The 144,179-nt window shown below is 35.0% G+C and overlaps 1 protein-coding gene and 1 pseudogene across 2 annotated transcripts; both read right to left on the bottom strand.

Annotated features, from left to right (window-relative positions):
• Positions 1-12,904: 12,904 nt before the first annotated feature.
• On the bottom strand, positions 12,905-15,372 carry LOC149552033 ((S)-8-oxocitronellyl enol synthase CYC2-like). Of its 2 annotated transcripts, XM_089787510.1 has the most exons (3): positions 15,244-15,332; positions 15,040-15,119; positions 12,905-14,190 (listed from the first exon to the last, which is right to left on the bottom strand). In XM_089787510.1, the coding sequence occupies exons 2-3, from the start codon at positions 15,082-15,084 to the stop codon at positions 13,009-13,011; spliced, it is 1,227 nt and encodes a 408-aa protein (XP_089643636.1). In that variant the 5' UTR covers positions 15,085-15,119; positions 15,244-15,332; the 3' UTR covers positions 12,905-13,008. The 2 variants fall into 2 exon arrangements, with proteins under 2 accessions (XP_089643636.1, XP_089643635.1); XM_089787509.1 differs by having other exon boundaries at positions 15,040-15,372.
• A 36,841-nt stretch (positions 15,373-52,213) lies between these two features.
• LOC149552032 (3-oxo-Delta(4,5)-steroid 5-beta-reductase-like) lies at positions 52,214-123,555 on the bottom strand (annotated as a pseudogene).
• Positions 123,556-144,179: the final 20,624 nt, after the last annotated feature.

Genomic DNA, 144,179 nt, shown 5'->3' with positions numbered 1-144,179 from the left:
CACAACATGGTCGTATAGCAATTAGAATCACATCCATAACTCACATGAGCTCTGAGATATGCCCCGTCAAAGATCACTACCCTATGACATTTAGTGACCCTTAGGGACATTTCAATTTGACGTGCCCAAGAACGTTCGAGTGCTCAACAGGATGGGATTGGGGATAGGGTTTACCTAGCCACCCAAAGCTAATGGAATAGATAGTTTGATCCCATGATGAAAGGTGAGCAAGATTTGGTAGTTGGCAACTTTATACTGGCCAACACTACAAGTTTCAGCATCACCTGAGATGGCGTTGCAAAATAAAAATAGAGTAAGATCTTCAAAGAGAGAGAGAGAGGTTATTGTAAGTCTCCACAACATGGTCCTATAGGAACTAGAATCGCATCCATACCTCGCACAAACTCTGAGATATGCCCCATCAAAGATCGCTGCCCTATGGCATTTAGTGACCCTTAGGGATGTTTTAGTTTAGTGTACCTGAGAACATTCGATCACTCAATAGGATGGGATGAGTTTGGGGATAGGGTTTACCCAGCCACCCAGAGCTAACAGAATAGATGATTCGATCCCACGACAAAAGGTGAGCAAGATTTGGCAATTGGTAACTTTGTACTGGACAACACTACAAGTTTCAGCATCACCTGAGATGGCATCGCAAAATCAAAACGGGTTAAGAACTCCAAAAAGTGAGAGAGGTTAATTAGCTCTCTACAACATAGTCCTATAGAAACTAGAATCATATCCATACCTTCCACGAGCTCCGAGATATGCCCTGTCAAAGGTCATTGCCCTATGACATTTAGTGACCCTTAGGGATGAGTTCAGCGTGCCCGAGAACCTTTTCAGCACTCAATAGGATGAGACAAGGTTGGGGATATAGTTTACCTAGCCACCTAGAGCTAACATAATAGACAGTTCAATCCCATGATGAAAGGTGAGTGAGATTTGGCAGTTGGCAACTTTGTACAGGCCAACACTACAAGTTTTAACATCATGCAAGATGGTGTTACAAAATCAAAATGGAGTAAGATCTCCAAAAAATGAGAGAGGTTATTGTAGATCTCCACAACACAGTCTTATAGGAACTAGAATCACATCAATACCTCACACAAGCTCCGAGATATACCCCATCAAAGATCACTGCCCTATGGCATTTAGTGACCCTTAGGGACATTTTAGTTCGGCATGCTTGAGAATGTTCAAGCACTCAAGGGGATGGGACAAGATTGAGAATAGGGTTTACCCAACCACCTAGAGCTAATAGAATAGATAGTTTGATCCCATGACCCTTTTTCCACTAAGTTGCAAATTTGAGCAACTTTTACAACTTTCAACAATGCAACTTTGCACAAAAAGTGCATTTTTTTTGCATTTTTCACTTGATTCCACTTCTATGACTTGGAAAAAGTTTGAAAATATTAAAATAACTTATTTCCAAATGCTCATCCCTTCACCAATTCCCAAACCCCTGCAAAGTTGTCAGCATTTTTGCAATTTTGCTTTGACAACTTTTGCAATTTTTTGCAATTTTTGACATCTTAACTCTTAGATGCCTAAAACTTAACCTAATGACCCTAAGGCCCTTTATAACCTTCTAAGAAACATTAAAAAAAAAAAAATTCCTTGAAAAATCACCTACATTACTCATTTATGACCCCTTGGTTCAATTTGGTACTTTGCCTTATAATGGCACCTAGAGTCCAATTGACCTTACATCTTGGGTCTTATTACATGTTGGGTCTTATTGGATAGGTATTTGAATCACCTTTTATCTACATTTGGTTTTAGGTTTTTATCTATTCGTTTGTGCAAGTTATTGTTGTTTTACTAAGGGCTACCTGGTTAGCATTGTAACGTGACTAGTTTGCATTCATGGACCTCTAACTTGCAACCCAACGGTGGGATGAGGCTAACTTTTGGTGGGAAGAAAGTTAAGGGAGTATTTTCACATATCATAGAGTTTCAAGGGTAGAAAATGTGGTTTTCTATTTTTGCTTGCAGGCCCTAGGCTGAATATCACCATGTATTCACCCTATTTTAAAGAAGTAGTAGAGAACTCCCAAACTTGTCATTGTGACCCAGGGGAAGGGTGGAATTATTTTTTGGCATGGTGAGGAAGAGTCTCAAGTGGCCGTGTTGATTCTATGACCCCATCTCTTGGCACTTGCTTTGGAAAGCCAACCTAATTAGGCCTATTAGGACTGTGAACCTAGTTGGTGTTTGGGTATGCTAGAGTAGGATCAACCCATAAGACTTTGGGATCTTCAAGAGTCTAGAAAAGGGTATTCAGAAATGTATTTTTTTACCACTTTGTTTGGACAGTTTGGGAGATAACCATTGAAAACTAGAAATAGACCTACTAGGATTCCTAGGCCTAGATTTGGGAACTAGGCCTATTGGTGATGTTTGAACCTTGAAAGTGGATGAATCTTGGTGGGATAGGTTTGAGTATGACAAAACAAGTCTTTTTTTGAACCCTTGGAAGTATTTTCTCTAATTTTCCTTGTTTGGCCTAGTTGAGGGCTAGTGTCCCTAAAGCCTAATTGAGACCCAAGGTTGCTTTGAATTATAGGGAGAGGGTAAGACCTTGGAGAAGTGGAGTCCACTTGGAAAGATAGAGGTCAACATTGGGAAGAGGCTGGTAACATTTCTTGGCATCTTGCAGTGGGTTGGGTGCTGCTAGGCATTGTAGGAGGTGGTGGTAGATTGTGGTTGTAGACTTTGCATCAAATTTGATGCCATAGGTATAGTAGCAGGAGATCTACCTAAAGGATGCCATGGTTTTATGTAAAAAAGTCAAATTAATCATCATAAACATGCTGTAGGATCAACTAATAGGTTTTGGAAGTGATTTCTTGGTTAGATTTGAAGAGGCCCTAGTTTTTGGCCTTGTTTGGTGAGGGTTTCATAAAAAGCACTTATAGAGATTTGATGGGTTGAATCCAATTGAAAAATCCTCACTTTAGGATCATATTAAGATACTTTACCAAGTTGTATGGTTGGGGGAAAATTATTCCATATAGTTCCTTTGTACATGGAGGGGTTTTAATGCTTAAAAAGTGGCCCATAGTGTAACAGCAAAGACTTGGTCCAAAACAACCATACCTCATCTTTTGATATGTTATAGAGAAGAAAAATGAGTATCCTAATATTCAATTTACTTTCTTGATGTTATAGAAAAATGTGGAGAAAAATGCAAGAGGACAACATTTTATGCATTTTTTCTCTTTTACATCATCACTTTGAAAAAGTGGAAATATTACTAACCTAGTTTGAAAATCAAGTCTATTCTAGTTATCCTATTGAATTATTGTATCTTCTTTCATGAAAATTACAACTAGATATAAGATTTGCCAAGGAAAGTGACCTAAGGCTATATGGAAGAAGTATGACAATTTTCTCAAGGATTTACCAATTAAATTTCTAGACGCTATTCAAAAATGAAAAAAGAGGGAAGATCCAATTGTAAACTTTCTTTCAAATCAATAAAATATAGCTATTTCAGTTGACATTTTGCAAGTACAATATGGAAGAAGAAGGAGTGGATGATGACATTTCTGATCTGAAAGTTGATGTTAAGTGTTTGAAGGCTTTTAGCAGTGGTTTAAAGTTCTTATAGACATAATACAAAAAATCAATCATAAACATCCATATACTACTATCTGGTTGGTAATGATTTGGTATTTATGCACTCCTATGGAAATCAAAGGTCATGATTTAGTCTTGGACAAATTCATTTCTCTTCTCAAATCTCTTACTTGTAGCCAAGCTCATTGAAATGCCTCTCACTAGAATCTAGACCATCTGCATGCTCCTAAAGCAGAATATGGATCAAAAGGGACCCAAACTTTCTTTTTGATTGATTTTAGGTGATTTCACATAGTGCGTATGCACTATGTCAAAACACATCTCTCCCTATCCCACCATCCCCTATCCCCTACTCTCTCTCTCTCTCTCTCTCTCTCTCTCTCTCTCTCTCTCTCTCTCTCCCTACTCTCTCTCCCCTCTCCCATCCCCTACTCTCTCTCTCTCACTCTCCCTCTCCCATTGCCTACTCTCTCTCACTCTCTCTCTCCCATCCCCTACTCTCTTTGTCTCACACACTCCCATCCCCCCTCTCTCTCTCTTAGGCTACTCTCTCTCTCCCCTCTCCCATCCCCTACTCTCTCTCTCTCTCTCTCTCTCTCCCTACTCACTCTCCTCTCTCCCATCCTCTACTCTCTCTCTCGCTCTCCCTCTCCCACTGCTTACTCTCTCTCCCATCCCCTACTCTCTCACCCTCTCTCCTCTCTCATCCCCTACTCTCTCTCTCTCTCTCCCATCCCCCCTCTCTCTCGCCCTCTCCCACCACCTACTCTCTCTCTACCATCCCCTACTCTCTCTCTCCCATCCCCTACTCTCTCACTCTCCCTCTCCTACTCCCTCTCCCACCACCTACTCTCTCTCTCTCTCATCCCCTACTCTCTCTCACTCTCTCTCATTTCTCCCATCCCCTACTCTCTCTCTCACTTACTCTCTCCTCTCCCATCCCCTACTCTCTAGATCTCTCACACACACTCCCATCCCCCCTCTCTCTCTCCCTCTTCCACTGCCTACTCTCTCTCTCTCTCTCTCTCTCTCTCTCTCTCTCTCTCTCTCTCTCGCTCCTATCCCCTACTCTCACTCCCTCTCTCCCATCCCCCTACACTCTCTCACACTCTTTCCCATCCCCTATACTCTCTCTTACACACACTCCCATCCCCCCCTCTCTTCTCCCTCTCCCACCACCTACTCTCTCTCTCTCCCATCCCCTACTCTCTCTCTCTCTCGGGCTACTCTCTCTCTTCCCTCTCCCATCCCCTACTCTCTCTTTCACAGACACACACTCCCATCCCCCCTCTTTCTCTCCTCTCCCATCCCCTACTCTCTAGATCTCTCACACACACTCCCATCCCCCCCCTCTCTCTCCCTCTCCCACTCCCTCTCCCACTGCCTACTATCTCCCTCTCACTCTCACTCTCCCATCCCCTACTCTCACTCTCTCTCTCCCATCCCCTACTCTCTCTCTCTCTCTCTCTCTCTCTCTCTCTCTCTCTCTCTTACACACATTCTCATTCCCCCTTTCTCTCCCTCTCCCACTCCCTCTCCCACTGCCTACTCTCTCCCCCATCCCCTACTCTCTCTCTCTCCCCTCTTCTATCCCCTACTCTCTCTCTTTCACACACCCAAACACTCCCATTCCCCCTCTCTCTCTCCTCTCCCATCCCCCTCTTTAGATCTCTCACACACACTCCCATCCCCCTCTCTCTCTCTCTGTCTCTCCCTCTCTACTCTCTCTCTCCCATCCCCTACTCTCACTCTCTCTCCCATCCCCTACTCTCTCTCTTACACACACTCCCATCCCCCCTCTCTCTCCCTCTCCCTCTCTCACTCTCTCTCCCACCGCCTACTCTCTCTCTCTCCCATCCCCTACTCTCTCTCTTTCACACATACACACACCCATCCCCCCCTCTCTCTCCTCTCCCATTCCCTACTCTGTCTCTCACTCCCTCTCCCTCTCCCACTCCCTCTCCCATCACCTACTCTCTCTCTCTCTCTCTCTCACACACACACACACACACACACACACACACACACACACACACCCACACACACACACACACACACACACACACTCATACACACACTCAAACACACATTTCCATCCCCCCTCTCTCTTCCTCTCCCACTCCCTCTCCCACCGCCTACTCTCTCTCTCTCTCCCATCCCCTTCTCTCTCTCCCCCCTCTCCCATTCACTACTCTCTCTCTCTTTCACACACATGCACTCCCATCCTCCTCTCTCTCTCACTCTCCCTCTTCCACTCTATCTCCCACTGCCTACTCTCTCTCTCTCTCCCCCATCCCCTACTCTTAATATCTCTCTCCCATCCTGTACTCTCTCTCTCCCCCATTCCCTACTCTCAATCTCTCTCTCCCATCTTGTACTCTCTCTGCCACCCCTACTCTCTCTCACACTTCCTCTCTCTCCCATCCCCTACTCTCTCTCTCTCTCTTACACACATTCCCATTCCCCCCTCTCTCTCTCCCTCTCCCACTCCCTCTCCCACAACCTACTCTCTCTCTTCCATCCCCTACTCTCTATATCTCTCTCCCCTCTCCCATGCCATACTCTCTCTCTCTCTTTCACACACCCACACACTCCCACCCTCCCTCCCTCTCTCCTCTCCCATCCCCTACTCTCTAGATCTCTCACACACACTCCTATCCCCCCTCTCTCCCTCTCTCACTCCCTCTCCCACCGCTTACTATCTCTCTCTCTCACTCTCTCCCTCTCTACTCTCTCTCCCCCATCCCCTATTCTCTCTCTCCCCTCTCTCATCCCCTACTTTCTCTCTCTACTACCCCTACACTCTCTCACACTCTCACACTCTCTCCCATGCCCTACTCTCTCTCACACACACTCCCATCCTCCTCCTCCTCTCTCTGTCTCTGTCTCTATCTTTGTCTCCTCTCCCTCTCTCACTCCCTCTCCCATTGCCTACTCTCTCTCTACCATCCCCTACTCTCAATATCTGTCTCCCATCTCGTACTCTCTCTGCCACCCCTACTCACTCTCACACTTCCTCTCTCTCCCATCCCCTACTCTTAATCTCTCTCTCTCCCATCCCGTACTCTCTCTTTGTCACTGCTACTCTCTCTCACACTTCCTCTCTCTCCCATCCTGTACTCTCTCTGCCACCCCTACTCTCTCTCACTTCCTTTCTCTCCCATCCTCTACTCTCTCTCTCCCCCCTCTCCCATCCTCTACTCTCTCTCTCTCTCTCTCTCTCTCTCTCTCTCTCACACACACACACACACACACACACACCCCTCTCTCTCTCTCTCTCTCTCTCGATCTTGCCTTGCCTCTCTTTTTCCCTCTCTATGCACTATTTAGGTCTCAATAGTGTGTGCACACTATAGTGCACACATGCTATTGAGACCCAAATTTAAAAAGATTTAAATAACGTGTGGGTGCTATGGTGTGCACACACTATAGGGTGTATGTGCTATTCAAACCTTTGCATTCTACCAAACCTAAGGTTTGGTTTTTCCTTGGGGATCCAACCCAAAGGTTTGGAGTCTATAAACTAGTCTAAGACATGTTTTGCTACAAACATATAAAAAATGATTGATTTTTCTTGTGTGCTCTCCTTCAAGATTTCTCATGGTTGAGCATCAATAAGATTAGGTTACATAACATTGTAGGTCTCTATGTTAGCTATATAACCATATAATTTATTTTTTATTTGAACTATTTAGAGCCTTTCATCTATAATTTCTTTTGAATTTATGTCCATTTTTTGTCAAAAACTAACATGTACTAATTGGGTTGTAGATTTTGGCTTGTTCATCGAATTTTGCAACAACTTAGTTTTTTAGAAACTAGACTCCATTGTACACACTTTGAAAAAAAGAAGTTTTGATTTTAGATTACTTTTCAATCATTTCTAGGGGGAGCATACAGATATTTCATGTTTTTGGGATGTGTATAGTTAAAAAATTCGTAAAAAGTAAAATACACATTATAAAATTACTAGAAAAATCTGGGATAAACTACATAGTGTTAAGTAACTTTTGACTGGAGCGATTAAAGAACTTTTTTTAAAAAGTTAAAATTTTAGGGGGGCCACACTTTGTATTGTGTTATATTTTTTGGAATAAATAGTACCACTTTCTGTGGCCCCTTTTTTGAGAACCTAAAACTAAACCATTTTGAAAAAAAATTAGTAGTTTAGAAACTAGATTCAAATGACTACTACTTTTGTTTTTGTCATATCTTAAAATTTTGAGTGTAACTATCTTCAAATTCTTGTTGAAGCTCAAAAATTGTTGATTTCAGAAAAAAGGTGTCCACTTATACCCCCCTTTTGGCACCACAACTTGGTGCACTTACCCATATGCATACTTGAATTTAAAAATTACATAAGTTCTCTTATATTCTAGGTACAAGTATTTAACTTTTGAAAACCTTTATAAATAATATTCCTACATATAATATAAATTCAATTCAATTACAATTAACTAATATTAACTGCAAGTACATGCCACTATGTGACACTTATTCTAATTCAAAAGATTATAAAATTAAGGTTATATAAAATTTGTAAAAGAATATAGAAGAACTAGGTTAATAATTCTAACAAAACTATTAGTAAAGTTACATGTAATATTTAATATAAAAATATAACTAAAAATATGACTATATTTATTTCAATCAAATATAAACTTTCTATCTTTGTCTTAAATTTATATTAAAATTTTTATTTAATATACTATATGATAGTTATATAATATTGTATACTAATAACATTATCTAATTTAATTTAGGTTACTCTCCTAATATTATATAATTTTCACTATTAAGTATATTTGTATTTATTAAATTGAGCATATAGGGCAACAATTTAATTTTTCACAATGCATTAGATAGGAACTATGACAAATCACGATTTAGGGTTGGACCTTAAATGCAACTCTAAATATGCATGTATAATAGTTTATACTTCAAGCTATCATATAACTACTAGTAGAAAGGATTAGATTAACCCTCAAAATTTGATTCCAAATGTGCATTTTGGGTTCATTTTTTTGAATTGCACAATCATTGACAATTATGAGTATGAATCTAACATAGCAGAGGAATAGAAAATCTAAGAATAAATCCCAATCCTTGGGAATGAGCATATATAGAATCAAGGCTATATGTCAAATCTTGAAAAATAATCACACCACTTGTACTGTTATTGTATAATGGGTTTTATTAACTAATAAAAAATGAAATAAAAAGGTGCAATGTATTTATTATCATTATATTTTGCAACACCACACAAATTACTATAACAATGCACGTTGAAGTAAAAGTAAATTTAATAACTCATCAAAAGGATATATATGTAGATATGAATGGTTTCTCTTCATGCATGCTTCTTTGGAATGAGTGGTTCATCTTAGAAGCGTATAACATAAAAAGATTTTAGAAAGTAGTGCTATATAGATTTAAAAGAATAATGAGATTTGTGTGTGTGAGAGAGAGGGGGTTCATCTTAGAAGCCTATAACATAAAAAAAGATTTTAGAAAGTAGTGTTATACAGATTTAAAAGAATACTCTGTGTGTGTGTGTGTGTGTGTGTGTGTGAGAGAGAGAGAGAGAGAGAGAGAGAGAGAGAGAGAGAGAGAGAGAGAGAGAGAGAGAGAGAGAGAGTTTTCAACAGATGTGGCTATGCTCCAAACAAAATGCACCTTTGAATCATTGTGTTCTCGGGAAGATCTGAAGAAAAAGAATTGACTTTTGGTGCATTCTGTCTAGAGCATAGGCGATGTCGATTTCAACTATGTTCAACAAATATATGATCTAAGGGCAACAATATCATTAGGTATCATTTTGGTCAACAAGGGAAATGTTTTTTCATTTGAAAATGACATTCTCATGAAAGTAATGCTAGGTACCAAGGTGTCCCCAATGTTGCTCCCAAATAGGACCATAGGTTAAAGTAGACAATATCTTACAAGCACATGTAAGTATTATCTATTATTGATGTCACTATTGTTAGGAAATAGAATGACCATCATTAAGCATAAGCACAATATATAATAATTATGGTTACAAAAATATAACCACTCATATAATCAATAAGATGTAAGCATCATAATCATGAAATTTATCATCAATACAATAATGAAGGGGCAAATGCTACAAAATATGTCTTCCAAAGTGGGAGCTAACATCTAAATAATGTAATGTATATGCATATATTTAAAGCATGGAAACTTAAAATCTCAACCAATAAAGGCTTCTTTATCCATAGTTACCTATGTTGTAAACATATATAGTTTGTAGCTACTAAAATACTCATCACAAGATGTGGCATTTTCAGCAAATGCTTAAGATATATACACTACATAAATTACTTTCTTATCCATTGCTCATTTATTTTTAGGCTACGATCTATCTACACTTTTGTAATCACTTTCTTTGTAGTGCATGTGTTGCTATATAGCCTTCATTCACAATTAGTCATGGTTATCCTTGTAGATAAATGTATTTTGATTGACATGAAGGATGGTGTTCTTGTCCAAAGTTGTGTCTCTCAATTCAGAGGTATCACTGGATAATCAATATATTCTCCTAGACACCATCATTGAATATACAAAAATATTTACTAGTCACTTCTACAAATTTTCAAGTCAATTAATACAATGAGTTTATGTTATACCAGTCCATTATTTTTAAACATTAAAAGTTTTAAAAAGACATTGAAAATAAAAAATTATATATTTTAAGAAAATCACTTAATAGTACATTATTGTAATTTTGTAAACCTACCCCAACCTCGCCCCCTTCCACCCTCCTTCCCCTCATAGACAATGGCACTTAATTATCAATATTATACTAAAGCATTATAGGACTCCAAAAATAGTAATAATATATTTACATTTTAACGGTTGCTATGCAAATGTTTTATCAATATTGATATAAAAACAACATTATAGAACTCCAAAATACTATCAATATTTACGTGCAAACGATGTAAACGGTTGCTTTGCAACAACTACTTTTGTTAGTTCGCCAAGGCAGGAATACTTATGCATTCATGTCAATCCAAATATGACATTAACACTAACCAATCAAATCCAAGAATTTAAAAGATTATATGAGATTTCAAATGTTTATATCTTTTTCTAATTTTTCAATATTTTATAAATCATATTTTTCATCCATTCTATTGGTCCATACTATTTTTGGTGGGGGAGAAAATTAATTTTCTTCAATAAAAAATACAAATATTTTCTAACAGCTTCATCTTGCATTAATGAATGTATTAATTATAACTTTATTTTTTTCACATTTGTGACAAGTTATAAGATTTTATTTTTTCAAATCATTTTATCTTCCACCTCACACAACATGTCTAATCAATATTAATTATCACAATCTATTAAATATTTTTAATTTTTAATTTTAAATATATTTATTATTAATTTTACGTTGATGTTTATTTTTGATTATTTGATATAACTTGTTCGCATAAGTTCAAATTATGCATGTGTGTGTGTGTGTGTGTGTGTGTGTGTGTGTGTGTGTGTGTGTGTGTCTTTTTAACGTAATCTCAATATGTTATATCTTTGTATTTGAATTTCTAATTTTTTAAAAACTTTGCTTTTTAAATAAAAGTGGTTAAATTATTACTATTATTTTACTTTTATAAAAATAAATTAAACAATATTATTTTTTAATTATATTTTATAATAGTGTTTATTATATGTATAATTGATAAGTGTTACAATTTTTAAATTATAGTATTTTTTATTTAAACAATTTATCATTTAGTTTAAATACATTTAAAACTTAAATATATATTTTAATATCAAATTAATAATTATATTTTATATCAAAAAACATACTAAAGAAATAACCACAAAATATAAATATATCAATTCTAAAAGGTATTTAAATTATTATTAAGTTTTTATAAACTATGTATTAAAATTAAATAGTAATATTTTATTTCTTATTTATTACATCATATTTATTTATCAACATCAAATTTATATGTATTACATCTATTTATTATTTATAAATGTACATATTAAATTATATAGATATTATTTCATAATTAAAAATTACTTAATTCTATTAAAAATTTGGAAATACAAAACATTAAATAGTAAATCTTCTCTAATTGTGTAAAATTAAACAATTAGTTTTACTTATAAAATATTTTTTATATTTCAATACATTTCATTTTTTCTTATAGAAATGTGAGTTTTAATATAAAAATTAAATTCTTAGTTTTATTAATTAAAATATAATATATTTTAATTATTTATTATAACTATGATTTTATTTTGACTATTTGTTTTATTAAGAAAAATATTTATATTTAATTCTCTCTCTCACACACAACTTATGTTGGTATCACTCTATCTTACTATTTTCTATCTTCCTCTTCCTCCTCTATATTATCTATCCTTTTTTCCTCTGCATATATGTTTATGTTGTTATTGTTGTATACTATTATTTATCTCTATCTATATCTTTATCCTAGTTTTTGTCTAGTGCTAATGATTAAAGTTAGTGTGAGTTTCATTTGATAATCAAGATTAGAATAATACATAGTTGGGGGAGTTATTCCAACTACTTATGGTTGTCTAGTAGCATGCGTAGTATGCTTAAACATATAATGTGATACTCCAAATGCTTCATCACTTTTTCAAGTTCTATAATTCAAATATTGGTATGAATATCTTTCCTCATTGCATATAATTTAAGTTGTCAACTAAGAAGGTGCAAATTTGTCTAAAGCATATGTATTGATCATAGTATGATATTAAATACTTAGTGCCATATTGGGAACTTTGGCCTCTTATTCTTGGGCTTAAATGCCCAAAGATATAATAATATAGCACGAGAACTTAACAACAAAATATGAGCCATCTTATCAGATCACAAGTGCATTTTTAGGACGAGAATTTAACAACAAAATATGAGCAATCCTATCAAATCACAAGTGCATTTTTAGGCAAAAATTAATGCATTCATAATGTTAATTTAGATTCTCACTCATCTACACCTTTACAACCATTATGCGTTAGGAGGAACTATGACGCATTGCCTCTCTTGTTCTATTTATGCTTCCAATCAATGTCAAAAATAAAAAGCAAAAACTTTCAGATTTTGATCAAATATTTTTCCCAGTTGACACATAAGCATCGACCTTGCTAGATGTCACTTATTTAAATCCTTGGAATGCGTGAAACGATCTTCACATTTAAACTCGTCATATATAACCGGCTCTGATGCAGTCAAGGTCAATACACAGGTTTAGCTGATGAACTTTTATTTACAACCATACTGTATTGAGGACACCAGTATTCATTTATTTAAGATTAAACTACTTCACTTAAAGTTCATAACAAGTAGTATTTTCGAAGTCTAAAAGCATACAATATAACACTACAACTAGATTCAATACCAGCTAATTAGCTTATTCGAGACCTGCTACTCTTCCTACTGTCTGGAAAAATCTTAGATGACTTCATCTGATCAATCCATGATAGGAAAGATGATTCTGTATTACGAAACCCAAAGAAACCATGCTCCTTACTCTTGTTCATGCTAAGGGCGCTCTCAAATGGAGCATTTAGTACAAAATCTGCAAACCACCAATTTCCAACTTCCTCAATTTTGGTAGGGTATAATTTGTTTTCTTTCACAATTGCATCCCAGATAGGTCCCTTGTCTTTCGTTGCTTCAGCCAGACTAAATCCTTCACCTTCACATGGTAACATTTCCAGCTCAAATTTCTCTGCTAGGAGCTTCCACAGTCTTTTCCATTTGAACACATCTCCATTAGAACAATTGAAGGTCTGGTTCTTAGCATTAGGCTCCACAGCAGCCCATATTTCTTGCTCTGCAATCAATTCAGCATCAGATGCATCCATAAATTGTTCCCAGGTGATTTTATTGCCCGGGTATTTGAAAGGAAGCCCCTCATATTTGCAAACGGAAGCATAGACACAGAGAGTACCAATGATGTTCATTAAGCTACATGGAGAGAAGCCAAATATGAGTGTAGGGCGGTGAATGGACCAAGTTAGTCCCCTTTTCTTCTTTGCAGCATCAAACAGTATGTCTTCAAGCGTGTAGTAGAAATTAGGCCCGGGTAACCTAGGATGCCCTTCATGAAAGGGTGGCTCATGTGACCGAATGTTTCCACTGGTCAAACTATCAAATGAACCGAAATAGTGTTTTAAACCAGTCTGCAGACAGATATGTTCAAGATTTTGGGCATTAGGCAGTAGTGCATCTAAGACATTATTGAACATTCTTCCATTGGCTTCACAGTTCTGGTCCTCTGTCTCTCTACCAACCCAACAAACCCAAAAAAGATGAGTCACATCCTTCAAAGTAGAAATCCTTTCTAGGGTTTCTCCCCTGTTCAGCACATCACATTGAATGTATTCAACTGGATTATCTGGAGACCAATCAGGCTTAGGCCTCCTTGCAACACCGTAAACTTTCCAGGGTCCACCAGGGGTGTCAGACAAAGGCAAGATTTCAGCCAAGCTGTTGCCTACAATTCCTGTGACTCCAATGATCAGAGCTACTCTTTGCTTGTCAGATCTTATTTGTGAGCCTTCAATATTTTGCTGGATTCTCCCCTGCGTGTAGATAAAAGTCACATACAAAATTTTGCTAGATAATACAAGACAAGGAAGCCCAAATATTGCAACACTCGTTATTTACTATTCGAGCGATGATGGATTATTCAGTTCTATTGATGAGAAATGGACAATTGACTTTTAGTAGAGGAAGGATATATCTCATTTCCATATAACCAACATTTCCCCAAAGTTTACTCCAAGCTGGACATGCACATTAGTTTAATGTCCAAATTTTCATACAATACCTTTATATAATATAATCTGTTGGTAGCAAATTATACATGACCTGCAGTGTAGCGGCATGACCTGCAGTGTAGCGGTTGTTGCTTCTCTTTGTAACAAGAAGATCTTGCATTCTACTCCCAAAATGAGAGCTTAAATAAACTTTATATAAAAAATAAAAATACAGCACACAACTATGAGGAAGCAAAAAAATTAGCATAATGGGCTTCTATTGCTCATCTGGGATAAGTCTTCTTGGGCCCTCATTCATCCTCCATAGTCCCAGTTCATAGAGTTCAGCAGGGACCATTCGAACAGAATTCAGGCTTTTAAGAGCATCACAGTCATAGCATGTGAAGCTATAATAACAAATTCAGAATGGATTCTAAATAAGGATTTTATTGTGTTGCAACTTGGATAATGTCTTATAGATTTCATCTCAATAGTTAGGAGGCCATTTGTTTCCTACAAAGGACTAAGGAGTTGGGTTCCATTGCAGAGCAATATAACCAGTAGGGTTTATAACTACTTTGCTGTCTTTGATTATCTTATAGTTTAAACCTTAAATCTCTCTAACATAAAGTAAAATTATAACTGAAACATCTGGACAATTAAAACACTTACAGGTCTAGAACCAAGAGCGCCTGTCCACCATGAGTGCCAACTCATTGTGAGGGATCCAAAAAAATAACCCGAATGCTAAACTGCCTAGCACGTAAAGCTAAACATGAGATGGAGTTGCATAATGGGAAGAATAAATAGAGAATTGCAAGCAGAGGACTAGTCCAACAAATTTGCAAACAATGAATAAAGATAGTCGAAAAATACAAATCAATTCGATCTAATTCTGCAAGGATTTGCTGAGCTCTTATCTCTAATGAAACGTAAAACTAGAACAATCAAGAATGTCAAGCTCGTTAACAATGAGGTGACTTACTGTGAAGTTGGCTTATGCCTAGTTCCTTGAGCGGAATTAAAACATAGATTTATGAAAGAAACAAGATTCAATATGATATCTTCTTCAATGGGATACAAGTTAGTCAATGTTGAAAAAGTTCTAGAAGGTTAGAAATTGAGGAATGAGGATAGGTATTGTAACTTCAAATCCAAAAAAAATACTTTATCACAAGAAACAAGAAAGGGAATAAAAAAATACTTTATCATAAGAAACAAGAAAGGAAATAAAAAAAACACTTTATCACAAGAAAAAAGAAAAGGAATAAAGAAAAGTCCCACTGTCCAAAAAGAAGGAGGGTGCATATAAGTCATGACAAAGACTTCTGCAGAGGAGTGACATCGAGTTGTTTTGTCAACACGAAGTTGGGACCAGATATTATCTACTATCTTTGGATTACTTTACAAAGGCAATGCCACCTCAGTGCTTACCATGAGCAATCAGGTAAACCCATAAGGGACAGGTGGAAAATTAGAATTGACACTTACATGCTTGCTAGATTAAAGTTTTATACATTGATAAGTAATTAAGTGGGACAAATTTTTTATGACTATCATATTCATCACAAATTAACATTTGCAATTAATTTTTGTATCATACCATCTATAATTAAATTAATAACATATAATAAAATTAAATTTTCATAGGAAATTTGAATTTTCATTTATTCAATTTTATTATATGTTATTAATTTAATTATAGATGGTATGATAAAAAAAATTAATTACAAATGTTAATTTGTGATGAATATAATAGTGATAAAAAATTTGTCCCACTTAATTACTTATCAATGTATAAAACTTTAATCAAGTTTCTAAAACTAGCTTATATATATATATAAGCTAAGAGATATCTTTCTCGAGGCGCTTATTGCACTGAGTGAGATTATGAAAATAGGTGCCTCGAGAAGGATATCTCTCGACTTATTATATATATATATATATATATATATATATATATATATATATATATATATATATATATATATATATATATATATATATATATATATATATATATATATATAAAAGCTAGTAGCACTCACGATGGAAGAGTGAAAGACATTATTGTTAGTAATTTACAAGAATAAATAATAATAATTATATTTATTATATTTATGTTACATTATAGATTTTATACGTTCAATTCAAAAATATGCTTAATGAAATAGATTCCCTTTGTAAAATAAATAAATCACCACCTATATAATAATTAATACAATCAATTTTTATTCAACTAATTATAATTAAACTTTGGATTGAAATTAGAGTTTTCATTTGCATTAGTGTTAGCTTAAGTTTTATCCTTAAAGCTAGATTATTATTTGCAATAGAGAAAAGGTCATAGTGGCACTTCTTTAAGGAAATCAAGAGTTAGAGAGTTATAAAGGCTTCAACTATTATAATACATGGTTTGTGTATTATTCATTAAATTAAAGTCTTGAAAGCTCTCGCATGTTTCTTTATCTCTCATCCTTCACACTATGTCTCTCTCACCATCTATTCCTATTGATTACCATATAGCCATAGCCCATGTCTCTCAACCTATAGGAACTCAACTCTCTCTCTCTCTCTCTCTCTCTCTCCCTCCCTCCCCCCTCTCTCTCCCCCCATCTCTTTTGGACCCCAATTGTCATCTATCCCCTAATTACCACATCTCTCTCTCTCTCTCTCTCTCTCTCTCTCTCTCTCTCTCTCTCTCTCTCCCTCCCTCCTTCTCCCTCTCTTTCCCTCCCAAATTCCTCCCCCCATCACCATTTCCATCTATTCAATACCCTAATTATCCTCTTTCTCTCTACCTAATCTCTCTCCCCTTTGACATTGCCTCTTTCTACCTCATATCTTCCTACATTTCTCCCTTTGTCCTATTTCCACCCCTACTTACCATATATCCTCTCCTTTATTACCATTCATCTCTACATCATATCTCTACCTCCCTGCTCCTTAATATCTTTAAGTCTCTTCTCCCTTCTCTCACAATCTCTTTCCATATTTACCCTATATATATCTACCCCATATCTCTCACTCATGTATCATTATCTCTCACAATGTCTCTTGCACATGTCTCTCACCATATTTCCTCTTATCTCAATCTCATGTCCCCTCCTCATCTCTCTCTCTCTCTCTCTCTACACACACACACACACACACACACACACACACACACACACACACACACACCTTGTGTCTCTCATGCCCCAACCCCCCCACAACCTTTATCATGTCCCATACTACCTGCTCTCTTTGTGTCATGTATCTTTATCTCTCACTCTCTCTCATAATGTTTACTTCATGCCTCACCCTCATCCCCTTGTCACACACTCTCTCACATGTCTCCTTCTATAATTTACCTACCCTTCTTTCTCTACACACTCCAACCCCCTCCTCATAATATAGACCCTTCCCACTCCCCCCTGCCTCTCTCTCCCTCCATCCCTCCCTCCCTTCCTCCCCCCATCACCATTTTCATTTATTTGATTTCAATGATGGCCTTGCCAAATTGATGCCAAATATGACTCTGTCCTCTTCGATGCTGCTGTATGGCGAAGAGGAAACGTCTCTCATCTTTAATTTGACAACTTGCAATAATTCTGATCTATAGATGTATGTGTAAAAATATGCATTCCTCGATCTGATCTGTAATTTCCTATCCTAAAAATAATCCGTCCAAATTCCAATTTGCTATTATTAGCAGATATATCACTGAAATTCCAAACCACAGGGCAAGTTGGGGGAATGGCTAGCATGACAGCATAGAGAGTTTTTGATCTCAGAGCTCTCCTCAATATGCAATCAAACTAATAAACTTGGATGATAGAAAATGAAGGACCAAACTTCTTTTTATCCTGTGCAATCACTTCATTTTTCCTCTACCTAAAAATAGAGAAGATCTAAGATCTGAAAATGTTAAACAAAGAGAGACGATAAAGAATCAAGCTTTAGGTTTTCATCTTTCATATTTCATGAACAGTGTGTGAAGATCTAAAGAGAAATCCAAGCGGAGAAAGAGAATCTAAATATGTAAAAGGTGGGAGACTAAACAAAAAGTTGATAGCATAAAGATCTAAAGATTCGTATCAATTTCCCCAAAAATGAAAAGATTAAAAAAACTGAAATTCTTTATAAACAATATAAAAAACGCAAAGCAAAACATGAAACACAAATCAAAGAACAAAAACCAAGTTCCTTTTGTTTAGATCCAACATAATTGCAAGGTGAAAAGAAAGCAATTTGGTATAAGAACATGGTACCATCTATTCTTGTGACAAATTGTAAGGCAACCCTCTTGCATTTGTAGCAGTCCATATCCACCCTCATTACAGTACACCATGAGATTAAACTATTCGTCCTCAAAAAATCAAGAAGATTACAAGAGGCAAACAGAGCTTCTTACCATAGACATCTTCGATAGAAACTTCCTGCAAGACTGAGTACCAATAGAGAGGGTTGTTAGTATCCTTGTGATGAGGAAAGAGTGCAAATTTAAGACTTCCTTCCCACGTCTATCATCTTAATATCTTCCTTCCAATTAGTGTGTTAAGAAATGGATGGTAGATTGATATGAATTTTAGATCGACGAATCTTGAACGACTGATAACATAACGCCCAAATGAATAAAAAAGAAAAAGACTTTAATTAATGAATTATTTGCAGCACTTGGTGCATTTCAATATATGTTATGTCTGTTAGTATATGTTATGTCTGCAATGTTAGAACACAAAGTAAGTACACCATGAGATTAAACTATTCGTCCTCAAAAAATCAAGAAGATTACAAGAGGCAAACAGAGCTTCTTACCATAGACATCTTCGATAGAAACTTCCTACAAGACTGAGTACCAATAGAGAGGGTTGTTAGTATCCTTGTGATGAGGAAAGAGTGCAAATTTAAGACTTCCTTCCCACGTCTATCATCTTAATATCTTCCTTCCAATTAGTGTGTTAAGAAATGGATGGTAGATTGATATGAATTTTAGATCGACGGATCTTGAATGACTGATAACATAACGCCCAAATGAATAAAAAAGAAAAAGACTTTTATTAATGAATTATTTGCAGCACTTGGTGCATTTCAATATATGTTATGTCTGTTGATTTCCAACAATCTTGGCTTAATTATTAATATGTTATCGTCATACTGGCAATTGCTTGTCAAATTTTTTAAAAAGTGCTTATTGTTTACATTGAAATTTGTTCCCACTGTAGGAAGCCTCTCGACTTAATAAATAAATAATGAAAATAATGTATATAAATATAAAATTTTAATATTTATAAAATGTAAATGATCAAGAATAGTTTGATATATAAATTTTATTAATTTATTTGAGATCTTTTTTCATTTTAATATAATATTCTTAAATTTTTGTTACAATCATTATAGTTAATTTAAAATCTAAAATTCAAAATATAATATAAATATTCAAAATATTATTACATTTTAAAAAAAATTTAAAAAAAATTATATTTCTAAAATACATGATTTTTTAGTACTAATAATATAATTTATAAAATTATATTAATTATCTTTTAAACAATGTTGTCAAAATGCTTACTTTAAAAATCTATTTTAAAGTACATACTATTTAATTTTTATAATTAGTTTATAATCATACAAAAACAAAATAAACAAAATTTTGAAACTCACCACTTAGTATGTAGATCAAATGGTATTTTCTTAACACAACAAAAAATTCAAACCTTTATAAAATCATTCTACTTTTAAATTTGTACCCACTCTACTTCATTTAGATTAAATACTTAAATTAACCATAATTCCCCTAAAACCTGATCCTATTCTTAAACTAAACTAATTAATTTCCACAATCCTAAATTAACTATTTGAGTATGCTCCAACTAGATCGTCATTGAATATTTTAAAAATAAACGCATATGGAAATATATCTTAGATTTTAGCTATAATGCTTATTTAGAAATCAAGAAAAAAAACAATATATCATTTGTAAAAACATGATATATTGAAGTAAAAGACTGATGAAAAGTATAGGGTATGACTGACAGAAAGTATAGATAGGGCATGGGAACATGGGAGGGGGCGGGCATTCGGGCAATTAAACGAACTATATGGATAGCCATTGCCATGAGGTAAACCCATAAGGGACAGGTGGAAAATTAGAATTGACACTTACATGCTTGTTGGATTATTATAGAAATATAAAGGACATTGCTTCTTGCAAGGGAACTCTTAAGAAACAATATTATCCATCTGTAGATGAAAGCCTAATATCATTAAATTTAAGTGGAATTGAGAGAGGCGAGAGTTCATTGTTTTTTGAATACTTGTTGATCTTCATTCATGTTTTCTCATTCTTAAACCCATTGCTCTAACTGCAACTCCGCTCAAAAAACATGATATTCCAAAGCTCATTTAGGTTCCAGAGTTTAGAAAAGCAAATGAAAATCTACACAGGGAAAAGAATGATTCAAAAATCTCATGATACTCTGGAACATGAAACCACTATTCATCAATTTTGAGTATTTCATGGTGCAAATATCACTGTCAGATAAGGTAGATGAACTATTTAACATTATACATCAAAGAATCCCGATGAAGATTTTTTTAAATGTACGTGAGGATGTATTTTCATTGGGAATAGGCTAATCTCCATTCAAAATGCACTAAAGAAAAAATAAAGTCAAACTTTTTTTTTTTCCAGATTCGTAGTGATTTTTTTTCAATTTTTTTTTGTTTTTTTTGAGTATAAACTATGTAGATCAAATGCTCAAATTTCCAAAAATCCTATGACATTTTTGATTTTTTGAAAATTGGTCAACTGTATAGTTTGGATGGAGGATAGTTGTGTCCCATGCATTGGCTCCCAAACTGTGGTTGTTATTAAGTATATAGGATACTTATGGCTTCCTTCTTATGTAGCTTTTAGAGACATTTGCAGCGACTTTGATTCTAATCTCTGTAGTCATAGATATTGGTTTGCTCATATCTATTGTTAATATTTTTAGAATGTTCTAAATATAGCTATGCTGATTGTAATGAGTTAGGCGAGCACTTTGCTTCCTTGCACTTGAATATTCAAGCAATTGTGTATCTTTGTGTGACTTGTCATTTTAAATCTTGGTGATTGCTTTAGTCCGTATAGGGCCTATTTTAGCTTGCACACCAATCCTCCTTTCTCCAAAACCACAAACTTTTCAATGGTCTATATAGTAGATATCTTTTGAGTTCTCTACCGATGGATGGATCTCTAGGCCTTTAGTTGTACTAAGTTAGTAACCAAAAAACTTGAAATTATGTGAGTTTGACCACCTGAAAATGTTTATAGTGATAAATCAAAGTTTAATTATTGTTACTGTTATTATTCTTTAATTAGATATTTAAGATTAGTTACTCTCCATTTTCCTTATTTAGATATTTAAGACTCATTACTCGCCATTTTCCTATCTTGTGACCTTGTTCATCCTTTCTTTAGTGCTTATTTTTATTTTTTTATTATTATTAACTTTATTTTTACTATTATTTTTTAAATTATTAATCTCTTTATTATTGACATGGTTTTCATTTTGTTATTAGTCCTTGCCATTAGGTAGGAGACTTAAGCTTTCACCAAGCATTTTGGTATTAATCTATTTTTGGGATGATGTGCAATCTTCATAAAACAAAGGTTTTGAGCAATATTTTCACAGTACTATTTTATCATTGGTTACTTCAATTTTTTTGGGTAGTCTTTTCAATTTTAGCTATTGAAAATTGTCAATTATATGCATCATGCTCGAGTTATCCACAGTTTGTTGCATGTGTTGGTTACCATGAACTCGGCAAGAGGGAAAATGTTGCAACTATTTCATGATCGATGTGTTGTTATTAATGATTTCATGGTCAACCTCCATTTCTTCTTGTAGATTTCATAGCAATCTCCACTAATTTTTTTCATATCATGGTCTCCACATTACTGATTTTCAAATCCTAAATCATAAGTGTTAATCTTCTTTGATTTTCCTTTTAAGCTTGATGATTTGTATTATAGACTATTGCTTATTTTACTCATATGCTCTCCACTACATTTATTTTGTACAATTATAAGATGGAAAGAGCAATTATTCTAGTGGAATTGTTTGAGGCAGCCATGAGAGTAAGGTTTGTATGTTTAGTGTTGTTTTATGCTATTTTCTTGCACTTGTGTCCATTACTTTACTTCAGATCAATTCATCCTCTGTATTGTTCCATGTGTTTTTTTTTGGTTTAAGAAACATCCCTTCCATTCTTTGATGCTTTACTAGGTAATTTATCATTTTAATTTTTGAGGTCACCAATATTATTGTTCATTATAGCAATATTATTCTTGTTCAAAGCACAACCTACCTAATTGGTCTAGATGATATCCTTTGCATGCATCATAAATAAAGTTTTTAATTGATATTGATATGAAGTTTCATTGATCCCAACAAAATGGATCATTTCCTCTAACATGAAAAATCCAATGCATATTCTCAAGTCTTTGATAGTAATTATTCTGCAAAATATAAAATCCTTCAAAGACTAAGGTACAAGGGCAGTTGCTTAAACAGTTTTATAGATACCATGAGCTACAATTTTGTCAAATTGCCATGGTTCATCTTAAACTCATTTCAATCACTAAGCTTAGTTGGGATTAAAGAGTTCTTTAGATGTAACTATTTTGCAATGCCCAAGATCTATAATTCTCTAATGGACAAATGTTTTATTTTGTCAAAGTTTGAATCCCATTCTCTAATTACATAGGGAAGCCAAGAAAATTGTAAACTAGGGTCTTGTCAGCTTGAAAGCCACAGAAAGTAAAGGACTGTATTGTTTGGAATTTTATTATTATTAAAAGATTGATTATAGACATTTCTTAAATGGAAAAATTAGATGAAAGATGAGAATGAGTCAAACACCTGAGTAAAATGAAGAGGCTGCGGGGTCTATTCTACTAAACATATGGATTTTTCATTTTCACATGATGAAGATATTATATTGAATTATTAAAATTAATTAGTGGATAAATGTGAGATTGACATTTCCATATGAACTTGTTATGTTAGTTAATGGATGATGAAGATTTCTATAAAGAAGTCCTAGTAAGTTAATCAAGGAAAAGAGATATTGAGATGTAGAGAAGAATGACATGTGGAGATGAAAATACACAATTAATTTGAAAATAGACAATTAAATAATTTGATTATTGATTAGAACAAGGGGAAAGGAGATGAGAAGGAGGAAGAGGAGGAGGAGTCAGTAGCTGTAATGGAAAACTACTTAAAGATCTAGTGTGAATGGGTCATAGCCATGCAATTACAAAATGATAGTCATAGTACTTGTTTGGCAACATTTTTTTCATCCATGAAAATTACATTTCCACTATTAGTTTACAAATAGAAATGGTCACATTTTTCTGTCGAGTAAATTAAAAGCTTTGAAGTTGACTACACATTGTCAAATATTATCATTCATTTTTACATCTCCTAGCCAACCAATAAGTGTATTGATTTTGTGTGAAGATTTAGGTTGAAAATTATTTTATTCTTTTCTAATTTGGAATTAACATTAAGACTTGAGGATCGAATAATAAGAGTTTTCATTAAAAAAAAGTTAATTGCTTAATTTTTTAATAGAATCAAATTTAATTTATCTTATTCTAATTCAAAATATTCTAATATTAAGATTACATGAATTTTGTAAAAGATTATAGAAGAACTAATAATTCTAACAAAACTATTATGATAGTAAAGGTACATATTATGTTAGTAAGATTACATGTAATATTTAATATAAAAATTATAACTAAAAATATGACCATATTTGTTTTGAAATCAAATATTAGTTTTCTAACTTTATCTTAAATTTATATAAAAAATTAATTTAATATACTATATGACACTTATACAATTTTGTGTACTAATAACATTATCTAATTTAATTTAGGTTACTCTCATAATATTATATACTTTACTTTTGACTATTATGTATATTTGTATTTATTAAATTGAGCATATAAGGCAACGATTAATTTTTCACAATGCATTAGAGGGGAATTATGATGTTTTGTTAGCATATAACAACTAGTAGAAAGGATTAGGTTAACCCTCAAAATTTGATTCCAAATGTGTGTTTTGGATTCATTTATTTGAATTGCACAATCATCGACAATTACAAGTAGAATCTAATGTAGTGGAGGAATAGAACATCTAAGAATAAATACCAATCCCAGGGAATGTGTGTATATAGAATTAAGGCTATATGTCAAAGTATTTAAAAATAATCATACCACTTGTACTCTTACCGTATAATTTTAACCAATAAAAAATAAAATTAAAAAGTGCAATGTATTTATTATCATCACATTTTGCAACACCACACAAAATTCTATAACAATGCACGTTGAAGTAAAAGTAAATTTAATAACTCATCAAAAGCATATATATAGATATGAATGGTTTCTCTTGATGCATGCTTAGTTGGAATGAGTGTACAACATAAAATAGATTGAGTGGTTCATCTTAGAAGCCTATAACATAAAATAGATTTTAGAAAGTATTGTATATATTTAAAAGAATAATGAGATTTGTGAGAGAGAGGGTTAATCTTAGAAACCTATAGCACAAAAAAGATTTTAGAAAGTAGTGTTATAAAGATTTAAAAGAATAATGTGATATGTGAGAGTGAGAGTGTGTGTGTGAGAGAGTTTTCAACAGATGTTGCTATGCTTCAAACAAAATTCACCTTTGACCAAAATTGGAAAAATTGAAAGCACAACGGATTTCACTAAAATTTTCAGTATTTGTTCTTCATGATCTGTGTGTTTTGTAATTGAAAACAACAACAAAATCGAGAAAAAATCATTGTGTTTTCAGAGATTTGAAGAAAATAATTTAAATTTTGGTCCATTCTATTTGGAGCATAGCTAATGATACTTTCAACTATGTTCAATAAATATATGATCTAAGGGCAAGAATATCATTAGGTATCATTTGGTCAACAAGGGCAATGTGTTATCATTTGAAAATGACATTCTCATGAAAGTAATGCTACGTACCAAGGTGCCCCCAATGTTGCTCCCAAATAGGACCATAGATTAAAGTAGACAATATCTTACAAGCACACGTAAGTATTATCTATTATTGATGTTACAATTGTTACAAAATAGAATGATCATTATTATGCATAAGCATAAGATATAATAATTAAGCTTAAAAAAAAAGAGCACTCATATAATCAATAAGATGTAAGCATCATAATCATGGAATTTATCTTCAATACAATAATGAAGAGGCACATTCTATAAAATATGTCTTCCAAAGTGGTAGATAACATCTAAATAATGTAATGTATATGTATATATTTAAAGCATGAAAACTTAAAATCTCAATCAATAAAGGCTTGCCCATCCACTGGCTTACCTATGTCGTAAACATAAATAGTTTGTAGCTACTAAAGTACTCATCACAAGATGTGGTATTTTTCGAAGATGCTTAAGATATGTACACTATAGAAATTACTTTCTTCTCCATTTCTCATTTATATTTAGACTACGATCCATCTACACCGTTGGAATCACTTTCTTTGAAGTGCACGAGTTGCTACATAGCCTTCATTCACAATTAGTCATGGTCTTCCTTGTGGATAAATGCATTTTGATCGACATCAATGATGGTGTTCTTGTCCAATGTTGTGTCTCTCAATTCAAAGGTGTCATTGGACAATGAATATATTCTCCTAGACAAACATTTGAGGTGTTGTAAGGAGATTTGATGATTAACTAGTACATTCTCTTGATCATGAGCATATTGGGTTGTCACAAAGTTGGTTACTAAGATATATTTTTAGACATGAGCTATTTAGAACATTTGAAAGAAATTTTGTGATCAATCAAAATATTTTCTTGGACATAAACTCACCATCATTGAATATACAAAAATATTTAGTAGTCTCTTCTACAAATTTTCAAGTTAATTAATACAATAACTTTATGTTATACCATTCCATTATTTTTAAACATTAAGACTTTTAAGAAGATATTAAACATATATATTAAGAAAATCACTTAATATTAAATTTATTTAATTTTCTAAATCCACCCCTAACCTCCCCCAACCCCCCAATTATAGATTACTACAATTATTTATCAATATTATACTAAAACATTATAGGACTCCAAAATAGTAACAATATATTTACATTTTAATTTTGATGTGAATTTTTTTTTATCAATATTTATAATAAAAAAGAATATTAAATTATAGAAATTCAAAATACTAACAATACATTTACATTTAAACGACTGCTAGGTAAGTGCACCAAGTTGTGGTGCCAAAAGGGGGGTATAAGTGGCCACATTTTTTCTAAAATCAACAATTTCTAAACTTTGACAAGTATTTGAAGATAATTGTACTCAAAATTTTAAGATATGAAAAAATCAAAAGTAGTAGTCCTTTGAATCTAGTTTCTAAACTTTTTTTTTTTTTTTGCAAAATGGTTTAGTTTTAGGTCCTCAAAAAAGGGGGCCACAGAAAGTGGTACTGTTTATTCAAAGAAAATATAACAGAGTGCAAAGTGTGCCACCCCAAAAATTTTAACTCTTTTTAAAAAAATTCTTTAATTGCTCTAGTCAAAAGTTACCTAACACTGTGTAGTTTATCCCAAAAATTTTGGGTAATTATATAATGTTTATTTTTTAATTTATGAATTTTTTAATTCGACACATCACAAAAACGTGAATTATCTATGTGGTCCCCCTAGAAATGATTGAAAACTAATCTAAAATCAAAACTTTCTTTTCTCAAAGTGTGTAGAATGGAGTCTAGTTTCTAGAAAACTAATTTGTTGCAAAATTTGATGAATGAGCTAAAATCTACAACCCAATTAGTACACATTAGTTTTTGATAGAAAATGGAGATACATTCAAAATAAATTATAGTAGAAAGGCTTGAAATAGTTAAAATTAAAAATAAATTAAATGGTTATATAGCTAGCACATAGATCTACGATGTCATGTAACCTAATTTTATCGATGCTCAACCACTAGTAAACTTGAAAGAGAGCTCACAAGAAAAATCAATCATTTTTTGTGCTTCTTTCAAGGGAACTCCTAAGAAACAATCTTATCCATCTATAGATGACCACCTAATATCATTAAATTTAAGTGAAATTGAGAGAGGTGAGACTTCATTTTTTTCTAAATACTTGTTGATCTTCATTCATTTTTTTCAATCTTAAACCCATTTCTCTAACCACAACCTCCACTCTATAGACATGATATTCCAAAGCCCATTTAGGTTCCAAAGTTTACAAAATGAAACCAAAATCTACATTATGAAAAGAATGATTCAAAAATCTCATGATACTTTGGAACATGAAACTCCTATTCATCGGTTTTGAGTATTTCATGGTGCAAATACCACTGTCAAATAAGGTAGATGAACTATTTAACATAATACTTTAGAGAATCCTGATGAAGATTTTCTTACATGTATGTGAGGATATATTTCTATCAGGGATAGGCTTATCTCCATTCAAAACATGTACTAATGATAAAACAAAGTCAAACCTTTTTTTTTTCTAGATACAAAGTGATTTTTTTTCAATTTTTTTTTGTTGTTTTTTACTATAAACCATGCAGAGCATGAAGATCAAATACTCAAATTTTCAAAAAAATCTATAAAGTTTTCAATTTTTTTGAAAATTGGTCAACTATATAGTTTGGATGGAAGATAGCTGCATCCCATGCATTGGCTCCCAAACTGTAGTTGTTATTAAGTATATAGGATACTAATGGCTTCCTTCTTATGTAGATTTTAGAGACATTTGTAGCAACTTTGATTCTAATCTCTGTAGTCATAGATATTGGTTTGCTCATATCTATAGAAAATATTTCTAGAATGCTCTAAATATAGCTACACTGGTTGTAATGAGTCAGGCGAGCACTTTACTTCCTTGCACTTGAATATGCAAGCGATTGTGTATGTTTCTATGACTTGTCATTTTAAATCTTGGTGATTGCTTTAGTCCATATAGGGTCTTTTGTAGCTTGCATACCAATCCTCCCTTCTCCAAAACCTCAACCTTTTCAATGGTCTATATAGTAGATATCTTTTGAGTTCTCTACTAATTGATGGATCTCTAAGCCTTTAGTTGTAGTAAGTTACTAACTAGAAAACTTAAAATTATGTGAGTTTGACCACCTAGAAATGTTTATAGTGATAAATCAAAGTTTAATTATTGTTATTGTTATTATTCTTTATTTAGATATTTAAGACTTGTTACTCTCCATTATTCTTATTTAGATATTTAAGACTCATTACTCTCCATTTTCCTATCTTGTGACCTTGCTCATCCTTTCTTTAGTGCTTACTTTTATTTTGTTATTATTATTAACTTTATTTTTACTATTAATTTTTTTTTTTATTGACGTGGTTTTCATTTTGTTATTAGTCTTTGTCGTTAGGCATGAGACTTAAGCTTTCACCAAGCATTTTGGTATTAATCTATTTTTGGGATGATGTGCAATCTTCATAGAACAAAGGTTTTGAGCAATATTTTCATAGTACTATTTTATCATTGGTCACTTCAATTTTTTTGGGTAGTCTTTTCAATTTTAGTTGTAGAAAATTGTCAATTATATGCATCATGTTCGAGGTATCCACATGTTTGCTACATGTGTTGGTTACTAGGAACTCAACAAGAGGGTAGATGTTGCAACTATTTCATGATTGGTGTGTTGTTATTAACGATTTCATGGTCAGCCTCCATTACTTCTTGTAGATTTCATAGTAGTCTTCGCTAATTTTTTCATATCATGGTTTCCACATTACTTATTTTCAAATCCTAAACCATAAGTATTAATCTTCTCTGATTTTCCTTTTAAACTTGATGATTTGTATTATAAACTATCGTTTATTTTACTCAAGGTTCTCCACTACATTTATTTTGCACAACTATAAGATGGCAAGAGCAATTATTTTGGTTGAATTGTTTGAGGGAGCCGTGAGAGTAGGGTTTGTATGTTTAGAGTTATTTTATGCTATTTTCTTGCACTTGTGTCCATTACTTTACTTCAGATCAATTCATCCTCTATAATGTCCATAAAGTGTTACTTTAGAGTCGGGTAAGTGCACCAAGTTGTGGTGCCAAAAGGGGGTATAAGTAGCCACATTTTTTCCTAAAATCAACAATTTCTAAACTTTGACAAGAATTTGAAGATAGTTATACTCAAAATTTTAAGATATGACAAAATAAAAAAAGGGGGCCATAGAAAGTTGTACTGTTTATTCAGAAAAAATATAACATAGTGCAAAGTGTGCCCCCCCTAAAATTTTAACTTTTTAAAAAAAAATATTTAATCACTCTAGTCAAAAGTTACCTAACACTTTCTTTTTTCAAAGTGTGTAGAATGGAGTCTAGTTTCTAGAAAACTAAGTTTTTGCAAAATTTGATGAACAAGCTAAAATCTACAACCCAATTAGTACACGTTAGTTTTTTTTATAGAAAATGGACATACATTCAAAATAAATTATAGTTGAAAGGCTTGAAATAGTTCAAATTTTTTTTTTTTAATATGGTTATATAGCTAACACAGAGATCTATAATGTCATGTAACCTAATTTTATCAATGCTCAATCATAAGAAAACTTGAAGGAGAGCACACAAGAAAAATCAATCATTTTTTGTATGTTTGCAGCAAAACACATCTCAAACTAGTTTAGAGACTCCAAACCTTTGGGTTGCATCCCCAAGGAAAAACCAAGCCTTAAGCTTGGTAGAATCCAAACCTTTAAATAGTGCATATGCATGCACACTATTTAAAGAATTTGCTACATTCAGGCTTGCATAGCATGCACATGCTTTAGTGCACACACACTCTAAAAGCTTGAATTTCAATAGAGAGGGAAGGAGAGAGGGAAAGAATGTGGAGAATGAGAGAGAGTAGAGGATGGGGAGAAAGTAGGAGGTGGGATAAGGAGATAGGTAGAGAGAGAGAGTAGGGGATCAAAGAAGATGGGATAGGGAAAGACAGATGGAAAGAGAGAGAGAGTAGGGGATGGGAGAGGGAGAGTAGGTGATGGAAGAGGGAGAGAGTGAGAGATAGGGAGAGTAGGGGATGGGATGGGAGAGGGTGTGATAGGGGGAGAGAGAGAGTAGGGGATGGGTGTGTGTATGTGTGTGTGTGTGTGTGTGTGTGTGTGTGTGTGTGTGTGTGTGTGTGAGAGAGAGAGAGAGAGAGAGAGAGAGAGAGAGTAGGGGATGAGTGTGTGTGTGTGTGCGTGTGTGCGTGCGTGTGTGTGTGTGTGTTATAGAGAGAGTAGGGGATGGGAGTGTGTGTGTGTGTGTGTGTGTGTGTGTGTGAGAGAGAGAGAGAGAGAGAAAGAGAGAGAGAGAGAGAGAGAGAGAGGTGTGGGAGAGTGGGAGAGGGAGGGAAGGAGGGAGGGTGGGAGAGAGAGAGAGAGGGAGAGAGGGAGAGAGAGAGAGATGGCTTTGTGTGTGTGTGTGTGTGAGGGAGGCAGAGAGTAGGGGGTGGGAGAGTGGGAGAGAGGGAGAGAGAGAGGGGGGAGAGAGAGAGAGGGGGCAGAGAGAGAGAGAGAGAGAGAGAGAGAGAGAGAGAGAGGGAGAGTAGGGGGTGGGAGAGACAGAGTGTAGGGGATGGGAGTGTGTGTGTGTGTGAGAGTAGGGGGTGGGAGGGAGAGAGTAGGGGATGGGAGTGTGTGTGTGTGAGAGAGAGAGTAGGGGATCGAAGAGAGAGTAGGGGATGAGAGAGAGAGAGAGAGAGAGAGAGAGAGAGAGAGAGAGAGAGAGAGTAGGGGGTGTTAAAGTGGGAGAGAGGGAGAGAGAGGGGGTGAGAGAGAGTAGGAGATGGGAGTGTGTGTGAGAGAGAGGGAGAGATCAGGCAATGGGAGAGAGAGAGAGAGAGAGAGAGAGAGAGAGAGAGAGAGAAGGGGATGGAAGTGTGTGTGTGAGAGAGAGAGGGATAGACACTGAGAGAGAGAGAGAGAGAGAGAGAGAGAGAGAGAGAGAGAGAGAGAGAGATGGGAGTGAGAGAGAGAGAGTAGGGGATGGGAGGGAGAGAGAGAGTGAGAGAGAGAGAGTAGGGGATTGGAGAGAGAGAGAGAGAGAGAGGGAGAGAGAGGGAGAGAGAGAGAGTAGGGGGTGGGAGAGGGAGTGGGATAGGGAGAGGGAGAGAGTGAGAGAAAGAGAGGGGGGATGGGAGTGTGTGTGAGAGAGAGAGTAGGGGATGGGAGAGGGAGATCATGAGAGATAGGGAGAGCAAGGGATGAAATGGGAGAGGTTGTGATAGGGGGGGGAGAGAGAGAGAGTAGGGGATGGGAGTGTGTGTGTGTGAGAGAGAGAGAAGGGGATGGGAGAGAGAGTGTGAGTGAGAGAGAGAGAGTAGGGGGCGAGAGAGAGAGAGAGAGGGAGGGATGGGAGTGTGTGTGTGTGTCAGGAAGATAGAGTGATAGTAGGGGATGAGAGAGACAGAGTACAGGAAGAGGGAGGGAGAGAGAGAGAGAGAGAGAGAGAGAGAGAGTAGGTGGTGGGAGAGGGAGTAGGAGTGGAGAGGGAGAGAGGAGAGAGAGGGGGGATGGGAGTGTGTGTGTGTGTGTGTGAGAGAAAGGGGAGATGGGAGAGAGAGAGAGAGAGAGAGAGAGAGAGAGAGAGAGAGAGAGAGAGAGAAGGGAGAAGGGAGAGAGAGAGAGAGAGAGAGAGAGAGAGAGAGAGTAGGGGATGAGAGAGAGTAGGGAGTGGGAGAGGGGGAGAGAGAGAGAGAGAGTAGGGGATGGGAGAGGGCGTGATAGGGAGAGGGTGAGATAGGTAGAGATAGATTTTTCACATAGTGCATATGCACTATAGTGCTCATGTGCTTTAGAGGGTGTGCACGCTATAGTGCATACACACTATATGAAAACACCAAAAAACATTCATAAAGGTCCCTACTGATCCATATTCTATTTTTTGTCTATTGTGTGTTATGCTATTTTGACAGAAAACATGGGTTTCATGCTATTGGAAGTTAGCAAACACCATATTCAATTATTGGATACACTACTTGAAGGCTTTTTGAACATTCTTTAATTCTATTTGAAGCTAACAAACACCAAATTCAATAATTAGATACACTATTTGAAGGTGTTTTGAATATTATTTCTATAGAAAAGGTTAGTGAAGTCCTTTTTAAATATTCTTTGTTACGATATAGAGAAATTTTTTATTATAATTTGACAAGTTGTTTAATCTATAGAGAATTTATTGAAATTTGTATGTTTGAATGAATTGTTGTTTGGAAATGGTTAGAAATTTGACAATTTGTTTAATATATATTGTGTATTCATTGAAATAATTATAATTTGTATATGTATTTGAATGATTTGTAATTTACAAATTGTAAGTAATTCAGATGTTTGAATAATTTGACATATAGAAATCATCATCATGCCAAGGAAGAAAACAAAAACTCAAACAACAAAAGAGAGGGCGAGAGATTTGGTAATTAAAAGAGATAAAATGAAACTACTACATGAAAAAGAAAAATTGCATTGCAATAATGAGGAATTGTCTTTCCAAGAGGAACAAGAACCCTCGATACAAAGAAACAAAGAGGACAAATTGGAAAGACAAAGAGAATGAATGAGATTGTTACACTCAAGAAGACAATTGAATTGTGAAGCTACACCATCTTCCAATGTTGGAGATATGTCATCATCTCATGTTGAAGAGACACTAATTTGTACATCTAACAATGTACACACTCCATCATGTCATGTTGAAGGCAAAAATCAACATATCAAGTAGGTGATATTCCATCTTTTGCATCTTATTGTCAAGGCACATCATCTCCAGTTCAAGGTATGCAAAACAATCAACCTTATGTTGATTTTCAAAATGTTGAGGGAATGGAAGAGATTATAAAACCTTCTAGAATTTCTTTTATAAGACCAAAATATTTGATTGATATTGATATTAACATTTTGAAATCAATGCCTAACAAAATTAATAAGCATACTTGTCAAAGAAAAGTTAATCTTATGTGGAGATCATTCTTTGAAGAATTAAATATTACAAGTCAATGCTAATTATTTGTTGAATTGATGAGAAATTTGAAATTTAGGCCTATCATGAAGATTCTTGGGCTAGAACAATGGACGATTCAAATGAAAAAAGCATTGTAAAGAATCTAATGAGTGCATATGACAAAGTGGGTTCTAAATCATGCACCAAAGATAGTCAAATGAGTGCTTACATGAACAATAGTAAGTACCCAAATGAAGAAAGTTTGACTCATGAGAAAAATAAGAAAACCATTGAAAATCAGTAGAGGTACTCTAAGGAGAGCCATGCTAAGGCATGAGAGATTGGAAGATCCAATAAAAAATGAGTTATGGACATTTAGCAGTAGACTATAGCAAAGGATAAAGAAATTAGTGAAGCTTTGAAATCATTGATTGAAGATTTTTGGATAAATAACACACGTGTTTCCCCTAATCAAAGAGATGTTGTAAGAGGGAGGATTGGTAGCCAAAATCCTGAACCACATCCAAAACATTTTTTGGACTCAACTTAGACACAATTTTTTGCAAAATTTATTGGTATGTATCCTCAAGTTTGAATAATTCAAAGATTTTTGAGATGGGTAAACCTTTTTATGTGAAGATAAATTACACATGCACAACTTGTTGTTGTATGATACATATTGAATTTTCTAACCATTTTGATGTTTTTAGACATATATCTAAGTTTTTGCATTCTAAGTTTGTTTGCAAGATTGTGACATGAATGAGCCACCTAGATCTTTGAGGGAATTAATACCCAATATTTTATGTGAAATAGGGGATGGCCAAAAATTTTATAAGACATCATGTGCTTGGATGGTTCATGCTTATTTTGTGGTTCTTTACAACTTTTATCAACTTGTGAACATATGGATAGTACACATGTGATTGGAAATGAAATAGTAGATTATAAAAAATATAAGATAGTGACATATGCTCTAAAATTTGGAAAATAGGGTAAAAGAAATGATTTATTCATTGAAAAGATTCTATTATATGAGTTCATGAAAAAATTTGTGAAAATATTATTTACGAGTATGCAAGACATATACATAGAGCTCGATGGTTGGATTTGCAATTCAAGTTGTCCAAGGATACATTTCCACTGGATACCATTGTTTCGGTTGTAGATTTTACAGAGAACTACAAACTGCAACCATAAAATGAGGTGAAATAAAAGTATTATACTTCTTAAAATGATTCCATATTTGTTTAGATAACATTCATGTGCATTCACCTACAAGTATAGAGGATGATAGGAATATTTTGAGGGAGTACCATTTTTACATCTACAATGATCGATCACATTCTACAGAGTTTGTACATGGTTGTTTTCAACTATTTTTTGGATATTTGGCCAATAGGGGCATACCATATTGTCAACACATTATTTGGTTAGACAATTGCACATCTCAATTCAAGAATGCATGGATGTTCTATTGGTTGAGCATGATGCACAAGTTGTCTAGAATTCAATATATGTGAAATTTCATAGAGGCTGGTGATGGAAAGGGAGAGCATGATGGTGTAGGCACATCCATCAAAAGATCCTTAGCTCATGAAGAACTAAAGTAAAAATATGGAGCAATACTGATAGATGCAAAATCCATTATCTAGTGGTGTAATGCTACAATGGGTCTAGGTAAGGAAGGTGAGTCTACGGTTCGTAAATTTTTTTAGTTGATAGATAATACTATCATTGCACCATATGAGGATTGTTGCACACTAATAGGATCAAGTGAGTTGCACTCTTTTAGAAGCTCTAATGTAAGTTCATGGAGTATCCACACATAAAAAATGGCATGCTATTGTCTATCATGTGTAGAGAAAAATTGAGATGAGTGTGACTCGACTAAATGGGTGGAGAAATGAGATATACGAGTTTTGGACCCAACTAACACCTATCTTCCCTGATAAGCACTAGAAATGGTAGAGATGGATTCATCCATTGAATTTGACCACTTGTCTAATCTAGTGCAACTTGGTAATATATATATATATATATATATCTTTGTAATTTCAATATGTAACTTTATAACTTTTACCTAAGTATTTTCTGAATTAATGACCACATTTTGTACATTTATCACTGCAGGCCATGTTTTTGGTATTATTGCATTTTAAGACATGAAGAAGGGATAGATTATTATTTGTGTTGTTTTGTCCAAGCCAAACAAAAATTGGATCAATAGGTTATAGATGGTAAAGGTTTAGAGGACCATATTAATGTGGTGGTTGTAATTAACACATGACTTAGACAATATTCTATGAAGAACCCTAACTTGTGGTTATTAGAGGAAGATTCTTCATTATTCAAACCTTGTTGTCACATCAAATGTCCACTTCATAAAATATGGTGGAAAACCATATAATAAGGCTCTTTGGAAGGTTTTTGAGTTAGACCATGAGGCAATACTTGAGACATTAAAATGTAGAGCAGATCCAATTAGTTCATGAGAGAGAGAGAGAGAGAGAGAGAGAGAGAGAGAGAGAGAGAGAGAGAGAGAGAGAGAGAGAGAGAGTAGGGGCTGCATGGAAGAGACACTACTCTTGACAAGACGTCGAAAAGACACAACCCTCTAGTAGGTAATAAATAGTCATTCTAAGAATCTGAAGCAAGTGCATCCAATAAAGAAAAGGAAAATCATTGAAGGATATATATGCATATATGAACATTAATCAATATAAAATATAAAGGAATACCAATATTGAGTATTGTATACATCAAATATTTTTCCAAATCAAAGGCAATAATTCATTCATAATGGTCAAAAAATTAAGAACTAGATATATATGAACTAGATTATTCTTACATATGTATACAATATTATTGACCAAATCAAAATTAGCAAAATTATATTGCACATAATCTCCATTACAACAACATGGAAGCTTTGTGATTTTAATAGTTATATTCTTTAGTCCCAAAAATGAACATTACAGATATTGTTCACTAATCCTTTACAATAGAAAACATTTATAAAAAATGGCATGTACTTGTATGTGGAAATTATATATTACATAAATTCCACACTGAAGTAGCTAGCTAACCACTCAAAAAATAGTAACTAAATGCAAGTGGGATCATAAAGATACCTTAATAAACTAGTATCCCCTTTACTCAAGCAACATCTTGGTCATCTACTTGATTGGAACATGTTTGGGAACTGTCAATCTCCATTTAAACTCAAGTCTCCATTTAAAGGTGGCAATGAGCTTTTTATTGTTGTATTAAGATCATTAATATATTTCGATGAGAACTTTGAGGGATCATGCCTAGCTTGAGTATCATGGCTTCCTAATTCCTATAAATGCAAGGTCATTGATGAATAGGCATTTCTAATTGAAACATTTGTAGTGCTAGAATGATGTGCGTGACTAGATTCTTTGCCTACTAATGAGCCAATTTGAGGCTTCACTTCACATTGCTTTGTGGATAATTCTATAGCACTTGTTACTTCTCTATCTGAAAATTTTGTGTCTATGTACATGTGCACTCTTTCCCAATAGCTATAGGTTTTGTCTCTTCATCCTAAGTAATTAGCATACCTTGGATGGCACCAAGATAACCATTTTCTTCTAAAATGTCCTCTTCTCTCAGATTAATCTCTCTATTAAGTAGGTTTTCTATATCTTCCTCTATATATTTAATAGATGTAGCTACAATTCCTCTGTATATATTCCTCTGTATATTAAGCTTTCCTCCATAAGAATGAGAAGGCATGGGGAGTCGGGCCAATTTTTAGTCACTATATTGAAAAATTAGTTCTTGGTCATGTCACTGATGGGGAATCATTTCAATCTTATTTTCAAAATTAGTACCTCATTTGTCTTGAAAGAATAATATATTATTTTCAATGTCTTTGAAATATCTATGGCTGGTAGCTGATTTCTTATTCATTGCCTTTGAATATTCATGGGTAACTAAGGTATTTTGTTACCTAATAGGTTCTAGGAATCTTAGCTAGGGTCCTAGAATAGTCCTAGATGGACCCATTTGACCTAAATATGTAAAGAGCAAAAATTGCTCAAAATTTGCAAAGTTGCTTGAGCAACTTTTGCAATTTTTGCAAATAGTTCCAAATGGAATTTTGGGAAGTTGTAACTATCCATGCTTGGGTATATGAGCATGGGAAACATATTTTTGAAGGTTAGAAGGTTTCCAGTTAGATTTTTATTTTAAAGCAATTTTTACAACTTTTGCAATTTTGTACAAAAAGTGCAACTTTTGCAAAGTTCACTAGATTTCACTTCTAGGACTTGGTAAAGGTTCCAAACTATTAAAAAACAACTAAAAACACCTAATCCTAGGCTATCTTGATCAAAATCTCAAAAAGACCCAATTTTTCCTAATTAGCAACTTTTGCTCATATCTTGCACAAAGTGGCCTAACATACATATCTTGCTCATATCTCTCTCACTGTTCATTGTGGGATCAAATTGTTTCTTCTATTAGCTTTGGGTAGCTAGGTAAACCCTAGTACCAAGATCATCCCATCCATTAAGTGCTCAAATTTTCTCAGGCATGCCAAACCAAATTGATCCTAAGAGTCACTAAATGCCATAGGGCAACAATTTTTGATGGGGCATATCTTGGAGCTCCTGCAAGGTATGGATGTGATAGGTGATATAGGACCATGTTGTTGATACCTAAAATAGCCTCTCTCACTTTTTGGAGATCAAATTCCATTTTTATTTTGCGGTCCCATCTTAGATAATGCTAAAACTTGTAGTGTTGGTCAGTACAAAGTTGCCAACTGTCAAATCTCTCTCACCATTCATTGTGGGATTGAACTATCTATTTTATTAGCTCTACATGGCTGGGTAAATGCTAGTCCCAAGATCATCTCATCCTATTGAGCACTCAAACATTCTCAGGCACACCAAACTGAATTGACCCTAAGAGTCACTAAATGTCATAGGGAAGCGATCTTTGATGTGGCATAGCTTGGAGCTCGTGCAAGGTATGGATGCTATTCTAGGTACTACATGACTATTGAGACCTACAATAACCTCTCTCTCTCTCTCTCTCTCTCTCTCTCTCTCTCTCTCTCTCTCTCTCTCTCTCATTTGAGATTGGATTCCATTTTGATTTTGTGGTTCCATCTTGGGTGATGTTGAAACTTGTAGTGTTAACTAGTACAAAGTTGCCAACTATCAAATCTCTCTCATTGTTCATTGTGGGATCAAACTATCTATTCCTTGAGCTCTGGGTGGCTGGGTAAATCCTAGTCCCAAGCTTGTCCCATCCCATTGATTACTCAAAAATTCTTAGGCATGCCGAATCAAATCAGCCCTAAGAGTCATTAAATGCCATAGGGCGGAAATCTTTGACAGGGCATATCTCAGAGCTCATGTGAGGTATGGATGTGATTTTGAGTGGTACATGACTATGTTGCCAAGACCTACAATAACCTCTCTTTTTTTTTGGAGATTAGTTTTCATTTTGATTTTGTGGCCCCATCTTAGGTGATGTTGAAACTTGTAGTGTTGGCCATTACAAGGTTGCCAACTATTGAATCTCTCACACCATTTTTCATGGGATCAAAATGTATGTTCTATTACCTTAAGGTGGTTGGGTAAACCCTACTTCCAAGTTCATCCTATCATATTGAGTGCTTGAAAGTTCTTAGGCATGCTAAACCAAATTGACCCTAAGAGTCACTAGATGCCATAGAGAAATGATCTTTAACAAAGCATAACTTGTAGATCATGTGAGGTATGGATGTGATTCTAGGTGCTATAGGATCATGTTTCTAACACTGACAATAACCTCTCTCACTTTATGGAGATCGGATTTTGATTTGATTTTGCAGCTCCATCTCGGGTGATGGTGAAACTTGTAATGTTGGCCAGTACAAAGTTACCAGCTATCGAATCTCTCTCACCATTCATCATGGGATCAAACTATTTATACTATTAGCTCCATGTGCCTAGGTAAACCCTAGTCCCAAGCTTTTCCTATCTCATTGAGTGCTCAAATGTTCTTGGGCACACCGAACCAAATTCACCCTAAGAGTAACTAAATGCAATAGGGTAGTGATATTTGACGAGGCATATCTTGTAGCTTGTGCAAGATATGGATGTGATTCTAGGTGCTATAGGACTATGTTTCCAACATCTACAATAATATCTCTCACTTTTTGGAGATTAGATTCCATTTTGATTTTGTGGCCCCATCTTAGTTGATGTTGAAACTTGTAGTGTTGGCTAGTACAATTTTGCCAATTGTTGAATCTCTCTCACCATTCATCATGGGATCAAATTGTCTATTCTGTTAGCTCTACAGCACCAAGTAAACCCTAGTCCCAAACTTGTCCTATCCTATTGAGTGCTTGATTAACATTCTTAGACATGCTAAACCAAATTGACCCTAAGAGTCACTAAATGCCTTAGAGTGATGATCTTTGATAGGGCATATCTCAAAGCTCGTGCAAGTTATGCATGTAATTTTGGGTGCTATAGAAGTTTTTTTGACACCTACAATAACCTCTCTCTCTCTTTTTGGAGATCAAATTCTATTTTGATTTTGTGGCCCCATCTCAGGTGATGCTAAAACTTGTAGTGTTGGCCAATACAAAGTTGCCAACTGTTGAATCTCTCTTATTGTTTGTTGTGTGATACAACTATCTATTCTATTAGCTCTATGTAGTTGGGTAAACCCTAGTCCCAAGATCTTTCCATCTAGTTGAGCACTCAAACATTCTTGGGCACGCCAAAGCAAATTGATCCTAAGAGTCACTAAATGCCATAGGGTAGTGATCTTTGATGGGGTATATCTTGGAGCTCATACAAGGTATATATGTGATTTTGGGTGTTATAGGTCCATGTAACTAAGACCTATGATAACCTCTCTCACTTTTTGGAGATCAGATTTTGTTTTGATTTTGCAGCCCCATCTCAGGTGATGCTAAAACTTATAGTGTTGGCCAGTAAAAAGTTGCCAACTACTGAATCTCTCTCACTATTCATCGTGGGATTGAATTGTCTATTCTATTAGCTCTAGATGGCTAGGTAAACCCAAGCCCCAAGATTTTCCTATCTTGTTGAGTGCTCAAACATTTTTGGACACGTCGAAATGAATTGACCCTAAGAGTCACTAAATGCCATAGGGTAACAATCTTTGACGAGGCATATCTTAGAGCTTGTGTGAGGTATGGATGTGATTCTAGGTGCTACAAGACCATGCTACCAATACCTACAATAGATTCTCTCACATTCTGGAGATCAGATTCTATTTTGATTTTGTGGCCCCATCTCGAGTGACATTGAAACTTGTAGTGTTCACTAGTACAAAGTTGCCAACTATAAAATCTCTCTCACCATTTTTTGTGGGATAAAACTATCTATTTCATTAGCTCCATGTGTTTAGCTAAACTCTAGTCCCGAGATTTTCCCATCCCATTGACTGCTCAAATGTTCTCAGGCAAGCTGAACCAAATTGACCATAAGAGTCACTAAATACCATAGGGAAACAATATTTGACGAGGCATATCTCAGAGCTTGTGTGAGGTATGGATGTAATTCCAAGTGCTGCAAGATCATGTTTCAAACACCTACACTAACCTCTCTTTCTTTTTGGAGATTACACTCCATTTTGATTTAGTAGCCTCATCTTAGGTGACATTGAAATTTGCAGTGTAGGGCACCTAGGTGGCAACTGGATATGTCATCTCATCCAATGATGGAGACTTGTGATATAAGGTAAAGGGGTAATCATAAACCTCATTTTGAACATGATATTTTTTTATGGTAATAAGATAATCCTTATTTGTAAGGTCAAGGAACTTGAGGTCACCTGTAAACCCAAGTTGCCTTAGTCCTAAGGATTTTTTCTTTTATTTTTATTTTTATTAATAAGTTGACTCAATAAGTGTTTTGAGAGTCACTGCACATTATATAGGTCCTATATGTTACCAAAAACCACTTGGTTAAGTTCTAGGAAGAGTTAGTGCAACAATTACATTTTGCAATAGAAGTTGCTGGCAATTTTTTGGAAAACATTGAAATTAACCTTGTAACCAATCAAATCAACTAGTAATCAATTGGAATGGATGTCAAATGGTGAAAATACCCTCTATGAAGTTAGAGGAAGCATAAGGTTTTGGTGATTATTAAGTTCTTTTTATATGGCAAGGAATCAATACTAATGTTAAACATGTATATAGGATCATTGAGTTATTGTTAGATATCATTATTCATTGTTTAGAACAACAAACCCATGCTTTGTCAGAATGAAACACCACTTTAGCTATACTTCATCACTAAATGGAGTTAGTGGAAGATCTTAAGGATCTTCTTGGTTGTCTTAATAACCATTTCATGGGATTGAAACATAATCACTTCCCTTTGTGAAGAGTTGGCTGAAAATCAACAAATTACATGTCATTGCAAAGAAAATATAGTTATAGAATGTTGGAATATTGTTTTCACTCATAGGATGTTGAATAATCTCTTGGAAGGATGTAATAGATGATAGAATGAAGTTTTTGAGATAGTTATTAAGTGTTCGTTGAAGTGTCTAAGGTGCTAGTTTGAAGCAAGAAGTTGATTATGATCCATTTCTCAAATTTGCTCATTTTTCCCTTATTGCTTTCCAAGTCTTGAATAGGGAAAGTGATCGAGTAGTTTTGAGAAGATGGGTAGACGTTTGTTTAGTGTTGTAACCAAATCGAAAAGAGTCTTTGAAGACACTTAGAAAGGTGGGAAAAGTAGTTTTCCTTAAAAGTGTTCTTATTTGTAATCCACTAGCTTTTGCTATAAGCACTCTACTTCATTTCGGATGCAAATTACATTAAAATGAAATACATGAAATGTATTTAAAAAGTAAACAAGAAAAAAAAGATATATATTATGATAACCAATAGTGTCATACATGAAAAAATATATCATATATTAACCAATAATGTCATAAGTCTAATAATGTCATGCATCAAATATATGTCATAAATCAAATATAAAATGTCATATATACATCAAATGTATGTCGAATATGTCCACTAACATAAAATTCAAGATATATGTCCACTAATGCCTATGCATGTGTGTCTATCCCTATATGTTCTCCTTCCCATGAGGGGAAGGAAAAAATCCCTAGAGGTCTTTGGTCATTGCATGGAGGGAGATGATGGGGATGGTGGGGTCTTCCTCACATGCTCACTCATCCTCTTGTTTAGGCTCTTCTCTAACTAGAGATAATACAAAAAAAGTAGATATGAATCAATATTTATTATACATTGAAATCAAATATATGTACACACAAAAATAATTATTTTCTTGGAACAATTAAATAGTCACTCTGTATATCGACCTCAAAGGCTCACAGATGACTGGGCGTAACAGGGCCCTACAAAAATTCAATCAATATAATAACTTATAAATAAAATTTAAAATTTCAATACTAACTACTATAAATAAAAACTAAAACTAAGAAAATTATTTAATACCTCAGTCAATGGCTCTGAACTAGCCATTGTGGCAGCAACTCCATGACTGATGGACTGGTGAAGATGAGGAGGAGTCTTGGACGTCAACAACTCCATGTCATTTAATATAATTTACATGTAACATGAGACATGAAATAAATATAATCAAATCAATTAAATTAATATGAAACAAATGTACCTCTATGAAGCTCGTATCATGCCTAGGCTCAGAGTCCCTTGTGAATGTTGATGATCCAATAGGGAACTAATGCACATGGATAATTTTTTTGACAATCCTTCATATGATTACTTAATTAATATATGTATTAATTTAAATGATTAAATTGATACATACCTGTCGACTTGTCGACGGGACATAAAATGGGGTTAGGGAATCTATACTAGGGCCATCAACACTCTTACCCTAAATTTTGAATGATGTCAAGACATGCTAATTAATTAGTCATTCACTGTATAATTGTAATTTACCTATGTGTCAATGTCAAATGTGTTAGCATGAATGCTAATGTTGATGCTATGAGGGAGCATTGTAGAACAGTGTTTGTCATTGATGACAACATAGCAATAACATTGTATAAGACTATTAGAGTAGCTGACTAAGACTTATGTACTATAGACATCACATTGTGTATCTGCCTATGTGCAGTTACCCACATATACTACAACATGTATTTGACATATGGACAAGTGCACAAAACTTGAATCAACAATGTACGAAAGATATTGATAATTTACAGAGAACCGTAGGAAAATAGAGTAGTGGAAAAATAGTTTCTGTTGTATGACCAATATAGAGCATTGTATTTGAAAATAAGGGTTTCATAGTTAACTGGAGGTAGCACACTGATTATTGATGATGCCAGCAAGTGCATAGGTATAAAAGTCACACGTGTGAAAGATTGTGAATAACTGTAGGCTGACAACATTAATTAAATGTGTATTTCATTTAATGAACTTATAATAAAGTATGTAGCTGACTCAAGGAATTAATATTGATTATGGTATAAAAGAAATTTGCCTTCAAAGTTTAATTATCATGATTGTGATCAAGAAGCAGAGAGAACTTGCGAATTGTGAAGTAGAGGAGCAAAGCAATCTACTAATGTGTGTAAGTGACCTCGAAGGGGTTATTGTTGATGGATACATAGTTTTAGATCTGATTACATGATCTGAAGGTGAAGTAGTTTGATGTAATAGCTAGAGAAAGAAGCAAAAGATTGTCACACATCTATTATTTTGGAAGGAATAGTACCAAGATCAATTGGACAGTGGGTTCATTGGTCTGATCCTGAAGCTGTTTGGACAGTGGGTTCTGCTGCCTTCCACAACTCCTAATAGGGTTGGAATCTCCTAATAGAGATTCAAAGTCTCCTAACAAGGACTCTTTGTACTAAGTGTTGTAATAGACTCCTCATAGGGTCCATCCTCTAACAAGGAATATTCAGATTAATACATTATTTTGTGGGCATCATTCCCACTGGGGTTTTCCCTTTGATCAAGGGTTTCCCTAGTCAACATATCTAGTGTAATTTTGTATGCACATTTCTTTATGGTTTCTATTTTCTTTGGTTGAATGATTAAGAATTGTTTAAGAGGTTTAATTTTTAGATTACTATATAACTGATTCACCCCCCACCCCCCCTCTCAATTATACTGGTGGACTACTATTTCTAACAATTGGTATCAAAGCGTCAAGTCCTTGAAGGGAAGTTTAACAACTTTGGGAGATCCATGGTGAATCTGTTCAGGAAGGAAAGTCCTAGATTTGATGGCACAAACTATGACAATTGGAAAGACAAAATGAAGACTCATCTCTTGTGCATGGGTCCAAGATATTGTCTTGTAACCAAGACATCTAAGAACATTACAGAAGAAGACAATCTTGAAACCTACACCAAGAAATAGAGAGAAGTTTTTATGTGCAATAGAAGGGAAAGAGAAGAAATATTGTCAGCATTACCTGAAAGTGAGTACAATTAGGTAAAACAACTTAAAACATCTCATGAAATTTGGAAAACTTTATAGGCTAATTATGAAGCTGATACACATGCAAAGAGAGTTAGATTATAAAATTTTTATTGTGCATTCCAAGATGCTAAAATGATGGAAGATGAATCTATAAAAAGTTATGTTAGCAGAATATATGAGATTGTTGCAGGAATCAAATCTCTTGATGGAAAGAAATTTGATGATGAAGTAATATGGGAGATCTTGAAAAGTCTAACACCACCTTTCAAGATAGTAATAAAGATGATTTGAGTAATGTTACCTTACACCACTAACTTCACCAAAGAAACATTGCTTGGGAGATTGGAAGCTGAAGAATTTGATCTAAAACAATTTGGAGAATTAGAAAAGGTTGAGACAACATTCAGTGCATTAAACATCAAATTTGGTTTAGCAAGGAACACAAAAGCACAAGGAGACATTGCCAACAATAGCAAGTCCATTGAGGAAAAGATCCAAGATGGAGTCGCTCTTCTTGTGGAAAGAGAAAAAGATGGTAATAATTTCTTCAAATGTTGGACATGTAATGAATATGGTCATTATGCATCTAAGTGTCCTAAAAGAGAAAGAAATTTTAAGGGGAGGTTCAAGTCAAGAAGATCTAGAAATTTCTTATATGCTAATGAAGAAGAAGAAGAAGAAGAATCTGACCAAAAAATGAGTGAAGATGAATTAGGGTTCATAGCTATAAAGGAGGATGATATTAATAGAGAAATTAGAGAAGAAAGTGCATTGATCTCCCAAGTTGAAAAGAAAGATTGGATCAATGATAGTGTTTGTTCACATCACATGACTGCCGATATGAGCAACTTTGTCAAATTCAAAAACTATGATGGAGGAATTGTCAGAGTAGGGAACAATGTAGCCTATTACATTATGGGAATTGGATCTATCACTCTTGATGGTGAAACATACACTAATGATGTTTACTTTGTTGATGGACTAAAGCATAACCTAAACAAGGGCTATTAACCGCAGTTTGGTAATGCCATGTACATTATCAAAAACAAGGAAGGAAAACTACTTGGTACTAGAACAAAAACTAGAGGTAATGTATTTCAATTAAACTCCACTAAAATAACATGTTTAGTAGCAAAAATTGACAACAGTTTGTTATGGCACAAAATATTTTGTCACATTAACTTTGATAACATTGTGAAGGCTAGTAATACACTTGTTGTAAGAGATTTACCCAAGATCACTAAGCCCATTGACACTATTTGTAAGGAATGTATCTTGGCTAAGTAGAAGAGAGTCTCATTTTCTAGCAAGCAGTTTTGTACTACACAAAAGTTGAAATTGGTTCATATAGATCTGAGTGGTCCTACAAGAACAAGAGGATTTTATGGAGAAAGGTACTTTATGATTTTTTTTGATGATTTCACTAGAATGATGTGGGTAGCTTTTCTTAAAGAAAAATTAGAGGCATTTGAGAAATTCAAGATATTTAAGAACAAAGTTGAGAATGAATTTGGAGTTAAAATCAAGAGTTTAAGATTAGATAGAGGAGGAGAATTCACTTCTAGAGAATTCAATATTTATTATGAAGAGCATGGCATTAGAAGACAACTATCCTCACCCCATGCACCTGAGCTAAATGGGATTGCTGAAAGAAGAAACAAATCAATTACTGAAGTAGCAAGAGCTATGTTATTTGAGAATGATGTACCAAAGACATTTTGGAGAGAAGCAATCAATAAAACAATATACACACTAAACAAAGTGCAAATTAGGAAAGGTATGGACCAAACACCCTATGGATTATGGTTTGGTCACTCATCATTAGTCAAGTACTTTAGGATTTTTGGAAGCAAATGTTACATCAAAAGAGATAATGATATTGGTAAGTTTGATCCAAGGAGCGATGAAGGTATGTTTCTTGGCTATTCATTAAAAAGTAAAGCCTACAAATGTTGCAACTACAGAATAAAAAACTATAATAGAGTGTAAATGTTAAAATTGATGAAAAGTTTGGCACCAAGGAAAGGATAATGGATTATAACTCTGATGGAGATGATTACTCTAGAATGACTAATATAAGTAATGAGTTATTTCTCAAGACTAACAATGACTTGCAGAATAGTGTGCAAGTTGAAGATGTGAGAGAAGAACAAAGCACAGTACTAGAAATAAGAGTTGAAGCAACAACTCCTACCCCAAATAGGAACTTGATAAGAAATCATCCTATTGATCAGATAGTAGGAAGCAAGGAAAAAGGAGTAATGACAAGGAACAAAATTAATGAAGAACTATGTCTAATATCTCAAGTAGAACCAAGAAGTGTAGATGAAGCAATCAAAGATGATCATTGGATAAAGGCAATGAAGAAAGAACTCTATCAGATAATTAAAAATGACACATGGGAATTGGTTCCTAGACCTAAGGACAAAAAGGTGATTGGCACAAAATGGATATTTAGAAATAAAATGAATGAACAGGGAGAACTAATAAGGGAAAAACCAAGAATTGTATGCAAAGGTTACTCTCAGCAAGAAGGAATTGATTATGAAGAAACATATGTACTTGTAGCAAGAATGGAACTAGTCAGAATGTTTCTGGCTTATGCAGCAAATAAGAATTTTAAAGTATATTAGATGGATCTTAAGTCAACATTCTTGAATGGAGAACTTGAAGAAGAAGTTTACATTGAACAACCAGAGGGTTTTCCTTTAACATAAGAGAAGGATATTGTTTGTAGACTAAAGAAAGCATTGTATGGATTAAAGCAAGCATCAAGAACCTGGTATGCAAGGTTGGACAAATACTTAGCAAAGTTTGGATTTGCTAAAGGAGCAATAGATAGTAAATTGTACTTGAAGAAAATAGGAGATGATTTGCTAATAATCATTGTATTTGTTGATGACATCATTTTTTGTGGAAATGATGAAACTAGTAACAAATTCTTAGAAGACATGAAGAATGAGTTTGAGATGACCATGATAGGAGGAATGAAATTCTTCTTAGGATAGTAGATTATTTAGAACAAAGAAGGTATCTTTATCTCTCAGACCAAGTACTTAAAAGATTTGCTGAAAAGATTTGGTCTAAAAAATTGTAAACCTATTGGAACATATATGGTAACTGGTCATAAGTTATCAAGAAAAGATGAGATCCCTACTATTGAACAAAAGAAGTATAGATCTATGATTGGAGTACTGTAGTATCTGACTCATAGCAAACCATATATAGCTAATGCAGTTGGAATGGTGGCAAGATTTCAAGCTGATCCTAAAGAATATCACTATGCAGCAATAAAGAGGATATTTAAATATTTAAAAGGAACATTAGATTATGGCATTTGGTATGATAGAAGAAATAAATTTATTCTTTGTACTTATACAGATGCTGATTGGGCTGGAGATAGGGATAACAAAAAAAGCAGTAGTGGAGGAGCATTTTTCCTTAGAGGAGGACTAGTTTCTTGGCTTAGCAAGAAGCAAGAGTGTACCTCATAGAGTACTATAGAAGTATAATATGTTATAACAGAAAACAATTTTAATCAAGTCATATGGATGAAGTATATGATGAAGGATATTGGAATTACATTCATAGAACCCATTATCATTTACTGTGATAACACAAGTACTATTAATATGTCTAAGAATCTTGTTTTGCACTCCAAAACTAAGCACATAGCAATAAAGTATCATGTACTAAAAGAGAAAGTCACCAAAAAAAATTAGATTGGAGCACATTAACACTAAGGAACATATTATAGACATTTTCACAAAGGCCTTACCAAAGGATACCTTTGAGTACTTGAGAGGTATGATTAGGGTTATGCCCCTACCTAGCTTAGAGTAGAAGATGCAGAAGTGCATTAGTCTAGGGTACATAGAACCATTATTAAACTAGACTAAATGTTGATGCTTCCTCTATGGGGGAGTATCTGTGATGAACAAAATCATCAAGGACTCTTGGTAAATGATAATTGGTGTATAATAGTATCTTTAGACACTTGTTTTGTTTATATAATTATATGAAAAAGTTGTAAAGAAATAGACTAGCTTGTGGTCATGCTAATAGATTGTTATATATTCAATTTTTTGTACTACCTTTGATATTGATGTCAATGGGGGAGAGAGATACATGAAAAACATTAGAAAGAGTTTGCACTATGGGGGAGAATTGGTGCAATAAAAGATTTGCATGAAGATTTGCATGATGAAGAAAAATTGTTGGTATTCTTGGAACTAGATGGTTTTCATCTATGTTTCCATCAAGGCCAAGGGGGGAGATTGTTAGCTTGAATGCTGATACTGATGCTATGGGGGAGCATTGTAGAGCATTGTTTATCATTGATGACAAAATAGCAATAAGCTCATATAAGACTGTCAAAGAAACTAACTAAGACTTATGTATTACAAACATCACATTGCGTACCTACCTATGCATAGTTACTAGCATATACTACAACATGTATTTGACATATGGGAAAGTGCATAGAACCTGAATAGATGGTGCATAGAAGATAGTGATAATTTATAGAGAACCATAGGAAAATAGAGCATTGGAAAAATAGTTTCTATTATATGACCAATATAGAGCATTGTATTTGGAAATAAGGGTTGTGTAGTTAACTGGAGGTAGCACTAACTACTGATGATATCAACAAGTGCATAGGTACGAAAGTAACATGTGTGATAGTTTGTGTATAACTATGGGCCAAAAATACTAATTAAACGTGTATTTCATTTAATTAACTTATAATAAAGTATGGACACGAATCAAGGAATTAATATTGAGTGTGGTATAAAGGAAAGTTGTTTTCCAAGTTTTAATTATCATGATTGTGATCAAGAAGTAGAGAGAACTTGTGAATTGCAAAGTAGAGGAGCAGAGCAATCTGCTAATGTGTGTAAGTGACCTCAAGGATTATTGTTGATGGATACATAGTTCCAGATCTGATTGCATGATGTGAAGGTGAAGTAGTCTAACATACTAGATAGATGAAGAAGTAAAAGACTATCACACATCTATTATTATGGAAGGAATAGTACCAAGATCAATTGGATAGTGGGTTCATTGGTCTGATCCTGAAGTTGTTTGGATAGTGGGTTTAGCTGCCTTCCACAACTCCTAATAGGGTTGGAATCTCCTAGCAAAGATTAAAAGTCTCCTAACAAGGACTCTTTGTACTAAGTGTTGTAATAGACACTTGATAGGGTCCATCCTCTAACAAGGAATATTTAGATTAGTACATTATTTTGTGGGCATTTTTGCCATCAAGGTTTTCCCTCTGATCAAGGGTTTCCCTAGTCAACATATCTGGTGTAATTGTGTATGCACATTTCTTTATGGTTGCTAGTTGCTTTTCTTGAATCATTAAGAATTGTTTAAGAGGTTTAATTTTGAGATTACTATATAACTGATTCACCTCTCCTCTTAGTTATACCAGTGGACTACTATTTCTAACAAAATGTGTCACTCAGGAACTCATCAGTGACTAGCCCATCATCCATACTATCTCCAACATGACTGCCAAATGTGCATAAGGATCCACATGATGTGTACATGTGATCATGATGCAAAGAAGGATCCTCCTCAACTAATGGACTAGTGCAATGAATGAGGGTCTACATCAAAGTATTTATAGTCCCTAGAGTATTGGTCTCTACATGTTCCTTCACAACTAAAGGAATAATCACATGCTCACCCTATGGCTTGTCAATAGATGCCCTAACTACATTAGGGTCATGACATGCCCCCAACCTCTCAAATGATGACCTCTTACCTCTACCCTGAGATTCTAACATATCGAAATAATTGGGGATCTCCCCAAGGAAAAATTCTCAATACAATTTCTTTAAGAAATACATTGGAACCTCATGATTATTGTAGGGAGGGGCATCAAAGACCATCCACCATCTATCCCAAAAGTTATTTTTAATATCACCATGTATGCACCAATGGATGGGGAACATTTTAGTTATTTTTTTAATAGTGTCTTGTTCTCCAAGCTTTTTAAATAATTCACAAATGCTACCTTTTGTTATGTTCTTTTTTCTTACATCTTTATAGGATAATTTGTGTGCATAATATCTTCTTTTTTCTTCCCTCTTAACATGCCAAATATCCAACTAACCACTAACAAAAGCTACATGGCTCATAATGGACTCAAGGGAGGATGCCAATTGTGCTCTCCTAGGATTGGTTTTTCCACAAGCTTTCAACCTACCAATGATTGCTTCTAATTCATTTTTCCTTATTTCTATTTCATTCATAATATTGTCTTGGGTGCTAGGAGGAGGTCTTTCAATCAATGGAAGTTTTGAAATTTCTTGCTCTTCTTGTGGAGGGTTTTCATTTTGATTTTTTTGATCAAGCTAGGGATTTGGCAGTTGATTAGTCACATTTCTAGATAAGAAACCAATTGTATTCTAACTTAATAAATTTTTTTAAAGAAAAACTGAAAAAATGTACAAAACAATGTAAAAACTTACAAATCAATGCAAAAACAAGAGCAAAAAACATACTATGTGATCGTGATCTTGATCTCCAAAAACAAGGAGGTATTTTAAGGAGGTACGTGAGAAAATTCTTTAAGTTTTACAAACTACATGCGCGCTATTGAGTAGAAAGAAGGCAACAACAAAAAGAAAGGAAATGGGTTGTGGGTTTGTAGCTCATATATTAAAATTTTTAATTTTAAAAATTGCACACATGCTTTAGCTTGGGCTTCACAAGCATTAGGCTTGTGGAGCCCAAGCCAAAGCACATGTGCACTTTTTGAATTTCAATAATTTTTTTTTTGTGTCATGTTTTTGGCACCACAACTTAGTGCATCAACCCTCCTACTACTTAATTTTGTTATGTTTATGCTTCTAATCATTGTAAAAAATAAAATCAGTCAATAGGCCCTTGGTCTTCTCATGAAGTTGAATGGCTCACAAAGAGCCCACTAGTGATCAAGTCTTCCCAAGTGCAAGGCTTCGACATCGTAAGGGATGAGGTTGAGAACATGCCCGAACCCTCCATTTCAAAAACATTTAGATTTTGATCAAATATTTTTTGCAGTTGAGACATAACCATCAACCTTGTTAGATGCCACTTATTCAAATCCTTAGAATGAGTGAAAGGATTTCACATTTAAACTCATCATATATAACTAGCTCTAATGCAGTCAAGCTAAATATATAGGTTTAGCTGATGAACTTTTATTTACAACCATACTATATTGAGGACACCAGTACTCATTTAAGATTAAATTACTTCACTTAAAGTTCATAACAATTAGTATTTTCAAAGTCTAAAAGCATACAATATAATACAACATTACAACTAAACTGAAGACTAGCTAATTAGCTTACTTGATATCTGCAACTCTTCGTACTATCTGGAAATAGGTTTTAAGCACACATATCAAATATATGGAAAAATCTTAGATGATTTCATCTTATCAATCCATGATAGGAAAGATGATTATGTATTATGAAACCCAAAGAAACCATGCTCCTTACTCTTGTTCATGCTAAGGTGCTCTCAAATGGAGCATTTAGTAAAATGTTTGCAAACCACCAATTTCTAACTTCCTCAACTTTGGTAGGGTATAATTTTTTTTCTTTCAAAATTGCCTCCCAAATAGGTCCCTTGTCTTTCATTGCTTCAACTAGAGTAAATCATTCACCTTCATATGTTAACAATTCTAGCTCAAATTTCTTTGCTAGTAGTTTCCATAGTATTTTTCATTTGAACACATCTCCATTAGAACAAGTAAAGGCTTAGTTCTTAGAATTAGGCTCCATAATAGCCCATATTTCTTGCTTTATAATCAATTCAGCATTAGCTATATTTGTAAATTATTCCCAAGTAATTCTATTTCCTAGGTATTTGAAAGGAAGCCCCTCATACTTGCAAATGGAAGCTTAGACACAAAGAGTACCAATGATGTTTATTAAGCTCCATGGAGAGAAGCCAAATATGCTTGTAGGGTAGTGAATGGACCAAGTTAGTCCATTTTTCTTCTTTTTAGTGTCAAACAATATGTCTTTGAGTGTGTAGTAGAAATTATTCCCAGGTAGCCTAGGAAACTCTTCATGAAAGGGAGGTTGGTGGGGCTAAATATTTCAATTTTAGGTCACATTATCAAATGGACCTAGGTAATTTTTCCCACTAGACTATAAATAGATGTGCTCAAGATTTTTAGCATTAGGTAGTAGAGCGTCTAAGAGATTATTGAACATCCTTCCATTGGCTTTATAATTTTCTTCCTTCATCTCTCCATTGACCCAACAAACCCAAAAGAGATGAATTACATTCTTCAAATTTGAAATCCTTTCTAGGGTTTCTCCCCTATTTATTACATCACATTGAATGTATTCAACTAAATTTTCTAGAGATCAATTAGGCTTAGGCCTCCTTGCAACACCATAAAATTTCTAGGGTCCACCAGGAGTGTCTAACAAAGGCAATATTAAATTTTTATTAGGGTCCACCAGGAGTGTCTGACAAAGGCAGGACACGACTTTAGTAGGAGGAAGGAAATATTAATTTTTTTATCTCATTTTCTTACCACCAACATGTTAGAAACAATAGTCCACCAAGATAACTTTGCGGTGGGGTGGGGGGTGGGGGGGGGGGGTGGGGGGGGTGGGGGTGTGAATTAGTTATCCAACAATTAAAACATTTATCTTCTTTAAATAGACTTAACCATTCAACCAAAGTAAAAAAAAAACCATAATAAGATGCAGATAGATAATTACACTAGATATGTTAACTAAGAAACCTTGATCAGAGGGAAAACCCTAGTGGGAATAATGAGCACAAGATGATGTACTAATATAAATATTCCTTCTTAAAGGATGGACCGTGTTAAGAGTCCATTACAACATTTAATACATATGAGTCCCTATTATGAGACTTTGAATCCATGTTAGGAGATTCCAACCCTACTAGGAGTTGTGCCAACCCTATCAAGAGTTGTAGTACAATGTATCCAAGAAAAGCCCACTGCCTAAACATGCACTTTCAACTACAAGAAGAGGTCACTACTCAAACATGAAATTTACTATTATGTTCCCTCTTCCTTTGTTCTATCAATTGAACCAAACACTGTCAGACCTTGTAGACCAAGTCATGAAACTTAGATCCAAATATCAAACCTCAGATCACATAATAAAACCTTGACAATGAAATTTCCTTCACTTTCGCTTTTCTCTTCTCAACTTCGCATTCTGCTCTCTCTACTACTTACAATCACTTCTAATTGATACACATGATAAAGGAAAATGTCCTTCCTTTATATCAAGTCCATAAAGCAATTCCCTGAGCTAGCTATTAGACCTTCTCAGTTAATCATTATAGGACCACATTAAGAACATGTTACACTTAGTGATAACATTAATCTTCTTCCTTGTAACTTAAATATCTTTTTGTACATGTAATGTTATGACGAGAAAACTTAGCCATGTCATCACCAACATGTCTTCTTCATATCCTCAACCTCAATTCTGAGAATAACAATTTTTCTAAGAGATATAACAAGTTTATCAAAGCATGCCTCTATAAACTCTATCTAAGAAAAGACATCACCAAAAATTACATATCTTATTCCAAACTTATCATTTCTTCATCCAACATTAACTGCATATACTAGATACTCAAAAGTATCTCCCATAATCTCGGATAGTGAGGATACTCAACTAGTTGTCTATACCAACTTGATCTTTCTATTGTTCTTCTATCAAATACCATAGTAAATTGTTGTGTTGACATCAATGACAAACTTAGTCATGAATGTAATAAACCATTATAGTAACATATCTACAATACTCCCCCATAGGAATATCATCAACATTCATGCTTCCAACAATCTCCCTCTTTGAGATTGATGGCAATATAGATGAAAAACATCTAGTTCCAAGAATACCAACTATAAAAGGTTGTTAATATTTATTTTCAAATCCTCTTCATCAATCATTCTCCCCCATTGATATACCTTAATGTGCTTTCCATCAAACTATCATTCTATGTTGTACTTCTTTCAAACATGTTGTACTTGTTCTTGCTTGTCTTTGCTTCTCCCCATGATGTTCTTCCTCATGATCTTTTTGCTTCTCTCATATGATGTTTTTCATTGTGTACTTCTCCCCCATTGACATCAATGACAAACTCAATCATGGATATAACAAGCCATTATAGTAACATATCTACAATACTCCCCCATAGGAATACCATCAGTATTCATACTTCCAACAATCTCCCCCTTTTGCATTGATGGTAACATAGATGAAAAACATCTAGTTCCAAGAATACCAACTACAAAAGTCTATTAATCTTTCTTTTCAAATTCTCTTCATCAATCATTCTCCCCCATTGATATACCTCAATGTGCTTTCCATCAAACTGTCATTCCATGTTGTACTTCTTTCAAACATGTTGTACTTGTTCTTGTTTGTCTTTGACACTAGTACATTTGAGACCATTTTTTGACCATTATTGGTTGAAATTTTGACCCAATTTTTGACCAAACTTTGACCAAATTCGACCAACTCATTGGTCAAAATTTTTTCGGTCGAAATTTTGACCAACCTTCTGGTTGGTCAAAATTTCAACCAATACGTTGGTCAAAAAACCTCCATAGCCATGGTGCAAGTTCTGTTAGGAATTGGTCGAAATTTTGACCAATAAAGGTAGAAAATTTCGACCAATAAAGGTAGAAATTTTGACCAATGAAGAAAAAAATTTTGACCAATAAAGGTGAAAATTTTGACTAATAAAGGTAGAAATTTTGACCAATGAAGGTCAAAAATTTTGACTAATGAAGGTAGAAATTTTGACCAATGAAGGTAGAAATTTCGACCAATGAAGGTAAAAAATTTTGACCAATGAAGGTAGAAATTTCGACCAATGAAGGTCAAAAATTTTGACCAATGAAGGTAGAAATTTCGACCAATGAAGGTAGAAATTTCTACCAATAGGTAGGTGTAAATTTTTTTTCAGGCATTCTATAAAACAGTCACATGCCTTGCGTATGATATGACATTTTGCATGCATCCTACACTCTCTCATCCAGCTGATGATGGATTACAGAGAGTGATCTGAAACCATGATGCTAAAAAAAACACACAATCAAATCCAAAATGAACTTGCATTACAAATGGATTGTGGAAATCTGATATTGTTAATTTTGCATGCATGTCTACCAGGACAAATATATGTTTAAGTTGTGATAGTCCTAGTAGACATGCATGCAATTTTACCAATATCAAATTTCCACAATCCATTTGTAGTGCAAGTTCATTTTGGATTTGATTGTGTGTTTTTTAGCATCATGGTTTCAGATCACTCTACGTAATCCATCATTAGCCAGATGAGAGAGAGTGCAGGATGCATGCAAAATGTCATATCATACGCAAGGCATGTGAACTATTTTATAGAATGCCTGAAAAACACTGACAGTAACTAATATGAAAAATATATAATTAATTATATGATTGAGACAAATCATGTATCAGTGAGTTGGTCAAAATTTTGACTAGAAAATTTTTGACCAATGGGTTGGTCAAATTTGGTCGAAAATTGGGTCAAAAATTTGATCAATGAAGGTCAAAAAATGAACCCAAATGCACTAGTGCAAGTATGCTCGCTAAGTTGACTCTTTGAGTTTGGTCATCAAGTCACCCCACCAAAGTGCCTCATCAAGGTCAGTCTTTAGGTCTGCTCATTGAGCTTTCTCACCAAGTCAGCTCGCCATGTCACGTCTCTAAGTGTCCTCGCTAAGTCGGCTTGCCAACTTGCCCCACCAAGTTGCCACTTTAAGCCCATTCACCATGTTAGATCGCCAGGCCAACTCCCCAAGTCAACTCGCCAAGCTAACAATTGAAGTATGCTCACCAAGTTGACTCTCTAAGTTTTCTCACCAAGTCTGCCCCTTAGGCCAACTTTGTAGGTCAGCTCACCAAGTCACCCCCACCCAGTCACCTCAACAAGTTGACTCATTAAGTTAGCTCACGAAGTCGACTCACCCAGTGGTTTTACCACCTTGCCCCAGCAAGTGGGCTCACTTAGTGTGCTTACGAAGTTTCCCAATAGAGTTGCTTCTCTAAGCTCGCTCACCATGTAAACTCACTTGGTCGGCACGCCAAGTTGACACTTTAAGTTTTCTCATCAAGTCACCCAACCAAAGCGCCTCATCAAGGTCAGTCTTTAAGTACACTTAGTAGGTCAGCTCACCAAGTCGCTTCACAAAGTCACCTCACCAAGTGGCCTTGATAAGTCAGCTCACCAACTTGCACCACCAAGTCGCCACTTTAAGTTGACTCGGCATATCAGCTTGCCAGGCCGACTCCCATAGTCAGCTCGCCAGGCTGACAATTCAAGTACGCTCACCAAGTCAACTCTTTAAGTTCGTTCACCAAGTCTGCCCCTAGGTCAACTCTCCAGGTTAGCCCACCAAGTCACCCCCACCGAGTCACCTCAACGAGTTGACTCTTTAAGTTAGCTCACCAAGTCTACTATTCAAGTACGCATGCCAAGTCAGCTCGCCAAGCCCACCAAGTCATGTCACCAAGTCGATTGTTCGAGTACACTCAAAAAGTTGACTCTTTAAGGTTGGCTCGCCAAGTCGGCCCACCAATTCATGTCACCAAGTTGCCTCACCAAGTTGGCTCGCCCACATGTCCCACCAAGTCCCCAAGTCTTCTTGCCAAGCTGACAATTCAAGTGCACTCACCAAGTTGACTCTTTAAGTTTTCTCACCAAGCCCATCCCCTAGGTCAACTCTCCAAGTCAGCTCACCAAGTCACTCCCACCCAATTACCTCAATGAGTTGACTCTTTCAGTTAGCTCACCAAGTTTACTGTTCAAGTACGCATGCCAGGTCGGCTCGCCAAGCTAGCCCACCAAGTCATGTCACCAAGTCGATTATTCGAGTACGCTCACAAAGTTGACTCTTTAAGTTTTCTCATCAAGTCACCCCACCAAAGCACCTCATCAAGGTTAGTCTTTAAGTCCGCTCACCAAGTCATCTCGCCAAGTCACTGCACCAAGTTGACTCACCTCTCGCCTCACCAAGTGGACTCACTAAGTCGGCTCACCAACTTGCCCCACCAAGTCGACTATTCAAGTATGCTCACCAAGTTGACTCTTTGAGTTCGATCATCAAGTCACCCCACCAAAGTGCCTCATCAAGGTCATTCTTTAGGTCCGCTCATCGAGCTTGCTCACCAAGTCAGCTCGCTATGTTGCATCTCTAAGTGGCCTCGCTAAGTCGGCTCGCCAACTTGCCCCGCCAAGTTGCCACTTTAAGCCCACTCACCATGTTAGATCGCCAGGCCGGCTCCCCGAGTCATTTACAACATGACTAGGAATACCTTCAATTGGCCCAGATGCAATACCATTTACACACATTCCATAATCTGTCCCCCACTCTAAAGCCATAGATCTTGTAAGACTATCAACAGCTACATGTAAACAAAACTAAACTTTGCTAGATAACTTGTTTAAATTATTATGTAAGTAAAATGACTCTCATGTTTATGCTAAAACATTTAAATTTATTAAATAGTTAATTCAAATCTTAATCCAAGAAGAATATAATGATTAAAAATGAACCTTTGCAGCAGAGACATGAATTTGATACCAGAAAGCTAAGGTACTGTATTGTAGCACTTAAGTTTAAAATAACACCAGCCTCTGAAGGAGGCTTTCCAATTCCATCTTCCCTCAAATACTTCAATGCTGCTTGACTCATTGTAAATGTGCCAACAACATCAATATCTAGTACTGTAACCACATGTAATTTATCTAACTTCATGCTACAGTTAGGGAGAAAAGCTAAAACATCTGAAAAGAGTTGACAAAAACTTAGCACTTCCTCCATTGACATATGTCATAATGAACTAAAAAGTATGAGTCATCTACACCCTTCAAAAACAAGTCCTTAAGAAATTATGCTTCAACAGAGAGATCAATTCAAACATCCAAGTGACTTGGCACTATTCCGCAGAACATCAATGTCAAAGCAACTTCAATAAATCACTCAACCTCATTAGGAAACCAGTTTGAATTTCTTTCCCCATCATTTGCCATAACATAACTAATCAACAACATTTGTGCTTAGACAATGGAAAATATTCAAGTTGTAGTCTCCCTATGTGTGCTCCCACGAAGCACTCAGTCATTTCTCATCCACAGGTTTCAATACCCTCATTAGATCATCCACATTCGAGATAATAATTGTGAAAGACTATAATGCACAATAATTAATAAATATTGTACAGATTATGTCAAAACTTAATGAATTTCTTGTGCTACTCTTTGTTTGAAGGAATTACATCGAGGGAGTGCTCACAAAGATGAAGCACCATGACTTGCTCAAAGGCTCAACAATTCCAGTACTACTCCAGCTCAAGAAGGCTTAACTATGGAGTTTCCTCCATGGTTTAAACCACTCTACTTGGAATCCCATTTGAAAAACCTACAACAAGTGTTGTGCCTTATGAACCATTCATTAGAAAGCCCCTTGAGCTCATTAATAGATAAGCCTAAGATATTTTCCACAGCAAGTCAAATTGTGATATTGCTATCATGATTCAACTGTACATTTTTTGAGTCAAACCCATTGACTCATGAATATAATATATGACCCAAGAAAGAGGGTGAAATTGTAAATGTAATGGATTATACATCCTTTCCTCCTACTACTAGATGACTAAAGGTGCTTGTGTGCTAATTGTACCCCCTTTTCTTGTAGTTATTTGCAATTCGTACCATCTGATCAGTATAGAAATTTTTCTACAATTAGCTGATGTAACAGATACAATATAGTATGATAAAACTAACAGGAGGGACAAAAGCTTCAATTCTTGTATGAAAATTACCAGTTTAGTTTTTGAGTAGAGAGAGAAGTAACAACAAACAAATGATATATGCATTCAAGGTAAGTGGAAATGCAACTTAATATAAATGAAGCAAATGTTTCTAATCAGTAATGACACTTACAAACTGAGCATAAGTATACAAGAAAAAAGGATGCATTATGATAGAGTATAAAAGACTAGGCACGCCTATCCAATTTAGAGTTGTAGAATGTTCTACATTTTGAAAACAAATGCTGAAATCAGCAAAGATGTAGATTCATTACAGAAAACAGAAAAAGATGTAACAAATTGGAATCTTTCTATAGATGTTTTCATGTCAAGATTATCTACAGCTGAAAGTAACAACAAAAGATATCCAGAAGCCATCACTTGTATGCATATAGATAATGGAAATATTTTACATTTTGTTATAGGGGGAAGTTTAAGACAAGAAATAACCCCTTAGCTGTGATTCTGGGCATTCTAAGCTACAACATGAAGAAATTAGGAAAAAATTGAAATATACTTAAGCTTTCATACTAAGTTCTAGTAGCTTAACATACAAACAGAGCTCCAAGATAACAAGAAGGAAGAAAGAAGATTCCATTTTAAAAGCCACATCCAAAAAATGTGAATGAAGGAGTATGAACCAGTAATAAGCAGCTACAACATAATGAAAATCAGGCAGATGAGAAACATGCAAAACACTATGTGTTCCAGCTTTCTCAACATTTCCAAAAAATATGAATGGAGTAGGCAGAAAATGAATAAATGTGCCATGGGAGCCATCTATAAATGCCAAAAACAATAGTGTACATCCAGATTTGACTAAGAAATGCAGAAAATAGGAATTAATCAGTGATACTGGCCTCAATATCCCAAAAAATGCTTAGAAATTGTAACAATATTTCACCTTATAGCAGGAAGCAAGTGATAGTCACAACTGGAATGAAAGGTTTAAAAGGGAGGAAAAAGATACCCATCAGATGTGCAGCCATGGTAGTAAGACTCCAAGAAAAATCACACACATCTCCAATGGTGGCAATAAAACCCAATCTCCACAAAAAGATAGTCAAGATTAGTCACGACAAGTAAAAATCTTTACATTTTCTGTTATCCCACTCATCCTTGGCGGCTTAGATAAAAAAGAAACAACAAAAGAACAAGTGATGACTGCTCCTAGTAAGACTCCAAGTGCAGAATCACGTCAAACTTCAATTTGCAGACCCAGAAGTAACTCTCATAGTAAGAAGCAGAAAGTAAAATAAAATTAACTTAACTCTGTGGCGATAGAGAGATGCCCCTTATGACCTGTTTCAAGTCCCTGAAGCCTCATCTATGCAAATAGATTAGGAATATCAGATGGATATAGATGCATAATGATTTATGTAAATTGATAAATATTTAAACAATTATGATATTGCTATTAACTATATAGTTTTTGAGTTAAACTCATTGACCATGTTGCAGGAGTTGGGGTTCACAAGAATCCATCTTACACAAGAATAAATGGAACACTTAATAATCATTGCATCTAAGTGATGCTCGTAGAAGCATTGGGCCTTCCTAAGTGAATCCTGATAGCAATATCCCAATTTGACTTACTTGGAAAATATCTCCTACTAATCAATTTATTATTTATTGAAAATAATTTTAGAAAAGAGTAATTTCGGAAAGCTCATATGTAACAATCCATCGCTCCTCCACGAGAGGGTGACTGTAGATAGCTCAAGGCAAGGACCTATAGGTAATTGTACCTTATGTGATAGAAATCTGGAGAGAAAACATATTAGTATCTGCTTAATGTCTATTATATGTACTGTAGTTCTGTATTGATTGATTCATAGGTTACTCTTCCACATTATTTACAAGAGTCATTATTGGACATCTGTTCTACTATTTTGCTTTGAAGTCTCGAGAAAAGAAAAAATTGTGGAGACTTCTTTTCAAGGCCTCTTTCATGGGGCATCATGTTTTCTAGAGTCGGCTCAGGAATAATTCTGAACCAAGATTTGATTTTTTCTCTGGTTAAATGCACAGTCAGGGTATTAGAAGAAGTACTTATACAGTTGCAGCATGGTTGTGAGGTTTTCCTAGAATGGTAGCATTATGTTTACAAAATCATGCAAAAAAAAAACATTTCATTAAATTTAAGGGACATATTTTATTGCCCAAATATCTTTACTGGTGGTATGTAGTCGCAACATGACTATGAATCATGGAATCACTAATAAATGCATATGTTCTTATGGGTACTATAGATTCTAATTTCTTAGACTACGACCTCTAATCTCTTTTAGCCATTGCTACATGTCAGAGACTTTCTGATGAAGATCAATATTCAAAGTTTATAGGCCCCACGATCTCTTAGTAACTCATGTAGCCATGGAATTGCCTTTCCCTGTATAGTTTGTTAACAGATAAGGATCTGCAAGACTACGCAGATTCAGTTCAATCTCAGCTTTTTTCTTAAAAGCAAGAATAACATTTCAAAATGCTACTCGAGCTCAATACATTAAATTTTTGGGGAGCTGTGACCTGAGCCTGTGCTTGGATCCTTAAAGAGTTCAAAACAGTCAAAGAAACCATTTCCAGTGAATATAAATATTCAAGTTTGTAAGCACAAGGGTCTTTTGATAACCCATGCATACACTTTATCCTTCACTGCATGCTGCTGATAGAGTCAAAAACCAACAAATGCAACCATTCTCATACTATTCCCACCAATTTTTTGCTGGAAGACTATCATTTCAACCAAAGTTTCTTGTCAAGCTCACCACATCACAAACTCATCCTCCACAAGGAAATGTGAGCATGACATTGGTACTACAGAATGTTTGTTAAAAAATCTAATTCTAGAAGTCTTAATAGAGTCTTAATATGGACTCTATTATCTTTTGTTATCATTTGCTACATCTCTACCAATCGTGACTCAACTATGTAATTCATATATCAATTCTCTTTTTTCATCATTGGCAACAAAAATGGTTGGAAACACACATTCTTATGAGTCCTAAAGATAAGTTATGAAAGATGAAGCTAAACCCACAATCACATAGACACAACCTTGCAACTACAATGACTCTAAAAGCTAAAAGCATGTTTGTAGTGGGCATGTAGCACTCTCTGTGATTGTTCCAGTTATGATTATTAGATGTGTAGTGCACCCATTTTCACTCTCCTCCATTGATTGGGAGGACTTTCGCATAGTTTCTTTTGAGTCCTTCCCTATAATGCTTATGGAACTAACCTGATCTAATTGTCTACCAATTGTCTTTGGACAATGTGTATGAAAAATGTTGAGATTTTAGAATGTTTTATCATCATATGTGAAGGGCTTATTTCATTTTGGAGACTCCAGTTATCTTTCACATGTTCCTCTTCTCGCCACACATTATTTATATAATGAAGCAAGTGTGGTCTTGAGTAGAAGATTATTTTGTGCACTACCTTAGAACATGTAGGTTTCTTCTTGCTTGGTCTTATTATTCTAGGCTTCCATCTATGGCTTGTTCTAGCCGGTAAAGGTATGGAGCTTAACTAGAAGGGCAAAGAACCCTCTTGAAGCCATTAGTGGTGGGGCATCTAGTTGGCGCTACCCCTCCCCTTACGAATGACTTGGGATACTCATTCTCCTACCTGACTTTGATAACTCAAGCTCCCACAATTACACCTAATTTGGAGGCAACCTGTGATGCCACCATTACACCTACAGTCATGTCCTATAGCCTGGAATCATGCTCGTGATTGTAATCATAATAGCAAAGTTCTTACTTTCAACATTAGAAAACTTGGACATATGTCCCCTTAACAATTTTATGCATTTTGACTTTGAAAAAATGATCAGTATTCTTGAGAATTAAACTAATATTCACACATCGGTTATGAAATTCCCAATGCACAAAAACAATTTAAACACCATTACATCTCCACAAAAACTATATCTTCATGCACTCAATCTAACGATTTTATCTCACATTTCTACATAAGATACATACAATAAAGTAGAGCATTTCTTTTCTAAAAATAGGACAATGTTTAAAAAGATCTATCAATCTCACATTTCAAATGAGTTTTTACAAACAACTGATGAAACCATTGTCATCGGAAATTAATTGGCAGATGTAAATTGATAATCAAGCAAAATAAATCCTTCTTATATTGAAAACACCAAACAATGACCTGAAGCTTAGTGGTGACAGGGTGCTCATCCATATCAGCATAGTTCTTATTGATGGCTTCCATTATCAACTTATTACACTTAGGTTCCATCCATTTTGTCACAAAGGAGGCCAATTTAAGCTGTGGATTGCTATCAAGCATAAGCTCACACTGTAGCTTGTGAATACCACAAAGATGCATCTTCTAAGGAGAAATGAAATTCTGAGTCATGCTTGGTATAATTTATGGAAGAAGCCATGAGCATGACCACAGTGCAATTGTGGATGTTATTTTCAAGCTTAAGAGGAACGAAAACTGATTCATTGAATGCTAGGAAATTTGTTGCACTGTTTCCTCAGATACAAATGAAGACTATGGCAATGGTTGTATGCATAATTTGCTTTAACAATTCAGTTAATTGCTTCACTAAGTATGTCCCTTTGAAAATGGTGTATACCCACTCTTGTAAATAGTTCACACAGCAGAACTATTTTTTAAGGGATGAAGAATTTGTTTGAAACCATGAAAAAGGATATTTAGAAGTGACCAAATACTGAAACCTGTGAAGAGAAGGCTCAAATGCTAAAAAAGGCAGAACATAGTTGGTGATCTATTATAGTGTATGTGTAAAAGGATTGATTTGAAAAAGGCTAATGTAACAAATTACAATGAAGAATGCTTGTCAATACAAGATTCCATGGAAATCGATAAGTGATTATTATTGGTGATAATAACAAGCTTGAAGTATGCAAGTACAAACAAACCTTATTTCTTCTTGCACATAGGTAAAAAGCTACTGCAGTGAACACTCGATGACCAAAATCAGCACTTGATCTCCGGGACTCTGGTAGAGCAGCTATAAATCTTTCTTTGTATCTGTATAAGGTTAATATTAGAATTGCATATTTGATCATGATTTTAGGCTGACAAGACTTGGAGATCATATGGTAACCTCACACTTATCAGAGAGCTCAAAGTCAAAGTATAAAAGCATAGGATTTCATTTGGTATGCCCTTAGGCCTTACTCTGATGAAATCATTATACCCACCCTAATAATTTCCCCAAGCACAGAGCATACTATAAGCCTTTGAGCCATAAATTTCAAAAGATTGGAAATCCAAGAAAACAAACCATTTGGGTCCTGAAATCTGAACTAAGGAAACCCGGTTTCTCAAGTTCCATAGAGCACTATATAAATATTTGACCAGTAAGTTGCAAAAGGTCCGAATTTTAAGTAAACAGACCATTTGAGAGCTGAAAACTGAGTCAAGGAAAATGGAACTTACAAAGACAAGACTCTTTGGGCAGATCCAATCAATCTAAGACATCCAAACTGGATTCCAAGTTCTCAGATGTGTAGCTTTGGCCTTGCATTCAATTTAAGACATCCAAACTGGAGTCAAGTAGGTTAATTATCTAAATTGAATCTAAAGACAAGACTCTTTGGGCAGACCCAATCAATCTAAGATGTTTGAATGAATCAAATGATTTTCATATGACTTGAAAGTGTAGACGTGATATTTGATTACAATGAATACTTTTATGATCTTTAACAAATTGACTCTATTTATGCAAGTGATCATTCAGTGATCAAACTTGTTGAAGATGAAAGAAACCTTATCAAAAACAATAGTAATGAGTGTAACAGTGCTTGTAGTGGCTATAATGGTGAAATGGGCCAGCATTCTCATTGCCAAAGTGCCCACAACTATTTTTGTCACTGCTGTCACAATCGTTCTTGTGCTATTCTACTCCATTTTCAAAAAATGACATTAATTAGCATTTCATAAATCTTTCAACTGCCCAAATAGATTTGGGAAAGCTAGTATGTTTTATATGCTGTAATTATAAAAAGTGTTACTGGTAAAAGTAAGAAATGGCTCTGATGATGCTTTGATCAAGCCAATGCTTTCTTTATTGTATATAGTTTTCAATTGACTCCTCATATTTTATATACAAGATTGTTGAAATGAAATCTTTCTTGAGCAATAACTCTTATTTTACAAGTACCTCTGTTGGGCAATCTAAATGTCTATTTTAGGTTTCTTAGAATTTTAGTATGGTTTAAAACATATATTTGATTATAATATTTATAATAATTAATCACTAATTTATTTATTTATTTTTTTTGTTGGAAGGTTTTATATTAAATTTACATAATTCTTTTAGTTATTTGATAAATGATCACGAGTTTTAGGTTGAAATTCTTTTTCTAAGAGTCAAAGATTAAAAAGTATCTATTTACCAAAAATCTTGAAGAGCATGATTTCTTATCTCTTATGATATTGAGGTCGATTTAGATAATTAACCTACCTGACTCCAAGTGCATTTTGTATTGCATTCAAGGATCTGGTATATGCCTTCTCAGACATGCCACTTAGCCTAATGGCCTTCTGTCTATCAAAGGGAACTTGTAATCTGTACAAACAATGCATTCAATCATTGCAAATTAAATGTCATTGTTGCAATTTTTATAATAAAATCATAAAGAATGAGAACTGGAAATCCATGAAGGGTAAGCAATGGGAATCATCTAATGTTCAAGGAACAATTTCTCCTCTTGTTAAATTATTTCTTCCTGGACAACATAGATCCAGTCCTGAGGAATGCACTGTAATGGCAAGGATAGATGACATTAATAAGATTTGACCCAGTGTTATATTATCTCACTGCTGGCATGTGGCATGATCTTTGTTGTAAGGATTATGCTATAAATTTGAGAAATGACCCGATCCTTTTCAATGTAAAATTAGATGAACCCATCTGAATAAGGTTCAAGAAAAAATACTTTGTAGCAGCGAGTTCAAAGAAGAGAACCGATTTGCAAACCTCGCCCCGTGGATGAAAAGGGGTTAAAAAAGGGCGCAATGATGAATGTTCCCAATAAAATGCATTCCAAATGATAAAAAATGCACTAAATTTGATGCATTACTTAGATAAACATACCACAACAAAAGTGGAAGAATTAAAATGCACATTACATCTCAGCTTCTCGGCTTTCCTGATAACCTTGTTGTCTTTTGCAAGGCCCAGTTTTCTACCCAGCCCATCCATATCCATGTTTATCTGTAGTGTATGGCTAGGAAAAAAATGTTACCCTCCTTCGGCCACTCCAATCGAAGGACTTCTCACCCTCTGCAGTTCACGAGCCCATCCTCCAAATGGACCAACTACAGTTCCACTCACAACTTGCAGAAATCAAAAGCCACTATTCACTAAGAGGTGACAAAAATAATGGGCAAATCTGATGTCCCAAACACAATACCAGAACACAAGTTAAATAGGTTTTGAAGATTATTAACATGCATGACAGAACATGTAATGATAGAGAAAGAGGATGAAATGCTAAATCATTTGTCATCAAGATACATGCATGGATAACCCACAATTATTATATCAAATTTCCTAAACATTTCAACTTCAGACTCAAATAAACTAGCACACTACAACTTGTGCAAAAGATTTAGGTGACCATTACAGTGTTGTAATCTTATGGCCATGTCTATGGAAGCCATTCAAGAGGTTGTTACAACATACAAATAATAATTTGTTGCTATCAATGCACAAATGTACAAAGAAAATATGATATATGGAGATATAGTTGTTGTGAATCAGTATATTCATGGATAATTATTGGACCATGCTTGCATGCTAGCAACTTCGAACTGGGCATTAGGACCGGGGGTTCAGCAGTTGGCAGGATCTGAGCTAATGTTAACAGGTGGGTAACCGGTTGCCATAGAATTTTAGGCCAATCAAAGGGAGCAGGCTCTATGTTGGCAATCCCATTGTATGAAACATATTCTCAGAGTAAAGCATAATCATGTTGTACCATGGTAAAAATTAAGGTCAGTGATTTAGTTATTAGTGTAATCTACTTCAAAAAAAACAATTCATCTCTTTCAGAAAAAAATTGTAAGGAAAACCTAAATAAGATATGTTTCTTCACCTAAAAAGTAAAGACCTTTAAAATTGGCATAACATGTAGGTTTCTCTATAAAAAGCAGCGTAATATGGGGATGCATCCCCCCCAAAACTGGGCCATCTCAGAGATGGGGACGTCCTCGGGACAGGGGGACATCATCTCGACCTTTCAGGTAGCACCACTTAGAGTGCCACCTCTACTAGAGATGGAGAGACATCTCCGAGACGGAAAAATGTCTCCTTTATTGTGGGTGCGGGGGGACGCAACAAAGCCTCCTTTATTGCAGGGGGATGCAATGGAGTCTCCTTTGTTGTGGGTGCAGGGAGACTTGTAGTTTTTGTTTGCATTATAATATTATCTACTTATTTTGATATCATGATTCATGGCACATTATACTTATTGCAATCAAAACACATGCTTTCTAGGCATGACATGATGCCAATAGCACAAAAAATAAAATGCTAACCATCAATTTCTGGGTGTAAAAATCAACAATAGGACAAGTCTAAATCACAAATTCCAGAAAATACTTTGACGGACATTTTAAGGACTAAACTAAAGGCTTGCTAGTCATGGCTTGATGCTCATAGCACTCCCTAAAAAAAAATAAGGAGGTCATCAACTTGTGGGCCTTAAGGCCACAAAAAAAAGCCTACAGCACAAAAAAATGGCTATAAATTGTCAATTCCCGAGCCCAAAATGAGAACAGATAATGTAATGATTTCTGGTGGCTTGATTGGATGCTCATACTATGCAGTACACATGACGTAATATTCAAGCTCTCTACTTCAGAGATATTTTATAGAAAAAAAAATTTAATTGTTTTATGAAAAGAAAAATAAACATCTAGCTTAAGTTCAAAAAATAAAAAAATTCAGTCATTTTATTAAAGGAAAAACAAACATTTAGGTGACATTCAAAATTAACATATGTGTCATTAAGTTTCAAGAGAATCAAAAGATGTGCCTTTACTCATTCGGAAACCCATACTGCAAGTGTTTTCCTTCAGAGCACTTTCAAAATCCAATTTGAGCCTTCAAGACATATTTTGCAAAGGCTCAATTGGTAGCTCTCGATGTGTATTCTTGCAGCTCAATTAGCACTAATAGTAATGATCCCAGTTTCAGTTGGCATGGATAATCTCACAATTTGAATGTCTATTCTATATTTGGATGGGGTTGAGGATTTTTATTATTGAATGCTTGCCAAGAAGTTACAACACTTTAGTAACTTAGTATTTCTTACCCTTCTCTGGAGTTTCAACGTACACAGGACAACTGTGAAATACCATTTGAGCCCCACCAAGGTTTTGCAAATATTTTCTAGCATGCTTTCATGGATATCTGGGCCCTATCCATGTTTTGCATACATGTTTATTAGGCCACTGAGTGGAACAGAAAATGGTATGGAAACCTAAGGTTGGGAAGGATAATGCCCATAAAGAAGATTCAGAAAAGGATCCTCAGGGAGAAGCTACTAAGGTTGTTGAAGAAAATAAAGTTAATGTTGAAGGGGAGATGGTAGATTAGAATGAGGTTAATTTTGAAGTTCAGGGGGAATCTAGTCCCCTATCCTCCCTAGATGGGGATATTGGAAAGGAAGAAACTATTTTTGGTCATGAAGTAAAGGAATCACAATTAGAGAATATTCACTAGGAAAAAGATCATTCTACTGAAGTCTTGTCCCCTAACTCAGGTTTTTACAAGAGTCAGGGGGATTTTATTGAGGAAGAGAAAATCAAAGAGAATAATTGTGAATCTTATTCTAGGAATATGGCTAGCAGAGTGGAAGACTCGCTAGAAGGGGGTAGCCATTAGTAGCTAGAACTCTACTTTGAGGCTCAAAAATATGGAATTTTGGGTTCTGATTCATCCTTAGATAATTTTGTGAAGTCAACCTATCGAGAAGAGTGTACTAGAGATGAGGTATCATAGGCCATCAAAGATCTCAAGAAAGGGAGCACAACTATAGTAGAAGAAAAAATGCATAAAATTGGAAATAACTAGAAGACAGACAAGGAAGGGGGCTCTTCCTCTTCCACTTTATTTGGGGATTCAACTAGAAGAAATAAAACTAATTTGGGATCTCCTATTTTGAAAGAGAATGTTGGTTCTCCATGTGAAGTTGGAAGGAAAAGCCAAAAAATTAAAAGAGAACAAGAGAGTTTGTAGAATATAGCTGATGAAAGTAGGCGACTATTCTAGAATTTAAACCAAACAAAAATGAAAACCATAAAGTTGATGTGGTTAGAAATCATGTTCATGACCATAAGCCAATTATTATAGTACTTTAGGAAATCTAAGACAGACAAGGAAAATATGGAGAAGATGAGGCCTTTTAAAAATTGTTTAGTGGTAGCTAGTAGCTTTGAAGGGGATTCAGGAGATACATTCGTTCTCTGGAATCAATCCTTGTTAAATGGACAAATTATTGATTCCAGTAAGCATTTGATGGTCATCAAGCTTCACCACTCCAAATTAGACTTCAGTAGGATTTTGGTCAATATTTATGTGCCAAACAATAGGAATGCTGAGTTGTGGGAGAAATTATCTTATTTAAAGAATATGGTGGATGTTAGTAGTTGCCTATTGTTGGGAGACTTTAATGTGCTTCTTTATGATCATAAAAAAAGGAGGGTAATCTAAGTCATTTGGAATAGAACAAGAAGATTTGGCAAAAGAACATCACTGCACTGCAACCCCTACTGTGCAAGCATATGTTATAGTTTAATTCACTTTAAGTCAACAATAATCTACATAGGAACATTTTCCATGCTTGAAATGTGGAAATGGTTTGTGCACATACCAATAATTTCTTTCTCAACAACTTTTGAAATATACCTGGTTACAGTGTGGCAATCACCACATACTTGAAGGTTTTTGATAATTCTAAGCATTGTTCCATCATCCATGTAACAACCCATCGCCAACTCTTCTATATGACGGGAAAGGAGAAATTTCTTCTCCCACTTCACATCCATTCATTACAAATTCTCACCAAGGAGTGTCACCATAAATTCTCCCAGCTATATGTTCACATTTGATTTATAAGATCCAAGCAAACTCATCCACACAATTGAATAGGGCTTCACTTGCATTTCATGAAGTTTAATATACCTAATATACCTGTAGTTCGGTGTAGGTAGGGAAGGCAACTCATAAGTAGCTATAGGTAGAAAGAATGCCTCTAGCGACCATGGTGGAGGAATGCGGAGGAATCATTTTCTACAGCCGTTCTCTGCACTCCATTTCTTGTTTCGTGTCTGGTCCCGCTATCAAAAATTAAAACTTAAACTCATAACCATTCTCCCGCTCCTTTGCATGCTCGTGTAAATGATTTTTTTGTTTTAAGTGAAAGCTCGTGTTGGTCAAAATTTCGACCAACACGGGTTATATTTTTAAAAAAGAGAAAAATTTCCTTCTACAATTCAACAAAACTAAACATGGTCAAAAATTTTGGTCGAAAATTAGAGTCAAATGTAGTAGTGTGATTCTCCTCATGATGTTCTTCCTCATGATCTTATTGCTTCTCCCATATGATGTTTTTCATGTGTTATAATTCTCCCCCATTAACATCAGTATCAAAGGTTTTAACAACCATCAAACTTTGCAACAACTAATTCTTACTAGCTCAAGTGTCCAAAGACACTATTCAAAACAATATCCAATAAGAGTCCTAGATGACTCTATCTATCATAGATACTCCCTCATATAGGAAGCATTGGCATTCAATCCAAACAACAATAGTGCTTTGTTACACTGGAGTGATGCTCTCTTGCATCATCTACTCTAATATAGGAAGGGGTATAACCCCTACCATACCTCACAAATACTCAAAAGTCTCTTTGGGAAGAGGCTTAGTGAATATATCTACAATCTTCTCTTTAGTTCTCACATACTCTAATGTAATTTCCTTTTCTATAACTTTCTCTCTCAACATTCGATGCTTAATAGAAATCTTCTTGGTCTTTGAATGCAACACTAGATTCTTAGACATATTTATTGTGCTTGTGTTGTCACAATGTATGACAACAAGTTCACTGATTTCTATCCTTATATCCTTTAGTATCTACTTCATCCAAACAACTTGATTTCAATTGTTTGTTGTTGCAACATATTATGCTTTCATTGTACTTTGTGATGTGATATCAAGCTTCTTACTTAGCCAAGAAACCAATCTTCCTCCAAGAAAGAAGGCTCCACCATTGGTACTCTTTCTGTCATCCATATTGCCTACCTAATCAACATCAGTATAAGAACTTAGAGAAATTTCATTAGATCTTTCATACCACAATCCAAATTATGATGTTCCCTTTAGATATCAAAATATCCTTTTGACTATTGCATAATGTGCTTCTCTGGGATTAGCTTGGAATCTTGCAATAATTCCAACTGCATTTGCTATATTTGACCTTGTGTTAGTCAAATATTGCAAACCTCCAATTATAGATTTGTACTTCTTCTGCTCAACAGTAGGTGTTTCATCCTTTGTAGAAAATGTGTGTCCAATTACCATAGGTGTTCTAGTGGGTTTGCATGTTTCCGAACCAAACCTTTTTAGTAAATCCTTCAAAAACTTACTATGAGAAATAAAAGATTTCTTCTTAGTTTTATACAATTTGTAATCCTAGAAAATATTTCATTTCTCCTATCATACTCATCTCAAATTCCTTCTTCATCTCTTTAAAAAATTTGTCACTTTCATCATCATTTCCGCCATATATGATATCATCAACAAATATTACCAAAATCATCAAACCATTATCAATTTCTTTCCAATAGAGATTACTATTTTCCATACCTTTGCTATATCCAAGCTTTGTTAAATGCTTGTCCAACCTTGCATACCAAGTTCTAGGTGCTTGCTTCAAGCTATACAATGCTTTCTTTAGTTTGCATACTATGTCCTTATCATCTGTCAAAGAAAAAACTTCAAGATGCTCTATGTACACTTCTTCTTCAAGCTCTCCATTGAGAAATATTGAATTGACATCCATTTGATACACTTTGAATTTCTTTTGTGCTGCATAGGCTAAGAAATCATACTACTTCTATTCTAGCCACAAGAACATAGGTCTCATCATGGTCTTGTTGGAAATATTCAAGACTATGCTAGGTTACTGAGAGGGGAGGGGTGAATCAGTAACCTCAAAAACTTTTATCAAATTCAGATCTAACTGTAATAATCCAATTAGCATTTAATCTATTAAATTAGATCTAACTATATGCATGAGAAACTGAAAACATAAAACATTCATGACAGTTGAACACAATGATTTGGTGACCCAAATACCTTCCAAATAGAAAGTAAAATTGGGGTGGGGATGATACCTACAAAACTTCAATACTGTAGCATAAATTTTGCTGGTTAAGGCTTACAATGATCACTTCTAATGATCTACCCTATTAGGAGCAATTAGGACTACTAGGTCCACCTTGTTAGAGGTTTTACAAACATACAATAAATTATGCACTTGGTAAAAATATTTGACAAAAGACTATTAAGTCTACCTTGTTAGAGGATTTGGCCTGGTTCACCTGTTTGGATGAAATAGTAGATCTTTGACTTACAAATAATTTATTGATAGAGATTCTTTGAAGTACTGATCACCTTTATGTGATAGATATGACTCTACTGCTCCTTTTGTAGATATGGCCTTACAATATACTTTGTTGTTGATTCACATTTGCATCCTTCTTATCATTTCATGCTTCTTTTTTCTTTTTACACAATTTTATTTTTCATTTCATCATCATGCTTGGATATGATACAATACATTATATATATATATATATATATATATATATATATATATATATATATATATATATATATATATATATATATATATATATCAATCCAATTTACAAAATTACAAACTAGGCCAATATACAAGTTAACACCAATATTACAAAGCTGGCTCAAATGAAGACACTTAGATTTTGAAGACTGACTTTATGAAGTTCTGATACACAACGTCCACTGTCACTACTCAACATCATCATGCATTCGGTAGAAGTGGAAGCTTGGTCCATACTAATCATCTCAGAGTAGTCTCAAACTCAGTCTGCACTAGTGACTTAGTAGATACTGTGTAACTTGGTAGAAATTGAATTACTCTTTTACCATGACTGCACTTGGTAAACACTAATAATCACATAGTTCAGTTAACACTAACTTTGCTTCATATGAACTATTGGCTTGGTAGAAATTGTGAAGCTTGGTAACCACTGAACTACTTGGGTTGAACTACTAGACTTCACACTACCTGAATTCACTTGGTAACCACTAGCATGCTTGGTACAAACTATAAAGCTTGGTGGCTACTGAATTACATGGCAAAAACTATAGACCATTCAATGAGCTTGGTAGCTATACAGAATCTAAATAAGTGTTGTCACTAATAAAAAACTTGACTTAATGTCAACAAGTCTATTCATTCTTGCATATGAGAATTGAGGGTGCGTAGAGTGTAGATATTGTAGGTGAAAGGTGCAAAAAGGAGCTAGTTGGTAAAATAAAGAAATGGAGGAGTAGGGAAAAAGTTTGGGAGCAGCTGGATCAGGGTGGGATTACCAGATACATTGTGAAATTGCATGGTTTTGATTAGGAGGTGACCAATAGTATGGTTGATTCATGGAAGGATGACAGAGTTAAGGTGAACAGGGTTTCTTTCATGATCACTAAGGAGGTGATATTGACTGTTTCTGAAATCTTGATCGAGGGTTTTAAAAATTTCAAGGACAAGAAGCTCTCAGCTAACATTGTGTGAGATTTTGTGAAGGATATAGAGGAACTGAAAGCCCTCAAGAAGATTGACAAGTACTATGTTCCTGATACCATGAAAAAACTATGGAGGCATGTTTTGAGAGCTATAATCAAGTACATTACTTTGGACCCTAGGTTTGATCGAGCTCATACCCACCACTTTGTTCTTTTGAATCATTTTTGGCATAGCTATAAAATTTCTTTTCCTTTTTACTTGTTAACTTCCATGAGCAAGGCAATGGTTAGCTTCAAAAAAAAGTCCACTGATAACCCCACTCTGCATGAGGGGCTCCTGCTATTCATTTATGAGCACTTTAAGGCTCAGACTATATGCAATGCCCCCCCTTAGACTAAGAATGTGACATATGAAAGCTCCAGCTTCTCTTCAAACTCGGATGATATTTAGAGCTTTAGCTCCGAGGAAGGCGAGATTTCTTTCGCTAATAAAATTGTCACCCTTCAAGTCAAGAATTTGCCTTCTTCCATTACCCCACATAGGAAAAGCCCTAGGGCTCATGGGTAGAAGCAACCTATGAAGGATGTGAAGGTTGACAATGATGATGATGAGGATGTGGAGATGAAAGAGGAGGAAAAGGAGATGCAAGAGGAAAATAAGGAAGCCCAGGGAGGGAAGAAATACAAGAGGGAGGGTCCGGAGGATGAGAGATTGCAGCAAGAATAGGATATGTCTTCACTGCCTCTTTCTCCTATCCATACTCATGCCCAACTGGAGGAGAAAATTTGGATTCTGAGATTGAGGGTGGGGAGGTTTAGGTTAAAGACAGGAGGAAAGCTTGGAAAAAAATTAATGTTAGGACCTCAAAAATGGGCATTTTTAGAGAGGCCATGAACTCATAGGTCCTTGTGGAAAACCAAGAAGAGGCGCGGCTTGAAGAACTCATCAACTCGATGATTGTGGCTATTTTGGATAATGCAAGGGAATCTAGGTTGAACCTCTTGAACAATGCCCACAATAGTATGATTGATAACTTCAGATCAATCAAGTGGCTTTTCCATGAGCTGGAGGAGGTCAAAGAGTAGGTGGGTCATATGGAGGATAATAGGAATGGAGTGGATTTTGATAATAGAGATGGCAATGGTGAGAGGCTAAATCTAGCAGATAGAAGGATTAACAACCTCGAAACCTACAATCATAATCTCTTGAACCAGACGATTGCGCTACTAAGCTCCATTAACAAAAACATTATTTCTTTAATTGGCTGGATCAAAGATAGAGTTATGAAGGAAGAAGAGGAAGTAAAAGATAGGGAAAAAGCTAGACCAGTGGTCGACACTGGAAAGGACAACAACATCAACAATGGTCAGGACTAGGAGGATCAAAGGGTGCACTAGCAAGAGGTTGAGGAGAACCAGATGGCCTATGAGGCTGCTTAGGCCATGCAAGACATGGAGAGAAAGAATGAGGACTAATCCATTGCCTGTTCTTTTGTCTCAATCTATTTTTTTGGCTTTTTATTAGGGCTTTTGCCTCTGTCATTTCTGAGTTGTTTCTGTTCCTAGTCTTTTCTTTGATCTTTGTTTTTAGGCTGGACCTTGGGCTTATTATCAGCCTTTAAACTTGAACTCTTTTGGTTGGGCTTTTCATGCTTATTATCAGCCTTGTTATTGTTTTAACTCTTGGGTTTTAGGGTCCCTATAAAACCTATTTATCTAATAAAAAACAAGTCTATTCATTCTTACTACAAGTAACCTTTACATACCAATCTTGCCTTGTTCCTTATAACTTCACTTTTCTCATTCATCTTTTTCTTGAATACCCATTTAGTTCCTATCACATTCTCATTTGCTGGTCTAGGGACCAATTCCCATGTCTCATTCTTTACTATCTAATCCAATTCCTCTTTCATAGCTTGTTTCCAATTGTCATCTTTACATGCTTCATCTGCATTCTTAGGTTCAACTTGAGATATCAAACATAGTTCTTCATTGACTCTACTTCTTGTCATCACACCTTTATCTTTGCTTCCAATGACCAGTTCAAATGGGTGATTCTTTATCATATTCTTTCCTGAAGTAGGAGTTGCTATCTCAACTGTTGGCTCTGCTGAAGGTTTTGAGCTTTGTTCATACCTTGGGTCTCCTTCATTTTGTAAATCATTGTTAGTCTCAAGAAATACTTCATCATTCCTTGGTTTAGTAACAACATCATCATCTAAATTGTAATCAACTATTCTCTCTTGTATCCTAAATTTCTCATCAATTCTCACATTTTCCCTTTCTATAATAGTTGCCAAAGTTGTCTCTTTTGATACTTGCTCTTCATTAACCAATCTAGGCTCATTATCACAGTCTTTCAAGGATATTTCCATACTTGCTTTAAATTCTTCAACTTGATCAAAGTAAACTCTTTCTAGTCTTCCTTATTCTTTTAGGACATCTAGACAAAAAATGACCAAACTCTTTACATGTCCAACAAGTAAAGATTTTCATGCCTTCTAGTTCTCTCTTTGTAATACCTTCCTTTATCTTTATGTCTTCTTTAGATCTGGATCTATCTCTACTTGTACTTATGTTCTTGTTGGGCATTCATTTTGCATGAGGTCAATGGCAATAATCCATACTGTAATTCCTCTCTTGAAAGCAAATCTTTTTATGGATCTGCTCCAAAGTTTAGTATTTTTCTTGCGACGTACCAAAATTTGCTTAGTAGAAGATAAATGTGAGTGTTCACAAGGAGGCCTTTGCTAGTTCTAAAACTTTTTTATCTCGAAATCGAAGTGAATCTATCTACTGTCTACAAATATCACACCAAAAGAACAATATTTTTTGTATTTTCTATTTTTCAATGAATGCAACTCTAACAATGCAGCTATTATGAGGTCCTATTCTAACAAGGGGTTAGCAAAGAAAATAATGAAACTGAAAGAAAAATAATATAAAATTAAGTGGCTTGAAATTGAAATTCCTAAATGGACATAAGCTATAGAACACAACACACTATGTGTTAAACCTTTGAAGAAATCGGTAGGAAACTAGTGAAAATAGGAGCAATGCTTCCTAGAATCCACTGATACAATCATCAGTGAGAATCTTTAACAAATAGAATGATGTTTCACTCCTCATCAAATCATAAGGCCACGAAAAGTGTGCTCATGCAAGACAAAAAGCTATGTAGATACAAATCAGATGATCTCTTCTCAAGCTCGTTACGTCAGCGGAATTCATTTATCTATAGCAAACACCAGAACTAAAAGATTGCACAACTAGAAAAAACACAATAAACCTTTGGCTCAATCACAATCACATGAATAAAATCCACAAAACAATTACACATTCAGGCAAGAATAACTAAACTCTGAATGCTAGCACCAAAAGCATAATTTTATTGCATAATAATGGAGGCCTTGATTACATATTACAATAGGGTATTTATAAGAAATTGTATCATCAATTTGTGTTGAGAGTCAAAGATATCTTCATGCAATAAGATGCTTTTAAATTAATAAAAAAAATTAATTATATACAAACTACCTATCTAACTGGTGCTTAGTAGGACTCCATCCATTTTATATTCATTAATTGGATGCATGAGTCTTTACATGTTAAAAAATAAAGAAATTATGAGATGAATTTCATCATGAATTTCATTGAGCTGATGAATTTCATCATGTAATGTTTCCATTACTTTATTGCTATCTACTATCTTTTCTATCCAGTCATCAATTATATCTAATTCATCTCTTGTATATACATCAATCAAAACTCGGTACCTTTGCCCCTTTATGGCTTGTAAAGTCTGTAAATCTTTGCTCCAGGTTCATATTTCATCAATAATGCTAAAGTCCTATTTCAAAATTGCCACCATTTTATTCACATTTTCTTGAGTACTGTATAGCATCTTTAGGTTTGCTATGATAATCATGAATCCTTTCTCTTCAAAACTTTCCCACTATTGCTGATAGGCTCTCAAAAATGGATCCATATGGACTAATCCTACTTCTCTAAGAACAGTATTCAAGGTCTCATCAGGGTGCTCAGGATCAAGAGGACCAATGACTTCAGCCAAATATCCCTTTAGGATCTCAACCTGCCTTCGAAGTGCTTGGATTTCCATCTTATGCTCCCCCATGTTCTTCATGATTTCTTTAATTCCCATGGTCACCATTAATCAGGATGCATCCCATGTGGGTTTTCCCAACATGACATTTTTCAATTCATAATCCTTGGGACCAAGGCTTTCTACATTTGTATCTCCAGGAGGAACAACTACCTATGCAAACAACTCCAGGCTATTTCATGTACCTATAACAAATGCCAATGGTATTGCCTCATGTGTCGAGGACTTAGGTTTATTCAAAATTTCCAAAATCTCATAAATGTCTTCCTCTAAAGCTTGAAATCTGGGTCTAGAGCTTTTTATTACTTCCTTTTGTAGCTACCTTGGAGTGTGTTCAGTTAGAGGTCTTCTTATTGAGAATGAAGGAGTATGTTCTGCAACTTCCTTCCCCTTATGACTCCTCCTTGGAGTTGTTTCCATCTAGGAGGGCTCTCCTATTTTCTCGGTCTTAGTGGACCTTGTAGCTTGCACCTCAGTGTCTTGGGAAGGTGATTGGGAATATTTGACTATTTGTCCCTCCTTAGACACTTCATTGGTTGCCCATTTTTCTAATTTCTCCTCTGTAGACGGTTCCTTCTAAACTTGTTCTTCTGATCCTAGAAGTGAAGGAGTAACCAAACCTTTATCTACCACCGTAACTTGTGGTAGAGATGGGGGAGTAGGATCGAGACCTTGTGTGCCTGGTGGTATCTACATCTAGCCTTCTTGTTGGGATTTCCATGTAGGAGTACACCTAATCTTGCCCTCAATCAATGTTGTTCCCACATGCATGAAGTCAAAACCAAACATTTTAAATACATCATCCCCTTCTTCACTTTTCTCATCTACCCACTATTGCACTTCATCTTTCAAAGAAGAGACTTGTAAGGGTCTTGCCTGAGTGGATGGTGATATGCTTGAGGTACTCCTTCTCCTTTCTTTATCCATGGATCTAGCTAGTTGGGTTCTTCTTTGTATGGGAACTTCTTCCTCTTCTTCTTCTTCTTCTAGGATGGTTTTAGGAACAGAAGGAAAAGGCACCATTCTCTTAGTCACCATTTTCCTTTTCTTCATTTGGATCTTAATGCTCTTTTTTTTTGTGGAGGTGAAAGGGGATATTTCCTATTCTTGAGTAGGAGGCATAGAAACTTGTTGACTCTCTTCCTCTTCAAATTGGGAAGGCATAGAAGAAGGTAGTGGAGGATTATCCTAGACTTGAGTAGCTCTGATATCTTTAGATCCTTGCACATCTTCTTGTTGTTGCTGGGAAGGTGCTTGCACTTCACCCTATTCTACTTGAATTCTTTGTGGGGAAGTTCTCTTCCTTTTATTATTTCCTTTCCTCTTTGGAGGATGATAGTATCCAACTGGGTGATCAAGTTGGTATATTGTCTCTAGCCTGATGGGAGATTGGAGTGCAAAGGTAGGAACTATAACTTTCCTTCCTCTAACTTTCTTAGGGTGGGCTTGAGCATAGAAGATTACAGTGTTAGGTATGGGATCAAGTCGAAAAGGTTTCTTGATCCATTCCTTCATCATTCTAACCACATGTCTTGCTCGATGATCAATATCATCACCCTCCTCCCTGTCAACTTTCGCATTCATAATGGTTCTTTCTTCGATTTTGTCTAAGTTGAATAAGGGGTCCAATAGCTCCTTAGAATCATGTTTCCTTATTTCCTCTAGAATATTGAGATTGAGGGTCTTCTCTACTAGATACAAAGTCATCCTACAATAATCCCTTATGCGGATATTATAGTCATTTGTCACGTTCATCCAATGATCTTCAATAGCATCTTCATGATGAAATTCCTTACTGGCCATACTCTGCACTTTCCTCACATTATCAAAATGAATCCTAGGGGAATTATAATCCTCAAGGGGATAGTTCTCCCATTCCCCCTGAAAAGTTAGAATATCTTGCTTCCGCTTTACCTGGTATGGTCCAATGATGAGAGGCCATGTCCAACAAGGTCTTCTTTTTCTTTTCACCCTCTCATATACTGATTCAATCTATCGAGAAATTCCTAGTAGCACTAACTTGTCACTCGAATATTTGGGGAGCTTCTTGGGGTTGATAGTGGCACCACCTACTTGTAGCTATGTGATACTTGTGCTTTTGCTTCATCAGATAGCCTCTTGGCATAATCACCTTCTATGAATTGGATGACCGTAAAAATGAATGCATCATTCACGATTCTATATTATTTTCTCTGTGCTAAGAGCTTCTTCTTCACCAATTGAGGATAAAAAATGTATGGCCAGGCATTGGGATCTTGCATACTGCCTCTTCTAAACAAGCTAGGGTAGTCTATCGCCCTTGCTACAAGCAAGTATACTATGTAGGACATCATATAAAACTTATTTTTGTCCTTCACCATCTTCAATTGCTCACACAAGTTTTCACTTAGTGTGGTGGCCCAGTCCAATGGTATCTTTGATGTTTTGATGGTCTCAATGAAGTTGATCATGAAATTACTGAGGTGGCTCACTATAGATAAACACATGACTCTGCTCAAAAGGATGATGGAGTAACCAATATCCTCCTTAATATATCCTCGAGTCATATCCACTTTTCCTTTTATCCTTCCTTGAGGAGGTCTCTCAATAAGGTAGGATGACTATATAATATCTGTCACCTGCTTCATATTTTCCCTATGCCATCTCTCTGCTGATTCATAGGAGAGCCTAATGAATTGATCTACTCTTGGGAGATAGAAGACCCTCTCAATGTTTTCAGGTCGAAGATGAAGCACCACTTCTCCTGTCACACTTTTCACCACTCTCTCTTTAGAAAAAAAATATTGTGCCAATGTCATTACTAGTTTTGCTGATTGCACTGATATGGGATGTGATGTTGCATTCACCAACCTGGAATGTATCAAGGACAAAACTAGATCTGATCTCTCAGTTGGTTTATTATAGGTTTTCAAGAATTCCCCTAAGTCAGTGTGTCCCAGGTTAGTATCTCATATCTCAACATAATCATCGTGAAATCTTGATTTGGATGATATGCCTTGGAACTTGAAGACTACAAGCTTAGGTGCTACTCCAGATTTGGATGCCATTTGATTACCTACACACAATGAGAAAAATATTTATTAGTCAAAAGAAAAGACGTAAAAACTATTAAACTAAAAAAAAAAACATAAGGGAAAAAAAAGCCCCCTTAGGATTTTTTTAAATATATATATATTTTTATTTTTAAATTTTTTTATTTTAATTTTTCTTTTAAAAATGTTGCAAGCCCATTTATTCTTGCCATCGTAGGTGCATTTATTTTAAGTGCAGTAGTGCATTTTAATGGCACCATGATAGGTTTTGATTTAAGCGCCATAGCACATTTTAAAAGTGCTGCAGATATTGGTGTGCAGTGCTAACGTCGTGAGTGGTATAGGCCACGCATGAGGGTTTATGCGTTGTGCAAAGCATGAAGAGTGTGCGCAATGGTGGTGAGCATGCATGGTGGCAATGAGCACATGTGATGGCAGTGAGCACCACACTAGAAGGTGTGCATGGAGCATTGTTGTATGGCATGCCAGAAGGGTTTTGAATGCATGCACGTAGAAGGCAAGCGGTGTGGGTATGCGTTGCACTGCACGCAAAAGGCAGGTGGGCATGGGTGAGCATTGCACTGCATGCAAGACACAAGCAGGTGTGAGCACACATTGCACCACACATAGTGAGTTGTGGCGAGCGTGGGTGCACATTGCACCGTACGTAGTGAGTTATTGCAAGCGTGGTGTTTACCTTGCGTAGAGAAGACTTTGGCAGATTAAAACTCTAGCATGAAATGAAAGGAGGGGGGTTTTATAACCCCCATGCTAAGCTGGGTGTGCGATGCACCTCAATGCATGTGCCAGTGCACGGGGTGCATCCTACCTGTGCACACATGCACCTATGCATTGGGAAATTTAATTTACTATTATTATTATTTTTTTAAAAAAAAATCTTCTCACAAATTTTAGACTCCTAACATTTCTAACTATAATCAACTTTCTTCTCCTGAATCTTGAACTGTGAGTCCAAGAGTCAAGAAAAGATAGGGGGTCCCCATTCCTATTGAGGAATGGGGCATGTGTTGTGGACACCACAACAATTCCCTTGTATACAATAGAAGGATTTTGGATCTAAAAACTCAATACTTTGTTATTTACACAAATATGATAATTCGCCAAGAATTTCCATCATTTGGGTATCAAAATTTCCTCTACCAGACTTAGGACTATCTTTCCTAAACATACTCTCCATGGATCTCCCAAAGTTGTTAAACTTTACCTTCAAGGAATTGATTCTTTGATACCAATTTTTAGAAACAATAGTCCATCAAGATAATTGAGAGGGGGGGGGGGGGGGGGGGGGGGGGTGAATTAGTTATCCAACAATTAAAACATTTATCTTCTGTAAACAAACATAACCATTCAAAAAAAGTAAATAGCAACCATAATAAGATGCACATAGACAATTACACTAGATATGTTAACTAGGGAAAACCCTAGTGGGAATGATGCCCACGAGATGATGTACTAGTATAAATATTCCTTGTTAGAGGATGGACCTTGTTAGGAGTCTATTACAACATTAGTACATATGAGACCCTATTTATAGCAGACTTTGAATCCCTGTTAGGAGATTCCAATCTTGTTAGGAGTTGTGCCAACCCTGTCAAGAGTTGTGGTACAATGTATGGAAGAAGATCACATTGCCCAAACATGAAATTTCAACTACAAGAAGAGCTCACTACTCAAACATGCAATTTACTATTATGTTCCTTCTTCCTTTGTTTTGTCAACTAAACCAAACACAATCAAACCTTCTAGACTAGGTCACAAACCTCAGATCCAAATATCAAACCTCAAATAATGCAATAAAACCTTGATAATGAAGTTTTCTTCACTTTCACTCTACTCTACTTAACTTCACATTATACTATATCTACTACTTATAATCACTTCTAATCAATACACATGATAAAGGAAAATGTCCTTCATTTATACCAAATCCATAAAAAAATTCCCTGAGTTGGTTGTTAAACCTTCTCAATTAATCATTATAGGACCACATAAAGAACATGTTACACTTAGTGATAATATTAATCTTCTACCTTGCAACTTAAATAACTTTCCATACATGTAATATTACGATGACTGAACTTAGCCACATCATCACCAACATGTCTTCTTTGTTGGGATTAACCTCAGATAGAAATAATAGTTACATGGAAATATAACCAATATTAGAAAATAATAGATCGTATATAAATGAACACAAGACACCAAGATTTAATGTGGCTCACCCAATCCCTATGTCCACCAACAACAAGTCCAATATTATCATTATCCAGTGATTACAACCTGATTACAATCCGTAATCCCTTACATCTTAGTACCCCTGTAAGAACCAATTTTCACATCACACATTATGAAAATCCCTAACCCTAAGCCTTTTTATATAAGTTTTTTTTCCACTTACAAAATTAAGGCTAGAATAATAGAAAATAGTAGCTAACACCTTTTACAATATAAGATCATTTTTGGTTTTGAGGGCACTACCCCCAAAAACCCCTCGCGAGGGTGTTTCTCCTTGATCCCACCCTATATTGTGATAAGGAGAGCACCTAGGGCACTACCTTAGGACCCTACAAGGGCACTGCCCCTTGATCACATCTTGGGGGTGCTACCTCCAAACCCCTATAGAAAAAATATGGGGAGAAAAAATGCACTGAATAAACTTATAAGTTTGATTAGGCTCCACATCACAAAATTCTTCATATCCTCAACCTCGATTCTTAGAATCACAATTCTACTAAAAGATATAACAATTTTACCAGAACATGCCTCTGTAAACTCTATCTTAGAATAGACATTACCAAAACTTACATAACCTCTTCCAGACCTATCATTTCTTCACTCGACTTTAACTTCATATACTAGATACTCAGAAGTATCTACCACAGCCTCGAATAGTGAGAATACTCAACTAGCCATCCATACCAACTTGATCTTTTCGTTATTCTTCTATCAGATACCACAAAAAATTGCTATGTTGACATCAATGATAAACTCAGTCATGAACATAACATACCATCATAGTAACATATCTACAATATTTCCCCATAGGAATATCATCAGCATTCATGTTTCCAACACAACAATCATCCTATAGTTTAGTACAAGCTAGACATGCAAATTAAGTTGGTGTTCATTTGTTTTGAATTCAAAGTTCAAAACACTATGTAATATACTCTATTGGTGATAGATTATGATGTAGAACACAACTGTGAATGCCACCAACTCTTTTCTATAGTCAAACCCAAATCCACTGAATATAACAAAGCATGCTCACCAAAAAGACTATAAAGCTTGAAACAAATGCAATTCCAAGTTAGGAAGGGAGATCACTTATGTTGAGTGAGCAAAGATGAGAATAATAGGCTTCTCTCATTCATCTGGGATAAATTTTTTTGTGACTTCATTGTAATGTCCTCTTGCTAGACCAATCTATATTTTGTCTTAAATTTAGAAAATGAGACAAAACAAAGCATAACATATAATATAGTTAATGATGCATTTTAGAATGAGATTAAAAAAACCTATAGTCAAGTTAGGCAACATTACAAATGCAGTTCATGAAATAAATCTATTATTAAAATATAGAAATTATATATTAATCAATAGCATGTCTGACTAGCATGTAAATGTCATTCATATAAGATATGGCCTAAAGAGGAGGGGTTGTTAATAAATCCAAGATTTTCAATGATGTTAGAATAGAGAAAGATTGCATGGACAAAGAATGGTTGTCTTAAGGCACCCTACCATGCCTCCTTATTGCATATCTTATATGAAAAAGAACATACAAATCAGATTTACCACTTATTGATGAATATATGATTTCCTTGTTCTAAATAATTAGAATTATTTCATGGACTGCATCTATAATAGTATCTAAGTTGAAATTGTAGGTTTCTAAATTAGGCCCAACTCATCTTATTTTCAAAAAATATATCACTAACTACATTATTACTTTGTTTAATCTACTTTTGTAAATTTTAAAACAAAATATAGAGTGGCCCAAGAAGAAGACTACATTAATTCATCTTCCATGATCCACCAATCACCAAGATCTCCATAAAAATCCTATGTGCAAATCCTATGTGCTATGCCATCATAGAAAGGATTCCCTTTCAATCAACTTTGTTCTTTTAGTTCAGTAGGGATCATTGCGACTGTACGAGAGCATAGCTCCTATGTTTATTTTTTCTAGCAACCATTGCAAAGTTTTTTGAGTGAACTGATGGCCCCATTCAATTGCTAATATTGTTGCTGGTTTTTAAACAATAATTTTAATATTATTTTTTTATAAAAATTAGAGAGAAAATAAATTTAAGAAAGGAAGCGAATTAAATTTATGAAGATACATGAAGTTTTTTTCAATACGCATAAGCCACACCCCCCATCCCTACTTTCCTTCGTAGATTTTTTTTATTCACTAAATAGTAGCCAATCTATAAAAGTAAGAAAAGATTTAATATTATCCTTTTCTACAATTCCAATGTTTTATGGGAACACTTCAACTACTTAAATTTAAACAGAAAATAGAATCAAGCAATCACATAGAAACATTGTAAAAGAGTATTGCGATCAACATATGAAACTATCATACAAATTCATGAATGGATTCAAAACAAGTAAAAATTATTTTACACTAAAAAATTGATAAATACTTGAAAATAGCTTTTCAATACCATAACATTTAAAAATATTTTCAATGTAGTGATTTTTTAAAATTGAATGTAATTTTGGATTTTCCTATTTTCATCCATCTATTAAAGCATGCATATTTACTTTTTTTAAGTGCAATTTATATGTGCTATGTCTACCAATATAAACACATGGCACCTAAAAAGATTGAAAGACATATTACATTTGTGAATGGTAGAATCTTGTGTAATATAAAAGAATTTTAATTATACTTTTTACTTTTACCAAATAATATATGACAATATGACACAATGAATTTTGTTTTTTTTAAATTCTATAGTCTCTATTAAATTATATATTCACTTCTTTTAAACATATTTATTGGACTTCTCTTCAAGGTATGGATGAATAATTCTAGGCTTCCAACATTTGGAAATAACTATGAATGGAAAGCAAGGAAGAAAGGACTTAAAAAGAATGGTACAATTCATACGTTATCTTCTCCCCAAAGAAGTTAGTTTGATTTTTTTCATGGATGTAGGAATTGAATTTAAGACTTCTTATTTACTATTGGGATTCTCTACTACTAAGTTATCAATATCTTTTGTTAATAGATCTTTAGTTCTGGTATGGCTGATGAAATACTATTGAAAATGGAGTCATAATTGAAATGAAGATGAATCGATACAAAAGCAAACTAGCAACTTATTATTAGAGCACCTCAGTAGTAAATGGGAGATCATAGACTTCTAATTGATTCATATAAAAAATAATTTCTCATTATGTATAAAGTGGTGTAAGGATTATGCTATTCTCTATGCCTTTGCTTGTGCTAGTCATATTTGAATTGAAGATGGACCAATCATAAAGAGGGTTGATAGTTTAGTAGCAAAACATCCCAATAGAAAATAGAAGGTCTTAAGTTAAACTCCTAATTGGTCTATACAAACTTTAACATTGTGGAAAGGATAGGAAGCTTCTAGTTAGATTCAAGCATAGAACCTCCCATTTGTTGTTGGAATGTTTCCCACTAAATTACCAGCCCCATTATGACTGATTTAATCTTCCCTAATCATTAGCATTTCACTAAATTACCAGCCCCATTATGGCTGATCTATCTTCCCTAATCATTAACACAAAACTGAAAGATTATAGATTCTCCAAAATCAAACCAATATTTTCCCCTTCCCACAAATAGTTAAAGTTGACTCTTTATGGAAATTGGGTGCACAGCTCAACCTTGCTCTTTATGCTTCTAAATATGATTATCTTTAGAACTATTTATTCTCTTTTATTGATGCTAATCAAAACAATGACCTATTATTTTGCATTAGGTTATGATTTTCTACTTGTTAGGATTGTCAAAGCCCAAAGCCTCACCAAACTTCAAATTGAGGGCAATAACAACTAGATTGCCCAACCAAGGACTTAACTAAGAGTATACATAAAAATATGGAGCTATCTAGAGCCTATTAAAGCTAGAATCCATCTTTCTTGCTAATTAAAATTTCAATTAACATTTATTTTCTAGAAAGGGCATAAATTAAGAAGTTGGGTTCCAATGCATAGGCAGTGTGGCATGTGGGGTTAAAGCTACTTTGTTACATTTGATTATCTCAAACCTCTCTATCTATCCCACATAAATCAAATTAAATAAAACATATGGAAAATTAAAATACTTGTAACTATAGAACCAAGAGTGCCTAGCCACTAAGAGTACCAACTCATTTTTTTGGATCAAAAAAATAACCCGAATGCTAACTTGCCATTTTACAAATATCCCTAGACAAGAGATGGGTAGAACTAATGCATTTTCCTCTGCTATTCTATCTATGAATGGGGGAATTGCAAGAAAAAGAACTAAGAACAAAATTGAAAAATAATAAATAAGTATGAAATTTAAAAAAAATACATCAGCAAGATTTAATGACTACATAGGACTTCTTATCTTGTACCTAAAAATGAAATGAATGGAGCTTAGATGATTAGGATTTTTTTAGGCTTGTTAACAATATGTTGATTTGAGCTTAGTGTCTACTTAATTTAACAAAATTCAAAATTTATTTTGTGAAAGATTATTGAATTTGATTATTTTAAAACTCTTTTAATGGTGTTGAAGTCAGTAGATGTGGGAAAATTTATAGAATGAAATAAATTGAGGTAAATATCATTTAGAATTTTTGAAAGAAAAGAATCTGCAAGAAATTCCTTGAAGGTGTTTTCTGGAAGGAATATGAGTGGTCCAAAAGCAATGATGAAGTATTGTGGATTTTTTGGAGGAGAGGAGAGGTCATTATAATTTTCCACATTACATAAGAGTATCTGAATTAAAATGTTAAAGACTAATACTTTTATTAAAAGGAGGTACAATTTAACTAGGTGATAGCTAGATATATGTATTTTTTTAATTAAGGGTTAAAATAGGTTTTTTTAGAGGGAGCTCAAAATTCAAACAATTATTACAAAATATTAAAAATAGTTCACCACTTAAAATAATATGCACCCCCATATAACCAACAAGCCACCATGAAACCAATACAAAACTAAGATTGAGACCTGTGACAAAACAAAACTACAGACCTATCTATTGGACTCAGAAAGCCAAAAAGAATAGTAAGCTAGACAAACAACTAATCACACTTTAGGTTGGCTCAAGAGTAATTTCCTTTTGCATTTCCTTGATCTTTTCGATGACTACTTTGACATCCTCTTTTTCTAGCTTGTCATTCTTGTCCTTCAACTTCCTTGTTGTTGAGCTAGTTCTTTTTTAACTAGGAGATTCTTCCACACCCTTAGGGTCATCCAAGTCCAACACCATGATCTTGTCTGCATTCAAATCAACAATACCTATAATTTTATTCATGAAATTTTATATATGTTAAATATTATATTAAAAACTATAAAATAAAATAAAATGTAAACTTCCCTCTACTGACTGTACACTATACGGGATCCATGACAAAGTAGTGTACAAGTTCAAAGAGGAGACCACATGGATATGTGGGTACAGTGGTAGTGAAAGTGGGAGTATGGGAAGGGAAAAAGTGTGTATGGAGTGATCGATGGTATGAATGGAATAAGGGAGGTGAGATACATACACGTTTGAAGGGAGTAGAGGGAGTGTGGTGATGGAAAGTACAGAGGGAGAAGTCATACCAAGGAGAAAGTAGTGTGAAGCCTTACAACTAGAAGGTTGCAAAATTTGGGGGAAATACCAATGTGAAATTCAAGAATGCGAAAACTAATATAGACAATTGAATTCCAAATATTTTCCAAATACAAAATGTATGCCAAATATAGATATGTAACAAATTATCACTGAAGCACAATATTATATTCCTGAACAAAGGTGACACCTACATGCTACACTTAAATACCCCTTCGAAGAAAACTCCTAAGGGTTTACGAAAGAATGTTGACACAACAAACACCTAGGATAATTAAATGAAATTGGGCCCCTTTATTAATTATATCAATTGATTAAATAATTCCTTGTGATATTATTTTAATTTAGGAACATTTAATTAATTAACCTAATTAAGATATTTTATTAAAAATTTGGGACATAACAAATCCTTGTCACCCAAAGATTGCTTTCCCTTAAGCAATCCATCATCAAATAGTTTGCTTATTGTAGCTCTAGAATCCCAAACCAAACACAAATAGTTGTATCTACTAAAGTATTCATGTCACATCATGCTCACATACATATACTTGGATGTAGGTGAGAAAAGTAAAAATCCATCAAGCTTTTGTTGTGCCACTCTGAAATAGACATGGCCAAGCCCAAAGTCATTAGGATCCCATTGGTACATTCTAATTATTATATCCAAATCTTTCATACCTTCATGCTCATAGCTTAGGTGAAACTTTTTTTTTTTTATGAGGATGTCCCTCACATAAAGAGGTAGCAATCATGTATGCCTCAAGCCTATCCAAGGGGTAAACTCCATATTCAACCAATTGTAAAGATTGCTCCTGGAAAAAATCCTTAACCAAGTCCGCATCACCATGAAGATGAACAACTACTAGTAGAGCTTGCTTATATGGAGAGTCATTGGTAGAACTTATATTTACATTAGGTTGATCATCATGTTTTGGTTTAATGCTATTTGTGCAAGTGTCTTCTTCTAGATTCTTTTCCTTCATCTTGGACTTGGGTAAGAAATGGATTATTTCTTTGTAGTAGATGATGCCATCAATTACCTTGTATCAATTGTCCTGAATATCATCATCTATTAGTTTCCATGCAAAAGTGTTCTTAGAGTATTCAACCAATAGATGTGCCTTTGAATTGGCTAGAAACTAAGATAGAGACCATATGTTGTGATCCAAGTCAAGACTCTCAATTCCCCCAACAAGCTAGTAGAATCACCAGCTCTGATACCACTGTAATGTTCCTATCACTAACCATACATCATACAAGATCCATGAGGGAGTAGTGTACGGGGTCAAAGAGGGAATTGTATGAATATGTGGTTACAATGGTAGGGAAAGATGGAGCATGGGAAGGGAAATGGTCTATACGAAGTGATTGATGGTACAGATGGAAGAAGGGAGGTGAGATGCATACAAGAAGTTTGAAGGGAGTAAAGGGAGTGTGGTGATAGTGAGTATGAGGGGAGAAGTTGTTTTGAGGGGAAAGTAGTGTGAAGCCATACAAGTGGAAGGTTGGATAGTTTGGGGGAAATGTCAATGTAAAATTTAAGAATGCAAAACTAAAATAGATGATTAAGTTCAAAATGTTTGCCAAATACAAAATGTATGCTAAATATAGAGATGTTACAAATTATCACTACTATGCAATAGTATATCCCTAAAAAAAGATGATGCCTAGATTTTTCAGATCCAAGCAAGGTAGTACAAAGGTTAAAATAAGGTGAGGGTTGAATCCCACCAAAATCGAGAGAGCCAAGTAGGGAAGATCTCTCACTTCCATAATGGTGAACACTAGAAAACTCCAACTATAATTCATTGAACAAAGAAAATAATCCAAATTGCATACTAACAACTACCTACATGTCACACCTAAATACCCCTTCAAAGATAAATCCTAAGTTTTACAAGAGAATGCCTACACAATAAACATTTAGGATAATTAAATAAAATTGGGCCTCTTTATTAATTAAATCAATTAATTAAATAAGTCCTTGTGATATTATTATTTAATTTTAGGACCATTTAATTAATTAACCTAATTAAGATATTTTATTAAAATTTGAGGAAATTACCAAACAGTCATAATAACTCAATATGTCATAATAAACATAAATAAAAAGTGAATGTTCACATTATTGTCAAGTTTATTTATTAGTACCTCACACTTTGTCAAATGGTTAGTAGCTACTAAGCTTATCTTGCAGGTTATAGTTTCAATGAAGTGATTTAGTATATATGATAAGTTTCATAGTGTTCACCAAGTCACCAGTGTTCACCGAGTTTAGACTACTTAGAAGTGACTAGTATGAACCGATCTTCTACATCTGCCAAGAGCATGATGATGTCAAGTGTTGACAATGGTTGTTGAGTATTAGAACCCCATTGATTTTGTCTTCAAAACTAGAGCACTAGTAGTTGGGCCAACTTTGTGTATTTTGGTGAAACTTTTATTGTAGTCAAATTTGATGAATAATGATTTGGATTGGTATATATGTAATGTATTGTATCACATCCAAATGAAAGATATAATAGAAGAACATATGATGCGAATATAATAAGAGTAGAAGTGCAAAGCGAGAAGCCTACAAGTAGTATAAGGAGTAGCAAAGATTTATCTATCACAATAAGGTGATCATTACTCTCCAAAGGAATCTCAACCAGCAAATCAAAGTTTTCGATCTTCTACATCTACCAAGAGCATGATGATGTCGAGTGTTCACAATGGTTGTTGAGTATTAGAACTCCACTAATTTCATCTTCAAAACTAGAGCACCTGTAGTTGGGCCAAAATTGTGTATTTTGGTGAAACTTTTATTGTAGTCGACTTTGATCAATAATGATTTGGATTGGTATATATGTAATGTATTGTATCACATCCAAATGAAAGATATAATAGAAGAACATATGATGCAAATATAATAAGAGTAGAAGTGCAAAGCAAGAAGCCTACAAGTAGTATAAGGAGCAACAAAGATTTATCTATCACAACAACTTGATCATTACACTCCAAAGGAATCTCACCCAGAAAATCAGAGTTGTTGATCAAAGATCAGTCATTGGTTCATCCTAACAAGTGGAATAGTTAAATCCTTTCACAAGGTAGAGTTAACAGTCTTTTGCAAATCTATTTTTTGAGTGCATACTTCATTGTATGTTTTGTAAATCCTTTAGCAAGGTGGACCTAGTAGTCCTTATTGCTCCTAAAAGGGAAGATCATCATAAGTGATCAATTATAAGCCTTAACTGGCCAACTTTATACTATAGTACTAAAGCTTGTGGGTATCATCCCCATCCCAGTTTTACTTTCTATTTGGAAGGTTTTTGGGTCACCATATCTTGTGTCAAAGTGTTATGAATGTGCTGATACTTTAAGTTTTTCATGAATGCAATTGGATCAGAATATATATGAAGGATTAATTGGTGAAATAAGAATAAGTTTTATTGGTTCCTAATTCACCCTTCCCCTCTTAGTAACCTAGCCTATCTTATATTTCCAACAATTGGTATCAGAGCTTTGTGGTTCTCAAACAAGAAGTTTAATAGCTTGAGCAAATATCATAGGCAATGGAGGTATTTAGACTAGATAAGGCTATTGATAATGAAAATTTGGATTTAGAATTGGCTATTGGGAAACTTAAGAAAGAAAAGGAGCCACTCTCTCAATCCTTGAAAAGAAGAAAATATCTTGCAGTACAAATGAATGAAAAACTCTACACTGAAGAAAGAATTGAAGATATCTATTTAGAAAGAAATTCAGATGAAACTAATGAGGTAGTCAAAGAACTAATAGAAAAGAACTATTTAGCCGAAAAGAGAAAAAGAAATTCAATTAGTATGATTGTGAGAAGTCATGGAAGAAAAAGACAAGGCCAAAGAAGAGATAGAAGGAAAGAACAATAAAATTTAGCATCTATCCCTTCAATAGGAAAACTTCGTTGATTAGCTTACTAATGCAAAATCATGAATCTAAGATCAGAGAATGAAAGATTGAAAAATGGTCTAAATAATGAAAAGCAAATCAATGAGAGGATAATTAAATAACAAGAAAACATGAATCAGTTGAATGAGAAAAGTCAATAAAGACAAAAAGGCAAAGCAAGAATAGGATACATAGAAGAAGGTGAATCATCCAAGCTAGGAGCTCAAAAGAATCAAAGGCCTACTTGCAATCACTATGATAAGTTATGCCATAAATCAAACAAATGTTGGAGTAATGGTAAAGAAAAATTCAATGGAAAGTGTTACAATTGCAATAAGCATGGTCATAGAGCTAATCAATGCAAAGAGAAACCTAAATTTGAAGGAAAATGTCACAAAGCAAGAAGCATGGGCACAAATCTTCTGAATGTAAAACCAAGATATTAAACCTAGTAGAATAAATTATGAAAGCTATATTTGGTTGGGACTACAACACATGGTGTAGATGCCACTACTATGGAGAATTTGGGCATATTGGAGAAAACTTTGTGAAACATCACATGAGGACAAGAGACACCACTAGAAGATGTTTTATTTGTACAAAACTTAGAAATCTTGCCAAGAACTGTATGAAAACTTAAAGAATTGAATATGAAAAGAAATCCAAGGCTGAGAACATCAGAAAGAAGATGAGGTAGCAATGGATTCTGAAATATTCTGAGAATGCAAGTTTGATCCATAAAGCACATGTCACTCAAGAATTGGGTGACTTGAGAATTTCTACTTGATCTCCCACAGGATGACTAGAACTAAGACTCTGAAGTAGACATCTTACATTAATTCCAACTAGCTAGGAGGAAAGATCCATATCAGCATTCAAGATGTAAAGGGATCACTGAGTGTCTAAGGAAAATATAGACCTTATCGAGCTAGGTTAGGTTGTAAGACCCTACCGAGCAAGGTCAAGATACATGAAAACATTGTGTGGATACCAAGTTATGAATGACTCTACAAAAAACTAAGATTGAACTAAGTGGAAGAACATATATCACTAAATAAGTGATCATAGCAAGCATTTATGGTGATTGGAAAGTGAAAATTTGTTAAAAGGAAAGGAACCAAATTCACTTATTATCTTGAATTTTTGATGAGCTATTTGTTGAGATCGATTTCTATGCTTCCAAGAAATTTGTGTGTTTTTGTTGAAGATTTTCATGTTTTCATAAACCCTACTAAGCATGGCATCCTCCAATAGCAAAAACAAGAAAGGATCTTAGATGTGAGTTCGAGGAGTCGACTAATAGCCACCAAACTTCAAATTGAGTTCGGCAATTGTAGAAGCACTTGATCGAACTGAAGCTTAGTCAAAGATTCCACAAAAGATATTGGAATCATAGAGATGGATGAGACTCTAGAAAATTTATGTGTGAATGGTGTGTTGAGACTCGAGCATCAACACTTGGAGACCAAGGGTTCAACACACGTTTCGTATATGCCCTAAGACTTTCAAATAAAATGGATAATGTTTATCCTTAGCCATGTACACAATGGGAAACTATGATTAGAGTAGACTATTCAAATAATAACTAAAATAATTCATCAAATCATAGGGCTCCTGATGTTAAACAAGGAAAATACTACCAAAACCATAAGTTGAGTAGAACTGGAAAGAAAAATGCTTGATGAGTTAGATGAAAGTGGTATGAAGATTACTAGTGTGACTGACATGGAGTTGAAATTTGGAGTTCATGTGATAACACATAAGATCTATATCTCCAATCATCTCAATAGCATGTCATGTAAGGTAGTTGATCTAGCTCTCAAGGTGGTGAAGAGAAACATGTCTTTCAACTTTGTCAAGCTAATGTTGATTCAATTTAACAAGAACATGGAGAGCATCAGGACTTCAAAGAATAACACATGTAAGTTTGGTTCACTCTTGACTTATTTATTCTTCTTTATGCAAAATTTTTTCCTTTCAAAAGGTTTAGTTATATGGAGAAAAGATGTACCAGTACTATATTAGATTAATGAATATATAGCAAAGATGGGTGAGAACTTTGTTAGTATCATGGATAATTATTTTGATTTGTTCAAGGAAAAGATGAATAACAGATTTAGAATCCCTAAGAAACTTGTAGAAGATTATAAGGATGATGTTTTTTTTAATGGTAGACTATGAAAAAGTATACATTCAAACGATCAAACCTAGAGTGGTGTAGGTTAAGCCTCTAAGCAATTAGGTTAACATTTATGACACTAGTTATATCATTGAGGCACTATTGAATGAACCTATGGATCCCAAGGCCACATATTTTGGTACTTTTGATGAAGCCAAAGCTAGAATAGAACTTGAAATTAAGATTCCTTAAGTAGTTAGCAAAGGAAATAAGAGGATATCAAGACTGAGGCAAGAAAGTTCTACTCTCCTTTTGATATAAGGAAAACGAGATGATGTGGAAGAAGATGATGTAGAAAATGATATAGAAGAAACACAATTTGAATAAGAAGAACCAATTAGGAAGAAGGGTAAGGTTATTATCACTAGACTTGCCAAGTCATCTACTGTAGTATTCACAAAAAGGGCATCTAGATCTAAAAATAAATTTAAATTAGGTGAAGAAGATGCAGAGGATATTATTTTGAAAACATATCCACCTGCATTTCAAGAAAAACTAAAAGAGATTGATGTAGGAGCTAGCATGGAAAACTTCAAATCTCTTAGATATGAGACCAAGAATGTAGATGAGAAGAAGCAAGTTGAAGACATGATAATGTCCAAATTATGTAAATGGAAATACTCACTTGATCAACTTACAAAATAAATTCCCAATGAGCTTATGGAAAGAATCAAGCCTAGATGGGAAAATGCTAAGAAAACTACAAGAGATATATTTGATCAGAATCTAAGACAACTCATGCTGAGTCTTAGTGATAAAGAAGTGAGAGAATACATGAAGAAAAATAAAGAAAAACTCACTTTAAAATTCAACACTTGCATGATATTGGTTAATGACATTGAACATGTGGTGAAGATAGCTACAACTACATGGAAGAATATCTATGATCTTTATCAAAATAATGATTTTTGTGTTCATGTTGGTGATATAGATTATGAAGATGACAAGGAAGAAAAGGAAAATAATGATGAAGAAGATATACAAATAGTTAATGTAAATATGGATGATGACGAGCAAGAACAAGAAGCTACCAAGGAGAATTTCATTGAGATTTAGAGTATTGAGGAAATTGACCTGGAGAAGATTGCAACAATAGTTATGGCCTCATTTCCTCACTCTCCAAGAAAAGCCTTAAAGCCATCAATCTTAGAGAAATCTTATGTTGAGTTAGTTGTGGCAACCACTGCAACTCCATGCACCCAACCAATATTTGCACCTATTCAGCGAAGTACTATATTGACTGAAGTGATTAGCACTTCATCTACCAAGTAGCTAGTGCTTTTCTTCATCATCAAATTTGGCTTTACAATAACTAGGTATTTCTACTATTAGTGCAGTATCTACTTTTGTTGCTATCCCTTTTATATCTACTATTGTTAGAATTTCTAGTATGCAAATAATAAGTACAAAAATAGTTGAGAGCAAGCCTCAACCAAGTACTAAAGTTTTAAGCAAGGATAAACATAAAGAAGAAGACATTGATCTTGATGATGATACAATTATCCTAAATTGGGATATCTCTACTCTGAATCCTAATCAAATAAATATCATAGGTGAACTATTGCAAAAGAAAGCTAAGCAATAGAAGCTTAGAGAAGAGAAAAGTAGAGAAAATCAAGTGTTGAAAGATGTGAAGAACATACTTGTAGATGCGATAAGTACAAAGGTTGATAGTAAACAAATTTTTTTGGTTCAGTTAGTGGAAATTGTTCATAAATTCAATGAAGATATAAATGCACAAGAAAAGTTGCTACAAATAGAATAGAGGAAATTTAATAACAAAGTCTTGGAGCAAGTTGCACAAAAAATTACAATATATCAAGTAGACTTGTCTACTATTCTCAGCTCATTGGAAACCTCTACAAATAATGTTACATCATTATTCAACAAGCTATGTTATACATCTATCTTCACTTACGAAATCAAAGATAAACTATCTAATATAGATGAAGACTTGAAGGCAAGTGTACACTAGTTGTCACTTGACCCGAGCTATAGTTTTGCTCACTACTCAAAGATCATATTTATGACTAATATGCAAGCATAATTATTAAGGGAAGAAGCTAGGATTAGGGCCACACTTGAAGACATTCAAGGCATGATTCTTTCGAACATGGATGCATTGTAGAAACACATTGCACATGCCAAAACTCTCATCCATGATAATCAGTTCTCTATAGTTGATCACATGATGAAGTTATCATCAGAAGTACAAATTTCATTACATACAAGCAAGGTGTTATAGGAAAATTGGGACAAGAAAATGGAATTGATTTTAAAGATACATTTTGACTTCTTGTCACATTTTGGTATTAGCATGTATCGTACACCTTTGGAATTTATGTCAAAAAGGGAGAGAAGATGAGAAGCTAAGATAAGATTAAAAGGAAGAGAAGATGTGCTATAAAGACATAATATATATAGTAAGTAAAATGTATATATGTATGCAGGAGCAACATAATATTATACATATACGCATACAAATAATAAAAAAACATCTCTTACAAAAGCTATTTTGAAAAATCTAAAAAACAAAGTATGTTATTGAGTTGAAGACAGGGATGGAGACTAAAGATTGTTTTGAACTTGAAATTTTTGAGAATTCAAATTTTGATTGATAAGTGTTTTTTGTTACTAATGCCAAAGGGGGAGATTTTTGACATTATGGTCAAGTTTGTTTATTAGTGACTCACACTTAGTTAAATGTTTAGTAGCTACTGAGATTATCTTGCAGGTTACAGTGTCAACCAAGTTATTTAGTTTATACCAAACTCATAGTATTAGTGTTGACTGAGCTATATAGTCTCAACCAAGTGATTCAATTTATATGTTGAGTTTCATAGTGTTCACTGTGTCGCTAGTGTTGACCAAGTTCAAACTACTTGGAAGTGATTAAAGTGAACCAAGCTTCTACGTCTATCAAGAGCATGATGATGTAGAGTGTTAACAATGGTTGTTGAGTATCAAAACCTCACCAAGTTTGTCTTCAAAACCTAAGTACTAGCATTTGGGCTAACTTCGTGTATTTTTGTGAAACTTGTATTGTAGCTAACTTTGATGAATAATGATTTGGATTGGTATATATGTAATGTATTGTATCACATCCAAATGAAAGATATAATAGAAGAACATATTATGTGGATATAATAAGAGAAGAAGTGTGAAGCAAGAAGGCTACAAGCAGTATAAGGAGCAGGAAAGATTTATCTATCACATCAAGGTTATCATTATGTATATGCAAAAACCTAACCTATCAGGAGCACACGTAAACAAGAAAACATTAGTAGCATGTACATTCAACATAAAAATAAGATTGAAAAACTTCTAACTCTACTTGACTTTTAAAAGACTATGCAACCAACATATTAGAGTCCTCACACAACCTCAAAGCATCTCAACAAGGGTGCCCATAAGAGGCATTTTTGGTGTGCTTAGGTGTGTGGGATGTAGATGTGCTCTCTCCAAATACAACTATTGAATCTCTTGATGATGAAAATGCAATATGAAATGAATCTATACTAAGAATGTGTGTGAAATACCTTCAAGCAATGGCTATGAGTAAGCCACCCTCAAAGGATTCCATACATATGGAGGTGAATGAAATACAATGAAGAAATAAACCTACAACATCATACTACCACAAAAATAATGCAAAAGCTAGAAATCTAAGTAATACAAACAACTACAAAAGGTTAGTTCTAAGCACACAATCTCTAAAAAGATATAGAACTATACTAGGATGATGACAATGCATATGGAGGAGATGGAGAAATGCTTGAGATAAGGGCTCTATTTATAGGTTTGAGAGAGGCCTTGGAAAGGTGGCATCTATGTGGCATCCACATAGGTGCCACAAGAGAGACACATGGGCTAAAGGACAAGCCATGCAAAAGTTAAAAAAGAGCCTTTATGGTTGAGAGGCTCAAGGTATGCTCACACATGTGTGAGCAACCTTGGGGGAAGGAGTGGGGGGACAAAGGTGTAAGAGGTATAAATGAAGTGGAAGGTTTATTGGATCAAGAGCCTCTCACACGTGTGAGAAAACACTTAGGAGCTAAAAGGTGATTAGAAATGTGTTTAAGGTAAATAAGTGGGTAGGCTTAGAAGGACGAGAGTGATGGGTGTAGACTAGGTTTTAGGATAGGATTAGGATTAAGTTAAATAAGATTTGAATTAATCATAGGATTAAAGAATTTAATAAAGTGGAGGGGATTGAATAAATTGAATTTATTTAAAAGGGGATTTATGGAGCACTATGTATTAAATAAATCTAATACATTAGAGAGGTTGTATTCAAATTAAAATTAAATACATTAGGAAAATGAACTTATTTAATTAAATAAATTTAATTAAATAAGTAGAAGAATATGAAAAAATATAATTAATTAATAAATAATTAATTATAATGCCATAGGAAATATTAAATTAATTAATATAGTGTTTGGAAAAAATTTAAGTGTCTACATTTTGCCCCTCTTTGATGTGATGTTAGGATGACATTATATCAAAGAAAAGAAAATATAGGTTTCCCTAGAAAGGATAGTAGTCTTAGGAGTTGTGTTGAAGTGATGATAGGGGAGGAGGCCCCCCCTAGTGAAAATAGCGCAAAAAATAAATTTTGGACAATTTTCGTGAAAAGGTCTTTATAAGAAAAGAAAGGGTAGGAAAAAGGCATAGACTTGGGGATAAATAGGGGTTGACACGACCTAGGAAAGGGTACAAGCTTGAAAAGGGGCCTTGGAGGGCCTATCTCTAAGGGGCTCAAGGAAGAGTCATTTGCACACCTAGAGAGCCGAGAATCAAAGTGAAAGATTGATCTGATTGAAAAATTACAGCTTGGAGAGCGTGTTCGGGAGCACTAGAGACAAGCTAAGATGGGCCCACCAGTGAATCAACTATTCTACTTTATCAAATTTTAATTATGCCTTTAAATTTAGTATTTATTACATATTTAATGGGTGGGAAATGTGGTTGGGACAGAGACAACAATCTCTACTATGTCATATGCGCAGACGATAAACCAAGGATCCAAGGCTTTATGAAGATGATAGGATGTATCTTGTCATCTACATGGATGGAAAAAAGGGGAAAATGGGGGCTAGAGTCAAGGTAGAGATGATGATCTCTATGTCATCATCTATGGAGATGACAATTGGGCAGCCACTGATAGGATTCTAGCATATGCGGAGTCGCCAAAGATGTCGAATTGGTGTCTCCATGATTTGTCATCTTTGCTAATCCACGTCTATGTGGATTGATGTCTCTACTAACTAGCATCTTGATTGACTAGAATCTCGTTCATTTGGGATGAATCTATAAAATGAAGGGACAGGGATGATCGGGGGTGAATAGAGTAGGATGCCCCTTGCTAGGGTATGCAAAAAGAGCATAAGATAGAGGATATACTACCCATTTACATGCCTATGCTAGAGATGGAGATGGTAATATTTTGGTCGTGGGAGCACTATCCAGTGACTATGGTGCTAAGGGATACATTGATGGAGTTAGAGTGGGGGAATTTGAGATTGTGTGGGTTAGAGCATGCCCATGAGTGGCCAGATTTGAGAGCTCATTCAATGTAGCTATCAGCATTGATAGAGTGGTGGTATACATTGACTTTTAGTTTCTATCTACCTATTGGAGAGGCAATAGTTATGTTACTCAATTTGTGGTGGATTTTGTGAGTGCCGATCCACAAGATGTACATAGAGTATGTGTTAGAGGGTGTTGATCCCTATCTACAAGAGTGCTTTGGGTGCTAAGGATAGAGAATACCCATACAAAGATCATCACTGACATGATAGGAGGCACTGGAGTAGAGATTGCCACAACTTGCCCTTTACCTTGCCTCACTCATATAGAGGATGGTACTAGACCATGGTGGAATTGGGATCTCAATTGGATGGACATGGGTGCTAAGTACATTACTATAGGATGATGGTGAGGTCTTCTACTAGGGTTAAACCATCTTGACTGAGCTATACCATGACTTAAATATGTGTGCCTATAGGACACAATGGACTATAGGTCTAGGGTTGACATTACTAATGGTATGGTCATGGGAGTACATAGGTGTGACATGCCCCATCACTAGATGAGAGACCTGATAGCCTGGTGAGTGATATGCATGTTGATACAGGCCTCCAATCTAGTACACCTCCACCGAGTCTGTTGAATTTTGGAGGAGATGCCTAGATGAAATTATTATGTTGGAATGGACTCTGTATGATGGCATGGAGTGATGTGGGAGTGTTTTACTAGTTGGGGGAGAGGATGATAGTGAGGATCAATTGTACCTTTAATACACATAGATAGACTATTGGTTGATCATGTAGACCATGCATGTTGTGATGAGATATATGCCCTCTAGGGTGCAGTGATAGTTTGGGAGGATCTAAGATGCAGTGTCAAATAGATTTGTATATCTAGTGGTACCTTGGGAGTATGACAGATTATGGGGTCATGAGACCAATATGAGGTTAGTCAAGATATCATGGTAGGGGATGCAGCTAGTGCCTTGGGTGCACGAACAAGACTAGGGAGACACAAGGATGAAACTTACATACACATACTGGTGGGTGGCTCATCAGCCAGTATGACTTACAGTACTTGGAGCACCACCACTAGTAGAGTAGGCATAGGGTGAGGGGTATGGAGCAAGGGATGGTGGGAAAGTAGCGGTGATGCTACTACTAGTACAAGGAGCACAATAGGGTCCTTGGGGATGCAAAGCCCACCAGAGGAGGGTACTAGCACAAGCAAGGCCACCATAGGGGCCATAGGTATAAGGGCCATAGGGACCATAGGTACAAGGGCCACCAGGGCCATAAGGGCCACATGGGCCATAGGTACAGGGACCGCCTCAGCTAGAGGATTTAGATATGGTTAGGGCAGAGCAAGATAGCCTTTGGACAGAGGTTTCTTATCTCTAAGGTGAGACATAGGTGGAGCAGGCACAAGTAGATAGTGCCCAATAGGCCCTAACAACCCTATAGGTAGAGGTACAAGCATAGCGAGTGAGGATAAATAATGCCCAAGAGGCCTTGGCTGCATTGTAGGCTAGGATAAATCTAGGAAATTTCAACAATTTTGGTATGGAGGCTGAGGTAGAGGACCTGATCGAGATAGACACTCTACAGGAGGAGGTGGCCACTCTGCAAGTAGAGTGAGAGATGCACCAGAGATAGGTAGATGAGTACCATTGATAGCATTATCTAGCCCAACATATTGTAAAGCATAAGGTGGTTATGGTGGTGATGCAGGAGGTCATGGTAACCCACCAACATGAGACATGGGTTGTGTGAGAGGTGGCCTACTATAGGTCCTTACATCATAATGTTGTGCCTGCCACTCAACGACAACTAGATTTCCATGAGGCATATAGTTCATGGACCATAGGGGGTCGTGAGAGGTTAGAGTAGTTAGTGGGATAAGGTAGGCCTCTGCGAGGAGGAGGGGGTATAAGAGGGGCTAGGTTGTCTTAGCTAGCTTCATGATTGCTACAATGGGCAGTTTTTGACATAGTGATGCAAATGCAGTGAGTTTTTTGATGATGCATGATGCATGCTATACTATATAATTCTTTTGTATATGGACTATAAATAGACACTGATTATTTTGATATACATGACATGATTCGATGAGCCTATATTTGTGTGGATGATTGTTTCTTATGCATGTGATTTCTATGATGTGGTTATTGGCATTGTGATGCAAGATGGTGTGTGGTGTTATGTTTCCTTTGATTTATATATGATGACTAATGTGTGAATGATATAGGTTCTATGACGATATATGAGACGTATGCATTGTGTTATATTACATGTATGGATTTACTATATGCTTTGTGAGATAGATAATGATGTATATTTCACTAACTATAGTGATTATAATGTACGCACCTAATGAATTAATGCAATGAACCAATGATGAAATCTAATAATGAATATCCTAAATGAAAATGTTAGTAATAGAAAAAGACATTAATGAATGAAAAGTGAAATGATTGAAATATGAAAATGTAATATGAATGAACCTAATGAATGGACATGTGTCAAAACTCCTCACTTGTAGAACCCCAATAGCATAGCATAGGAGTGGGGAAATAAATAGAACCCTTGTCTCAAGTAGGGCACAATGAAACCCTATACTACATGAATCTTAACTATATGACACCAAGGGATTTGGTTGCATTTATATGGGAGAGCACACCCTAGTTTGATTTTGCAAAAGGAGTGATGCATCATATGCTATAGAAGGATGGATGACAAGTTTCCTTTGCATGGACTAGACTCTCAACACAATAGATACTTTAGGATGATAGATGTAGTCTAAATAGTTATGATGGAACAAATGACATATACACATTTGGAGAGGTCTAGGCACACCCAAAGCCTTTTTAGGGGTCTTTGGTGGAAAGTGTGCTAACTCATTGCCCCCATTGAGTAATGCATAATCATAACTCAAAACTAACATACAGGTAGTAAAGCATCAAAAACAGATCATACCACAAACAACATGTTTAGTCAGTTGAAGCCATTCAGGTGATGCAAAAATCTGGAAGATCAAGGCACACTATAAAAGGCTACCACTAACACGCAAAATGAAATCAACCAAAAGAGACCTCATGACCAAGTAGTCAATCAATCCACAATTCCTGCCAAGAACATTAAGTCTCAGAATGTGAAAATTGTTGTACCATGTGTAGGAAGGATTCATCCTATGTGTTTGTCTAATGTTGTTGCAAAAGTTTGGCAAGGGCTATGAAAAGAACAATTTTTTGAATCATTAAGTCTCAAATGGTGATTTTGTTTAGGTTTTGTTGCAGTCATTGTTGTGGGAAAAGCTCAGTGTAATGGGTTTTAGGAACACCACTTTACGAGAAAAATAGCTTGCAAACTAGAGGTCTTTTGAATGATGGAAGTGAATAGATGCCTTGTAGACAAGAGGTCCTTTATTAAATGCATGAAAAGTGCAAGTCAGATAGGACTTCTGCACAAAGGTGGGATGAAATGGTGGAAAGGGGTGAAGTGAGATGAGCCTTATAGATAATCAACCAAAATACTTTTTTAGGAACTTTTTCTTATTTTTAGTCTTTTCTTGAGGAACATTTTATGAATGTTTTTGGAGTTTTTTGATTTTTTGATTTTTATTTTATTTTGTGGAACTATAACAACACTATACAGGTGATAGAAATGAATCAGTTATTCAAAGTCTAAATGTCCAGTTCAAACCTTTTCACCAAATAAAATGTTCTCACCAAACTGTTCATTCATCCAAGCTTATACTTTCATACTTAGCAAGTTATTGTAAATCAACATGAAAGCATACCACATGAAAAATCAACACATAACACAGTGATTTATGTGAAAACCCAATTTGAGAAAAGCCACCCATAACATGCTACTCAATTCTCACTCTTTTGAAGTGATACCCTATGAAAGGCCTATCCTATTAAAGGCTACAACACACTATTAAATGTGACCTTGTTAGAGGATTTATCCACCCTATTAGAAGTGGGCCTGGTTAGAGGACTTTAGAATATTCACTTGGAATGCCACCTTGGTAAAGGATTTACAAATGGCCATTAAACCAACTTGAGTCCATAAAATTTTCCTTTACCCTAACTAATACAATTGCTAGAGAGTAACAATAAGGGGTTTTGACCTAATTACAATTCACAATTTATCTTGTAGATCTCAGATCACTCTTCAACTCATAACACTTTTCTTGGCATTTAGTCTCTTCAACTCTGATAGCTTGTCTTCCTCTCAAGGTTTGTCTCCTTAAGTCTTCATGCTCAATATACCAGTGCAATCATCTCTCTCTAATCAAATATTGAAGTAGAGTCTTTGTGCTCTATTCTTTCTTCTCCTAGATGCCTTCTCCTTGACACCCTTCAACCACTTCACAATTTGGCACACCAGCAACTCTTGATTCTTGGTCTATGACTCCTTAAATAGAAGTTTGGAATTTCTTTTCCCACTTGATTCTTCCCTCCTTTAATTTGGGTTCAAATGGATTAGGTAGGATTCATCAAATCTAACCCACATCTTGTTTCTTCTAGAAACATCATAGAGAATCCTCTTGAATTTTCTCAAAAATGGTTTACAAAGAATTCTCGCCACCAATTCATCATCATTATCTTCCAACTAGTTCACAATAATCTAAGTAACAACTTTGTCAGCTCAGATCTGGAGAATCTTTGACTTTTAAAATAATGCAGTAGCTTGGCACTATTAAAATTTTGGTGCTCAGCACACACTATTTTACTTGGCATCAACTATATTTTACTAATGTTCGACACCTACTACGGATTCACTTAGCTTCCACTAAGTTTTCTATTTTCTCAACTCCTTCTATATCACTTGGCACTTAAACTTCCCTCGGCACCTAAAGTTCACTTGGCACACCCTAGATTTTGCATTTTCTCAACTCCAACTAAAAAATTTCTTGACTTAAACTACCTTTCTTGGCACTCATTAGATTTTTCATTTGCTCGACTCCAACTAAAAAATTTCTCGACTTAAACTACCTTGCTTGGCACTCACTAATGAACTTAGTTTAGCTTTGCAGTTAAACTTGTTACAACTTATACATCCAATATTTCTAAGTGTGACCAACCTCTGTATCTTCAAGTATGTTATCAATACATCATTTAACCATTTTCTTAGCTATTCCTTGCACTTTATTACAAAAACATAACTCAACCTTTCCCTTACATGTTCTTGTTATATCTTTGTTGATTAAATCCTCTTCATCAATCAACTAAGTGATAGTACTTGGATCTTATAAGTAGTTTTCATTCCAACAAATAGTAGGTTTGACATCAATGACAAAATAATGATTGAAAAAATTCTTTATCAATCAACTTCCTTCTTTACAACAATCTCCCTCTTTGATCTTCAATCTTCCTTTCAATAAGATTTCCAACAATCTCCCTCTTTGGCATTGATGGCAAACCAAATTGATCCACCATCAAACCAAACTATTCAACCAAGTTCTCAAAATACTAACTAGGTTAAATCAATAAGTTAAATGCCAGAAAGAAATTATGTTACCATCAATTTTCACTTCTCCCTCTGTGATATGTATCTTGATTACTTTACTTTTGCTTCTCCCTCTTAGCTATTGTATCATTTCCTCTATTTGTATATTTTGTTGTTGATTAGTTCTGCTCACTTCTCCCTTTACTTCTTTATTCAACTAAATACTTTTGATCAATTACTATATATTTCTCCCTCTTTGTCTATTGATCAGCTTCTACTATTTCTCCCTCTTTGACAACAATGCAAAATATACAGTACTTCAACATCTTATCATGCAAGTATAGCATTTTCTAGAACTTCCAATTTCTCCCTCTGTCACCTTGCTTGTGACTAATTTGTAACTTTTTCACTTTGATTACTTTAGGCATGAATCCTAAAGTAAATATCCTCTACATCAATTCACAATATTTTAACAATTAACTCATTTGATGCAGGGCAATCTTTGTTGTTGCTTAAGTAGCCTTGGCTAGGGGTATCACCCCTAACTTATCTCTAAGATATTCAAAATCATCTTTAGGTAATGCTTTTGTGAAAATTTCAGCAATATGTTCCTTTGAAATAACATATTCCATTTTCACATGCTTATCTTCCACCAATTCTCTTACATAGTGATACTTAATTGCAATATGCTTAGTTTTGGCATGCATCACAGGGTTATTTGATATGTTGATGGCACTTGTGTTATCACAATAAAGTATCATTGGTTCAATTACCTCTTCCTTCATACCTTGAAATAGATGTTTGATCCATACAATATTGGTGCAATTGATAGCAGCTACAACATATTTAGCTTCTGTTGTGAACTGTGAGGTACAACTTTGCTTTTTACTGGTCTAGGTAACCAATCTTTTCCCTAAGGAAAGTGCTCCTCCACTAGTTCTTTTTCTATCATCAATGTTACCTCCCTAATTAGCATTAGTGTAGGCTCTCAACTCAAAATTTTCACTTTTTTTGTAGTACAAACCAAAGTCATCAGTTCCTTTTAGATACCTTAGTATTCTTTTTACTACCATTAGATGATTTTCTCTTAGATTTGTAGAAAATCTTGCAACTATTCCAACTACTAATGCAATGTCTAGTCTACTATGTACAACATACTATAACTTTCCAATCATTGATCTATACATTGTCTGGTTCACTTAAGTAGATTCATCATTCTTAGATAACTTATGTCCTATTACTATTGGTGTGTTGACTGGTTTTGAGTCTTCTAATACGAATGTCTTAAGTATCTCCTTGATCTATTTGGATTGGGTTATAAATATGGCATGCTTCAGTTGATGTACTTGCAATCCAACAAAGAATTTAATTTCTCTAAACATTAACATCTCAAACTCATGTTTCATTTGATCAGCAAAATCTTTGCATAAAACATCTTTTCCTCCAAATATTATATCATCAACAAATATTTCAGATATCAAAATCTATTTACTTTTTTTTGCCTTGATATACAGGTTGTTTTTGTCATATGTTCTCTCAAATCCTATCTTCTCAAGATATTTGTTCAGTCTCTCATACCATGATCTAGGTGCTTGCTTCAGACCATAGAGTTCCTTGTGCAGTTTGCAAACCATATCCTTATTGTTGTCATCAAAAAATCCCTCTGGTTGTTCTATGTTGACTTCCTCTTCTAGTATACCATTGAGAAAAGTAGATTCAACATCCATTTGATATACTTTAAAACCTTTGTAAGTAGTATATGCAAGCAGTGTTCTTACTCCTTTCGTTCTTGCAATAGAGGAAAATGTTTCTCCATAATCCAATCCTTCTTCTTGTGCATAACCTTTGTTTCTTGTTATCTCACCATTCTCATCAACTTTGTTCCTAAACACCCATTTTGTACCAATTACATTCTTATCAGCTAGTCTAAGAACTAGGGTCTAGGTTTTGTTCTTTTCAATCTAGTATTTCATCATCTCTTCCATGTGTACTACTTTTAGGATCAGAATGTGCATTATCTTCATTCTACAACTTAGCTTCTGAATGTAGCTTGACATTCACTAGTTGTGACTCAGTTGATATTGAGATTTTTTGCTGAGTTCCAACTTTATTGGTAGCATTATCTTCAATAGACATTCCTTCATAGAAGTATACAAAAGATCTATGATCTTTTGATTCTTTAAATTCATCAACTTGAACACCTACATACTCATCAAAACTTACATTTTCACTCTCCACAATCTTGTTAGCGTTAGTATTCAAACACTTATATGCTTTGCTTCTAGTGGAGCATCCAAGGAATATGCTTTCATCACTCTTTGCATCAAACTTTCCATTTCTAGTATCTTTAAGAATATAGCATTTACAACCAAATAATTTGAAATATTTTGTATTAGGTGAGTGACCATACCATAGTTCAAAAGGTGCTGCATTTGTTCCTTTCTTGACATGGACTCTGTTCAGAGTGTAAATAGAAATGCTTGTAACTTTTCTCCAGTATTTTAGAGAAACATTTTTCTCCATCATCAAGGTTCTGGCATAGTCTATCACTGATCTATTCCTTCTTTCAGTAATACCATTCTGAGGTGGAATTCTTGGTGCTGGTGTTTGTCTCTTAATACCTTTTTTATTGCAAAATGTTTCAAATTCTTTTATTGTAAACTCACCTCCTCTATCTAATCTTAGGCACTTTAGACTCTTTCTTGTTTTATTCTCAACTCTGGCCAAATACCACTTAAACATTTGAAATGCATTAGACTTTTGCTTCAAGAACATGGCATTCATCATTCTAAAGTAGTCATCCACAAATAGCATTATGTATATGTCTCCTTGGTAGCTTTGTACTTCTAGTGGACCACATAAGTCTATATGGAATAGCTCTAATACTTCTTTGGATGGGTATGTTTTTATTTTGAAACTAGATTTAGTCATCTTTCCTAGTTGACATTGTTTGCACATTGTATTTTTAGGTTTCTTTAGTTTTGGCAAACCTCTGACTTTCTTCTTTTTGCAGATGCTTATTAGATTCTCAAAGTTAACATGACACAACCTTTTATTCCATAACCAAACATCATCAAGTCTAACAACAAGACATCTTGAATCTTCCATATCTAGGTAAAACAAGTTACTCCTAGTTTGTTCACCTTTTCCTATCAGATTTCCATCAGTGTCATGGATTTTGGTAGTTTTGTTTCCAAATTCTACTTTGCAACCTACATTGCCTAATTGTGATACACTTAACAAATTGTAGTTCAATCCTTCAACATAATATGCATTATCACATGAGATTTTCTCTATAAATTTAATAGAACCTTTTCCTTTGATTTGGCATGGAGCATCATTTCCAAATCCAACACTATTTCCATCATATTGAGTAAAGGTAATAAACTTACTTTTATCTCTTGTCATGTGATGTGAGCATCCACTATCTATGATCCACTTGTCATTCTTGTTCACATAGGTTACCAGTGTTTTTGCTTCATCTCCATTTGATTCATTTTTCATGGCTACATAGAGTACTTCATCATCATTCTCATTAGAGTCTTCTTCAACAACATAGCATCTTTTACCTTTGTCCTTGTAATCCTTGCTATCATCTTCTCTTTTGTTCTTGTACTTGTTTCCTTATTTGTAATTATTCTTTTGTGTACATCTTGTAGCAATATGTTGCACCTCATTGCAATTAAAAAAATGATAGGTAGTTTATCTTTGAATTTACCTTTGCCTCTATGGAATCTTCTAGCCAATAGTGCTTCCAACTATTCCACATCTTCCTCATCTGTGCTACTATCACTTGATGCATATTTTTCTCTTCTACTATTCTTCTTTGATTTCTCCTCCTTAGTGTCTTTCAATGTCATCTTGGCCTTGAAAGCTAATTCAACATTCTCAGGTCTATAGTTATCAAAGTTAGACAATTCAAATGTAGTGAGTCTTCCCACTATTCCTCCAAAAGTCAATGCATTTCTTGGCATACATCTTAACTCTTGGATGACTGAAACTCCTATAGCATAGATAGGGAGTAGGGTTCTTAAGTATTTTCTATTGATAGTATCATCTTCCAGTTGACCACCTAGACTTCTTATTGCACTTACTACCTCCTTCATTCTAGTAGCATATTAAGAAACATTCTCACCTTCCTCCATTTTCATGTCATCAAAATTTCCTCGAAGGCTTTCTCTTTTTTCTCTTTGAATATTCTAATCTCCTCCATAGATATCTAATAAGGCTCTGCACATTTTGGATACAATGTCACATCCCTTGATGTCATCAAATTTAGCATAGTTGAGCACTGAGGCAATCTCCAGCATTTCCTGATTGTGCTCCTTCCTTTTGCTCAAATTATCTATAGAGAGGGGTCTAGCTAGATTTACATGTTCCACTCCAATTGAGGTTTTTGCATAGTCACCTATTGATCATAGGTGTAGCTTCATTAGAATTTTTGATGCAACAAAGTTGTCTTTGTTGAGCTTGGGAACTTCTCTCTTGAACATCTTGATATTCTTGCATCTAGTAACCTTAAACTAAATCAGCTAATGGCTCTGATACCAATTGTTAGAAATGCTTTAGAAGAACTGAGAGGGGGGAGGGGTGAATCAGTTATCAAGGTCCAAATGTCCAATTCAAACCTTTTCACCAAATAAAATGTTCTCACCAAACTGTTCATTCATCAAAGCTTATACTTTCATACTTAGCAAGTTACTGTAAATCAACATGCAAGCATACCACATGAAAAATCAACACATAACACAGTGATTTATGTGGAAACCTAATTTGTGAAAAAAGACTAGTAACATGCTACTCAATTCTCACTCTTCTGAAGTGATGCCCTATGAAAGGCCTGCCCTGTTAAAGGCTACAACACACTATTAAATGTGACCTTGTTAGATGATTTATCCACCCTATTAGAAGTGGGCCTAGTTGGAAGACTTTAGATCATTCACTTGGAATGCCACCCTATTAAAGGATTTACAAATGGCTATTAAACCAACCTAAGCCCATACAATTTTCCTTTACCCTAACTAATACAATTGCTAGAGAGTAACAATAAGGGGTTTTGACTTGATTACAATTCAAAAATTATCTTATAGATCTCAAATCACTCTTCAACTTATAATAATTTTCTTGGATTTCAATCTCTTCAACTTTGATAGCTTGTCCTCCTCTCAATATTTGTCTCCTTAAGTCTTCATGCTCAATGTACCAGTGCAATCGTCTCTCTCTGATCACTTATTGAAGCAGAGTCTCTGTGCTATGTTCTTCTTTCTCCTAGATGCCTTCTCCTTGACACCCTTCAACTACTTCACAATTTGGCACACCAACAACTCTTGATTCTTGGTCTATGACTCCTTAAATAGAAGTTTGGAATTTCTTTTCCCACTCGATTCTTCCCTCCTTTAATTTTGGTTTGAATGGATTAGGTAGGATTCATTGAATCTAACCCATGTCTTGTTTCTTCTAGAAACATCATGAAGAATCCTCTTGAATTCACTCAAAAATGGTTTACATAGAATTCTGTGCCACCAACTCATCATCCTTATCTTCTAACTAGTTCAAAAAATTTTAGATAACAAATTTTTTGGCTCAGATCTAGTGAATCTTTGACTTTTAAAATAATGCAATAGCTTGGCACTATTGAAATTCTTGTGCTTAGCACACATTGTGTTACTTGGTATTAACTATATTTTATTGATGCTCAACACCTACTATGGATTCACTCATCTTCCACTAAGTTTTTTGTTTGCTCAACTCCTTCTATATCACTCAAAACTTAAAGTTCACTCGGCACTCACTAATGAACTTAGTTTAGCTTTACAGTTAACCTTGTTACAACTTATACCTCCAATGTTTCTAAGTGTGACCAACCTTTGTATCTTCAAGTATTATATCAATACATCATTTAACCTTTGTCTTAGCTAATCCTTACACTTCATTACAAAACCATAACTCAACCTTTCCCTTAGGTGTTCTTGTTACATCTTTTTTGATTAAATCCTCTTCATCAATCAACTAAGTGGTAGTACTTGGATCTTATAATCAATTGTCATTCCAAAAAATAGTAGGTTTGACATCAATGAAAAAATAATGATTGAAAACATTCCTTATTAATATACTTTCTTCTTTGCAACAATCTCCCTCTTTGATGTTCAATCTTCTTTTCAATCAAATTTCCAACAATAGGAACTGCAAGACTCAAGCATAGAACCACTTGAGGTGTTGGATATTTATAAGTTTAGGAAGTGGATCTCCCTCTAACATGGAAATCTAATATGCCCTAGAACTATATTTGGTTGTAATGACAAATGGACCAAGCCAATTAGGCTCAAATTTTCCTTTCTTCTCACAGTTCTGGAGGTTCTTCATATTATGCTGCAAAACCAAGTCACCCAACTCAAATTCTTAAGGCCTGAATTTTTTGTGAAACTAAAGCAAAAGGTGATTCTAATACACATGGAGGTGGTTCAAGGTATTGAGGCATCTCTCATCAAAAATTTGTGGCTCATGTAAGTGGGTAACTCGGTGTTCTTCTTCAAACATCAGATTCTTGAGAGAGATTCTAAGGGAAGAGAGCTCAATTTAAATGGGTAAGATAGATTCAAAACCATAAATAAGGGAGAATGGAGTGGCTCTTATGGGGTTATGAATGGAGGTATAGTAGGCACAAAGGGAAAGAGAAATTTGGAGGTGCTAGTCATGGCTAGCTGCATCAATGGTTTTCTTGAGGATTTTTAAAATGGTTTTATTGGTAGCTTTAGCTTGGCCATTACCTTGGGGGTAGTATTTGGTGAAAAAATCTGGGTGATTCCAAATTTCCTACACAATCTCAAAACTTCCTAATTTTTGAAAGGGGTTCCATTATCATTCATGATGTCTTGAGGTATACCAAAACAATAGATAATGTAGTTCAAGATGAACTTCAAAACCTATTTTCCAGTGGTGTGGGTTAATGGGATAGCCTCGACCCACTTTGTGAAGTACTCAATGGTGGAAATAATATACTTGTGGCCATTTACAAAATTTGGATATAATTGACAAAAAATATCAAATCCCTAGCAGGAAAAGGGCCATGGTGTGATGGTGGGTTGAAGGTCTTGGGAAGGAGCATGTATCAAATCGCCATGCTATTGACGAGGGACACATTTTTTCACAAAATGATAGGAATCCACTTCAATAGTAGGCCAATAGTATCCCATTCTAAGGAGATTTTTTGCTAATGTAAGGCCACTAGAATGAGCACCAAAAATTCCTTGGTGGACCTCTTCTAATGTCATTCTAGCTTTATCTAAATTGAGACATCAAAGGAGGGTTCCATCAAAGTGCTTTAAAAAAAGTGTATCACCTAGGGTAGTATATTAAGTGGTGCAATAGATGAAGGTTTTGCTTTGATTTAGGGAGAGGGTGATGGGGATCATTGTGTGATGAAGATAAGAAAAAATGTTAGCATACCATGAAGACTTAGGATTGACAATCTCACACACTAGCTCTGAATCGAGTTTCTCATAAGCAAGAAGGAAAAGATTCTCAACAAGAAACTCACACTTAGGACTGTACTCATGCATGGTGATCATGGAGGTAATGGTGGCCATGGCACCTACTACTTTGTTATTGGTTCTTACTATCTATTGAAAGACTATCTTAGTGAAGTGTTTTTTAAGATCTTCAACTATCTGGTGATATGGAAACAACTTTTCATCCTTTGTTTGGTATTCATCCTTGACTTGTTTAATGACCAATTGAGAGTCTCCAAAAATAAGAAGGCTTTTGATGTTCCATTTCATAGCTTGATGAAGCCTTGTGACTAATCTTTCATACTTAGCTATATTGTTTGTGCAAGGGAATGAAATTTTATAAGACTTAGGAATGAGGTCTCCTTGCGGTGTAATAAACAAAATTCCTACCCCCAATCCCTTTTGTGTGAAGGAACCATCAAAAAAAGATTTCATTGTGTATTAGGGGTAACAATCATAATTCTGTCATCTAGAAAATCTGTTGTAGTGGGATGGTTTCCTTGAAGAGGAGCTTTAGCAAGATAGTTTGCAATTACTTGTCCCTTAATGGCCTTGCAATCCTTATAGACAATGTCGAATTCACTTAAAATCAAGACCCATTTTGCAGCTTGACCAGTGAGGGAGGCTTTTCATAGAAAATATTTGAGTGGATCTATCTTGGAAATGAGATGTGTAGTGTGATTAAGCATATGATGGCATAGTTTGTGTGTGCAAATGACTACTACCAAAAAAACTCGCTCGATAGCAATGTAGTTCAACTCATAGCCAACTAATGTTCAACTGAGATAGTATATAGCTTGCTCATTATCATTATCATCTAGTTGTGCCAAAAGGGCACCTAAGGCAACTGAAATGGCTGAAATGGTTATCCTATAATTGTAGGGACTAGAACTGGTGGATTAGCCAAGTATACCTTAACTTGTTCAAATGCTTTCTGACATAGGCAATCCCATTGAAACTTAGTGTCTTTTCAAAGAAAATGTTGAAGTGGATGGACCTTATCTACTAACTGGGACACAAACCATCTAATGGACTATAACTTTCCCTAAAAACTACAAAGTTGTTTCAATGTGGTAGGTGGAGGCATTTCCATGATGGCTTTCACTTTGGTAGGATCTACCTCAATGCCTTTTCTTGACGCTATGTAGCCTAACAACTTGACTGATTTGACCCCAAAAATACACTTCTTTGGATTAAGGTGCACTTTATATTTCTCCAACCTTTCAAAAATGGTGGTGAACACATCAATGTGGGAATCACGTGTCTTAGATTTTACTAGAATGTCATCAACATAGTCCTCCATTATGACAAGTATCAAATCATGGAAGATTGTAGTCATTGCGTGTTGATAGGTGGCACTAGCATTCTTTAAGCCAAAAGGCATGACTTGGTAACAAAAGGTCCCCGATGGGGTAGTAATGTCATTTTATGTTGATCTTCTTCTACAATTTTGATCTGATTGTAAGCTAAGAAACCATCTATTAAAGACAACATTTCATGTCTGACAGTCAAATCCACTATGATGTCAATGTTAGGAAGTGGAAAATCATCCTTAGGACATGTGAGATTTAAATCTCAAAATCTTGAACAGATGTGAATGCCCCCAAATGCTTTTCCTACATGAACAATATTGGAAACCCACTCAAGATAATCAATCAAGTGGATAAACTTTGCCTCTAGCATTTTTTGCAGTTTTTTTTTACTAAAAGTGCTACCTTAGGATGCATCTTGCACAAATTTTGTTTCATAGGTTTAATCTTTGGATCTACTACAAAGTGATCCACAACTAGATCTATGTCTAAAGTAGGCATGTCTTTGTATGTCCATGCTAAATTGATTTTTCCTTTTTGTACGAAATCAGTCTTCACATTTTGTTCTTCAGGACTTAAGGTGGCAACAATGTAGGTGATTTTTGGATGATCTATTATGCCCAAATTAATTGGAATTGTGTCCTCATTCAGTATATATGAATTTTTTGGTGGTAAAGATCTAAATGGAAAGTTAAGCTCTCCCTCTTCTATCACCTCTAGAAGGTTTTCACTAGAAGATGTGTCCTTTATTTTATATTTTTTTTCATCCAAAAGAACTCCAAAAGAGTTTCCACTAGAGGATATTTCTTCTATTTTTCATTTTTATTTTCATTTTCACTTTTGTGACTAAGAGAGTTGAATTGGCTACCAAAGTATACTTCCTCATTGTATTGGATCTCATGTTCATAATCTTGGAGATTCTTAAGGCCAAAGAGTGCCATCACTACTTCATCAAAGTTACAGATATCGAGAGCTAGTGGTGTGTCCTAAAGGTCCCAGTCTATCATGTTAGGGTTGGTGAGAGTTAGGTGGGGAAATGAAAGGTCAGTTATGGTAATGGCACAAACATGGTTATCTAGGTCATCCTCAATGTTTTAGAAGGGTAATTCAAAGAATTCCTCCTCTTCAATCTCAAAATCAAGTTCAACCATACAGTAGTTGTCAGCAAAGGACACCTTGGGTTTAATGGAGCCCAAACCACATCCTTTAGGATAGCTATTAGCCTCAAGGGGTTGTCTGATTTTGTCTTCTTTAGGCCCAAGGCTAGTACCATGGTATCCCATGTTTTTAATGATGGGAGGAGCCTTAACATACTGATCTTTAGGGAATTCCATAGGTTCATCTTTTCCATCAAAATATAGCTAATCTAGGATATTAGATTCCATGTGTTCATCACTAAGTGAACCCCAGTGTTCAAATGTTGTCTTGTTAACATGCATAGTTAGCTTATTTTTAGAAGGTGGTATTTGTGAAGGTTTTCCAAAAGACCGAGGGGAGAGTGGTAGTTATCCAACACACAAGGCATTTTCAAACTTATACTCTCCCATTCCTAGGTCAACAAAACTAACCTTCTTCCCTATAGTATTGACCTTAATATCTTTGACCTTCTCTTTTCCTTTACATGAACTAGAATTATTATTGGATAACTTCGGCATTGTTGTGGAAGGTGATTTCATTATGGTGAGAGATTTAGGTATAACCTTAGCAAACTCTCTAATTGGACAAAAAATTGTTGGTGCACCTTCCAATCTCTTACAAAAAGCAAAAGGCAAAGGATCACCTAGGATTGTGACCTCTCTTCCTTGGTAGGGAAATTTCAAGAAATGATGATATGTAGATGGGACCACCTTGAGTGTGTGTGTCCAAGCTCAACCAAGCAAGACATTATATGGAAAATCCAAATCTAGGACATGACATTCAATGTTTATGACAATCGACCCAACCTTTAATGGTAGCATGATAACTCCTTTTGATTCTCTTTCTCTTTCATCATATGCTTTTATTGTTATCCTTTTATTGATATCTAGGAGGTCTTCTAGAAGCCCCAAGAAATGGATCATCTTCAATGTACATAGATTCAAACTAGATCCATTATCTACAAGGACTCTTTTTTATCTTATGTCACCGTATAAGGACTTCAATGTGGAGCAAAAAATTGTGGTGTTGGTTAGGACCTTGGAAATATTTGTCTATGAAGACAAGGTTTTTTTGTGTGGCATGATTTCCAATCGTGGTAGTGAATTGGGATGCATTAATTTTTTAGGAACATGAGACTCTAAGAGAGTAATTTCCAAAATCTCTTTGTGGATGGGTGAGGTGGTGAGGAGATCTAGAATGGATATTTGTGTAGGAGTCTTCCCTAACTGGGATAATAAATCATAGTGAGAAGTGGGTCTTTATAAAGTGGATGGTGTAGTAGGTGCATGTGGAGCTGATGGATGAGTGGGATTAGAAGTGGTAGCTTGCAAAGTGATTCTTCCTTGTCGAGTGGTTTCATCACAATCAGCTATTTGTAGGACAAGGGTATTCACATGAGTGTCTACCTCCTCAATGTGACCACACATGGAGTCAAAACCACATATATCATTTATTTCTATTTTACCACACAAGGAGTCAAATCCTAATATGGGGTTAGTAGAATAGCCATAGTATAATGCATTTGATGTGGAAGCTTGATTTACATTGTTCGTATTATTGTTTCCATCGTTGTTATTATCAATGTTGTGGTCAAGAAATGGCTTTTGAAATATCTTTATTTTAGCATTTTTAGAGGGTGGTCCCCCTTTTACCTCAATTTCTCCATTGTCAACAAGATTTTGAATAAAGACCTTGAGTTTGATACACTTGTTTGTGTCATGTCCTTTGATGTGATGGTATTTGAAATATTCATTTTTCCTATACCATTTTTATTTGGGTTGATTTTCATCAAAGCGCCATGTGTTGGGAAACGCCATCAAATTGTGATCCACTAGTTTTTGGATTATGGCATCAAAGGGTTCATGAAAGTTAGTGAACTTCCTATTTTGATCATAGTCATGGTTGTAATTGTTGTTGGTATTGTTGATGTTGTGAGGAAAAAATTATGTTTGATTACAAGATTATTGATTTTTTTGGTTCTGATTGTCATGGTTTGAATTGCTGTTGTTTTGGTTATGATAGTTGTTGTTGTTCACACCTTGGAGGTTTTGTACACTTTAAACATCAGTGAGACCATCGTAGGTGACACCTTTGTTTTTAGACCAAAATTTGGGTTTTCTATTGTTGTTTGTGTCATTGTTCAAGGATAATGAGCTATAATGTTTAAAGGAACCCTTGTCTAGGAGTCCATTTTCAATGTTCTCCCCTTTCTTGACTAAGGTGGCAAAGTCTTCAGGACTAGCCATCTTCATGTGGAAAGACATCTTTGGTATCAAGTTTTTGATAAATATATCCACAAGGTAGGAATCCTCAATTTTGCATGGCATGCAATTAGCAAGATGCCTCCACCGTTTCATTGTGTTGTGTTGCAAAAATCACTTGATGAGGGATGATGTTCAATGTTATAAGAATATTGTGCTACAAATTTACCTATTAAATCATTGAAGGAAATAATGGAACCCTTGGGTAAGTTCATTAGCCACTCTAGTGTGGGGTCTCCAAGACTTCGTGTGAAGAGCCTCTTGAGATAATCCTCACCATAGGCTACTTCTTGACACAAAATGGAAAACTCTTTGAAATCTTTTTGTTAGTGAACAGATTGTCCTTCGAGGAGATGTGTGCAAATCTAACCCCAAATGCCCAAGTGAAGGGACTAATCAACACCAATAGTTGGATAGGTTATCACTAGGTTGATAACCTTCCTATGAATTTTATCGGGTACAGCTCCCCGTATAAGATATATAATGAATTAATTATAGGTACTTTTAACTGGAAAGCACAAAAGGATGCCAAGCATCTATCTATAAACACAGAGTAGATGCAAAACCTAATAGCTTAAAGGAAAGAAAGGAAAAGAGCAACAAATGACACAAAGTTCATTTACTGAACGCTGCATTACATAGTAAGAACAAAAATATGTCTTCCGTTCTCTTGAGAGAGTTAAAAATCATAGCCTTTAAAGATATTTTGAACTGATAATGTAACAAGAAAACAACAATATTGAAGGAAAATACACCATAATCAACGTTCTGATATAATTAACCTCTAGTCTCCCTTCCCTGACTATAAAAGATCATGAAGTATCTTCTACACATTACAACCAAACCGCTATTTCAAGAAAGACAAAAACTTCTTTCACAATATTACATCAATACCAAAATCATATCTCTATCTCAGGCACACAATTCAGAAAAAGAAAAGAAGAAATAGCCCATGCTTTGCCTCTCACAACCTATCAAGAGAATAGAATAATTTGCAAAATATCCTTCCCTTCAAAAGCACAAAGTCTACAGTTCAGAAGCAGCCAAAAGAATGGAACCCCTTGCACATTTGCTGAGACAGATTTATATTTCCTTGTTGTTGGTGACTATTCAGTTTAGGTAACTGATTTTTGGGTTTACCTTTCTTTAAAATTATTTCTTCTTGTGTCCCAATAACCTTTTCCATTCCTGGACAACTTTCTTCATTCCAAGATTGATGTTTATAATGTTTTTATTTTACATTATAAATGTAATCTTATAATGGAAAAATGTATCATTAAAATTTAATAATGGGCATAGCTGTGAGATTATTCTTTTCTGAATAAATATGAATCTGTCCAGACATTATATAATTTAAAATATATGCTTCTTTGGACAGCTAGCTTCACACCTGTCATCATTATTTTTAGAGAACATCATCACATATGGTCACTTCTGTGGACTCATCATAATTGGGTATTCTGCTATGTCTTCATACTCATACCATGAAACATCAAACCTCTGTATTACTCTCTTGAATTTGATTGCACATGATATGAGAAATATTAATACAACTTCAAAAACTCACAACCCTAAATCTAAAAATCTACTCGGCAACAACTATTACCGAGTACCAAAAATTTGCTCAGTAACATAAGAAACCAAGTGGCAGGAGAGTTTAGCAAGTGATCTTAGTAAATGAAGGGAAAACAACTCGGTAGCCAAAGGATACCGAGTGAGCTCAGTAAACACACAACTCGGTAACCAAATGATACTGAGTGAGCTCGGTAGTGTGATTACCGAGTGAACTCGGTAACCACAAGAAGGTGAAGCTTGATAGAAGAAGGGACCGAGTGAGGTCGGTAGCCATTGCTGGGAGGAGCTCAGTAGAAGATGTTATCGAGTGAGATCAGTTTGAACTACAAATGACTTCTACCAAAGAAAATACCGAGTGTAGACTTATGATGTGAATATGTTCACCATTAAAACCAGAGACGCAGAACTTGAAGCTTCCAAATAAAACTTATCAAATGTATTGAATAGAAGGAGACAAATGGATTCAAGTATGCCTACTTACTTTATATTCAACTTGGATTAAATCAATACAAAATTTGGGAGCATTCAGCTTCAACCAGAAAAAACCCTAAAAATAACCCTAAACTTTAAACTTATAAAACTTCAAACTTGTAGCTCTAATGGTTGCATACAATAACGCCTAGAGCAATCACTACTTCAACAAGACGAATGAAACAATACACTATGAACAATGAGCTTACAGAATGATTAGAGGAGAAACACGTGCAACTACAAGCACAAAATGAACTTCCTCTGTCCCTGCAACAAACGAGATCTGCTGATCACTTTCTCTGCTCTCTATAACTTCTGAGCTCTTCTTCTCACTATCTCTATCTTCTGCTCAAATGAATAGAACATTGCTTTTGTTATATTTGCAAAATATTTTCCCCCTCATTTCTAAATTTAAAAATTCACCCACTGCATTTATGTTTCTATCTATTTTGCTGATCGTCAGGTGGTAGGTGGGAATTTGGCTCTAGGGAGAAATGACCAATAATAATTAATATTCCAACACATAAAACTGTTGCAAGTACTCTGTCAAATATTTGATGAATGCTCATCATATGAGCTTTATGATTAATCTTGTGCTCCTCCATTTTCTAACTGATAGGCTTGAGGTCACTGAGCTCAAATACATCCATTTTTAACAATTCACTATGCCATTTTATCTTGCTTAGAAGAATATCGGGTATTAACATTTTCCAATGATGATTTTATGCTGAACCCATGACTTTTTGAGTTCTTCAAATCTTTAAATGGTGTATCTAAACTCTTCATCATGCATCAGGTCACTACTGCCATGTTATCAAAGGTTGTCTGTTGCATGGATCTAAATTGAACATTTTATCAAACCATCTCATTTCTCTATGGTGCCACATCTTATTGTCGATAATAACATGAACCTTTTATGCTGTCTTTCTTTTAGAGCACAATAGTAACTATCTCCATCAAAAATGCATATTATGTATCCCCTTTTCATATTGTAGTTGGGATCCCCTTATTTCTTTTGCATTTGCAGGTTGAAGGAGGCTTTATATTGAAGATGTCTGTCATGAGTGCCCAGACATCAATCTATTGCACAATCTTCATTTGAGGAGCTGTTCCAATGAGCTTTGGAGAGTTTTATCAATTGTTTGAAGTATGATATTGGGCGACTGATACATAAATGCTTGAACATCATCATTCTTCACATTGATGTCGAGGTGTGAAGAACAAACTTTTCATGGAGATGAGGGATTACCTACTCATAATTTCAGCTCTCCACTATATGTTGTTCACAATGAACACCCTATTTTTGTTGGCATTTTTATCAAATATTCCACTTGCTTTCATGTGACATGTTGTTCACCATTTTTATGTGAAAAATTTCGTAGATGAGATGGAAGGTCAGGTTTGGTGCTACGGATTACCACCATTATGGTATCTTTATCAACTTCTTCATAGTCAACACCTTGCTCTTTTGAAACTATAATATGCCAATTATCGTGGGTATCCAAGAATTTTTTTTTGAGTTGGAGATCTAATTTTCCTTATCAGCATACATATGGGATGAGTGAGCCATATTCAATTGGTTTTGAACCGATCATAGGAGCATGAATGCTTTGTTTTGGTGGAGTCGGGGATGTGAGTAAACATAAATCTGAATCCTCCTATGCTCTATTATAGTCTCTAGTTTATTGATTCAAACAAGATTCAAGAGGTTTTCATCTTTTCTCCCGGATGAGAAAAAATTTGGCTCTTTCTCTTCATCAAGCCGATTTCATGCATGTTCTAAATTTTTAACATGAGCTGCAAAGAGTTGAGTATTTTCAGAGAGATAACTACCTGGGCTTCCAAACCAAGACTATGAGATGAATGAGGGCATCAACATTTTGCCAGACACTTCTTCAATTGGATCAAGCTTTGAGATTCTTTTAGACTATCATTCACATGAATGCTCCTCTATATAATTTCCCAGACCTTGGATAATTCACTATTCTAAAGTTCTATAATCATGACTTCCTCACCTATAATGTTATCATTGATACTCAGGTGGAGCTGAATCCATATTTTTGAAGGTGCATTCTAAAACTTTTAATTGAACTACCAACTTGGAGCAAGGGAGTCTCAAGGTCAAAATATGAATCATTACTCTTGAAGTTCTCACCCTATCCTTGCACATTCTAGACACCATCTTCTAAACACATCTGTAATGCTACGTAGGACAATTGATTTTACCTAAAATGCCAAGAGGACCCTTGAACCTATTGAACTCTAGTCCTTGAGCCTCATTTATTGAATCAAGATTCTGAACTTTTTTGAACTACCAAATTTGAATTTTGAACCGTTTTGAAATATCGAACCACTTTGAACTGCTTTGAACCAAGTTCGAAGTAGTTCAAAACCCCAAACTAGCAGTTTCAAAATTGTGTCCATATTGGATACTAACAGTGTGACAGGACATGTTTCTCCCATGTATTTGTCAAATTTAGGAATCTCAAAGTTTGGTGGAAATAGTATCATGTTAATAGATCTATCAAATGGAAAGGGGAAAATTTACTCAAAAGAGAAATCCTTCACCCCTTTGTTGCTCATGGTATGGACCAAATTTCAAAGCTCATGCAATTGCTAGGTTAGATCTTGGTTTGGTTGCATTTGTGATTGTTGGGAATTGATAAACCCACCTCCCAAGTTGTATGGTGTCCCAAACGTATTGTGAGATAGTGGAGGTGCTCCACTTTGACCAATGTATTGATATGCAGTCATTGGAATTGGCACAGATGTTTTCACCATACTTGTTGGTATTTTCCAATAAGAGGAATATATTAGTTGTGTTTGAATTTCCATATGTTGTGTAGGTACTTGCCCAATGTTTAAGCATCCAATAGTTGGACTTGTCAAGGTTGACTGTGAAATACTAGAATTAGTAGTGTTGGGCATAGTACTAATGATTTTTTGGATATATTTCACACTTAATTGGAATGTTGGTTGTGTTGAAACACTTGATGCAGGTATGGAACTAGTTCTCACCACAAGTTCCTTCTCTTTACTAGATGTTTGGGTTGTGTTTGAAGTTGGTAATATGAGAGCACCACCCTTGGTAATCTGTCTAAACAAAGTGCTCTCATCAAAACTCATAAGGACATTAACACCATCTTTAACCAAGTTTAGGAAGATCTTAGTCTTGTTTTCCCTAATAGACTTTTCCATCATTTCCAAGTTGTATGGATCTGCAAGAAATGTTTGGACATCACTAGGGATATTTTTGTTGTCAATAGGATCTTCATATTGGTATACTTCTTTGTCATCATGTGAATTATTTCCTAGAGTTGTGTTATGAAAAGGATCCTCTAGTTCTTGTGTGGGTGTTGAGCTAGGCATGCCAAAGTTCATATGAGGGGGAAATGTGCTCCCCAATGAGGCTGATCATGGAAGAAAGGGATTCTCCATCTCTTGTTACCCTAATGATTCCAACAAATGAGACATGGAATTAAATGTGAATCTGCCAGATCGTGTATATACCATACAATAGTGACTAAACCAATGGGCAGAAGATTGTGGAAGAAAGAGAAGAATGTGTGGGAGAGAAACTAAACCTTATATGATAAAAGGGTCGACAACCTAAATATAAACAAAAGACCTGGGCAAGAATACTGAGAATATAGGAAATGGCGATCAAATTGTAGTGTCAGAGCACGACAAGGATGAGAAAGATTCTAATGCTAAAAAGGATGGGGACCCAAATGAATTACAACCACATTCAATCAAAAAGAGTAATCTTCATCCTTTTCCTAGGTCTTTAGGAGGAGGGAGCCAAGGAGCATGGGGTCAGTGGATGAATCTCTTTGGAGTAAACCTTTAGGTAAGTCAATTTTCCCCAAAGTTATTGATGAATCAAATAAGGAAAAAGGAATCTTTTCTCTGGAAGTACCCACCAAAATTATTGACCACAATATCCTAAGCATGGCAACTACCCTAGTAGGTATATTTATAAGACCCAGACCAAATATTGATCTGGTTAGGAGTTTTGCAAGGAACAAATGGGAGCTAAAAGGGTAGGTTGAAGTCATAGCCATGGCTAAAGGATTTATGTCTTTTGAGTTCTCTTGCCCAAAGGACTACTCCAGAATACTGTGTGTAGGAAATTGGTTAATGGGTAAGTCTACTCTCGTCCTTCAAAAGTGGACTTCCAAGCTTGACCTAAACAACGACTTCCTCTCCCAGGCCTCGATTTGGATAAGATTGTCAGAGTTTCCCTTAGAATATTGGCATGAGGATTTTTTTGATGGCATAGCTAGATCCTTTGGAGAACTTCTTTCAATTAATCTTGTTACTGTAGCCAAAAAAAGACTCATAAATGCCAGGATTTGAGTAGGGGTGGTTGAGGGTTAGGATATACCCCAAGTGATTGAGTTTCAATCTCAGTTAGGAAGAAGGGTTCAATAGATTGACTATGAAAATGTCCCTTTTGCCTACTTCTATTGCAAAAAGGTAAGACATAAAGCGAAGAATTACCCAATCTTGAAGGGGATGGGTAAGAATGGTAGAGCCTAGAACAAACTAGTTAAGAACAAAGCAAGTGTACCTAGGAAAGTGTGGAAGGAAAAAGCCTTAGAAGTAAAGAACCTAGGGGGAGTTGAAGGTAAAGATAAGAGGGATTTACTAAAGGATCGGAATAGTCTGGCAGATGTCAAAGAACCTGAGAAGGTAGATCACTCTACAAATAGCAATGACTTGTCTGCTATTCCTGAATCAATTAACCCCATGGAGGAAAAGGATGAGATCTCCTCTCTTGAGGTGGATGTGAAGTGCTCTGCTTTAGATACAATAGAGAAGGAGATCGATATCTTTGTTGTTCTAGATTCTCAAGCAGGGCCTATTAGAGAGTTGCAGGATCAACCTCTCTCTCAAGAATCAAACACCATCCCTAATAAAGGAGATTCCCAAAAAACTATGAATAGAATCCTTCAGAGGTTGTTAGCTACTACCCCTGGGCATCTTTCTAGGCTAGAGGCTCTTTTTGATAGTTTTAAAGAGGTAAATGAGGCCCCTTGGGTATCTATTAGGAAGAAAAAGAAGAACACTAGAGATCCTTCTCCTGTCTCTGTAGCTACTACTAGGAGTAGGGTGAAAGCTGATCTTGGAAACAAATCCAACACCCCAAGTAGAAAAAGCAAGAACCAAATCAAAAAGGAAGAAACTAGGAGTCTAGTAGATGGGATGCAAAGAACCATCCAGGACTCAAGCACTTCAATCAAAACATGAAGATCATTTCCTGGAACATTCATGGGCTCAATGGAACCCACAAATAGGAAATAGTTAGGAATATGGTAAGGGACCATAGACTAGAGGTTTTTTCAATCCAAGAAACCAAAATGAAGAAGGAAAAAACTGAGATGATTTCCTTTGGGAAAGGAATGAAAAATGTGGCTATAGAGTTAGAGGGGGCTACTTGCCATATGGAAGGACTCTTTGGAGGCTAGTGTCTTATTTAATGAAGGTAATATTTTTCTCATGAAGTTTTTTAATCCTAAAGATCAGATGAGGTGGTTTTTGTTTAATCTCTATGCTTCTAATACCAAGAATAGAAGAAAAACTTTTTGGATCAAAATTATGGATTTGGTTAGTAATTTAGGTGATTTTTAAAGCATTTTTATGTGGGATTTTAACACTCCCCTCTTAGCTACTGATAAGCTAGGTGGGCTTCTACCTGATGTTGAAAGTAGACAACACTTGGCTGATTTGATTAGGGATTTGGCTCTTTTGGACATGGACCTTGGGGAGGCAAGTTAACTTGGTCCAATAGGAGAATTGGCTAGGATTACATTTAGGTAAGGTTAGACAAAGTACTTATTTCTTTGGGTTGGTTAGACAACTTCCACTATAAGCTCTCTGCTCTTGTGAGGCTTGGTATATACCATTCTCCTATTTCTCTTACTTTGGACAAAATTAACAGAAAGAAGGCCTTCGCCTTTAGATTTGAAAAGATGTGGTCAACCCACCTTGGGTTGCATAAGAAAATCAAAGAGTGGTGGGATATTGAGGTGGATGGGACTGCCATGTATAAGGTGGCTAAGAAACTTAGGTTCATTAAATTTGAGATTCAAAAATGGAACAAATCAAATTTCGGTAATATTTTTCAAGATAAGGAGAGGATCATGGGGAACTTGGCTGAGGTGTAGAACAATATCGAAACTTGGGGTTATGACGATAATTTTATCAACTCTGAGAAGGAAATCTTGGCTGAACTACACAACATTGTTGGGAAAGAAGAAATGTTCTAGAGGCAGAGGTCGAGATTGGTATGGCTCAAGGAAGGGGACAAAAATTACAAATATTTCCACTATGAAACACTAGGTTGCAAATAGAATTAGTGAGATCAAAAATGGTAATGATACTTTAAATGAAGATATTGACATAGTAGAGGAGGCTATTAGGAATTTCTCTTCGATACTTACAAAATATCTCAACTTGAATGGTGAGGACCAGTATGAAGTTGTTGATTCCATCCCCAAGATCATTGGTAATGCTCAGAACTGGGCCTTACTGGCTATATCTAAGTATGATGAAACTAGAAAGGCAGTTTTTGATCTTTTAGCTGAGAAGGCCTCTAGCCCTGACAGCTTCCCCACATTCTTTTTTCAATTGTACTACAAAATTATTCAAGCTGATATTGTTAAAGTTGTCCAGGAATTCTTTGGTGCTAAAGACCTTCTAAAAGAGATTAATGCTACTTTTTAAAAAAAAATTCCTTAACATTCCAGAGCAGACTCCTTTGGTTCTTTCAAGTCTATCAGTCTCTACAACTCTTTTTATAAGATCTTTGCAAAATTTATTGCTAATAGACTTATCAAACTTCTTCTGGAGATCATCTCACCCCAATAGTCAAGTTCTATTCATGGTAGGAATATTCTAGACTCCATCATGGAAGTCCATGAAGTTATTCATTCTTTGGAGGTGGGGAAGCAGGAAGGATTTCTTCTCAAGTTAGATCTTGCCAAGGCTTATGACAGGGTGGACTGGGGGTTTTTGGATAGAATTCTTAAGGCTTTTGGATTCAATGCTAAAGTGAGGAAACTGCTATCCCAACTAGTTTCCACTCTCTCCTTTGCGGTCCTTTTGAATGGGGCCCCCTCTAATTTTTTAAAACCCTCTAGGGGCCTTTGCCAGGGAGACCCTTTATCCCCTCTCCTCTTTATCATTCTAGTTGAAGGCCTTGGTAGACTCATCAACTCTAGTAGGGCTAGAGGGACTCTGGTGGGTTTGAAATTGTCTTCTCCTCCTACGGTGTTTACTCACCAATAGTTTATTGATATAAATATGCTATTTTCTAGGGGAAGACTATGCATGGTCTTTATACCATGGCATCTAGCTATGAGACACTGCAATTTTAGGACCAAGCCCCAATGTTGGCCAAAGCCTGGTATCTAGGACTTATACCAAAGATCAAAATTTTCTTTTGGATCTTGCTCCAAAATCATATTCTCATAGTGGATAAAATCACCAAAAGAGGTAACATGATGCCCAATAGATGTATTGAATGCAAAAATAATAGTGAGAGAGTTGACCATATGTTTATTCACTATCCTTTTATTAATTCAATCTGGTCTCTTTTCTTGTCTTTTTTCAATTTGTCCTTGTGTTTTCCATCCAATATTTAGGAGCTATTTGTTCAATGGAAATTTGGGATGGTGAATAAGGATTCCAAAATTTTATGGTTTTGGGCCTTACCTCATGTGTGCTGGGGGTTTGGAAAGAGTAGAACAATCAAGTCTTCAGGATAAGGAGTCTAATGCCCAAGTGGTTTTTCACAAATGTCTCAATGCTTTTACAAAAAATTACACCAACACCAAAGGCCCCATCCCCCATTTGAATACAATGGTCAAAGACAAAAGGGAGGGAAGTAGTTGGTCTTTCCTACCTACAAGTTAGCTAAAGGTCAATTTCAATGGGGAGGAAAAAGGCAATCTGAGAAAGGTCGGGTTGGTGGCATCATAAAAAATGAGCATGGGAAAGGGATTGCTACTTTTTCTACCCCCCTTGGGATTCAAACTAATCATTATGTAGAGGCCATTGCAGCACACCAAACAATCAAGCTAGCAAAATAAATTGGAGTGAAATTACTTTGGCTAGAAGGAGACTCTAAAAATATAATTGATTGCCTCAATGGGAAAAAAAATCCTACTTGGACTACTTCAAATATTATTGATGAATGCATCCAATACCTGCAAACTTTTGAAAAAATGTATGTGGCACATGAGTATCGTGAGGCTGACAATGTGGCCGATAGGTTGGAAAATTGGGTAGTCAAGTATAATGAGATGGCTAAGTGGATGGATGGAAATGATATCCCATCAGAGTTTAATGAGGTCATCGAAAGGGATCGTATCCTAGGTAGATTGGGTATAATTAAATGCCATAATGAAAGTTAGTAAGTTGTGGGATGTAGTCAATAATAACATGTGTGGATTTAATAAGATATTCAATAATTAATGGGGAATATGTAGAGTTGTGAGGTGGAAGTATGATATTTCTCATACTTCCCATATCTACAATATCCATCAACCTATGTCAAGTATTGATTGTGGGGAGTAAATTCACAAGGTGAAAAGAAGGTGTAAGAAAATGAGGAGAGCCAAAGGCTTGCAAGTTTTCAAAGGTTCCAATATTGACTACAGAGGTTGCATTGAGAAGAACACCATGGTTGGGGAAAGACACAGGAGGGAATCAAAGGATGAAGCCCAGAAGTGGAGAAGAAGATCCAAGGTGTGGAACATCCTAAGGAGAGGAGAAATAACAAATTACATTGAATGCCTCTATGGATGGAAACCTTTTGTAACCAAAAGTATGGTCAGAAATAGGAATGAGGGCATAGTTAAAATCAATGGGGCAGAGTTCTCTGTTATGGAAGAAATCATCTCCCATATAAGTGGCATCCCTATTATTGGGAAGAAATTTTACAAAGATCAATTTTTTTTTGAGAAAGTGATGGTGGAATTTACTAAGAACCAAGAGTAGAAAGATGTGTTGGTGAAGAAAGGTACCCATTATCTCTCGAGCTCCATCAAGCTGCTATGGAGATTTGTGCTTCGTGCCATCATCAAATACATTACTATGTATACTAGGTTTGATCAAATATGCACTTACCATTTCGTGCTCCTCAATCATTTCAAGTATGGGTCAAAAATCTCTATCCCCTTCTACCTTTACTCATCCATGAATGATAATATTAATGAGTATAAGGAAAAGAAAACTAGAAATCTAGTGCTTCATGAGGAGCTACTATTGTTAATCTATAAATACTTCAAAGCCAGGACTATTAGTAAACAAATCAAAGATAGGAAAGAGGGCAAGAAAATAAAAGGGGATTCTAATAAATCTAAGGAGACTTATTTACCTTCAGATATGGAGGAAAGGCTTGAGATGCACATAGATTTTGGGTACTCTGAGTCCCCATAGTATGGTGTGGGGAAAAAATCCCTCAAAACTAATAGTAAGGAGAAAATTGTGCACCCCGAGCCCACACAGGACATTGACACTTCATTAGATAGTGGTTATAATGAATAGGCTGAAGGGATGGACATGGGTGAAGAAAGTTCTAGGGAAGAGGAGAGAATCAAGGAAGGGGAAGGTAAGGAATGAAAGAAGTGGAAGAGGACCATCACTATTAAAGTGTTGGCAAGGAAAGATAAGGAGGCCTTGGTGTTAGGGAATTGGAAAAGGAAAACCATTGATAACAACAAGGACAAATAGGGGGAGGAGAGTGAGAAGGTGGAAGGGGACCCCATTGATAGGGAGGGACTTGACCAAGGCTATGAGGACTTTGGCACTACTACCTATAGATGTTCAGTCATAGGAAAGGATAGGAAGGTGGTGTGGAGGAATTTTGACTTTGCTTTGGCCAATATGGGTATTAAAGGAGAGCTAATTAGAACTCAAGTCAAGGAAAATGAAGAGGGAAAAATCCAGCTGGAGGAGTTGATTGATCCCACTTTGGTTATACTCAGAAACATCACTAACAAGAATCAAGATATGGATGTCCTTAACAATGCAAAGAACAGTGTGGTGGAAAACTACCAAACCACTAAGTGGGTTTTCCACGAAATCCTTGACCTTAAACATAGAATGAGCACTCTAGAAAGGGAGACCTATAGCTTAAAAAATAGGGTCAATGAGGATGAAAAAAGTATGGATAGAAGGGTGGAGGTTTTCAATAACAAAACTCATGAGATGGATAGGACAATGCAAGGTATAGTTGAGCAGAACTCTAGCATCCTTAAGGACAATGAGAACATCGAGAAGTTCATCCACTATGTGAACAATCAGAGCATCACCAAGGAGCAAGATCTTGACACCCATAGCTTAAAGGATAGGACCTTGGATGAAGGTGCAAGGAAGCTAAAACCAAATCCTTGGCCCCTGAGTAGGAGCTTTCTGAGATGGAGGCAACAAACAAGCTATCTGAGCTAGAGATCAAAGCAACCAAAATGTTGAGAAATCGTCTGAGTGCCCTGGCCTTTTTTGGGTTGCCCTAGTTTTTCGGCATCTCTCCCTAGCTTTATTTCTATTAGTTTCTTTTTTTAGGGATATGTTCTTTCTTTTTTCCTTCGGGCTTAGTTTGTAGCCTCTTGCGCTCTGTTGTAGAATTTTTTTTATCGTCGGGTTTCAGAGCCCTTTTAAAGCATGTTTTCCTTAATTAAAAACAAAAGACCTTGTTGATTTAGCAAACCAAGTGTGATATAGGACAAAAGTATCTTTCTCCTACCAATGATGGTCAAGTGATCTTTGGGCAAGATAGGACACTGAATTGATTACCTGCTATTTGGAGATGGACTTGTGATCCAAAATGAGTGTGTGTAACTATAATAAATGTTTTCTTATGGATAAAGGTCTAGTGTTGTAATCTCAGAAGTTTTCTAACTAAGATGTTCTTATGCCCAAAAGTTTAAGGTTCAAATGATCAAGCTCTCTAGAGGAAATTTTGCACATGGAAGACTAAAAATTTGGAAATGGGGTTGATGTGGAAAATGAAGGTTTTATGGTCACTATGCGGTTAACTCAATCTTCTCTCACTAGGAACAAAAATCTTGGGTTCACTCCAGAGAAAGTAGATGAATTTCAAAGTTTAGCATTGTATTTGATTCTATCATAATGGTGTTGTTCAACTTCTTCTTTCTTGATGTCTTTGATAGCATATCATAATTGTTTATCACCATGTACTAGGTTTTTCCTTTCCTTGTAAGAAAATGGTTTGGACAATTTCACCTTCTTAGGTTTGACTTTGTCGGTCATGGCTGGAACAAAAAAAAACCAGTTTCAAAATTTTTTACAAATAAGCTTGTGACTAAAAGACCCAATGACTTCCAAATAGTAGCCCAAATATAAGAACTCCTAAAAAATAACTATAGGTCAAGAAGACCCACTTACAACTATTTCACTCACTGAAAGTTTAGCTCACCATTTCACTCATTTTTGAACTTGTTTGATGTTTGGTATTGGTTTTGGATGTTTAAACAATCAAGCACACTGAACACATCAATAATCCTAATAAGGCCGCCACTAGGATGTACAAAGATTATCTAAAGGGAGTCCTCAATATATGCAAGGTACATGAGGCCCAAATCTGTAGATGAAAGAAAGTAATGCCACACAGTTGAGGGGAGATGGTAACCCAAAACTTTTCCTTTACTTCCCAAAGGTATAAAGTTCTTTAGGGATTAGCTAAGAGTGACAAAATTTTGCTTCCAAGAGAGGTGTCTTTTGATTCACCTCCTGATTCTTATACTCCACCAGAACACTAGAGTTGAGGTCATTCCAAGGGGTGATGAAATCCCCAAGTAAACACCACTTATTTCTTGTGCACTCAAGATCACCTGAAGGTGTGAGAGGAGAGAATACATAAGTGGCCTCAGGGTTAAAAGAAACTTGTTCTTTCCCAATGGAGCTTTAGGTTTTTTTAATCTACTCTTGAAGACACTCATTTTTAAGCATGCATTGTTCTTTCCAACTTGACAACGTTGTCAACATAATAAAAAGTGAGGATTCATCAACATAAAGTAAATTGATCATCTTCAACATAAGAAAAATGCTGAAAATAAACCAATTCCCTTAAGTCATTCAAGATTGAGTGAATTCATTTTCAGCACCAAATCCAAATATTTCATAGCAAGCTTCATTGACCTTAGGCATTCAAGAGTGTATTTTCTATCTAAACATTCATTCTAATAAAACTTTCTTAATGCACTCAAGATTGGGTCTGGCTAGCCTACACATGCATTCCAATGAAAAACCTGTTCATTCATTAATGGTATTCAAGAGTGTGTTTAGGCATCATCCATTCCAATGAAATATGTGTAATTTTCCTTAAGGCACTCAAGAGTTGTGTAATGGTTTACCTTAGGGTATTCAAGAGTGTGTTTGACCTTTATATATTAATTGTAACATGCATTCCAAGGAAAGTGATTAATTCATACAAGTTCATTTACCATTTGCATCCCAGAAGTGATTAAAATCACTACAAATTCTCAAGTAGTTAAAACCACTATAAAGTCCCTAAGTGATAAAAATCACTACAAATTTTTAAGTGATTAAAATCACTAAAAGGAATTTTTCCAAAGCTTATCTCCTGCAATAAAAATCAATTAGAAATCCTTGTCAATCAACCAATCAATGAGTTAAGTGTTAAATATTGATTCAATCTACCAAAGCGCAGAGATGACAGAAACCAGGCACAGATAACAAAACTGCACAGACACCAAAAAACATAGATGACAAAACACTAGGATATACAGTTAACTTTTCATTGATAGGTTGTTAGTCATAGATAATAGAATAGGTTTACAGACACCAAAACTTAGAGACACAAGAATACGCAGACAACAAAGCACTGCCAATTGTAACACACAATGCAGACAATAGTCTAGGGATCAAAGAGAAAATAACTCAATAAAAATCATAGATGACAATATAGTTAAACAACTAGTTTTAATGGTCACCTGAAATGTAGATGATAGTATGGTAAATCTGTGGAGATGACAAAATAAACATCGAAGATGCTAAAACTCAAGTAGAGACAACAAAACTCAAATTTAATACAAGATCAAGTTGATTTTTTAAAAAAAAGTAGTGGTAGAGATGCAAATGTACGAAGACACTGATCTGCAAAGGCGCTGATCTAGGGAGACAACAAATTGTGTTTGTAGATGACATTGCGTCCTAGTGGAGATGATAGTGCATAGGTTTCAATGAGAAGCTACTAGTTTTGATGATTTCTAAAGGTGGAATAGGGATGTGGGTCCCATTAGGCAAGCCAAAATGTATATGCAAAAACCTAACCTATCGAGAGCATGCATAAACAAGCAAACATTAGTAGCATGTGCATTCAAGATAAAAATAAGATTGAAAAACTACTAAGTCTACTTTAGTTTTAAAAGACTATGCAACCAACATATTAGAGTCCTCACACAACCTCAAAGCAGCTCAACAACGACACCCATAAGAGGCCTTGTTGGTGTGCTTAAGTGTGAGGGATGTAAATGTCCTCTCTTCAAACACAACTATTGAATCCCTTGATGATGAAAATGCAATATGAAATGAATCTATACTAAGAATGTGTATGAAATACCTTCAAGCAATGGCTATGAGTAAGCCACCCTCAAAGGATTCCATGGATATGGAGGTGAATGAAATGAAATGAAGAAAGAAACCTACAACATCATACTACCATGAAACTAATGCAAAAGCTAGAAATCTAAGTAATGCAAAAAACTACCAAAGGTTACTTCTAAGAATAAAATATCTTATAAAAAGCTCTAGAACTATACTAGCATGATAACAATGCATATGGAGGAGATGGAGAAATGCTTGAGACAAGGGCTTTATTTATAGGTTTGAGAGAGGCCTTGGGGAGGTGGCATCTATGTGGCATCCATATAGGTGCCACAAGAGAGACACATGGGCTAAAGGACAAGCCATGAAAAATGTCAAAAAAAGTCCTTATGGTTGAGAGGCTCAAGGTGTGCTCACACATGTGTGAGCAACCTTGAGGGAAGGAGTGGGGGGACAAAGGTGTAAGAGGTATAAATGAAGTGGAAGGTTTAGTGGATCAAGAGCCTCTCACACATGTGTGAGCAAACACTTAGGAGCTAAAAGGTGATTAGAAAGGTGTTCAAGGTAAATAAGTGGGATTAAGTAGTGGGTAGGCTTAGAAGGATGAGAGTGATGGGTATAGACTATGTTTTAGGATAGGATTAGGATTAAGTTGAATAAGATTTGACTTAATCATAAGATTAAAGAATTTAATAAAGTGGAGGGGACTAAATAAATTGAATTTATTTAAAAGGGGATTTATGGAGCACTATGTATTAAATAAATTTAATATATTAGAGGGGTTTTATTCAAATTAAATTTAAATACATTAGGAAAATGAACTTATTTAATTAAATAAGTAGAAGAATACAACAAAATATAATTAATTAATTAATAATTAATTATAATGTCACAGGAAATATTAAATTATTTAACATAGCTTTTGGGAATATTTTAAGTGTCTACACATTACACTTCAAAAGAATCCCAACCAAAAAATTAGAGTTGCAAATCAGAGATCAGCCATTGGTTCATGCTAACAGGTGTAACAGTTAAATCCTTTCACAAGGTAGACTTAATAGTATTTTGAAAATCTCTTTACCAAGTGCATACTTCATTGTATGTTTTGTAAATCCTTTAGCAAGCTTGACCTAGTAGTCCTTATTGCTCCTCATAGGGCAGATCATCAAAAGTGCTAACATGTAAGCCTTAACCGACCAACTTTATATTGCAGTACTAAAGCTTGTCGGTATCATCCCCACTCTAGTTTTTCTTTCTATTTGGAAGGTTTCTTGCTCACCATATCTTGTGTCAAATTGTTATGAATGTTTTGATACTTCAAGTTTTTCGTGCATGTAATTAGATCAAAATATATATGAAGGATTAATTGGTGAAATAAGAATAAGTTTTATTGGTTCTTGATTCACCCCTCCCCTCTTAGTAACCTAGCCTATCCTATATTTTTATAGTGAGATCCTCTAGGTCATGTATAAGCTAGTAGAATGAATACATTTAATCTTGATACTTGATTTATCTTCTTTATAAATGTTAGTCTTATTCAGTAATTAGGATTAGGATTAGTGTAATGTTGTGGTTAAAGCTCAAATTAGGATTGAAGTCTCATTAAGATTACATTTAGCATTATGATTAAAAATTGGTCCAAATTAGTGTTATGAAAAATCATGGTACTAAACTTGGATATTGCGATTAAATTCTAATATTGCATTGTTCATGTTAACCATCAATTTTCATTTTTTTATAGGTGATGACCCCTTCCAAGCTCAATTTTATCAACTATATTAAGTGTTATTTAATGTAGTTTAATATGCTAAAACATCTACTAGGAAATAAATTAACAAATCTTCAATGAGACATGCATACTAGTCAAGCCTGAAAACTACAAGAATATCAAAGGATCTTATTTAAATTCAGCAAAGTTAAACTATGACCAACATAATTTAAAAAAACATGCATTTGGATTCATCACACTCCGACAAGTTTTACTAAACTCATAGTACTCAATAAATAGGGTTTCCCTCGTATTCTAATTAATCTTCAAAAATACAATCTTACTTTCTCTTAAAGTCCCTTTATAGGCTTTGCTAAAATGAATATTGACAATTCTTGAAGACAACCTCAAAAATATTGTTACAAGAGATGTCTATTATGATTATAATGGTATTATTATTTTCTTCCACATTACAAAGAAATTTGGAAATCAACTTCAAACCGTGTTGATGTTATTGCTCAAGGCATACAAATGTCTCGAGATGGATTCTAACATTTTGATCTATCAAAATCTATTTAAGCTTCGTTGCCTTGATTTTTAAGCAAGCTCATTGATCACCACCAAATTTGATAGCCATGGGACCACCAAAATGTCTCCACTCCCAAGCCCCCCACATTCACCACCGAATGATCTTTGTCTGCACACTCCAACAAAAAAACCTTCCACATATATAATTGGTATTCTATTAGATCATAGAAAAATAATAAAATAAGTCATTTTTTGTTTTCATAATGTTAAATATATAAAGTGTTCTTTGCTTATACTTTTTTCATCTAAAATAATTTAGCACTATCTTCAATTTTTATTTTAAATTATATTAAGGATAAATTAATACAATATTAAGAAGATAATATGTTAAACCTTATTAAAATGAATGTGGAAATAAAATAAAGTTAAATTTAGTTAAAAATTTGATGTAGATATATTAAGATATAGGTTTGCATATGATTCATGAAACTATAAAAAAAAAAACAGGAATTATCAAATGATTGTTTGGAGTTTAAATTTCATAGTTTAATATATTATAGTGGTCCATTTTTTAATTATAAAAATGAATCTAATATGTAACAACAAATATAGTCTAGGTTTTTGAATCTAACTTTTGATATTTGAATATGTTCTATATTGAATATTGATATTTTTTCCTTCCAGATCATGAATTCTAATTATTTACTTTAGCTAATTAGTGTTGTTTAGGAATATCTTTGGAGAGTTTTTTATGTCAATGTTGATTCTTCTTTGGTCAATCCTCAAGAATCTAAGAAAATACATGATGACTGATGGAATGTTTTAGTTTATAATATATAAATTATTCCCTTTCTATAAAATCATTATCTTATTGCCTAATCTTTTGAGTGTCATGTGTAACTTTCCATAACCAAGGGAAAAGACCACAATAACGAGTCTTGTAGTTGTTAGTATAGGTGAAAATCTTGAGATAATTGTTACTTCTTTTTTTATAATTTGAAAGTGTGAACCACATCTTAAATACATGAAGGGATAAGTTTATGTAAGAGCATCCTTGGGTCATTGGCAATCTTGCATCACCCATTAAGTATTTTCTTTCAGTTTATCTATTTACTATTTATTTAGATAGTTTTTTTTTTTTTTTTTTTGGTTTGCAATCAATCTAGCTAGTTATTTTCCTCTTTTCATCATATTTAAATGTTTCTAGATGAAGTTATCTTAAGATTGGTTCAACCCTGTATTGGCTTTCCTATTCTAGTAGTCAAAGTGGCAAGTTGTAACTTGTGATGAAGATTCACAACTTGCAAAGAAAATCAACACATTATTCTATGCTATAACACATTTAATCAACCATCTTGTATTTTTGCACAACACGATGCATTCATGTGGGATTGTTCTTATTATTTGGGTCCTACCCTATCTATTTGTAATATGTTTCATTTGTCTTTGAAATTAATGATTAGATAAGCCAACCTATGGTTTTTGATCTTGTATATAAGTAGGGTAGTGGTTATAATCTAGGAAGGGAGAAGTGTGGAAAGTATGCTCCATGGTTAGGAAGTAGAATAGATTTAGAGAAGCAACTAAGATAACTCTAATATGTTTATGGTTCCATAATTTTAGGGAATGATCAGTTGTATACCTATAGTAATTGTATATTAACAATGGCTATATAATATATGCATTTACAAGCCAACTTGATTATAATCTAGTAGTATTTCTTCTAATTTTGTTCGATGATTATTAGTTTTTTAGTGAATTCATGCTATTGCATATTCTTTTTTCAAGATTAGACATGTCTTTTAGGAATTATTTGTCCTTGACTATGTCAAGTGGTATCAAAGTTGGTTGGTAGTTGTACATTAGAGCATAACAAGCACTTGGAATATGATACCTTAACTTGCATATCTTGTTATTGTGGAGTGACAAAAGATAAAGTTGTGATCTATATCAACTGAAGACTAGTGCAAGATTGCTAGAAGGAATTGAAAGATTAAAATCACACTTGTGAACATGGTTGTGAGGTGGAAAAAGATTGGATCTAACCCGTAGTTGTGTAAGCTTCTCAAGGAGGATTGGCTAGTTCCTAAGTTTTACAATTATTGAACAAAGTTAGTTTCTCGAGGAAGATTATTGGTGTTGGTAGAATGTCAAATCAGATTAAAGAAATCAATACTTGTGAGCAAATTATTGAACCTGAGAAATAAATATTGGTATCTCAGTAAACATGATGCCTAGAAGAATGAATCATAGAAGGGTAGAGAAAATAATGGAGGATATTAGAAATGAGATAAGGACTGAGATCCATAATGCTTCAACTAGGGGTAGGAGAAACCCTAAGACTAAAGATGAATTTCAAGAATCTTTTGAAGATCTTGAGACTGATGAAGTTGATATTCTTGTTGAAGATGAAATATTGTTGAGAGCTATGATGTAAATAGGTAAGATTCATAGAATTTATATTACATGATTTTATAGGTCTTTACATATAAGAGAATTGATAGATTGGATTGATGAACTAGAAGATTACTTTGAGCTTGAAGATGTCAAAGATCAATAGAGAGTTATGCTAGCATAAATTAAGTTAAAGGGTCATGTTGCCTTGTAGTGGGAAGAATTGTGCAAAGATAGGGAAGATAATGGTGAACCTAAGATCACTAGATGGAGGGTTATAATTTCTATACTTAAGGCTAAGTGAATATAAAAGGATTATGAATTGGAATTGTTTAAGAGTTTGCATAATTTGAAGCAAAAATATTTAACTTTAACATTTATTTTTAAAAAAACTATTCAAAATTTCTAATATGGACATCTCCATTCCCTCAATCACCTGGTTCAATGATGAAGCAATTTTCCAAAAGATACTCTTATTCCATTCCCACCAAATGGCCCATATAATACTTGTCAAGATACACTTCCATATACATGCAAAAAAAGAGTTGTAAAAGAGTAGGGGCCAAGATTGAAACATATCCCATAAAGAATTTGGAAATGGGAAGGAGATACCTAGATTTTTGACAACATACAACCAACATTCATGAGCAAAGGAATGAAAAAGAAACAAATGATCCATTGACTCAGTCCTCATTACAAGTAACACATTTAAAGGGAAGAGAAATTTTGAATTTATGTGTCAATAGTAAGGATAATCTTTCTTTATAAGAGTGAGCCATATGAAGCATCCTTCTTTGGGTAAGATGACATTGTTCCAACATAAGTTATATGCTCATTGTTTTGTTAGTTGCAAGTTGGACTATTTAATAGCCAATTTTCCCTCTTTGATTGTGTATTCACCACTTTTTGAAGGAGCCCAAAATAGCCTATTTGGTTTGTTAGAAATAAAGATATTTATTTATGTCATCACCTTAGTGAAGTAGGCATGTTTTGCATTAATAATGGGAACATCTAAAGGATCCTTTCAAATGGTCTTGTTAGAGAAAAGTTCAATTGCAACAATATAATCAACTAGGAAAGTACCCCCAAAAGTCTTTGTAAATGAAGGCAATGTCCCTTAGTATATCAAAAGTTATTAGAGAGGGAATACCATTCCAGGAATCTTCCTAATCTTTTGACCATTATTAACCTCCCAAGACATAGAGTTTGTAATTACCTCCCATGAAGAAATCGTGAAATCCCAAACAACTCAACCTTCTGGAGTATTAGAATTCGAAATAATCTATATATGATCAGAGAAATCCAAGTGTTTTTCTTGCATTATTTGACACCATTTATTATTTGGTTTATAATACATTTTCCAAATCAACTTTCCATCAAAAGCTCTATTACTTTTTGTCAAATCATGTAGCCCAACTACCCCAACCTCTTTAGATGTTTCCATATCATTTAAGAAAACTTATGAGATATTTTTATCCTCTGAAAAACTACCTTCCCATATAAAATCTCAATCAATCTTTCAATTTCATGAATTGTCCTATTTGGAACTTTGAGGATTGACATGTACTAGATTGGGATGGTAGATAAAATAGATTTAAGAAGTAGAATTCTCCCTGAAAGAGACAACCAATGATCTTTACATGCAGAGATTCTACTCATGATTTTCTGCATAATGTTCTTCTAGTAGGTCATCTTATTAGATCCCACAAAAAATAGAATACCAAGATAAGTGGACAGTAGTTCTTCTTGAAAGAATCCAAAAAAAGAAACTATCTTCTTTGAAAAATAGTATTGGTATTGAAGATAGAGATCTTTAATTTCTGAGAATTAACTTTTGGCTCTATACTAGTGTATATAGATATAATGTAAACTTACTTTCTTTAGCCTCTTTTATGTTTGGTAGGCCAAATAAGAGAGTTTCAACTATAAATAAAGTGTGTGTGATAGAAATAGAAGTACCTTGAATGTGGACTCCAGACCAACAATCTTGATTATGCTTGTAAGTGATGATCTTACTAAAGGCTTCAGCCAAAATTATAAATAAATATGGAGACAAAGGATCTCCTTAAGAACAAGTAGATTTCCACAATTCATGAGATTTGCAGCTTGTTATTTTTAGATTCAATTGTGTAAAAGTTTTTGCATCAACATTTCAGATCAAACTATGTGATCCATCATTAGGATGAACACGAGAGATCACTACTCATGGTCTCTTTCATGTCCATCCTGATGATGGATCTTAGAGTGTGATCTGAAACATCAATAGAAAAACTTTTACTCAATTGAGTCTAGAAACAATGAGATGCAAAGTATCTCCCTGCCTAATTCCTTGTGTAGATGGAAACAAATGTTAGAGAACCTTTTATAATGATTGAAAAAAGGCACCAAAGATACATGCTCGAATCCATTTGCACCATTTATCTGTAAATCCAAATGTTTGAAGAACCTTAAGTAGAACAGACCAAGTAAGTCTATCATATGCCTTCATCATGTCTAACTTAGCTACAAATGCAATAGACTCACTAGAATTGATGAAATGAAGGACTTCATGAGCTATGAGTGCACCATCCATTGTCTCTCAACCAAGGACAAATCCATCTTGTTCTTGAGATATGATTTCCCCAATGATAGGTTGTATTCCCAAATACGTAGCCTTAGTAAAAAAATGTTGTAAGTTGTATTACATAGTGATATGAGTATGTAATCTATGGATGTGATGAGATCCTTGATTCTTTGGAAGAGGAAAGAAAATCATTACAAGTGACATCCCAACACTTTTGGAAGCACAAAGCAATGAAAATATATGTATATTTAAAATTAAAAAAGTTATTTAGTAATTAGGTCTAAAATGAATTAAAAACTAGTGTGTAATTTTTAAATATAGGGCAACATAACCAAATACAAAAGAGCTCATATTTTCACATAACCATGTATTATATAGGTAATGTTTAAGCCCCCAAAATTTTAAAATGTGTCTATTATTGAAAATATCTTTGTATAGGTCTACTACACCATTGGAAAAATGCATTACATTATGTTGCTTATTCATTGTCCAATAGACATTCAAATTTGATAGACATTAATAAAATCATTATTATTATTTTAATATAAACTCCAAGCGAACTTGTTGGCATTTCTATTAATTCTAGCCCTTGCCTACCATCCAATTGCAAATTGAATTTAAATGTTGTCAATTACTTTTTCATTCCCCCCCTATAACTTTCCATTGACATTATGGATAGGCTTAGACTCCACCACTAATAATTAAAAATAAAAATTCAATTCAATTAAATGTGGGATCTGTTGGATATGGTTAATATTTGTCTGTTGCATTGATGATAGTTTTGTGGGATTTTTTCCTAGTTGGTAAACTATATCAATTCCACCAAGATAGTTTACTCCAACACATAAAATATCTAGATAATTACAAAAAATCATCATTTGACAATATGCAAAAGTTAAATCACAATTTATTCTTCATCCACTTCCATTTAGTCATGGTATGTTTTGACTATGTAAGTATGCTTTGACAATGTAACACAATTAATAGACACCAATCTTGGAAGTAATAAATAGTATGAACTAAAAATAAGATACATATAACCAGTTTGTATGAAATAAGACAAAAGGATGTAGATTTACTTAAAAAATTCTCCCCGTCTTTCTTTGTTCTGTTCCTTTGGATGTAAGAATTGCATCTTGTTAAGGTGCAATTACTACTTTATAATTATTTTTTAATTTTATATTCATTTTAACCCAAATAAAAGTTTCAATTTATAAATTTAAGGGTTTTGCAAATATTACTAATTTATATTTATTTTTTAATCTATATTTATTATGTTTTTTATTAGATAAATAGGTTTTACAGGGATGTTGAAACCTGAGAGTTAATACAAATTAGGCTAAAAATAAGCATTAGAAGCCCATCCACAAAATAAACAAGTCTAAAGTCTGAAATAGCACAAGGCCCCACCAAATAAACATAGGCCAAAGACAAGGCCAAATCGAAAAGACAAAATGAAATAGTCAAAAGCCAGAGCAAAAAGCCAGCCATAAATGAAAAAAATAAGAACTACTCCTCGATCTTTCTTTCCAACTCTTGCATGACCTAAGCAGCCTCTTGTGCCATCTTGTTCTCCTCGGCCTCTTGCTGGTGAGTCCTGCGATCTTCCTAGTTTAGAGTAGAAAATGTGATACCAGTGGTATTATCTTCATCAAATTTGGCTTTACCCCTATCTTTTCAATCCACATCCCCCTGCATGCCTCTATCTTTAAGCCACTCTATTAAAGATAAAATGTTGTTATTAATCGAGTTGAGCAGTGAGATCGTCTAACTGAACAGATTGTGATTATAATTTTCTAAATTGTGGATCCTCCTTTCTGCTAGGCTATGCCTATCATCATAATTTGTCCCTTTCTCCAGGCCCTTAAAATTCCTGGCTCCTTCCATTTGAACCACCTTCTACTTAACCTCCTCTAGCTTGTGAAAAAGCCACTTGATTGACCTGAAATTATCAATCATGCTATTGTGGGCATTGTTCAAGAGGTTCATTCTAGATTCCCTGGCATTATATGAGATAGCCACAATCGCAGGGTTAATGAGCTCTTCAAGACGCGGTTCCTCCTGATTGTCCACCAGGATCTAGGGGTTCATCACTTCCCTGAAATTACCCATTTTTGAGGTCCTCACATTAAAATTTCTCCATGCTTTCCTCCTATCTTTGGCTAGCCCCTCCCCACACTCAGCGCCAAAAATATCCTAAATCTGCTCCTCTAGATGGGCCTAGGGATGGACAAAGGAGAGAGGGATCAGGAAAGAGTCTAGGTCCTGCTACAACCTCTCATCCTTCGTACCCACCCTCTTGCATTTTTTCTCACCCTAGCAATCCATTTTTTCCTCCTGCCTTTCCTTTTCCTCATTTTCAGACTCCATCACCTCCTCTTCATCACAGGTGTTCTATTCCTCCTTCTCAATCTTCTTCTAACCATGATCTTTAGAGCTAATTCTTCTAGGGATGATGGGGGAGGGAGACTTCTTAAAATTTGGTGAAGCTTTTTTACTCACAAAGGTAAGCCCTCCTTCCTTAGAACTAATGCTATGAATATCATCTGAGTTAGAGGAATAGTTAGAACTTTTGATTTCCTCATTCCCAGCTTGCAATGGGATGTTACTAATCGT

This window comes from Cupressus sempervirens, chromosome 6, assembly GCF_028749045.1.
Source record: "Cupressus sempervirens isolate cs-2001-9-10 chromosome 6, ASM2874904v1, whole genome shotgun sequence".
Lineage (NCBI taxonomy): Eukaryota > Viridiplantae > Streptophyta > Pinopsida > Cupressales > Cupressaceae > Cupressus > Cupressus sempervirens.
The sequence above is the reverse complement of the archived record's forward strand: the minus strand, read 5'-3'. Positions and strand labels throughout refer to the sequence as shown.

Bases quoted from the DNA above. Each gene is read 5' to 3' on its own strand.
- LOC149552033 (XM_089787509.1), bottom strand. From the start codon at position 15,084: ATGAGTTGGCACTCATGGTGGACAGGCGCTCTTGGTTCTAGACCT. The intron at 14,191-15,039 runs GTAAGTGTTTTA...ATCTACACGCAG, and splicing joins GCGCTCTTGGTTCTAGACCT to GGGAGAATCCAGCAAAATAT.